Source organism: Salvia miltiorrhiza, chromosome 1 (genome assembly GCF_028751815.1).
Source record: "Salvia miltiorrhiza cultivar Shanhuang (shh) chromosome 1, IMPLAD_Smil_shh, whole genome shotgun sequence".
Taxonomy (NCBI): domain Eukaryota; kingdom Viridiplantae; phylum Streptophyta; class Magnoliopsida; order Lamiales; family Lamiaceae; genus Salvia; species Salvia miltiorrhiza.
In genome coordinates, this window is record NC_080387.1 from 53,956,964 (window position 1) to 54,061,331 (window position 104,368).

At 36.3% G+C, this 104,368-nt stretch overlaps 7 protein-coding genes, 3 long non-coding RNA genes, 3 other non-coding genes and 1 pseudogene across 19 annotated transcripts; 6 read left to right on the forward strand and 8 right to left on the reverse strand.

The window, feature by feature from the left end:
- The first annotated feature begins 20,035 nt into the window (after positions 1–20,035).
- LOC130994139 (ethylene-responsive transcription factor ABR1-like) lies at positions 20,036–21,851 on the forward strand. Its single transcript, XM_057919173.1, has 2 exons — positions 20,036–20,520; positions 21,066–21,851. Exons 1-2 carry the CDS (start codon positions 20,172–20,174, stop codon positions 21,737–21,739), a joined length of 1,023 nt encoding a protein of 340 aa, XP_057775156.1. The 5' UTR covers positions 20,036–20,171; the 3' UTR covers positions 21,740–21,851.
- Positions 21,852–22,649: 798 nt separating this feature from the next.
- On the reverse strand, positions 22,650–26,540 carry LOC130994025 (26S proteasome non-ATPase regulatory subunit 12 homolog A-like). The gene is made up of 11 exons (XM_057919063.1): positions 26,332–26,540; positions 26,024–26,221; positions 25,402–25,509; positions 25,215–25,319; positions 25,075–25,131; positions 24,778–24,974; positions 24,356–24,455; positions 24,110–24,222; positions 23,873–24,026; positions 23,647–23,724; positions 22,650–23,076 (listed from the first exon to the last, which is right to left on the reverse strand). Exons 1-11 carry the CDS (start codon positions 26,332–26,334, stop codon positions 22,852–22,854), a joined length of 1,338 nt encoding a protein of 445 aa, XP_057775046.1. The 5' UTR covers positions 26,335–26,540; the 3' UTR covers positions 22,650–22,851.
- Positions 26,541–27,149: 609 nt separating this feature from the next.
- LOC130993925 (ubiquitin carboxyl-terminal hydrolase 27) lies at positions 27,150–31,940 on the forward strand. 2 transcript variants are annotated; one of them, XM_057918964.1, is made up of 10 exons: positions 27,150–27,650; positions 28,669–28,810; positions 29,358–29,458; positions 29,536–29,769; positions 29,998–30,066; positions 30,155–30,280; positions 30,380–30,517; positions 30,601–30,663; positions 31,191–31,403; positions 31,474–31,940. In XM_057918964.1, exons 1-10 carry the CDS (start codon positions 27,387–27,389, stop codon positions 31,738–31,740), a joined length of 1,617 nt encoding a protein of 538 aa, XP_057774947.1. In that variant the 5' UTR covers positions 27,150–27,386; the 3' UTR covers positions 31,741–31,940. The 2 variants fall into 2 exon arrangements, with proteins under 2 accessions (XP_057774947.1, XP_057774953.1); XM_057918970.1 differs by lacking the exon at positions 30,601–30,663 and having other exon boundaries at positions 27,284–27,650.
- Positions 31,941–34,137: 2,197 nt separating this feature from the next.
- On the reverse strand, positions 34,138–38,419 carry LOC130993911 (probable serine/threonine-protein kinase At1g54610). Its single transcript, XM_057918948.1, has 7 exons — positions 37,853–38,419; positions 36,617–36,892; positions 36,229–36,537; positions 35,934–36,155; positions 35,688–35,782; positions 34,869–34,968; positions 34,138–34,642 (listed from the first exon to the last, which is right to left on the reverse strand). The coding sequence occupies exons 1-7, from the start codon at positions 38,159–38,161 to the stop codon at positions 34,316–34,318; spliced, it is 1,638 nt and encodes a 545-aa protein (XP_057774931.1). The 5' UTR covers positions 38,162–38,419; the 3' UTR covers positions 34,138–34,315.
- A 1,420-nt stretch (positions 38,420–39,839) lies between these two features.
- LOC131007450 (small nucleolar RNA SNORD14) lies at positions 39,840–39,961 on the reverse strand. The gene has a single exon (XR_009096149.1). It is a non-coding gene; the product is annotated as a small nucleolar RNA SNORD14 (small nucleolar RNA).
- Positions 39,962–40,015: 54 nt separating this feature from the next.
- LOC131007422 (small nucleolar RNA snoR99) lies at positions 40,016–40,113 on the reverse strand. The gene has a single exon (XR_009096123.1). It is a non-coding gene; the product is annotated as a small nucleolar RNA snoR99 (small nucleolar RNA).
- A 99-nt stretch (positions 40,114–40,212) lies between these two features.
- Positions 40,213–40,336, reverse strand: LOC131007452 (small nucleolar RNA SNORD14). The gene has a single exon (XR_009096151.1). It is a non-coding gene; the product is annotated as a small nucleolar RNA SNORD14 (small nucleolar RNA).
- A 631-nt stretch (positions 40,337–40,967) lies between these two features.
- On the reverse strand, positions 40,968–43,630 carry LOC130994341 (uncharacterized). 2 transcript variants are annotated; one of them, XM_057919390.1, is made up of 3 exons: positions 43,148–43,630; positions 42,654–42,734; positions 40,968–41,508 (listed from the first exon to the last, which is right to left on the reverse strand). In XM_057919390.1, exons 1-3 carry the CDS (start codon positions 43,304–43,306, stop codon positions 41,134–41,136), a joined length of 615 nt encoding a protein of 204 aa, XP_057775373.1. In that variant the 5' UTR covers positions 43,307–43,630; the 3' UTR covers positions 40,968–41,133. The 2 variants fall into 2 exon arrangements, with proteins under 2 accessions (XP_057775373.1, XP_057775378.1); XM_057919395.1 differs by lacking the exon at positions 42,654–42,734 and having other exon boundaries at positions 43,148–43,531.
- A 4,411-nt stretch (positions 43,631–48,041) lies between these two features.
- On the reverse strand, positions 48,042–50,991 carry LOC130994663 (uncharacterized). Its single transcript, XR_009091862.1, has 3 exons — positions 50,737–50,991; positions 48,937–49,018; positions 48,042–48,338 (listed from the first exon to the last, which is right to left on the reverse strand). It is a non-coding gene; the product is annotated as an uncharacterized LOC130994663 (long non-coding RNA).
- Positions 50,992–57,433: 6,442 nt separating this feature from the next.
- On the reverse strand, positions 57,434–60,377 carry LOC130994660 (uncharacterized). Its single transcript, XR_009091861.1, has 3 exons — positions 60,123–60,377; positions 58,329–58,410; positions 57,434–57,730 (listed from the first exon to the last, which is right to left on the reverse strand). It is a non-coding gene; the product is annotated as an uncharacterized LOC130994660 (long non-coding RNA).
- Positions 60,378–75,761: 15,384 nt separating this feature from the next.
- On the forward strand, positions 75,762–78,664 carry LOC130994149 (UDP-rhamnose/UDP-galactose transporter 5-like). 5 transcript variants are annotated; one of them, XM_057919184.1, is made up of 7 exons: positions 75,762–76,129; positions 76,345–76,444; positions 76,923–77,058; positions 77,309–77,493; positions 77,583–77,783; positions 77,908–78,069; positions 78,150–78,664. In XM_057919184.1, the coding sequence occupies exons 3-7, from the start codon at positions 76,929–76,931 to the stop codon at positions 78,480–78,482; spliced, it is 1,011 nt and encodes a 336-aa protein (XP_057775167.1). In that variant the 5' UTR covers positions 75,762–76,129; positions 76,345–76,444; positions 76,923–76,928; the 3' UTR covers positions 78,483–78,664. The 5 variants fall into 5 exon arrangements, with proteins under 5 accessions (XP_057775167.1, XP_057775172.1, XP_057775174.1 ...); XM_057919189.1 differs by lacking the exon at positions 76,345–76,444 and having other exon boundaries at positions 76,920–77,058; XM_057919191.1 differs by lacking the exon at positions 76,345–76,444.
- A 4,139-nt stretch (positions 78,665–82,803) lies between these two features.
- Positions 82,804–86,087, forward strand: LOC131010034 (uncharacterized). Its single transcript, XM_057937432.1, has 3 exons — positions 82,804–82,810; positions 85,101–85,260; positions 85,728–86,087. The coding sequence occupies exons 1-3, from the start codon at positions 82,804–82,806 to the stop codon at positions 85,924–85,926; spliced, it is 366 nt and encodes a 121-aa protein (XP_057793415.1). The 3' UTR covers positions 85,927–86,087.
- A 3,297-nt stretch (positions 86,088–89,384) lies between these two features.
- LOC130994688 (uncharacterized) lies at positions 89,385–92,994 on the forward strand. The gene is made up of 2 exons (XR_009091876.1): positions 89,385–92,251; positions 92,757–92,994. It is a non-coding gene; the product is annotated as an uncharacterized LOC130994688 (long non-coding RNA).
- A 7,793-nt stretch (positions 92,995–100,787) lies between these two features.
- LOC131010044 (systemin receptor SR160-like) lies at positions 100,788–104,367 on the forward strand (annotated as a pseudogene).
- The last annotated feature ends 1 nt before the right edge of the window (position 104,368 follows it).

A 104,368-nucleotide genomic window follows, 5' to 3' on the forward strand; every position in this document is an offset into this window, starting at 1 on the left:
TAACGAAATTTGACTTGAACAAATTTGTGGTCGACAGGTTGTTTGTTAATTTCCAAAATTCGTCTTGTGTAACAATTGGCCCATCAATTTAGATCTCGAAATTTCTGCGGGGGAAAACCTACTATGATCAACTATCAACTATGTGGTACCAAAATTTATTTCATTGAAGTTCCCTCAAAAAAATCTTTACATTGAAGAAATCACTAGTTATATATGTATAGTTGACAATTTGAATATTGCTAGTGACTCAAAGCTGAATAGCTTATGGCAAACCTAGTATTTGGATAGCTAGGAATAAGATTGAGAGTGATGTGGTTGGAGAAAGAATTTTGAAGTGGGGATTAATCATTAAATAAATCACGGATTTTAATTCAAAAATTGCTTACATCAATACTTTCATTCTCATTTTTGGGTTCTCTAATTATAATAAATAAAATAGTACTCTAAAAAGAGAGGTATACATGATTTGTTTTTTGTTTGGTTTTATGTCTAACCTTTAACTTCTTCCTAAAAAATCAAGGAACCAAAGTCTACCCAATCAAACTAACCAACTCATATTTATAGCATTGTAAGACCAAGTCAATCAACCTAATGTTTATTTTGGCATTGCTAGTCAAATTGCAATATATATAATGTACACTTTGTCTTCTCTATTCTTTAGTTGTATTCTTTCTTACTTCTTTTGATGCATGCCACTACCACTTGCTCATTCAGTTGTTAATGTCAACATTCTAAATTCAAATAGCTAAAAGAGACTAATCAATATTTTTGTATCTCACGCATTTCCTCTCTTAGCAATAAATTTCAATATACCGATTTGATTTGCTGAAAGATTTAAATTTCAAACATGTTGGGTGAAGGATAGTCTTCTTTTACATCCCATGCCACTTGATCAAAAGAAGAATGTCTGGATATTTTTTCCCCTTATAAACTAAAAAAATTAAGTCAATTTTTTATTTAGTTAGATGTCAAACTGTTTGAATAAGCATAAATCAATTTGCTTAAAAAGCCAACGTTTTGAACTAGATGTAATGTAAATGGGTTTGAACAATCTTTAAAAACATTGATTTCTAAGTTGTCAACTAGCTTTTATTCGTTTTAGACCTAATTCCCTTTATTAATGCCATGAAGAATGGCGGATTATATCCCTCGTTGTTTTGAGCATTGAATTATGACTTTGAATACAAAGGTTGTCTCCTTTAAAACATCTAAATTTAGTATGTGTTTGTTGTATAATTGTATTATAGAATAATTATGTGTTATACAATTTTGAAAGGTTTAACTATAAATTATAACATTAACTTTCAACAAATTTTAGTTTATAGCCTCAATTTTGATTTATTTTTTATATAACCTGAACTTTGAGAAATTGTTTAATTATAGCCACAATCACATCAAAATTATGACATTAACTCTTTTTTATCGAAATTACATATGAAACGATATCCGATTGTCACAAAATCATATCCTAATGTATTCTGCACTAAATAAGATTTTCAACGATAGGTAGCCCATCGTCATCGGACTATCGGTGAAGTCAGAATCGTGTTAGAAAGTTGGCATCGTTGCACTAACTTTTGGAGCGATTCTGACTATACTGCTGGTCCAATGGCGATGTGCTACCTACCGTTGAAAACCTCTTTTCGTGTGGAATACATTAGATAGTTTCGTGGCAATTGATTATCATTTTACCTGTAATTATGATAAAGAATAGACTATTAACATAAATTTGGTGCAATTGTGGCTATAAGTAAATAATTTTTTAAAGTTCAGGTTATACATAATATAAATTAAAGCTGAGACTATAAACTGAAATTTGTTGAAAGTTCAGGCTAATTATAATTAATTAACCCATTTTGAAATAAGACACAAATTAAGGGATACGTATTTTATTTTCGAATAGGCCATTATTCAGATATATAAAAGGTGTATATTAGATTTTTTTTATAACGACGAAAAATTCACAATACTAATTATGTATGTACTCGAGGCAAATCAAACGTTTCTTAGTACAATGTGGAATTTTGAATAATATAATCTTTATCTAAATGCATCCACAAATAAAGAAAATTACGAATTTTTCCTTGTAAGATCTGAAAAAGATGAGGGAGTTTTGATGGAATGAGATTCAGTGTCGCATAATTTTATATATCACTATTTCTCATTCTTATATCTATTATTTTAATAATATTTTTTATAAAAATAAAATTTATTATAATATTATAATTTATACTTAATTTTTATTTCAAAAAATTATTACCATAACTTTGAATTTAGAATTAGTTAACAAAAGTAAATTCAATATAATAAATCCTAGTTAATAATTACAAAATTAAACTAAAGCAATTGAAGAAAAAATATATAAAAAAATAAATAAAATTAAAAGTGGTACATCAACTATGGTACACTGAATTTCAATTCGGTTTGGACTGCAATTTTCAAAATTTGAACGTTGATTTTCAAAAGTTGCACAATTTAGCCCATAATTTAATGAAACACATAAGGCTTAAAATAACAAAATTCAAAAAATGGTAGTTCTAAATTGTAAATCAATGCGCTAACACAAAAGATGTTACTTTTCAATTCAAAACTCACTTGATTGATCGAGTACAAAAACAATAGATTTCATAAACAAAGCATTGCTTTTTGACTAAACATTAATACTTTGAAGACAAAAATAAATAAATCTTATCGACTAAAATTAAAAACTAATTTTATCGAGTAAAAAGTAAGTTTTAATAAATCAAAAAATACCACTCTTCAAAGAAAGAGAGACATCTTTTAAATAAAAAATAATACTAGTAGTCTAGTAGTAGTACTTTTGTAGTTTAGGTTGCTTTGCTTTTATGGAAATGCAGTCTTAACAATGCAAATTTTAATAACAACGACTTAGTTTGCTCCAATAAAAATAACATTATTTAAGTAACTAATATATATCTATCTTAATTACGATATAGTAATATTATTTTGGGTTAGATCACTTACAAAATAACGAATCAAATAATACTCCATATATTAAGATCATACCTTACTCGTTTATTAACGAATTTCACCTAACAAATTTTACCGAATTTAAATCAAACAATTCACAAATAATTTGACTGACGAAGCATTCAAATTAAAATTGTAAATTAAAAATTTAATTATTTACGTCTATGTTCGAAGTACGAGTGCGCTATCACAGTCTGAAACTCACAGTTGCACGGTTTGATGGAACTCTTTTGTTTTTGTTTTTGTTTTTGTTTTTTTGGATAATTACGAAATACAAATAATTTTTACAAAATGAAAGCGCGTTTCAGTAAAGAAGTTTGACTGGGGTCAACGTTGACAAGCATAGCATTGAGATTTGAGATAATGATAAATTCTCAGCACCGTCTTCGTGTACGACTCAAATACTTCCACGTCATCATGGGGAGCAGCCTTTCGTGCCGCATCCAATTATTTGCCACCGCAACCTTAGTCAAACATAGGAGAGGACCACTACCTATTATTATTACCTATTTCGATAAAATTTGTCCGGATAAAATATAATGTAATATTTTATAAAATAAATTTATTTAAAAATTTTGATTGAATTTAGCTAGTTTTATTGTTTTCTATATATTGTAATTTTTTAATAATCTTTTTAGTTATTATTATTTTTAAAGTACACAAACTACAAATAAAATAACAAAAAATAAAAGAAATTGTTAAGAAATTACAAAAAACCACAATACGAAGAAAACAATAAAACTAACTATACCCTTTTAAACTTGAATCAAAATTTATAAATAAATTAATTTTTTAAAAATGTTAATCATATTTTTGTTCGGACAAATTTTGTCCAAATAGCACTATTATTATTATTATTATTATTATTATTATTATTATTATTATTATTATTATTATTACGACGACAATGTCGACAAAAAATCACAATAGTTACATTTTCATGAAATAGTTTGTAAATGTCAATTGTATCACATAATTTGTAGGAAGGGGTTTGAGCTAAAAGATGAAGTGGGCACCTATTGGTTGACTTACATAAGGATAGTGGAACTTAATTCGAATTGAAGCATACATTAGATGGCATAGATTGAATAATTGACCAAAATAAAAGAATACTTCATTGACCTTTTGTATAAATTAGGATAACATTGTGCCATGCCATCCGATTGATTTGGTTAATTGGGTGAAGTGACGATGTTATATAACGATGAATTCAAATATATTACTCCCTCCCTATATCAAGGTTACAAAGTGACGTGAATTGTACAATTTTCAACTAACAATCTTACACTTTTCTTGCACAAGTACAATTTAAGAACTTTTACAAAAAACAATGCAAACCCATCAACATCATTTTACTTTTGGATAGACTGAGTATATTTATTATATGACAAATAGCACCAAAATCCCTGAAGTTTCGTTGAATTCGTATTTTTCCCTTAAACTTTAAATTTCTTGTTAAAATCCTTGAAGTTAATTTCGATTCTCGTTTTTCCATAATATTGATCGGCAATTTAACTAATGCTGACATGGCTGTCGGAAAGCCACGTATGATTAAATTTCTGGCCCACATATTTCGGATATTAAGGTAAAATGCGATTTTTCACACTAAAAAACCAACACGATTTTATAAAGTATACAATTCTCGTTTCTCACTTATCACCACCATGAACTCGGTACCTCCTTCGCCGTTTCCCGCTGCCTTCTACTATCCAAATCCACAACCTCCGCCACCGCCGTCTGTTACACTGCTCTCTCCGACCTCAAATCTCTTTTCCACCTCTCTGTCACCGCCCTTTGATCCCTCCCAACACCAATCCACGCCGAAACCTCCATCGCCGCTGCTACCTTTGTCCCCTGCCCTTTCAACCCTAACCACCGGCCCCCTCCTTCAATTCTCTTCTCTCACTACCTGAATTGCTCTTCCCCTCTCTCTACCCCACGCGTTCCACTGCCCCCTCACTCGCAGCTCTTCCCCATCCACCACCGCCGCCCCACCGACCCTCCCATCTGATTCGTCCGAGCTCACCGTCTCTTTTGAGAATTGCGTTGCCTATAATGCCCCCGCCAATGGTTTCTTCTACCAGAATTGCCCCGGCCCTGTCATACCTTCTGCTCCACCGCCTTCATCATTCAATTTTCTAAGGGTTTTATACACCGAGTGCACCGATTTCAATGAAGAACCTCGGTCCGAAGCTGTCGCGCTGGATTTTATTCGGTTTCTTCTGTCGGAGATTTGGGCAATTCGTGGTGAAATTGAATCGTGGGGCGGTGGTTTCCCCGTTGCTTACTTTTCGAGAATTTTGTGTGCGATTCTGACGGCGATGACAGATAGGGGTGAGCATTCGGTTATATGATTCGGTTTTTGCTAAAACCAAACCAAACCAAACCAAACCATATTTTAGTTCGTTTAAAAAAAAATCGAACCGAACCGAATTAACCGAACAAATCGAACCGAATGAACCAAAATTTTTATAATTAAAACCGAACCGAACCGAAAAATTGAATTAATCCGAAGAAAACCGAAATTTTCGAAAAAAACCCGAAAAAACCGAAATTTTCGGAAAAAAAAACCAAAAATTCCAAAAAAAACTATAAAATTTAAAAAAATATTAGAAGTTAGATATTATAAAATTATAATTAAAATATTACATATGTATATATTTATATATATAAATATAATTCAGTTTTGTTCGGTTTTAAAAAATCCGAACCGAACCGAGAAACCGCAATTTTATGAAAAAAAACTGAATCGAACCGAACCGAACCGAAAAACCGAAAAAATCGAACCATATTTTAAAATTTCGGTTTGGATCGGTTCGGTTATTCGGTTTCGGATTTTTTGCTCACCCCTAATGACAGAGAAGGGATAAGAAGGGACTGTTCGCAGGGGCGTAGCCAGCCAAATTTTGATTTTTTTAATTTTTTTTAACAATATGTCTAAAAATGTTGTTATTATTATTATTATATTTATATTTTAATAAAAAATGTCTAAAATGTATTGAATGCCCCCAAAAAAATTTTTAGTAAATGTTTTGAACTATATTATCTATGAAAATGTTGTGATTATTATTATTATTATTATTATTATTATTATTATTATTATTATATTTGTATTTTAGTAAAAAATGTCTAAAATGTATTGAATGCCCCCAAAAAAAAATTTAGTAAATGTTTTGAACTATATTATCTATGAAAATGTTGTTATTATTATTATTATATTTGTATTTTAGTAAAAAATGTCTAAAATGTATTGAATTAATGCCCCCAAAAAAAATTTAGTAAATGTTTTGAACTATATTATCTATGAAAATGTTGTTATTATTATTATTATATTTGTATTTTAGTAAAAAATGTCTAAAATGTATTGAATGGCCCCAAAAAAAATTTTCCCGGGGACTACCGCCCCCGAACCCCCGTTACAGTTCAGCCCCCCCCCCCCCAAAAAAATCCTGGCTCCGCCACTGACTGTTCGTGTATAAAACGACGACGTTTTGGTCCTAATTTAATGACTCAGCACAAGCTTGCCACATAGGTGACACGTCATTGCAGTTAGTTACCAGAAAACGCCATTAAGGGAAAAACGAGAATCAGAATTAAGTTCAAGAAATTTAAAAGTCAAGGGAAAAATGCGAATTCGGCGAAACTTCAGGGATTTTGGTGCTATTTGCCCTTTATTATATGGGTGAGTAGTTTTGATAGATAAGTTATGCATTAACACTTCTCAAAATTCATAACTTTTATTTGCATCGTGCGGTATGTAACATTGAATCCGTGCCGTACCGATGCCCCTACCATTTTTATATCATATTATTTTGAAATAATTAGATTGTCAGTATTTTGTGTGAATTATTGTGAATAGTCCTCATCATCAAATAGTACGACATAAGTTTTAAGAAAATTGATGATAATTTTTATGTAGTGAAGAAAGGGTCCCATCAAAATTTAAAATTAGTGATTGAAATTGAATTAAAGATGATTTTTATAAATAAGGGGTGTTTGTATGGATAAAAGATAAGAAAAAGTGGTGGGGTATGTCTTAAAATGGAAAATGTCATATTTTTCGTGGACACCCTAAATAGCAAAAGTGTCATACTTTTCGTGGATGGAAGGAGTAGTATTTATAAATTTAAAACTTAAAATTAAGAAAATATAGCCCTCATCGGATTTTTTTAATAAGAATTTTAGAACGAACGATAAAGAAATAGAAAGCTATATTTTGAAGACGGACTTGTGTGGTAATTCCATTTGACTTTTTAGATTTGCAGTTGAGTAACAAACTTCGCAATAGTGAAATATTAACTATATGCTAACAACCAATAAATTAATGTTTAGCTTTATACCTTGTGAGTTGAACAAACCAAGAATTACTTAATCGCATTGTATTGGTCGGTTGAATGTTTTTCCTACCATTGAATTTGTAAATGTCTAAACATGGCATAGTACTCTTTTTTTTTTGAGAGGGAAACATGGCATAGTACTTAAATGCAAAAATTTCATTAAGATGACAAGAGACAAAATCAACTTATATATGTAGGGTGCGTTTAGTTTGATTGTTAAATTTTCATTGGAAAATGTAAATAAGAAAAGATGAGAAAATATTATTTTTTTTTTCAATTTTTATCATATACCTAAAAATAAACAAATGAGAAAATATAAGTGAAAAAGAGCTGTCTGAGAAAATATTCCACCATTCTCAAAGAAAATTTTATATCATAACATATGAAAATGACAGTAAAATACTAAAAATATTTTTTTTTCTTATTTTCCATTTAAAGTAAACGCACTCAGAAAAATTCACAACTGCTACTCGAAGTTGAAGGTGTATTCATCTTTATGTGACGATATGCAATTTATGAAAAATAAAAAATAATCTAACTAAAGAATTTCATGTAAGCTTTGGGGTGCATTTGTTTCTTATTCCTCTAAATAGAAGATAATATAATAAGATATAAATTTATCACTTAAAATGGAGATCACATATTTTATATTTTATTTGGTTTAAATGATACTCTCTCCGTCCCACCGAAAGTGGTGCGTATTCTTTTTTGGGCTGTCCCACCGAAAGTGGTGCATTTCCTTTTTTTATAATAATTTTACACTACAAACAATGTGGCCCCACACACATTTACACTACAATCTTATTCTCCTTAAATCCCGTGCCCAAAAAAAGTGCACCACTTTCAGTGGGACGGAGGGAGTAATATATTTATCCACTTTTCATAGGGTGGTATAAAATTATACCATCCCCCTATAGATATATTATACATTTTCATGAAAAAAGGTGCTACCCGAAAATTTATACCATCTACCCGATTTTTTTATTGCGTCAAAACAAATAAATTATAAGATGATAAATGGAGCTTATCTATTCCCTATACCTCAAAGCAAACGTACCCTTAAATTACTAATATTACACACTATTCAAAATATTTATAACAATTTTGTATACACCAACGATATATAACATATATATCAATAAGACATACATTCTAAAGTTCACTAATTCATATATATAAACAACAAATTATTGCATTGAGAAATAGTTAAATTTGTGTGCGTTTATTGATCTAGCGGTAAGATGTTAATGCTCAAGATCTAAGGTTCTGGGTTCGAGTCCTTCGCGCGTCTTGCAATTTTTTTATATACTTATGTAATTTATTAAAAAAAAGTCCAATTTCAATGGCTACATATTTCCATAAATGACTAAAACATTAACCATGTTTTCAACCACCAATTCTATAAACTAAATGTTTGAAAATTAATGAAATATCCTTGTTCTTGTTTTGATGATACCAAAATTCTTAGATTTTCTTTCACTAGACTAAAACTTTTTGAACTCAAGTGTTAGAGTTCAGTTTACTAGCTAGACTAAAGAATGAAGACTGAAGATCGTTGGACTGAAGATCGAAGAATTGAAGACGCTTGACTGAAGATTGGAATTAAAAATGTTGAAGACAAAATACTGAAGTATTTGAAGGACGAAATATCATTGAAGTTTCAATTATGACTGAATACTAGTGTTGGCCACGTGGAAAAAGCGGACTGATTTGTGAATCAAGTATCAGTAGACATTCTTCCCCGGACTGAAAGATTTAAGTTTAATTCAAGTCAAGTATTCAAGTTAAAGTACAACTGCATTAAATGTAATTGATACGAAGATCGTCCAGAGTGTTTGCCAGTTTAATCAACTGGCCGTGGACGTAGGAACTCGTCTTCCGAACCACGTACAAATCGTTGTGTTGTTTATTGCTTTCAGTTCTTTCCTTTATTCCGCTGTGTTCAAACTCTTCATCTAACTGAAAAGTGAAACCTAAAATTGACAGTGTTAACTACAAAGACAATTTCTTAAAGTTTATTTTCCGTTGATGATGTTATCATTCTAACTGTCAAATCCTTGGATAGTCAGTAAAATTTATAACACTTATCAGATTTCAAATACTAGACTGAAACCTTACGTGGATTATCAGTTTATCCATCCGTTCCTAAACTGGAATCAAGTACTGAAACTATTTCAGTAACAATCTAAACTCCTTCCTAAACTAAAACCTCTTTAACTGTTGACTTCAGTCTATACTCTTTCAGTATCAATTGATACTCACTTTAGTTTTGAAAAAGATTTAAAAAAAGAAAATAGCTTACTGATGTATTCCTCTATCCATACACCAGTTCAATGACCCTCTGAGACTCAACATTAAACTATATTAATCACCCCTACTATGGTAATTAACTTAGCCAAGTGGCGTGCTTGTGATTAAGCGTTCAATATAGATAGGACCGGGTAGATCACCGTCTTGTTGTAGCACCCCCTACCCATGCATTTTGGTATATATAGCAACGTATTATTACATGTATACATTATGCATGCATCATTTTGGGACGTCCCCCAAATAACTTCCTCTTTCTTTCTTTCCATTTTTGGACACCTACCCCACCACTAATAATACTTTGTTTATTCTTACTTTTCACTTTTCACCACTCTCAATACTAATTATAATACTTTTCACAACTTCCAATAATAATTATATCACATTTTCTCCACTATCAATACACTTTACAACTTTTCATTAAAATCCGTGCCGTCCCCAAAGAGGAAGCCATTTTAGGGACGGAGGGAGTATATAAAAAAAGTTTAATTAAACGGCTATGAGCCGTTTGGGAGAAAAACAAAAAAAAGGGTGAAGAAGCCGTTGGAAGCCTTTGTTTGAAAGTTCGAATTTTATTATTATTATTATTTTTAATTAGACGCGTGTGTGACACGCGCGTTGATTGAAGGAGATCAGGCCTCACCCGATAAATCGGGGCAGCCATGAGTCGTGCCGCGCTGCAGTGGGTGACTCGAGTCACCCAATCGAGTCACCCACGGTGAGTGCTCTTATGTCTACTGTATTTATGAAATATATATATATATATATATTTTTCTCTACGCTCTTGTTATTTATATTTTAAGAAGTGTTTTTACCGTAGTCCTCCCCTATATATATATATATATATATATATAGTTGGGCTAAAATAAAAACAAAATTTTTTGTATAAAATAGGAACACTTCTCACCCATTGATTATCACAGATCTCACGGTCAGATTTTATCCCTCAATCTATCCTAAATACGCACGCTCCATTTACAAGAGGATATACATGTCATTTTAGCTTTATGTAAACCGTAAGTTTGATACATTTTTTAGGCAACATATTATTTCCATATCTAAACCAAATCTTCTATCATTAAATCATAACCTAAGCGTGCATTATCTTTTTACCAAAATTTCTGCACATTGAAATTCTATACACCAAAAACGCCGTGAAACTCAAATTCATTTGATCTTGTCTTTGCTTGAAGATTCGTATGGAGTCGTTTGGTACGTCACTCGAATCAGTTTGTTTATGTGGTTAACCATGTTTTAGCGAATTTAGGATACATGTTATTGTCAAGAAAGTTTTCTTTCTCGATTTATATAGACCACCAATTCGATTAATTCTAATTTATATCAGGAATTGTTTTGATTATGCTTTATTTCATTTTATTAACTCACATTCAGAGTTTAAAGTCTACCCTCCTTAGTTTACTGTTAGTACTACAGGGAAGCACAATACAGCTTGTGTGATTACGTTTTTTCTTTTTTAATTCATACGTAATGATTTGATAGTTCAAGACATGTGCTATATGAACTATATAACAATTTAGTACGAATTGTGATGAGCTATAATTTTAATTCATACATGATATTGTACTGGTTCACGATATAAGTGCATGAACTAATATACAATTCACAATGAATTCGATCAATTTATATTTCGTTACTGATATTTTTTATGATTCATACATTCATTTTCATTGATTCGTACTGTTCTGAGTTAAAAATGATAAAATGATGCAGGAAATGTGGTCGTTTAGTGCGGCATGATTCGCGGAATTGTGGAAGGTTGTTGAAGAGTAGAGCGACAATGAGTGACAGCCATATCATTTACATTGAAGAAACTTTCTTTTTTTATGTCATAATAATTATCATACAGATTTTCCACTTATTATTCAAACTCAGTTTGTACTGATTTTAACGATATATGAGCGTTGAATTGTTTCACTTTTTATCACTTTGATTATTTGTAGAAGTTCGTCTCGATTTGCTTAATTATTCAAACTGAAGATATCTCTTCCCTTCCTAAGATGTGTAAGTTCTGCAATTAAATGTTACAATTCGGTCCAGTGCAGTTAGTGATGCAGACCTCTCACATCATGACTCATCCTAAAAACACCTAGCGGATGGACTCGAATTTATACGAGGTCGTCCTAGGGTGGTAAGGTGACTCAAGTCGTCTCTCAAGGAAGACTTAGCAGGGCTTCAATTGTGCCACTCACAAGTACAGAAATAAAACCTAAACACTCTAATCGGATAGCTGGGTCTGGCACTCTCTCTTTAAATCTAGGCGTAATTAAATAAAGCTTGTAAAATTATCTAGTGCAGAATCAACAGAAAGCATATAAATCTATCTAGACGAAAAATAGGAAGCAGATAAAGAACGCAGGGAACTAATAAACCTAGGGTTTTAACTAGCAATTGAGAAAGCATTAGATAGTTCAATCAATCATAAAGCAACGGTTATCTAGGCGAGATTAAAGAACAAACAATTCATCAATTAAACTCGAAGCAACATTAATCTACGCGAACGGAAAAGACTAACATTCAAGTGTAAAGAAAGCAATAACCAAGTTCTTACAGCGAGTACGATCCAAATCTTCAATCTATGTAGTGAAAACAAACATAATCTTCAATCACCAAGTCTAAAAGATGTTTGTAGATGCTTAAACTACTCTAAAACTAAGGGGAAACAAGTGGAAATCGCCTAGGAGGCTGCTGGGGTCGAAGTCCCTCTTCAAAACCCTAAAAATCGGCTTTTAAAGGTGAAAACGTAACTGCCGGATTTGGCCAGGGACGGCGGCCGCCGTGAGACGGCGGCGCCGTGGGACGGCGCCGCCGTGGGTGGTCTTCGCAGTTTCTTCCAAGGTTGCACGGCCCGCGCCGTGGGGCCGCGGCCGCCGTTTCCACGGCGGCCGCCGCCTGGCGGCGGCGGCCGTGAGCCTGACTCCAAAACATGCTCGAAACAATGCCAAAACGCTCGGCAACTCGCGAATCCTGCACGCGACAATAGTACATCCAAAAAGATCATCGAGCACGTGAAATATAGAGCAAAAAGGTACGAAACGAGCTCGAATGCACATCAGGAAAACTCACAAAATAGGGCTAAACAACCCCCCCACACTTAAATCCTTGCTTGTCCTCAAGCAACAGTCACAACATCGACAGAAAATCCATAAGCGATTCTTCTCACCAAGCAAACACTAACCAATCCAAGTCCTTCAAGATATCAATGTCCCCAATCAGATGTTCAAAGTTAAGGTTTAAAAATGCAACAACAAGGTGATACAACTCAATCCGATCAGACCCGATTCTCCGCTAGGGGTGAATTTCCTAATGCAATTTCTTTTACAATCATATCTCATTCCTTTTTCACATTCGTTCATTTTTCACATTTCACTTCTCTTTTTTTGGGGTCAAGTTATTTTCGTTCTTAATAGATGGGCCATAATTCACGAGATTGAACTTTTGGAGGTGATCCAAAATATTCTCGTGTGGTTTCCCATGCTCATAATGAAATCATTAGAGGAGCAGAGACCCAGAGCTATCAGAACTCAACAACCAATCAAACAATTCAGCACAGAGAAAGATATTAGGAAATTGCACTGAAAACACTCCCCCTAGCATCTACCGGACAAATCACGTCAAGAGTTGCTCAACAGGGTGTTGCACCAAAACCTTAAGCTAATTACACCATGTTGGGAACAAATCAATCATGACAGACAAGGACAACAAACAACACAAACACAATCCAGAATCGCCAATGAATCACTATCAACATGCGATGCACTTAAAAACAAGCAAGAAGACAAGATAAGGGGACCATTCGCCCCAACACAAGAAAGCCCAAGAACACAACAGGAAAACACCCACAGGATTTACAAATACCAACAAACACCCCCCCACGCTTAAAATCTGGCACTGTCCTCAGTGCAAACAAAAAGAGGGGTGAAAGAGGAAACTTCCCTAAATACCGATCCCGTGGTGAATCTGTAGTGTCCCACCATGTCTGCCTCTCTCTCATCCATAACAAGCAGTCTCCAACGTAACAACCTGCACCAAACAACAGAAACAACAAAACACAACATAAACAAAACGAAAGAAAAAAAAAACGAAACAAGGAAAAGCAAGAAAACATGGGTTGCCTCCCATGCATCGCTAGTTTTTAAGTCGCCAGCCCGACTAAGAGAACCCCTTAACCAAAATCCGATTGAAGCTCCAGCTGCCTTAGCGCCCTTGCAAACACATCTTCTTGAATTGCAGCTGCGGGTCCTCCAAATGAGCGTTCCATGCTCATATCAGGAGATGGTCCTCTTTCCACCCATCCAAGGAGATCGAGTGACACCACCTCATCGAACTTCTCTTCCAGTAGCAAGGCAGTCAGAAAGCCTTGCTCTATATCACCTTCCTCGTGCAGCTTATCCAGAGATTCCTGCTCAATGTCAGCCTCATCCTGCAAGGTAGCAAGGAATTCCTCCTCAATCTCGTTCTCCTCCTGTAACTTATTAAGGAATTCCTGCACAATACAATCCTCATCCAAGGCATTAAATGCTTCAACATAAGAGCAGGTTTGAATTAAGCGAGTGGGGGTAGTAGGTTTTTGATCAAAAACAGAGAATGTTACCGCTCTACCTACCCCTACCATACTTACAGTTCCCGTACCCACATCGATACGAGTATGGGTGGTAGCCATAAAGGGTCGGCCAAGCAGCACGAGATGCCCATTCTCGCCTCTAATCCCCTTTCCCTCATCAAGGACCACAAAATCAGCTAAAATACTAATTCCCCTCACAACAACCTCAACATCCTCAACCATGCCTCGTGGGCTGCTAATGGAGCCGTCAGCTAGCTCTATCTTCATATTCGTGCATTTCAGCCTTTTATTACCCAATTTCTCAAAAATATCAAACGGCATCAAATTGACTGCCGCGCCCAAATCAAGCATTCCAAACACCCTTTCAACCCCCCCTAAGCTAATATAAAAAATAAAGCTACCTGGATCTCCTTGCTTGGGTGGTGGTTGGTCTAGTGCAACAGTGACGGGTGGCAGTGGCTCACTGGGGCATTGGGTGGCCTTGATTGCCTGCACAGTTTTGCTTCTCCATCTCCCCATGGTTATTGGGGCCTCGTCCTTGACTACCTCGACGGCATGAGCTTGATGCGGATGTTTGTCCTGGTTTGGGAACTTCCCAGTTGGCTGTTCTTGCTGCAGCTGAGTCAAGGCTCCTGTTAATTGCCCAACTGTAGTCTCGAGGCGCTTGATGGTAGCACTCTGAGACTCCATGTTTTGTTTGGTCATCTCCATAAAGGACTGCATGGTGTCCTCGAGAGACGGTTTCTGCGGTTGAGCTTGCTTCTGAAACTGTTGAGGAGCATTCTGGTATTGCTGCTGCTGCTGAAAATTCCCTTGTTGCATAGGGAACTGTTGATACTGCTGATACTGCGGGGGCTGCTGCTGCTGATAAGCTTGAGTGTAGTTCTGCTGCTGAGCTCTCCAACCCGAGTTGGAATTTTGTTGCCCTTGATTAAACACGGGCCTCTGTTCAAATTGAGGCCTCCCCGGATAGCTCTGAGCAGCATAGACCTCTGCTTCTCCTTCAGGTGTGAATTCCCCCGGCGACGGCGCCAAAATTTGACTCATCCTAAAAACACCTAGCGGATGGACTCGAATTTATACGAGGTCGTCCTAGGGTGGTAAGGTGACTCAAGTCGTCTCTCAAGGAAGACTTAGCAGGGCTTCAATTGTGCCACTCACAAGTACAGAAATAAAACCTAAACACTCTAATCGGATAGCTGGGTCTGGCACTCTCTCTTTAAATCTAGGCGTAATTAAATAAAGCTTGTAAAATTATCTAGTGCAGAATCAACAGAAAGCATATAAATCTATCTAGACGAAAAATAGGAAGCAGATAAAGAACGCAGGGAACTAATAAACCTAGGGTTCTAACTAGCAATTGAGAAAGCATTAGATAGTTCAATCAATCATAAAGCAACGGTTATCTAGGCGAGATTAAAGAACAAACAATTCATCAATTAAACTCGAAGCAACATTAATCTACGCGAAGGGAAAAGACTAGCATTCAAGTGTAAAGAAAGCAATAACCAAGTTCTTACAGCGAGTACGATCCAAATCTTCAATCTATGTAGTGAAAACAAACATAATCTTCAATCACCAAGTCTAAAAGATGTTTGTAGATGCTTAAACTACTCTAAAACTAAGGGGAAACAAGTGGAAATCGCCTAGGAGGCTGCTGGGGTCGAAGTCCCTCTTCAAAACCCTAAAAATCGGCTTTTAAAGGTGAAAACATAACTGCCGGATTTGGCCAGGGACGGCGGCGCCGTGGACGGCGGCCGCCGTGGGACGGCGCCGCCGTGGGTGGTCTTCGCAGTTTCTTCCAAGGTTGCACGGCCCGCGCTGTGGGGCCGCGGCCGCGGCCGCCGTCTCCACGGCGGCCGCCGCCTGGCGGCGGCCGTGAGCCTGACTCCAAAACATGCTCGAAACAATGCCAAAACGCTCGGCAACTCGCGAATCCTGCACGCGACAATAGTACATCCAAAAAGATCATCGAGCACGTGAAATATAGAGCAAAAAGGTACGAAACGAGCTCGAATGCACAGCAGGAAAACTCACAAAATCATCACAAAATAGGGCTAAACACATCACTTAATACATTTCCAAATCAATTCATACAGCCGTGGGGTGTAGCTCATTTTTTTACATTTTAGTGCTTCATTGATGCATCTACCCCCATCTTCAAAATTAAATATTGACTAATTCGTGCATAACAAACCTAGGCTACATGTATTTTTTTCAACTTTAGTCTGTACTGTATCCCCTTAATCCTATAGCATTGCATGTTTATTATTTCGTACAAATTAAGGAACCACACATTCACCGTAATTCCACGATTAAATTCATACATTTCCAGCCATTTATAAGCTATGGATTAAACAACAAGTTCCATCACAAACTCCAATGTATCACAAAGAAATCAATCAATCAAGCGAAATGCTTAATCAAAACCACAATAGTCTTGAACATTCAACAAATTTAAATTCACGACCAACAAATCCCTCCAATGATGTAAGGTTTCAATACCTGCAGTACTAAATAAATATTTCTACATTATCATCCCAGCAACGTCGCATCTATGTTTACTCATGCAGCTCCGAATATCGCATCAAAGTATGCACTTGCACTGATAGCCACCGCATCTTTGACATGATTATTATCCCATCCAAGTATGGCAGCGCAATATCTCACTCTCAATAGATTTAGTTGCTTCTTCGCCTTTGCACTCAGTCCACAACTCCAAATTGCGCTTCCTTCACCCATGAGTTGTCCTTATGAACAGACATGGGTAGTCATCTGCTCGTTTCACAACAAGTTGTTTGTAGTTCACCAATACTTATTGCCGCTTATCATATCTTGACTTTTTCACCACCACAATAGGAGAGACATCAATTTGCTTTGCCACATCCATGTTCTTGCACTTGCTCTTGCTCGGTAAACCTAATTGAGTCAATCTTAATCAGAATTTTTTAAAAGATTCATAACTAATCACAGCTCCTACATACCAACAATTTCAGATTGCACACAAATCATTTACTAGACTTCAAAACACATCCACGCTTCATACTCAATTTCATTTCAGCTAATATAAAAAATAAATTAGCTATGAATCCTTATTTCTAAATCACAGTAAACCATTTACTAAAATTGAAAATCCTTTAACAAGATTGATAGCATATAAACATTTATCATATAGAAATTCATAATATATTCGATCACGATTCATCCTAGCATCTCACTTATTCACAACATCGAAAAATGCATACAATGTGACTGCAAATGAAAGTCGATTCATAAATGCCCTCCAACTTTTCGATTCATACAGACAACCTTCATCAAAATATTAATAGAAACAAAAGCAACACGATGCATGCCCAATTCAGTCCCAAATCCTTAGTAATTGGAAAAATAAAATCGAATCGAAAAAAATCCAAATCGCTACAGTTCCAAATAAAATCTTACCAAGGGTTTTAAGGTTCGTTTTCGCCATTCCAAAACAACCCGTCGCTGCTATACCGATCTACCTTCTTAATGTGCTTTTGTGGTATGAATTGTTGTTATGATTTCAATGGCACCATGCTTTAGTGAAGAGAAGAGTGAAGTCGGCGGCAGTAAAAAGGAAGAGAGCTTAACCCTACCGTGTAATGTTCATCCAATTCTAAGAAATGATTTATTATGTTTTAATTGTGAGGTAGATGATTCGCAATAAATTCCATATCTTTTCATGATTTACTTCCTTTTAGAATCAACACTAATATCGGGAGTAAGTTTCTTGGAGATATAGAGTCACAATTTTAATTCCTATAATGCCCATCCGTTAATACATTCGCATGAATCAGTCGAATCACCAATTAGAATTAAACGCTAATCTGAAATCTAATCTTGATCGTCAGTTTCTATAATTTAGTGGTTAGGATGTATTCCTATTTTATACACTAAGGGGCATTTTCACCCTAGCCCAACCCTATATATATATAATTTCGAGTTAATGTATTTATATATTTTGAATTTATATATACATGTTATTTTGTGTTTAATATTATACAGTTATAAGAGATCTACCTTGCTACTAGAGGCAAATGGATCTATATAATCTACTCCCAGCATTCATAAATTCCATCAACATCTTCTAGGTCGACTAGCTAGTCAAGATGTACACACACGCGCACATATATGGTATGTTTTTAATGAAAATTACAATTTTATGGTGACAACTATAGTTTTCGTAAAAAATTGAGAATCATTATTCCCATCAGGGTTCGAACTCAAGTACTATTGCATTCATCCACCATAATGATACATTCATCGTAAATCTTAATAATCGAATAATTAAAAATGATTATTCGTTCTTACTCCCTCCGTCCCTAAAATAACTTCCTCTTTTTCCATTTTGGGACGTCCCCCAAATAACTTCCTCTTTCTTTCTTTCCATTTTTGGAAACCTACCCCACCACTAATAATACTTTATTTATTTTTACTTTTCACTTTTCACCACTCCCAATACTAATTATAACACTTTTCACAACTTCCAATAATAATTATATCACTTTTTCTCCACTATCAATACATTTTACAACTTTTTATTAAAACCCGTGCCGTCCCCAAAGAGGAAGCCATTTCAGGGACGGAGGGAGTATTTTATTTTGAATCGTGTCAATATCCTATAAATTTTATTTGAATTATAATTTACGCACATTCATACTTACATTCATACTTGTGTTTATTGAATGATTTGTATCATCAACCTATGCATTAGAGTGCAAACATATATCTAACCGTACCCAAAAGAAATGGAATAAGTCTAATGGGACAGAGGGAGTAGTTAATAGTAGTAGATATTATTATTAGTGGAATTTGAATTCCACTATTATTGTGATCAGTGAAATTTGTGAACCCTATTATCATAATTGAAAGTGGAAATGATATTGTGGACGAATCAAAATAATAAAAGTGAAAACAATATCGTGAACGGGGGAGTGACATGAAAAAAAAAAAACGCCAAAGTCAACCACAGTCTAGCATTACATAAGCCCAAAAGTCTGGCGGCAGTGGCAGATGTCGGCTCCGCCCATCTCCGCCGACAGAAAGCAAAATTCTGAAACCGTGTATTGAAGTGAGTTCCTATTCACAGATTCTCCCATACCACCTTATCAAATGTGGATTCACATCTCTCCGTTGACCGTACACCTTTTTTTTACTTTTAAATATTTTACCGGAGAAATTCTCTATTTTAAAATACTACTCCCTCCGTCCCACTCTAAATGTCCCATTTGCCATTTTGGGCTGTCCCACTCCAAATGACCCATTCCCTTTTTGGCAAAACACTCTCTCTATACCTAATATTTAAATAATTTCCACCAACCCACTTTATCTACTTTATACCCACTTTATCTACTTTTTACACATTTCTTAATCTCCGTGTCCAAAAGAAAGGAGACATTTGAAGCGGGACGGAGGGAGTATTTTACTATCATCAATATACTTCTCCATTTATATAATTATATTCACTCCGTCCCATTTAATTTGATAAAAAACAAATATATTTTTTAATTTATTCTATTTAATTTGGCTGACTTAATTACTTTCTTTTTATGTAATTATTTTATATTATTTTAAATATTTTTATATTATAATCTTACATTTTTAAATAATTATATAAAAAAGAAATAGGTAAATTGCACGAGAGTGTAGAAGTCTCCCTTTTTTTAAATAAATCCCACAAAATTCAAAAAAGCTTGCAAGAGAAACAAAACAAGACATCCCTTTAATTTGTTGTCGGTATAAATTGACGGCAATAATTCAAACGGCGGTTTCAACTCTGAGCTTTCTATATATAGCGGTCCGCGCAAGAAGCTCTGTTAAATGGACTAATTTTCCGTCAACTTTTTGTCTACAATAAAAATTTTACTGTTTCATTGTTCTTGTTCTACCTCGTTGAAAACTATATATGATTCAGATATATTTTTGGGATTTATATGTGTGTGTCGAAGGTGGCGAATCCAAGAAAAAGTGTTGGTGAGAATAGGGATAAGGGAAATGATGATTTATTTGATCATGATTTGGTGATTAACAATGCGTTGGACTCGATGATTTCGCCGCTGCTTTCTGGGTTTAGTAGAGAGAGAGAGATGTCAGCTATGGTGTCGGCTCTGGCCCACGTCGTGGCCGGAGACGTCGCCGGCGAAGGAGAAGCTGCGGCGGAGGGCGGCGGCGGAGGAGGCAGTGCATGCAAGAGGGGCCGTGATGAGCAGCTGCAGCCTTCTGAATCTGTCACCAGATTTTGCAGAGGATATACTGATTTTGCCATTGGAAGCTCTAATTTAGGTAATTATTTGCAATTTTTATATATAGAGCTTATGATTTTCTGTGATTGAGTATAATTAACACTTCTTTTAGTATTTTCTTAAGATGGATAAAACCGAAGAAACTATATTTATATTTGAACTATTAACTTTTCCCTCCATATCATAGTTGCTATGACATGCAAAATAAAAATAATAGGATTGATTATTGCCAACGTTTTCTCAGTCAAGCTTTTAATGTACCCACAGTTAAAAAGAAGCTTAATTTACATTGGATTTTGATTATTTTCCACAACAATATCATATAGTATATCACCTTACTCATATAATCAGCATAAAATAACATAAAACATATCTATATCATCATTGGCGGACCCAAGAGGAGCCAAGGGAGGTTTAAAATTCTTTTGAAATCGTTTATAACCCATTTTATTGTACAATAGCCTTCAACTTCATCACCAAATTAAATTGCACAAAAATTATCTTTTCAATATTTCAAATTCAAAATGTAGAAAGTATGCTATACATGCGATGCAAATAAGTAACGAAGCGAGCGTGGTACAACAGGAGAAGCAGCGGGTACAAGCATCATAGCATCAACGGCAGCGGCAGCAATCTACAGCTACAGTGCGACATTCTCACAAGATCATCAAAACGCAGCAGATTCGTCGTCAAGAATCAGCAGAAGATACAGAGGCGTGCGGCAGCGGCCCTGGGGGAAATGGGCGGCCGAGATCCGCGACCCCTTCAAGGCCGCCCGCGTCTGGCTCGGCACCTTCGACACGGCGGAGGACGCCGCCCGGGCTTACGACGAGGCGGCGCTCCACTTCCGCGGCAGCAAGGCCAAGCTCAACTTCCCGGAAAACGTCAGGCTCATCCACGCCTCGCCCTCCTCCTCCTCTTCGCCGCTCTCATCATCCTCGCCGCCGGCCAGAATCGCAGCCGTGTCGACGGCGGCGGACGCCATTGTCCACACCCGCCCTCAGTTTCAAGGGCAGAACGTGAGCCTTGGTGATATGCCAATGCAAGGCGTCGGTGGATATTTTCCCGGTTTCACGCCTTATTATACGGCGGGTTTTTCCGGTGGATTTGAGTCTTTTCCGGCGCCGGTGGCTCCTTATAGTACGGTTTTTCCGGCTGCTCGGCCGCCCGGAGCCGATGGAGCGGCGGAGGGCAGCCAGGGCAGCGGTGGTGGAGCTGAGTTTTCTTGGGATTCCGGCAATCAGACTTCGTCAAGTTGATTTCAAGGAGAATATTTTTGGGATTTTTCTTTTTTGGTTTTTATTTTAGTAGGAGAAAAAAAAAAGAAGTTATTTAACTGCATGGTGGTATGAAGCATAATTTCTTTGATAATGTTTTCATATTTTTCACAATCACAAAACAAGTGATTACCTTATAAAGCACAATAGCAAATACTGATACAAAAATGCATTTCTTAAGAAAAATGACATTAGATACACGCCATCCCAAATGAGTTGAGCCAAAAAAAAATTGCGTATATTTGCTCGAAAAGTAGCGAACTTAGAAAAGGAAGAAATAGATAGAAACTGTACTTTTCAAATTTTGAATTCGAGATTTTTAAAAAACAATTTTCTTATAATTCAATTTGATGATAGAAGCTTTTATATAAAATTTCGTGTACAAAACTAATAATTTAAAGAACTTATATATAAAAAAATACTTCTTGGTAGATGAAGCAATGAAGCCCATTGCTCGTAGTGGACATTAGGACTGGAGAGGTCCGTACAACATTATGGGTTTCGAGTTTAGTTCTATTACATTTTTATTTTCTAGATGCCTTAAAAAGGAAATCTAAATTGAAGAATGGAGAAATGCGCATGTTACGTTTGTTATACACGCGTAGGCAATCCTTTTTGAAGCCAGAGCTTGCTTATCGTGTACGAATAAATAACAATTATGACTGTTGTCTTGAAGAATAAGGATTGGGGAATTAATAAAATTTTGGAATTGCTTCACCCATGGGTAAACTTTTTAGAAAAAATGACTCACCCAAAAGCAGGAAATACTCTAAACCCAAACTATATTCTATCGACAATTTCTTGCATATTACACAAATAAACTCAAAATCAAACAAATGGACGTTCATGCCACATATACGAGCTGCAGATCTCTAATTTTCACAATAAAACATAGATAATTTTTTTGTGACGTTTAATTAACCTGCGAAATAAAGCATACAAGTAGCCTGCTTCGATTCAAAAACAAAGAATGCATCGCTTGAAAAGTAGAAGGATTAAAATGTCAAAGGCCGAATAAAAGGGATTAATTTGTACCCATTTTTTCCTATCAAGAAAAGGTCGTACTGAATATAAAGTTTTCAGAATAAGCAAGTTCAACTTTTCAAACTCAGCGCAGCTTTGTGGACCATTGTCTCCTTGTGGATTTGGTGGCAGCTCTTCTCCACGAGGTCGAGTAGCTTCTCCAAGTTCGACGCCCACGAGTTCAAAATGTCGTTGCTGTCCTTAGCTGCTTGGAAACAGATCACCCCCAGAGGCCTGTCGATCTTTGCCACAAGTGCCTTGGAGACGACCATGTCCGAGAGATGTTTCTCGGCTTCCTGTGGCAATAAAGAGAAGGGAGTGAACGAAGGTGATTCGTGGATAGTTATGCATAACAAATATCACGGATTAAGCTGCTGTTTCGCAACGTTATCAGTAGGTGCATTTCTACTTCAACGAGAGGTATTGGAACATCATAGAGACGGAATTAATAGATACCAAGATACGCTATAGAATATCAGGGATCACTGAGAAGATATTAATAACAAATTACCAAACATAAGAACCCAATACTCTCTTAATGATGAGATCATGTTTTTTTTATCACAATATAATCACAGACAGAAAAGGGCATAATTAAATTATTCGGATTTGCATTGATAAAATTTCATTTGCAGAAAAGAAAAGCAAACTAAACTAGATTCGCTTTGCGCTTGTTAAACAGCGTAAATTAGCTGATCACATCTCGAACATAGTTGCACAAGTAATAGCTTAAATAATCAGGCAACCATCAAACAATATCCAAGACACATGTAACAAAGGATCATAGGTAAAGGTAACATAACCAGAACAACTCAAAGCTAGACATTTACAAATAATGATATTTCATAAGTGGAATGCAGAATGACCTGGACGGTGAGGCATAATAGATCTGCAAGTCTCTTCAAGCTTATCCTTGAATAGTACTTGGAGACAACAAGGATGTTCTGCACAGAATACCAACTCTCAGTTACATGTACACATATAAGTAAATAAATAAATCTAAACGATATAAGCAACAAAAGATTAATATCATTAGAGTAAACAGCGAATATAAATCACAAGGCACACAGAACTGGTTTATAGGAGCATTACATGTTCTATTACTCTGAGTTTCAAATCCTCAGCTGCCTTTTCACCCAAAGAACCACCAAGTATGTTCTTTTCATTCTCAAACTCATTTTCGAATGTGCCCCACAGGGCCGTCCATTGAATAACCTCCATGGTAACCAGTTGTTTCAACAGCAACCTAATGGTAAGGACAGACTTATATGAAACCACAAGAAGTATAAAAGTATGAAGAAAAACCATACATGCTAAAAAATAGCTAACCTGAAATGAGGAATTTCTGACAGGTTCTTATCCTCCAGGGTTGAGTTAAGAAGACTAGATTGCATAGGATCATGAGGAGACAAGACCAAATACCAGCATATTTTTCTCAAAACCTGTAGGAAATATGATAAAAGTTAGCAACAGATAACAGAAACCAAACAGATCACATGACATTTTTATTTCCTAAAGATGATACTTCAAAGCAATTAAAAGTGAAAAAACGCTCTGGAAAGCAAAAGACCATACCGGTATCCACTGGGCTGAGTCTTCTTTCACAGAGGGGATCTCATATATCGACTTGTAGCATCGACATATTTCAAGGTAATCATTGTTGTGAGAGTAATACCTAAATTGTTGAAAGTCAATCAGATAATACACGTGTATATACATGATAAAGATGGATTCACTCCTTGGAGGAGGATGGGGAGGAGGAATCAGACACTAGAAACGTTGGCTCAAACGCAAAAATATCCATACATTCACCAAAATCCATCACTGGGAATGAAAGATGATATTTAATGGCTAAAGACTGCAATGAAATCACCATGCTAACCTCCCTTTGGTTATATTTTGTTTTGTATGACTGTGTATGTCTCATGAACACCTATGTTCTCTAGAACACCCGACCGATAAAATTGTAGGAAATCAAAAGTAAAAATGGTGGATACCTAATCATTAATTGGTAGTAGATCCGCTTCAACTCCAACAGCGATGGAATATCAGCAGGAGCCTCTTCAACAATGCTTTCACCTTCTTTGGGCTTCTTCTTTTCTTTTGATGAATCTGCCTCAAAAACTCTAGGATTTATCTTTCTTGAGAGTATTTGAGCGCGGACATAGTCTTGGCGGTCTAAACATAATCGGACCTATGGAATGCAAAGGACAAAAGACCTTGACCATCAGCCAAATGCAAAATTGTGAAAGAACACCCATCATAGATGGAGAAAAAAAATAAAAATAACTTACTTGCTCAAGTATGTAATGTATTTTTTCAGTTTTTGCCATGGCTCCAAATGTTTCCACCTGTTGCACATATCTGTTAGAGCAGTGCTGAAGAAGTTAAGAAAACCTACTGCATCACTAGTCGATAAGTGAAAACGACTGACCGCAACTTCTTGCATTAAATCTGCAGCATCAGCTATAAGTCCTTGTTCTTCCCTAATCTTTGCGAGTTTCTTAATAAGGCGAGCTCTCTCTATCTCAACATAAATCTGTCAGCAATTGAGCAATACATTAGACATCAAAGTCCTCAAAATAGAGATAAATTCAAACTGATTTCTGCAAATGAATCACCTTCCCAGCCGATACACTGTTAAGTGTCTTGATAAGCTCAATTTTAGTATCAACATCTGGAGTCTGATCAATATATTGCATTGCTTGTTGAACCATGGATTGAACAGCCTGCATCAGCCAAGCAGAAAATCATTTATGACCATAATAAACATCAGGCAGCAAAAAACCTCCGAGCAACATCACTTATCAAGTCATGTACGGGTCCAAAAGGGCTGATAAAACTCTCACGCACATACAGCTGTTTTCAATTTCGTATTACTAAATGTTGAACCTAAAAGATAACTCAGAGCAGGAGGAAATGCATGAGATTGACTACTCGCCCATAACGCCTCAAACAAAATTAACAAAATCGACATTTGCATCTTAGCTCAAACCAAATTAATCTAGAAACCAAAAAGAAAAATTGCGACATCTTCTTCGCCTCATCGTACATGTACATGAATAAAGACCAGACCGAAATTAACTAGTGCATGCTTTCCCTCCCTCCACCGGACCTCAACCAATTAAAAAGCAAAGCCCAGAACATGGATTAAATTGCAAAAACAAAAATCAAACTCGACTACAATTGCACAAATATCAACGTAATAAAACAAACCTAACAGTAAGAAAAATCAAAACGAACCTGTTTCAACTGTCCTCGACGCTTGGAAATGAGCAGAATCTGCTCGTTGAGTGTCTGCCACGCGCCGGCTTCGAAGCATAGCTGCAGAATATCGGTGGCGGCCTTCCGTGTGCCGGCGACGTCGCCAACTTGCCTCATCTGCTTCTCCACATTCAGCAGCGACTCAATTTTCGCCTCCAAACTGCCCCCTCCATCACCCTGCAAAATCGAAACAGTGAATCGCCAAAATTACACGACGAGATCCACAATTGGTCGGAAAAGCTAAATTGACAGAAGCTAATTGTAAATTAAGCGATGTGATAGGTTACCATTTTGATGGAAGTGATTCGAGTAGTTTGAGATTTCTCGTGCAAACAGCTGAAAGTAAAACCCTAGAGAGAGAAAGAGGGGAGATTTGGGAAATTGAGAGAGTTGAAATGTGTTTTACCATGCGACTGTCAAGCTCCACTAGAGTGCTTCACAATAAACCTTTTACATAAACAATAATATTATCATGTAGGCCTTTTTGCGAATAAAATAAAATAATGCAGATATTAATTACATCTTAATTTAGAAAAAAATTTACTACTTCAGACCCTAAATTATTTAGATAAAAAAAATATTTTCCTATTATTGATAATTACATTAAAATGTCTGAAGTATTAAAAACCTAGCAAAAATATTGTCAAAATATGCTTCCGATGTTGGAGAGCTCACATTTTGTATGATCATCTTGAATTTTAAAATAATTTTAACATAATTTGTTCAAAATTTGTGCTGACATCCAACGAGTTTAGGCTTTAGATATTCGATTGCTGGAACTGAAATTCAAAATACTTTTGTTAGTTTTTTATGATTAGTGTATCCCATTGTAATTATCATAAATTTATAATTAACGTAAATAATTTAGAGTTTAAATTGTAATCTATCCATTTATTTACACAATAATGAATAATATTATTGCATTATGAATTTGTTTACATAACAAACACAACATACCTAAAAATTAGTTTGCATAACGATATTCGACCAATATAATTTTTCTCGGCCCCTTTAACTTTCTATGCCAAAAAAATATTGTTTCAAGTTTCAACATTGAAAAAAAGCAAAAATGTTAGAAATTTATTACAAACAAAATGTGGAATTATTATCGAAGCCTTTCAAAAATTATAACCAATTCACAAAATAGAAGAAAATGGCGATTTATCTTACTACTAGTTTGAAATAAAAAAAGGTTTAATGATTTTGGAAAATGAAGAGCCTGATATATGATTTAAATAGAAAAGATTATTATAAGGAGAAAAAGCAGCAGAAGCTATCAAAGACCGGCGAGGAATTCGAGAGGTTTCTTTAAAACCTCTCCGTTTAATCGGCGGCGGCGATTATGCGGCGGCCAAATCGCGTCCGAATGGGGACAAAGAAACTGAGTTCTTTGATTCGCAATGGTCGTAGAATAAACTGGGTCTCGAGTTCTGGTTGGAAAATCTCAATTGGTGTGCTAGGTGCTGTTGGTATAATCTTCGCATCAAGATTTAGAAAATATCTCGACTTCAACATCTCATATCAAGACGCAGCTTCTACTGGTGTTTGGGTTGTCCCCGGATTGAGAAATCTCGGGAATAATTGTTTCTTGAATGTTGTTTTGCAGGTAGAAGGTCGATTTTTTTTTTTTACTGTTGTTCGTGTGATTTGGGGTTAAGCTCGAGGCTAGCTTGTCTCGAGCTGTGTAATGTGGTGTTGGAATTCTTAGTCTGATTTTGCTTTTGTGTGTGTATGTGAACTCTTTTCGAGCTAGGTTATGTGGTGATAATGTTCAATCATGGTGCTTGATTTTATGTTGGTTGTATTGTTTTGTATGTAATAATCGATGTTCGATGTTGTTCTTGTGGTCTGACCGTGTTATGCGTTTGTGAGTGTGTGAATGTGAGCTCTTTTCGAGCTATGTAATTTGGTGATAATGTTCGATTCTGCTGTTAGATTATGTTGGTTGTGTTGTTTTGCTGTGTGTGTGTGTGTGTGTGAGAGAGAGAGAGAGAGAGAGAGAGAGAGAGATTGCTTTGGAGTATGTAAAAATTGAGTCTTCAATGTTGTTCTTCTGGTCTGACCATGTTATTTGTTTGTGTATGTGAATGTGAGCTCTTTTCGAGCTATGTAATATGCAAATTTGGTGATAATGTTCAATTCTACTGATTGGATTATGATGGGCATGTTGTGTGAGTGTGAGTGTGTGTGTGTGTGAGAGAGAGAGAGAGAGCGGTTGTTTTGTATGTAAAAATTGAATCTTCAATTGTTATTGTGGTCTTGACCATGTTATTTATTTGTGTGTGTGTGTGTGTGTGAGTGTGAGCTCTTTTTGAGCTATGTAATTTGGTGATGATGTTCATTTTTGCTGTTGGATTATGTTGGGTGTTTTGTTTTGTCTAGTTTTGTGTGTGTGTGTGATAGAGAGAGGGTGAGGTTGTTTTGTATGTAAAAATTGAATCTTTGATGTTGTTTTTGTGGTCTGACCATGCTATTTGTTTGTGTGTGCGAATGTGAGCACTTTTCGAGCTAATGGTTGATAATGTTCAATTCAATTCTGCTGTTTGATTATGTTGGGGTGGTTGTTTTGCTTTGTTGAGAGAGAGAAAGAGAGAGATTTCTGATGGTTCGATTTGTGGGTTCAGACATTGTCGAGCTGTGCTAGCTTCCGGAAATATCTGTGGGAGATGATGGAAGAATACGGCTCATTATCAGCTGAAGAAGTAGATGATAAGTGTGGAGATGAAAATCTTCCACTTTTTAGTTCATTAGCTTCACTAGTGGAAGGTTAGTCTATCTTGTCTATGCACTAAGAAAACCAATTGAGGTGATCACCCGTTAGTTTACCTTGCTCCTTAACAAGCTAGGTAAATTGTGTAAATCATATTGCTTTCCCGGAAAATTGAGCTCATACCCTTTGTCGAATGATGATTTTTATGATCTTCATGCCCTCAATCACATATTGATTCTTGAAGGCGTGCTCCTACTCGTCTCCGCCTTTATATGGTCGTATGTTGGTATATACTCCCTCCGTCCACGAAAGAACTTCCTATATTTTCTTTTTGGGATGTCCACAAAAGAACTTCCTACCTATTTTTGGACTATACCCCACCACTTATAATCCTCTTACTTTTCACTTTTCACAACTCTCAATATTAATTATAACACCTTTTCACCACTCTCAATACACTCAACTACCTTTCATCCACTCTCAATACACTCAATAATATTTTTTCTTAAAACCCGTGCCACTCCCTCCTAGGAAGTTCTTTCATGGACGGAGGGAGTAATATTCATTTGGAGTGTCACTTTATGATATTGTCGTATATTGCAGAGTTATGTAGTGTTCGGCACCAAAGAACTGTGCTCAACCCTCGAAAATTGATGGCAGCTATGGATCATTACATTCCGAATTTCAATCTATCTAGGCAGCAGGTACTTGTTTCGTTAGCACGATCCATCTCTATCGAGTTAAGTAACGTTGCAATTCTGACATTAGCTTCGATTGTTAGGATGCCGAGGAAGCATTTTCCCATCTTTTGTCTGCGTTGAGAGAAGAAATATCAGAACATTGTGTCCCCACTACGAGTTCCTTAGCGGATTTGCCTGCACTGCCTAATGGTAGGATTCTTACCGCAAAGAGCAGTGAAGGCGAGAACGACTTGCAAAGATGGAGCCGCAGTTTTCTCAAGCCCTTTGATGGAATTCTTGGCAGCGTCTTACTTTGCCAAAGCTGTTCGTTTCAGGTTGAATGGTACTAGTAAGATAATTTGCTTATAGTCATCGGCATTTCTTCTCATGTTTTCGGCTTTTCGTTGAGTTAAATGTATGATTAATCAAATCAAGACTCGTAATCAGGTGGTTTTCAAATGAAAAAAATCGAATAACTAAGCATTTATAACTGTTTCCACAACTTTATTCTAGATTATATAATTTCATTACTTATGATATTCTTTTTTTTTTTACTTCTGCAGATCTCTCTCGATTTTCAACATTTCCATAGCTTACACCTCTCGCCTCCAGTGAGCAGTGATGGTACAATTGTATGTTTATTACTTTTTTCTCAGTCAATCTCCGCCCTTCCATTTGAATCCATCTCCATGCTTATTTTCTTCGTCGTGAAAATTTTAGATGGCCGGGTGCACCTTGGAGGACTGCCTTAAGCGATATTTTGGAGCCGAACATATTGAGAATTATTGCTGCAGCAACTGTTGGCATACGGCTGCAATCGAATATGTGTCTATTTTCAAAGATAAGGTAGTGAATGAGTAACTTTCTGTTTTTTCCTCGACATCAAATCATTGCTGTCCGACTTTGGTATTTACTGCATAGTACTATTGGTGTTCTTTCTTGCAGGCGGACATTGAGAAACTACAAAGATGTAATAAGGGCGAATCTTGTCAATGCCGAACACTCTCTTCCCTCGAAGCATTTCCTTGGTCGAATAGGTTCTCTCGTACGCTCAAGCAACTGAGTATCGCCCAGAGTCCTAAGGTACGTGCAGTGAAACAGAAAACGACCTGCATGCACAGCTTTCATCTAAACATATTCGATTTTCATGTCTTTTTAACTGGCAGATTTTATGCATTCATTTCCAACGAGCTTCATATAACGTGCTTGGACAGTCGATGAAACTTAGGGTACTCTACGTCGAACCTTTAGTTCTGCTCAACTTTTGTAGTTTGCACAGTTTCTTTTGTTGCCTTCTCTACCTATATGCAGCCAGAGGAATTATATGCTATATACTTACCATGAGCACTATTCATGAGCACCGCTCTCGTTTAGTCCACGTTAGCATTTATTTATATATATTTATTTTGAGAAATTGTTATTCGTGTCATTATGTAATTTTATAGATTACATAAAAATCAAAGCTCGTTTTGTTCTTTTATTCATTTTTTTGAAGTTACAAAGACAATGAACAAATTGTGCTTTATTTTTATGTAATTTGTAAAATTAATGACGTAAATTACAATTTTTGAGGTATTTGAATCAAAATTAATTGATAAAGCAAAAAAATAATGCTAAACGAGAGCGGTGCTCACCAATGGTGCTGATGTAGGTATGTAACATATCATTCCTTTATGCAGCCATTTCCAATGCTATGATTTTATTGCCTTTTTCCATCTTCTTATATCTTGATTCGAGTGCTATGTCGCCTTTAAAGGGCCACGTCTCCTTCCCATCGATCCTCGATCTGTCTTTGTTCACCAACACCGGAATCGGGATAAAAACGCCAGTTAGGCCGTCGAGCCAGCAATTAACAGCCTTCCCTCGTTTCATGTACCAAACGACGCCACTTGATCCTGGAACGGGCATTGCAATTGAAAATGGCCCTCGTTTGGAAGCTCTCGATGCCAGCTTGCCCGGTTCTAGCAACGTTAGCTTCTCCTCCTCCTCCGCTTCCTCCACCCCCCTCGATTTCGCTAACAGAGTCCTTGTTCCTGCAGGAGGACGCTACAATTAGACCGTTGCGGCCTCCAATGTACCGCCTCGTCTCGGTTGTCGAGCACTTCGGCGGGAGTGGCGGCGGGCACTACACAGTCTACAGAAATGTGAGAGGCAAGATAGGTGATGGAGATGATGTTGGCCTGCTGGAATCTGCAACTCACCAATGGTTTTGTATATCAGATTCTCAAGTTGATAGTGTTTTAGAGAGAGAGGTGTTGGATGCAAATGCTAGCATGCTTTTTTATGAGAAATTAGAGAAATCTTGAGGTGCAATATTTGTTTTTCCTTTTCATAGTTGACAGGCAAAGGCTTTACTCCAATTAAAGTGCCTTGCAATAATGACTAATTGTCATGGCATTTGTCCTAAAATTATTTCTATTTTGATAAATGGATCGGATGAGAATCCTTTTGGATTTATGTCTCTAATTTAGTAATTTGAAATGATACTGACACATATTTTTATTTATTGGATTTTTAGTAGTGTATGAAATTAGATGCTTGTACAATTTATTTAGAATTATTTTTATATGTAATAAAAGCTTATTGGGTTTTTGTAGGCCCAAGAAACCGATATAGTTTTGTTATTTCAGCTCATTGTTTAGCTATACACTGGTGGTCGTTTGGGTTTTATTATTCATTTCGTATTTTAACGGATAATTAGTTTTAAAAAAATCATCGAATTTGTAATTTCAATAAGAAAGTTTTAATAAGGACCTTTTTGGGGGAGGGCAGTAAATTCAGCAGCTGTAATTCTTGCGGCAGCCGGAAATTTGACGCGCTCAGCAAAAATCATGATATTTGATCGAATTTAAAATTTCAATCAAAAAGTTCTAATAAAGATTCATTATTTTGAGAGGGAATAAAGATTCAATATTTTAAATTTCGACACTCCTAAAAATTTGATGTACCCTGAAAAACGATGTCTTTTTGTCTCTGAAAGGTAAAATAGTACTCCCTCCGTCCACGAAATGAGTACACATATTTCCTTTTTCGTCCGTCCACGAAATGAGTACTCATTTCCCTTTTTGGCAAGTGTACCCCACACATCTCTTTAATTAATACACTCAAAAAGTGGGACCCTAAAACTATTCACACTACACTCCATACATTTCTTAAAACCCGTGTCATCCACAAATGGGTACTCATTTCGTGGACGGAGGGAGTATTATTTTTAAATAAAAGAGGAAATTGGGTGCCATGTATATTTGTATTTCCTTCTAAATTATGTCCGACTAATAATAATTTGTTTTTTTTTTCATGAACAAAATGTGTTATAGTTTTATGCAGCAACCGTGACTTATATGAAGTCTATATATATTCTAATTTTAGTTTTTTTTAAGGAAAAACAATTGGAAGAGTCCTTCTCGACATATATAAAGTCTATATATTCCGAACCCAAAGATAAAAGGGTTTTAATTTCGACAGTTAATCAAATACTAAGATCTAGTTATATATATATAGACGCAGAAAGCATAAACCTCATAAACTAGAGAGAGAGAGGATGGCGAGGATAGAGAGAGAGGATGACGAGGAGAGGGAGAGCCAATGGGAGCTATGCGGCCGAAGAATCCATCGCATTAGCGAGCTATCTCGGCGACAGCTTGAAACCGAGTCGATATTCAGAATCACGGCGTGGGATATGTACCTCCTCTATGTGCGGCGAAACCGCGATCCGCCGCCTTCGTTGATGACGCCGGAGCTCAAGTATTATCTCGACAATTTCAAAAAGTGGAGCGAGCAATTGCGCAGGAGAGCTGAGGAGGAGGAACCCCAAACCTTAGTCGAAAAGCCGGAGGCTGGCGCTGACGCGGCGGAGGGAGAAGGCTGCGGCGCTGATCAAACTGGAACTAGTTCGTGATCATCGAGTTCAACTATGAATAATAAGTGTTTTTCATTCATGTTTAATGCTTTTGCATGTTGCTTTTGTTTAGTTTTAGGTCAGTTTTTTGTAGCATACTACTCCTTGAGGTGATTTTCTATTATATAGATATGTGGTAATTTTCCTGTTATGTGTCAACTATTGATGTTGTACTACTTTTAGTTTGTACTTATATATCTTCAACACGGCAACAATTAAAATATGTAAGGCCATAATTGATCTGAATAACCCAAATTAATTAACTAATTAACAACTTGAAAATTTTACCCACATTACCTAATTAAAGAAGTTGTTTGTGAATTTTAAATTTATTTGGGGTACGATTGTGATTAATGTGGAAAAGTACTATAGTTCGGATAGAACAAAAACTAATAAATTAAAAAGGGTTAATTAATTAATTAACCCATATATGCACTTTTATATTGTTTTGTAGTTTTCAAATAAATTATAATTGTTGCATGCAATTAAACATACCACTTTTCCCCCATTAAAAAAAATACCACTTAACATTTTTTAAAATTTTTTTATTCTCACACAATTACATGATTAACCATAAGTATAACTCTACTTTATGCTTTGAAGATACTATTAGAATTAGGACTTCTGGTTTCAAGTGAAAGTTGTGCAGAGGTACGACCGTCGGATTAATTGGTCTAGTCGGAAATCTTAACGGCATAAAAAGAAAAGATTGAAAAGTAGTGTATTTAGTGAAACGATAAAAATCATGTGGAAATTATCAATGTATTATAAAAGTGATGTTAATTAAATTCGGAAGTCAACCCAAAAAAAATCAAGTCTAAATTAATATATATGAGCAACAAAATAATGCATACAACATCCATCATTTTATCTAAGAAGATAGCACATATAACGATCCGGATTCAATCTATACGTACGTAACTTTACATAATTATTCATCCGGAGCTAAACACAACACAAACATGAAGACGAACACGCTTTCATCAATTAACGTTATCGTTATCATCGTCTAAGCCAAACAACTTGGAGATCTTCTCGAGATCAAGATCTCGAAAATCGATGTGAGAGATCGAACGGCGGTAGAGGCTCGAGTTGCTCTCCTTGAGGTGATTCGCGGCTTCGGTTAAGGAGGCCAGAAGCAGAGGATAGTTCTTGATGTTTTTCAGCGCATTTGGATGGGCCTCGGTTTTCGCGGCACGGTTGTGGAGGGTGCGGAAAGCCGCCGGAGTCGGGGACGGCGGAGGGCTGTGGAGGCGGCTCAATTTCGTCGCCGACGACGAGCTGCTTGAGCTTGTTGCCATATCCATTTCCTGCAAAGAGACATCTAGTTTTATGTGATCGATCACTTGGAGTTCACATATATTATTCAAAACAATTTTTTTTTTTTTTTTGTGTGTTATCTGTGATTTATTCAAATCCAATAATGTATGAGATGGAATTATCATCACAAATTGCCAGCATACCATGATCATGATGAAACTTTAATAAAGCAAGAATATAATATATAGAGATCGATTAAATTGTAGCATAATTAACCTGTTTGGCATATGCATCTTCTCCAAGAAAATCAGAGAATGAGACCTTTCTTCCATGATCACCATTGCTAATTCGAGATTGTTGTTTTGCATTGGAAATTCTGTTTCATGGGCATAAAATTTGTCACATTATATTATGTTTGGAGCAGTGGCGGATCCAGGGGGGGGCTAGGGGGGGCTTCAGCCCCCTCCCAATTTTTGAGTTTTTTTTTTTTTTTTTTTAATTATAGATATATATATATTTATTATTTTGTTTTATATCTATATATATGTGTATATAAATAAAAAATACAAGAAAAAATATAGTAATACATTATTTATAGTATCCAACTATCCATATTAATTGCTCAACACATTGAGTTGTTACATTTATAGTATTATTTTTATCATTTTTTCTTTCTTAGTTAATTTTTAATGTTAAATTTGAGTCAATTCTAAAGGTAAAAGTAAAATTACTAATTACTAACAATGAAAATTAGTTTATTTGTTTAGAAGATGAAACAATTTTTTTTTAAGAAAAATGAATAAAAGTACGTTTTTATATGCTTTCAATCTACTTGATGTTGAATTAATTGAATTGCGAACAATTATCTTATTATATTAAGTGATTGTTGAAAAAATGTATGAAATGAAGTGTACGGAATGCTCAAAAAAATTTGCTTCGGGGGCTCCCGCCCCCGAACCCCCGTGTAAATATTTTCAAGCACCGTAGTCCAATAGATTCAGCCCCCCCTAACATTAAATCCTGGATCCGCCCCTGGTTTGGAGTGAAGAGTGGCAAAGGTATATTACAAATCCCAAAGAGATATATATAGTATACCTTCTCCGGTTCGTTGATTGAACCGCTCCATTTTCGGCCGTGCTTATCACGGGTAGACCGGACGGGTCACACGGCAAGGGACTTGCCACAAAGAACTGCAACAAATTAAACCCACTTGAACGTGTATTGGTAAAATGAAACATATAAAAGAATATAAGGAAAGTTTGCATAAAGTTAAGGCACCAATTGCCTTTAATTTATTGTGTGTTCAACGTGTATTGGTGAAATTAATAAAACATTACTCACCTCGTTTGTGAGTGCTGTAGCAGCAGTTCCTCTTACGGTTGGGTCGAGCGATAGAAGTGTACTCAAAAGGCCAAGAGCAGATTTAGGAAAACGTGGGAATGCTTCCTCGAAGTTGGCTTTATACTGTTGCGGTGGCCGGAAGGAAGCCGGTGGCCTCACCGTCTTCCAATAGTCCTCCGATGGCGATCCACAAAGCTTGAATATCTTGTGCAATTGCTCAATCTGAACTCCAAACCCTAAAATTTGTCAAAATCAAGAACCCGTTGAATCGGAAGAAATTCAAGCGCCGTTATACCTCATTCCGGCCGGGCATAATAGGCCGGCCGACAAACATCTCCGCTAGGAGGCACCCTGCACTCCAGAGATCAATCCCGACGCCATAATCCGTGGCGCCGAGAAGCAGCTCGGGAGCCCTATACCACAATGTGACGACCCGGCTTGTTAAAGGATTAGTGGTGTAGAAATTTGCCAGCCCGAAATCCGCAATTTTTAGTACTCCATTCTTATCGATCAAGAGATTGGAACCTTTTATGTCTCGATGTAATATCCCCTTGTCGTGGCAATGCTGCAGGCCCAAAAGGAGCTGCAGCATGTAGGTCTTGGCCTGCATGCATGCGGAATTAAAGTACTCCATTTAATTGTGACATATATGAAAAAAATAATAGTATGTGGAGGAGGTGCACCTGAGGCTGGGTGAGGGTGCGAGAGATGAGTTTGGTTAAGTCGGATGGCATGAAATCGAATACTAAATAGAGACTATATTGCATTCTTGAAGTTGCTATTCCTTGAAGCTTGATGATGTTTGGATGATCAAGCTTCTTGAGTATTATGATCTCCCTTGCCATGAATTTCACACTTTCCGGCTCCGACGTGTCGAATCGGACTTTCTTTAGAGCTACGATTTTTCCGGTCACTTTGTCACGTGCTTTGTACACGTTACTATATGTTCCTTGCCCTACCTGATATATTAATATTAATGGGATACAACTAAGAAGGGATCCAGATTTCCACTCTACATGCTCTTAGACTATCGCTATATATCACTAAATTATGTATACACGTAAAACTGACATTTTGCGATAACCCCACCTACCAAAATCTGAACTTTTTGCTTTTATAAATCTCAAAAACAATTAATTACAAAGAAAAACAATATTGATTTTTCCCATCACCAACCTTACCACAATTCAATCTTTATGATAAATTGCTCTATGACTACATCTCATGATTTCACTCACAATATATATTTATATATATATTAATTGATACAATTGAGATACACGAGAACCTTCATTTTTTTATGATTTTTAACAGTCAAAAATTAATTACCAATCATTTACACTATCCTTACATTTTTAATGGTAACTGTTTTAATTTCAGCCCTGTAATTAATTAAGTGATTATATATACTTATTTACGGTAATTATAATAATTTTGTACTAAAAATAGGAAATTCAAAATGCATAAAAACTACGATCTCATAGACTACGACATAAATTACTTATATAAACAAAAAAAAATAGTCATCGTCCTAAATAGTTTGAACAATAAATATTAAATTGAACACAAAATTCTAAACACCTGATTTCTTAAATAACAACGTCAACAACGGAAAAATAGAATGTGAAAGATTTTTCTTAACCCAAATATTAATTAATTTATACTGTTTTTTAATCATTAGTACTAATTATAAACCGTCAAATCTTATTCAATCTAAGATGATAGTGCATTCTTAGTCCTCATCTACACTATGATTCTCAATAACATCAATTTTTTTTTTAATTATACAAGTACATACAGAAATTTAAAAATCGCACGACGAAGGACTCGAACGTAGACCTTCAGGTCTTAACTAGGCATTAACTATTTAACTTCCTACAGCTAGGCTAACACACGCAAGCACACAAAATTGAACAAACCTTTGCTAGCTTGTCGTATGAATCGGCGCTCTTAGGAATGAAGCCGGCCAAAGCATCTTCCTTGACATTCTCAATCAGCCACCGCGGCCATCCATCCACCGTGGCCGTCGTCTCATCAACGGCCACGATCTTCTTCGCCGATATCCTCTGCGACACGCCGCCATGCCTCCTCTCGCTCTCCCTGCTGATTCTCCTCTCCTCCGCCGCTCTCTCCACTTTCACGTAGCCGCCGTCTTGTTTCAGCCTCTCGAGCGTCACCGCCGCCCGCGGGGAACTGCATGAGGCCCCCTTGGTTTGAACGCACCCCATCTTAAATGATTCTCGCGCGCGCGGCGAATCTCCGAGTATATATGGTTTTCGATTATTCCGAGGAATCTAATTAAGTGTGATTTTGATAGTGACTAGCTTTGGCGCCTCATTATTAGAGCATGGCGTAGAGCGTAGATGAGATGATGATAATGTGTTGAGAGAAGGTAGAAGACAGCGATGCCGGCGATGCAAGAAAATGCTTGTTTCTTTCCGCCACCAACCAAGAAATATGCCAAGAATTGTATGCATTAGCATTATCCATTATTTTATTCCTCATTTCGTTTGACCCTGTTAGGCTCCACCCTGAGACGGACCCAAGAACCGGGCTTGATTCCTAAGAGTAGTTTGGCTAATATAAGATGTTTGAAAAGTTTATAAGATGTAGTTTTTTAACCATTTTTTTTTAATGTAGTTTCTTCTCTGTATCATTCCAATTTTATCGGATGTCTCCGAAGGGACAAAAGATGTAGTTTCTTGAAAACTTATAAGGTGTCAAAGTGTTTGGATAATTAAGCTTATAAGCTAATGAGAAAGAAAATCTTTGTTAGACAAAGAAAATTGAAAATAAATAAAATTAGAATGTTATATAATGAAAATAAAAAAAATCATAGTTGAGTTAATTTGATAAAATTAATGAGTGTTACTTACAAGATAATGAGAAAAAAAGTTGGGAATAAAGTAACTTGTTTTTTTTGAGAACTTATAAGCTCTTAAAACTTATATTTATTGCTTGTAAACTCTTTAGAAGCTTATTTTATCAAATAATTTTAAAAAAACTATAAAATTTTAAATAATTTATAAACTTTTTTAAAAGGCTAATAAACCCAACTAAACACCCTCTAAAACCTACGTGAACATAGACATTTTAGTGGGAGGAGGAGCGATAACCATTAAAGTCTATGTTAAAAACGAAGTATACATCTTTCCTTTGTTCTTTTCGTCCCAATCATTTGTAGGTGGCCGAAAAAAACAAAAAGTAGCAAAATTTAATACCAATAAGTTGGATTTTATTGAAATTTTTATAAAATCATTTCAAATTAATTAAAAAATCGTTCATTAATTGATAATCAAGATATAAATAATAGTCCTAAAGTTGTAAAGTTATTTAAAGGAATTGAAAATTTTACTATTACATTTGATCAGGTTGCTTGTTTTTCTTAATTGTATAAAAAGTAGTAAAATTTGATACCAATAAGTTTTATTGGAATATCTATAAAACCATTGCAAATTAATTAAAAAATCGTGCATTAATTGATAATCAAGATCAAGATATAAATAATAGTCCTAACGTTGTATAGTTATTTAAAGGAATTGAAAATTTTATTGCATTTGATCAGGTTGCTTGATTTTCTTAATTGTTTCATATTTTGTCGTTACATATGCACTACTTTGTTTTGATCGTTCCATAATTAAGATAAACTACACCAATTTGAAAAATAAAAATTCCCACTAAATTAAATTTTTCCCAACCAATTTAAGTTTTTTACTTTTTCACTGCTTTTATTTTAATTTTGCCTAAAAGATAAAATTCAAAAAAAAAATCATACTACTACTTTTTTCTATTTTTTTAAGTCAAATACATTAGGTATCTTAATTTCATAATTCAACATTCTATCGTGCGCTCGCAAAAGATTAGATTCGCAAAGAAACAAAAATACAAATATATAATGATATGGAAGATCTCAGACATCCAAGGAAGGAGAAAAGCTTCAGAAGCTCTCAAGCCCGGCGAAGGCGAAAGCTCTCAGGCGGCCACTGCGAATGTTTTGAGAAACAGCCTTAAGTTTATCATCACCGATCAATCCATATTCAAACTTTCCTCAAATCAAATTTGACAATGATATAAATTAAACGAAATATCCATCCAATTATGGCCAGCAAATTACGGATGAAAAATGCTGACAAAGTGAAGGACGGTTGAATTTGAGGGACGCATTCATCCCTCAAAACATTACTTTAATTGCGAGAGGGGGAAAAGTTTTGTCCCTAATCTAAATCGAATCAGCCATGGAAAAAAAAGCTCAAAAGCTCAAAAAATAGAGAGATTAAAGAGCCTCACACATCCAAGGAAGGATTGAAGCAACAGAAACTCTCAAGCCCGGCTAAGGCGAAAGTTATCAGGCGGCCGCTGCGAATGTTTTGAGAAACCAGCCTTAGATTTCTTCATCACTGACACAAACAAATAATCCAAATCCTAAAGAAAAAAAAACATATGCGAAATCTTGGAAGCGATTGATCACAGAAATGATGAACGAAACCTAATCTAATGTGAGGAGCGTGATTGATTTGAATCGATCCGAGCTAGAGAGAGATGAGAGTGGAGGTAAATGGGGATAAATATATATAGAGAGAGAAAGAGATTAGGGTTTCTTGTGGTGGAAGAATGTGGCAGTTCGGGCCTAGTACAATATGGGCCGGAGTATTTTTTAAGTACTGTTATTTTATTCAATGATGTCGAAATGTTGTTAAACAGTTTAAAATATTTAAGACTATGCTAGGATTTTTCTAATTTTTTGAGGAGAGAATAAGCAAAGATTAACTAAATGCAATATCTTCGAAAATGTAGCCTAAATTATTAGAAAACTAGAACTATTTATATTGTTTATTCTGTTTTAATTTTCGATCACCAAAATTATGCATCTATGATTCTATGTTGTTGGTATGAGAAGCCCATTGTGATTTAAGTTGGCCCAACACACAAAATTCCCCAAATTTTGTGTAAATTTTATATGGTTTTCGAATTCAATAATGTTCGACACGACAGACCAAGACAAGAGGAACAAATCACAAGATTTGCAGTAATGAATAAATATCAGCACGAAAAGAAACCTCCAATATCAAGAGAATTTCACTTACACTTTCATTCAACCATGTGCACACTTTTGAGTTAGTATCATCAATTCCTTAACTACAATTTGCTGTCTTGTTTGCCCTCTAGAGGGCGTTCTTGACTCTCTAGAGGGCAGATGAATCTAGTAAGGTGAGTCGTGGCCAGGGCTGTCGGCATGCATCTCCATCGATGTATCGTTAGAGCTAGGGGGGTTAGGATCTCTGGTTTGGTTGCCACTACAATCATTGCTGCGTGTAGCGTTGTTTCCATACTGACCGCCCTGCGACAGGTGGTAGTGCTGGAGGCTCCGACGTACAGGACTGGAGAGGGCGTTAGAGAATACTGTGTTTTTAGTTTGGTCCGAGTTGCCAGAGCGCAATCCTTGTCCAGCAGCTGAAGGGCCGAATACGTTTGATACTGGGATTCCTGTCTGAGTTGATAGCATTGCAGTTTGAGAAGGTTGCTGATTGAGGAGCGGCAAAGATGGAGTCTCCTCCATCCCAAAATCGAGTTCGTTCTGCAAAATTTTCGAAATTACTGTGAGATTAGAGCTGAATGGTGCAGAATTAAGGAGGTAGAATATAGAAGAGTGCTGCAATATAGCAGCAATTGAAATATAGGAGCAAAGTAACATGATACATCATAGATTTTGCCACAATTGTAGAGTGATAACTTCACACAGCTTTTGAGTATCCTTTCATTGAAAAAAGTTAACATATTGTTTACCTAAGGCTCATGTACAAACCACGAAACATGTGCAAAATAAATGTAGGCATTGAGATGTGACAATTTTTATTAGACCCCATTTATCGTACCAGTCAATATGCAGAGCTCCTAACTCAAGGATAACATCCACCTTTGTTCTCTATTCTAAAACACTTGCGCTTGTAGTGCCAAAAGCAAAACAAAAGGAAGGGATGGGGAAGAAAAAAGAGGAAGAAAGGAGCGAAATGGAAACAAAAAACAAAATGAATGAGAAAAAAAAATGATGAGCCAAGAGGTAAAATTGAATAGATGTTTAATAACCATAAAATGAATTCCTGGATCACTTGAAATTCAGTTTCCACAAATTGTAGTGCATTTATCTGGAAATCGATGTACAGTGGAAATGTGATGACCTACATAACATTCTAATAAAGAATAGGTAAGCTTCCCACATCCGTATGTCGCCATTTCCCCATAACCAACAACCAACCAATACTAATTTCTCAAAGTCTTTTATCACATGAGTTTCTAGTTATTTAAAAAGTGTCCTAGTGCAGGTTAAGGAAAGATCCAAAACTTCGCTGAAAAGTGAATATGTTAATTGCAGGCCTTGTAGTTAGCTGAAAATTCAGGATTCTTCGACAAAGATGAAACATCATAGACTCTGACTCAATCTAACAGGAAACTAACGAGACTAATTGAAACCCCTGTGGTTTTCACTTATGCAATGATAAGTTAACAAAATTGAGTTAAAGACAATTCAAACAAACAGAATTTCAACACACTCGAAAACAAATTATTCATTCGACAACATACATTACAAACCAACAGAGCTAAAGAGCAACACTAGACAAGGAAGAGTCGAAAAATGTCATTGAACCCAACTTCACACATCATGTAATGTTCGCAAAAAAGCTTACGCAGTCACAGTTTTAATCATATAGAGAAAGAAGAGACCTGCACATAGGCGAGTATATCACCGGGCATCACTCTAATACCATTTTCTTGCTGCCTTAAAAGCCAGCTATAAAGCTTCTCCTACAACCGCAAAACAGATTAAAATGAGTCAAAAACAAGGCAAATCCTAAAAACACCCAAAAGCAGAACTCAAAGTCAACTGTTCTATACTTGGACACTATCCACGTATATAGAGAAAAACGAGATATTTCAGACGTCAATTTAACAACAAGAGCTCCACAAAAAAATATAATTGAGCTGAAGATGCACATAGATCGAAATTGTCACATAAACAAAGCAATCAATTTCCAGAAGCTCAAACATCATAAATATATATATAGATACATATATATTACAATATCAATCATCATTTCAAGTCTCAAGCCAAAATTATCTACTCCGTCAACTCAATCGCTCACGCCAAACAACCATCAAATCAAATTACCGAACAAAACGACACTGAAAGGGGTAGGTAAGAGGACGGGGCAACGAACCATGGCGTGGCGTTCGCCGGCGTGGAAGGAGAGGCGCTGGTGGTTGACGGCCTGGGAGTAGAGCTGCGAGAGGGAGTTGGCGGCGCCGCAGAAAGCGGTGTACATGCCCCGATCCACCTCGTCCAGTCGCGTCGCGTCGGATTTCCTCTTCTTCGCCATTGGCAAGAGAAACGCAAAACGATAAAAAATGAAAAACTCCGAAACGGAAATTGGAATATTTGTTCTTGGCTTGGATTGTGCGGAAAGAAAACCCTAAGAGTGGTGGACGGTCAGTACGCGTTGTGTATGTGTGTGTGTTTTTGGGTGAAAAATTAAATTGATAATTGGCGTGGTTTCGATTCCAATGAGGAAGGTGAAATGGAGAAGGAAACCGCAGATTTTTATATGCGGTGGGGGTGCTCCATTTCGTGCTTCTGCGCTGCCAGGTGGCTTTTCTTTTTTGCTTTCTGCTTTTTGCTTTTTCTTTTCTTTTAATTCCACCTATCAAATGGACTACTACTTGCTGCTCGTTTCTTTATTATACTCTCTTCGTCAAATTAAATTTACTTCACTATATATTTTCAACGTTCCAAATAAGTCTATCTTATTAAGTTAAACCTTTTTTAACTAAAAATTAAATAATTAATTGTATTTTATGGCCCTAACTTTATAGGCATAAAATGGCTCGAACTTTTAATAAAAAATAAAAGGGTAAGTGGTATATAAATACATGAATTTTATTCATTTTTTGGTATTTAATATAAACTTTAAATCCTAAGTATGAATACATGAACTTACTCACTTTTTCGTATTAAACATGAAGTTTAAAATTTAGTTATAAATACATAAAATTTAAACTAATTCACTTTTTTACTTATTTTTTATTTTTTTTTTCAAATTAAAGCTGATTTCGAATGCATGAATCTTGACGTGGACAATTGACATATGACGAGCTTGCAGAAGCGCACGATGAGGAACTCATCGATGTTGTCTGTGAAATCACCAAATTTCAATGAACGAAATTCTAAATTTAGCCTTTTGGTTGACGAAATTAGCTTTATGAAATCTCCAAATCTTAAAGACAAAATTGTCTTTCTGAGTTTGTGAAATTTGTAAACAAAATTTTATCGTTCACTTTCATATTTAGTTTTTGGTTATTCCTCTAACCAAAAATAACGTCGTCGTATCCCAATGCCGAATTGTCCACGTCAAGATTCAAGTATTTCAAATCAACTTTAACTTGGGAAAAATGAAAAAACGAGTCAAAAATTGAATAAGTTTAAATTTCATGTATTTATAACTAAATTTTAAATTTCATGTTAAATACCCAAAAAGTGAGTAAGTTCATATATTTATAACTAGGATTTAAAGTTTATGTTAAATACCAAAAAGTGAGTAAGTTCATGTATTTATACACCAATTACCTAAATTAAAATAAATTGCTTGAGATACAAAAATGGCCTAAACTTTGAAGTAATTTGTAAATATGGCTCAAACTTTGAATTTACAAAAATCGTAAATAGCTCAAACTTTCATCACCACAAAAGCTAACTTGAATTATGATGACGTAGAAAGCACAAAGTTGGTATGAAAATTATGTAAAAAATCTTAGTTCACTTGGTGAATTCCCATAATGCAAACAAAATATAAAGAATTCTCTTTTCATATGAACCCTTACTTCGCATGAACAGTTTTATTTTCTTTCGCGAAAAAATTATGTTGTCATGCTCGTGAGAATTCAATGAATAAGTTATAAAATAATGGCTGGTCTTTCTTGTTGAAGAATATATTCAACACAAATTCTTCTTATATCTCTGCGTAATTAGGATTTTATGAATCCGAAGTTTTAAAAAATAGTGTTGTCAAAAATATTTTGCAAGATAAAAATTATTTATGAGAGAGTAGGATTGTATGAGAAGAGAAATATTATATTTTGTTAGGAATATAAAGTGAATTTAGAATTTAAGCATAAGTTTTACGTCAAATTCGGGCTTTTCACATTGTCATAATTCGAGTCCGAAAGTGTGAGCTCATACAATTTTTAACTTTTATGGAAATTGAGGTAATTTTTTGTATTTAATTAATAATGTTTGTGCTATTTTTACAAATGACATCAAAATTTATGCTATTTTTTGAATTTTGGATCATTTTTACAAATAACTCTAAAATGCATGTCAGATTTTCATATTTTTCAAAGTTCATGTTATATTTACAAATGATTTTAAAATTCAAATTATTTTTGTATATTTTAAAATTTAGGCCAATTTTATAAATATCTCCAAACTTCATGCCATAAACTACCATTATCTCAAATATATATATCATACTATTATTTTAATGAAACAGGTAAAATATTATTTATGATGTTGGTTATGGAGAAAGTAGTAAGCATTAGTGAAGCATTATCTAACTTTTGCACTCCACCATCATTATAAGTTTTAATGGAATATTATTTTGAGTTTATAATTAAGATACTTATCATACCATGATTTTTTTTTGTTTGGGGCTCTTTTCGTTTCAATAATTTTGGCACATTTTTTTTTTGAGTTGTCTCAATAATATTGATATATTTTTATTTTGAGACATAATTAAATACTAATTAAAATCTACTAAATATGTGGATCACTATCTTTATTAAAAAGTCAAACAACTTTGATAAATGATCATTAATTTACAATTATTTTTTCTTAAACACGTGGACTATCACCTTTACTCCACTAATTTAATCTATCTATCTATATATATCTATATATCTATATATAAAAGCTCAACCATTAACATAAATAGTAAGTCATATTTTCCCGCCAATATCATTTTACTATTTTTAGAATTAATTTTTTTATTGTAATTTTTAGAAAATATATAGATAATTTTCTATCTATATATCTATCTATCTATCTATATATATATATATATAGAAGCACAACCACTTTCAAAAATAGTAATTTATATTTTCCAGCCAAAAATCACCTTACTATTTATGGATATAATTTTTTGTTTCTAATTTTTTTTATTCATTTCGTCTACTCTAGATTATACAGATATTTGTTTGTTATAATTTTTTCTATTGATATAATTTATCACATTTTCATAGTTTTTTCAAAATAAAATGTATGCAATTTCAGTAAATTTAAATGATGTGCTAATACAAAATTAAACTCTTCAATCTACTTTTATTTTTTATTTTCAAAGAAAAATCGATAATGGTTCTCCATTAAGTCATTTTCATAGTTTCTAGGTTGTATTATTATTTTATCTAAATACAAATTTTAAAATTTAACTATATATTCACTAAAAATAAAGAAGTGCATTAAATATAATATATTACCACTCACATACACATGCACGCGCGCACACAAATACACACACACACACACACACACACACACACACATATATATATATATATATATATATATATATATTAGTACTGTATATATTTCAGTATAAATTTTGTATAAGTTATTTTTAATATAATGTGTATATATTATATCATTTTTAATTTTGCCATGTATGGTTTTGATTTGGACGAAATTAAAATTCAGTGTATTTTTATCACAACTTTATATAGTTGAAAAAATACTAAAATTCACTAATAATTTGTGGATTTACAGTCAATTAACGCCTCAAAAAAATATGTTGTGAAATCCAAATCAGTAAAAAGTAATTAACAGTTTCAAAAACCCTTTCAAGACTAATAGAAAACCCTTTTCTGAATTTTCAGTTTATTTATTTATCTATTTATATTCGAATTTTTAGTTTATTTATTTTCCAGTTTATTTATTTATTTTCTGAATTTCAGTTTATTTATTTATTTTCTAAATTTTTAGTTTATTTAATTAAAGTGTAAAAAAAAGAATAAATAAATAGCTTATGAAAAAAAAAACTTTAAGTCAAGGCATTAAAATAATGTCAAATAGCTAGTGAAAGATTAGTAAAAGTAATCACAATACATTAACACTACCCTTTTAGTCTTTTACACCACATTTTTCAGCTTTCTTAGTTTCCGTGCCGACCACCAAATGGGAAGTTGATTGGTGAACAGAGGGAGTATTTTGGTGGAAAATTTAAATAGATAATAATAATCATTAGATAAAAAGGTTTTGTCAAGATCTTAGTCAATTATTTGATAAGCCTCAAACTATAAAAGGGTTTCATCTTCATTTTAATGCTGCTATCCTTATTTGAGCTATTTTATATAAAAATATAAGCAATTTATAGAATTTTATTTTCTAAATATAATATTCTAAAAATATAATTTTTTTACTATTTTAATTAAATAGGTATCACCGTGCATCGCACGGGAATAATACTAGTTCTTCTTAATACTCATGCCCAAAAGAAATAGGTCAAGATTAATGGGACAAAGGGAGTATAAAATATAGTATTATTTTTTATAAATTAAAAATCTAAAAATATTATACAAATTGGGGTGATTCTGTATTCCACCAAGAAAGGTAGTATATTTAATACAAATCATTATCATAATTGTTATTTACTTTATATAATCTCAATACACCATAATAAACAACATACTATTATATTTTATAGATATTTTAATGCATTATACCAAACATGATATTAATATAATTTATAACAAAAAATATATAAGTTAAACATATCACACTTTATCCTATACCACACGCCAGCTTTGACGAGCCGAGATGAACAGGCGGAATTTCTCTCTCTCTTGAACGCGTTTGAGAACAGAGATTTTGGTCATCCTTTCGGCGTCGGCGACGTCTTCTCCGGCGTGTCTGCCAGAGTCACGCGGACGGCCTCCTCCTTTCCGGTGCGGCGCGGACTCTTCTGCTTCTTTGAGATCCGGCGCGACTTGCAGATCCGGCAGTGTCACAGCCCACTATCCCAATGACGGGTTAACCGGGGTTATGACTTGGGGTGAACAATAAGAAATGGAAATGGACAATTACTTAACATTAAAGTATATGGAAATGTCACTCATAGATAAAATGCTAGGATCATATATGATTATTTGGATACTTATAACACATACACATAAATGAGAACTGATTAAGGTGGTTTACCCAATAACACGTGTCACAATTTCATAACATAAAGTTATCCTAATCAAAGTGTTTTGCAGCGGAAAACGTGTGAGATATACATATGAAGATGTATACTCAAGGTTACATTTCTTGAAATGTCAAAGGAACACCCGCTCAACATCATTCCATTCCATCAACTGCTCAACCTGCACATTTAGAAATACATGCAGGGCTGAGTATAAAAATACTCAGTGGGCATAGCCGAAAATACATTCATGCATACATATATAAATTGAACTGCCATAACAGTAACACACAGGGGTTTTCTTAAATGACCTGCGCTTACTAAAATATTTCTTTCATTTTCATAAAGTCGATCGGCCGATCATTTTCCTTCATATGATCCATATCTGTTCCTTTCTGTCACGCGCCGGGAAGGAGGCCTCCTTACCACGGACGCCAAGACCGGTCGCAAGCGACTCGCGGTCTCCATAAGTGTACACGTTAACCCTAGCTAGCGACCTTTGACTAGCATAGGATCCCAATTGGATTTCCTTCAAAGTTGGCGAACCAACACAGATAGGATACATATAAAAACATAAACATTTTTGGCAGTCAATCATTTCATAAACATTTCATTTCATTTCATAAACATTTCATATCATTTCATAAAGAGCCATTTATCATTTGAACTTTTCATAAAACTGAAATTAACAGTTAAAACATATCATGCATATATATTCGTATATGAGGCCTACGTCACGCAGGGGATCTCTATATACGTATAGTAAAAGTAATGCCCACCTGATTAGGCAAAGCCTGAAGATCATAATCACATATAAACCTGTCTTGGGAAAGCAGCGCTAATCCCCCTGGTTCACAAAGCCTACAAAAATTTTATTCTTAATAGGTCTCGTGAAGCTAACTTAAAGTCTTAGTGGGTGCACTTAACTACTATGATTCATCACGCCGGGTTTTCAAAAATTTAATGAATAAATAATTGAAAACTAAACTTCTTGAGTTAAGGACACCAACAATATCCTTACTCGATTTTCTTTAATAATTGGAATTATAATTAAAACCAATTAAATCATAAATACTTTTATTGCAAAATATAATGCAATTTCATGTCATGCTTAGCATATAATAAGTAATTTACTTAAAAATATGTACATAATAATAATTTAATATTATTATGCAAATTAATAAATAAATTAAACTATTTAATAGTTCAATTAATTAATATAAGTATAGTCCATTTAATAAAATAATGCAGTCCATTTAATAAAAAAAAATCAGCACAATCCAAGTAACAAGGCCCAGCTGTTTTAATTAAATAAACTGAGCCCAAATTACTAAATAAAAATCAGCCCAACCAGTTAAAAATAGAAATTCAGTCCAACATAAAAAAATAACCCGGCCCAACTCTCGGCCCAACACCCTAAGCCCAAACCTAGCCCATCATTAAATAAAAGAGACCCAACTGAATAATTAAAGAAAGGCCCATCTAAAATAAATTTGCAGCCCATCTTTAGCTCAAAATAATTAGGCAAAGCCCAAACCTTCCTTCTCTTTTAAAGAAATTACCCACACACACGAAACATATGAACACACACACAAAACACTCAGCGCCGCAGCAGGCACCCTCTCCCCCCTTTCTTCTTCTCCGGCGGCGGCAGCGTCGCCGCCTCCGCCGCCCAACCGCCGTCGCCCTCTTACTTCTCAACCCCTCCTATGTCTCTCTCTTTCTTCCTCTAAATTTCCGACGACAGCCACCACCACCATGGCCGCGACTCCGACCTCTCTCTCTTTCCTGCCGTGACCGGGCAGCAGCGGCACCGCCGCCGTGCCCTGCCTCCCTCCGCTGAACCCACAGCCGCCCATCTCTCTCCACCCCCTCTCTCTCCGGCCGACAGCAGCAGAAGCCGCCGTTGCCAATCCAGCCCCCTGTTCACAGATCTCTCTCTAACTCACAACCATGGTCAAGACTCACACACCCACAAATCGAGACGGTCACCGGGAACCATCTCCCTCGATCTACCTCTCTTTCCACCTCCGGCACCAACGACTCCTCGCCGCCGCTGTGCCTGTACTCCCTCATCTCTCACCGCCTCTGTCTCCCTCTCGGATTCAGGCTCGCCGAGCCCCTGCTCAACTCACCGTCTGCACTTTCCGGCAACCGCAGCGGTGCCACGGCCGCCGCCCTCTTCCCCTGCCTAAATCAGCCACCACCGCCGTCCGTCGACCCTCTCCGGACCCGGCTTACACACCCAACAAACATATAGCATTATTCTTCTTCTTCTCTTCTATTTACCAGTACAGTTTTTTTTAAAAGCATTTATGTAAATGTAAAACTTGTGAAAAGTTATTCCAAAAATTCATGTATGTTTTTCTTTAACATGGGCTGATTTAGTAAAATATACATAAGCTTATATATATATATATATATATATATACACACACACACACGAATATATGAACGATGAAAGCTTTCTGATAGATTAAAGCTTTCTGATAGATTTGTGGAACTAAAATATATCATGCCTGTGAAATTGTATGCTTATAGCTGGAATAAAAATCTGTGAAAAAGTAGTGGGGTAAAACCTTGAATCGGTGATTGTGGTGCTCTGAACTTGAACTCTATGTGCTCCTGTTTGACTGGTTGGCTGATGAAGTTATGAAGCTTCAACTCTCTCTTAAAAAAAATGAAAGTGTATTGGGTGATTGGTGTGAAGTGATGAATAACAAATTTGCTAAGTATAACTATGACGGATGAGCTTTGAGGGTGGGCATGACTGCCTGTACTTTGCAAAAAGGAGGGAGTAGGTGGTTGAGAGAGGGAGTAGGTGGGCGTGTGTTAGGTGAGGGAGAGAAGTAGGTGAGAATAAAATAAAATAAAATAAAAAGTCTTTCGGGTTGTACTATGAAAACTGTAATAATCGTTCAGTGTTTGCTTAAATAAATAGCTCGTGTAGATGCTAAATGCTCAATTTAAATAAATATGAAATGCATAAGAATTTAAATGACTGACTTTTACAAAAAGGATTTTGCAAATCGTTTGTTGGAATTAAAATAAATTCATTTTCTTTATATCCGGCGTGAATCATCTTACTTCTAAATTTCGAAAATAAATTCTAAATTTAACTCAGGGAAACGGGGTATTACATTCCTCCCTCCTTATAAAAATTCCGTCCTCGGAATTGCATATCTGGTATTCTATCTTGTGATACTAGTCATTCGTTTCATTCATCTCTTTTGTGGCCTTTTCCATCCTGTGATGGTTCCACTACATGACGAGAACAATATTATTGCCTCGTAAAACTTGAATCTTGCGATCAAGTATCTGGACTGATTTCTCTTCACAACTTAGGTCCTGACTAGGACTACTTTATCTTGTTTAATCACATGCTTTCTTAATTGCGAGATGCTATACGTATTGTATACATTCACAATGCTTGGTGGCAGAGCCAATTTATAGGCTACAAAGGCCTAACTTATTTAGGATCTCAAAAGGTCCTATATAACTTTCTGAAACGTATAACTCCCTTTGAGGGAGAGACTTTGAGAAAAACTCGATCCCCCAACATTAAATTCTAACTCCGATCGGCGTTTATCGGCGTAAGACTTTTGCCTATCTTGAACTTCTTTAATTCTTTACTTGATGTGGTCGACTTTCTCAATCATCTGCTGGACTAGTTCAGGACCTAACAACATTCTTTCACCCACTTCCTCTTAGTAAAGTGGTGAACTACCTTAATTGTTTCTTTCGTCCTAAGTCACCTTCTCAGATTTGACTAGGGAATTCTAACATCAAACTTTTCTCATCATCTTGGTAACTTTCACTTAAAGATTAATGGCACTCCTGTCATGTAAATTCATTTTCTCATTTCCAAATGATTATTTAATGGGGTTTCTAAGTTTCCATTGTGGTGGCGTTCCAACTTTATTCTTGCTGTAGCTTCTGGCACTTTAGCCAAAGCATTCACTCTCTTAGCTTGAGCCTACTAGCCTTGGGGTTGGGTTATACCTTAAGTTTAGTTCTAGTGCTTTCCTTCCATTTCCTTTTTCTTTACCTCCATCTTGAGGTGGTGTACATATCTTGTTTGTGCGTGAACTTTTTCCTTCTCCAATTTGTTGTAGTGACTCGGTGGTGAGAATCTCGTTCATTGCTTGTTCCTTCATAATATCTCCCTAGTTTACTAGGGAAATTGAAAATCTCATGTCGCGATTCATTTACGAACTCCTTTACGCATTTCTCATTATTCATTTATAAATGACTTAAATAAGCATTTTAAACTCCATTAAAAAGGAATTGATTTAAAACATTTTAATCCTTTTAAAATCCATACTCATAAAGCCTTAACTCATGCTCTATCTCATATTCTATCTCTTTACTCATCTCTATATAAACTCTCCACTCATCTCAAATCCTTAAGTTCAAGGATAAGTTTCAAGAAAATCATGGTACTAAGTCTCGATTTATCTCTCATATAAGGCTCGTCCAATCTCATTCAACACATAGACAACACAATCACATAAGGCATATAAGAAAACACAATCAAACATTATCAAAACATGCTCTGTTTTTACACTGACTCAACTTCAAAATCTATCCTGTTCTTACTTCGACACCTCCTGGACTCGAGTCTCATACCAAAAGAAAGGTCTTCGAGTCTATTTTCATATAAAAAAAAAAATAGAGTCAAAAACTCCAAGTATTGTAGGAGATATGACTGTTTTACTACAGTTTACCATATTCGGCAGTTTTGAGCAATCGAAAACTTGGATTTTTGAAAAATAGTAAATGTTGTCAAACTGAGCTCAAATTTTGTGGATATCTAGCTAACACAATAAGGTTAATACCATAAAATTTTGGAAAGCTAGATCACACAGGAAGCTACTGAAATGAATGACTCTTTCCCCTGCTCTCTGAAACTCTCGGTAGTAATGTGCAGTTTCGGTTTTGTATTTTATAAAAATAGTAAACGAAGTCCAAATGACCTGAAATTTTACCGATGTTCTCAAGACTCATGTAGAGACTTGGTATAAAATTTTCAAAGCTTTTTGACATTGAAAAACCGTCGATCACAGTAGGTCAGTAGGCCTACGAAATTCACCAAAATCTCATCTCAAACTCTTAAAATACTCAACTCAACATTCCTTTAAGGAAACTCATCAAAGCTCATTTTAAACACATATAACACTCACAAACATTCAAGCACAATATAATGCTCATCATACTCAAATCTTGACTCTCTTCTTACATCATAACCTCAAATCTCTAGTAAAACGTTTCAATGAACGCATCATTAAAATTCTCTTCTCATTTTCATGATCAAAATTACTCAAATACTCAAACACGATCTCATTCATCATATAAATCATTATACACATATAGATTCCCTTTTATCATGTACTAAACTCTAATGAAACTACATGTATCATCATAAAACTCTTAATAAAACATGACAAACTTTCACATAATGGTCATAAAGCAATTAGACCTCATTTTATCAATCATCGACTTCTCAAAATGTGAAAACTCAAAAACTCATACAAACTAAACTAAGTCAAAAAAAAAAAAAAAAAAAATTCTTAGCCAACAAAAGACTTACTCAAACATAATTATACACTAATATCATGCTCAAATACATATATCTTAAGCCAAAATAACTTAAATAACACATAGGCAAAAAGTCCTAATTTTTATTAAACTAAACTCTTTTGAAAATATCACTAATCATGTATAACCTATTGATCAAATCATAGTTCTAACATCCTAGGTTACCAATTAGCACAAATCAATATCATAAAACAAGATCACATATAGATACATATGTATGTCATCTTCTTCCTCAAACTAACACTTTTCATTTTTCATTTCTCAACCTCAAGCTTCAATCTCATCCATCATTAATCATCTAGATCATCTCATAAACTCAAATCCATCATCAATACATCAATTGATTCATAGGATCTCAACATCCCAATTTTAGGTAAACTAACCTAATAGAAAAATCTATATCTCATGGCTAATCATGAAGATATTCATATATATTAACTCAATAATCATCAATCATCATATAACTCAAGCCAATTCAAGAAAACAAACAACAAATTTCGTAGGGTTTCAAGCCCCTAATTTTCGAAAATTTCATAGAAATAAGTTGGGTGATTTTCTTGCTCAATCATGATCATATACTCACATATAACATCATACAATCTTGATCTATAAAAATAAGAATCACTTACCCAAGATTAAACAAAGATCAAAGTTTTCCTTTCTCACTCTTCAAACCAAACCCTACGGTCCTCTTGAAATCTTCAAGAATTGAAAGGTGTTTATGTTGATTTGGTGGAGGATTTGATCTTGATGTGAACTTGGAAGCTTTGGTGATTCATCTATGGTGATCTTTTGGAGCAAAATCGGAAGAGAGGGAGAGAAATTGAGAGTGGCCGAATGGTGAAGAAAATGAGGGAAATGAAGTGAATTTGTCTTGCTTAGGAAGGATGATTGGAGACCAAACACTATTCACCATTTAATACTTGTCCCCCCCTATACACTAATCCCTTCCCTTCATCTTCATACCACACGTCCACTTCAAGTAAGGCTAAGGAAATTAATCACATGCTTATTAGATTAAAATAATCATGTGTGTGTAAGGTTGTGTAATCTAGAATAAATCATGTATTAAGCTACATTAACAAAATCATAAAAGACTAATTACTAATTAATGCAATGCTATAACACAAAACTATTGTGACCAATATTTAAAATAAATATGGCACTAATATTAGTGCACTCACTCAATTATAATATTTCTCATCATAGGAAAAATAATTTGAAAATATTTTGTTTGGAAAAATTTTCATAAACCGACATTCTTTGATTTCTCGGTAAAAATAAATTGCACTTGCTTTGAAAACTTAATTAAAATTCCAAGTGCTAAGGTTATCAAATAAAAATCATAATAACTTGCTCACAATGACATACGTAACAAAACTCACATAATCAATCAGTCACGTAATTTCACATAATATCACGTCAAAGCAGTCGGCAAACACAGACAAACTAGACGTCTCTCCGACCGATTTTTTTTTTTTATCAAGGTTTTTCACTCTTTCTTTCTCGACTCTATTTCCAACTCATTATTCCTATTTTCTTAATAGGACAGTCAATCTCTCTGACATCTCAGTATTCTCAATAGTGTTAAGACACTATCTCACAACATAGGGAAAAGTACGGGGTGTTACATGTACTATCAAATTTAGATAAAATTCATGACTTCATGCATAATTTAAAATTCATGTGGCTCATATAAATACACTTAACTCATCAATTAAAACTTATGCACCACATTTATAAAAATTTTCCTTTAACTAAGCACATTAAAACACATATATAATGATTAAATCACATCAGATAAATCAAACCAGTTTTTATTATAAATGGATGCCGAATCCTAATTATTAATAATTAAGCCCTTAATCAGGGATTAAAAGTCGGGGTATGACATACTATCCACTTTAAAAGAAGTTTCGTCACGAAATTTGTACCACAGAAAATAATTCTGGGTACTTCTCATTCATGCTAGAATCGAGTTCCCACATCGCCTTTTCTTGATCATAGTGCTTCCAAAGAACTATTACTAAGGGTATCGACTTATTCCTTAGTACTTTAACTTTCCGATCTAGAATAGATTCGGGTCTCTCCTCATATCAATTGGATTCCTAATTCCAATTTATATACACGAGATTTACTTGAGAATAAGTTCCCTCGTCCTTTTTCGGCGGTTCATTACTCCTACCTCATTCCTAGGGCTCATCTACGGAGTATCCTATTTTCCAAAGACCAAAATGGTCATCAATCCATTTCTTGTTACCTATCACATGCATAACACTTTCTTATGAATCTATCTTAAAACTATCATAGACCAATTAACTTAAGTCCTCGTACTCGAACACTATATTACGGTCTTTGCTTGAACTCTGAATTTCTATCATAATGAGTGGTCGATATCATTTATAGGACAAAGACTAATAATTTCAACTAATTACAATGAGAAACAAATATACGAAGCCATAATTTGGGTAGTATACTACATCGGTAGACTAACACTTCTTGGTCTTATCAAACAAGGGAATCTATTATGACAACTCACGAGTTGCAAGGCTCAAACTCAACACAACATCAAAGCAAGGTGTTGTAGAAATTGTTCAAGAGAATCAAAAGAATGACCAGAGGGTATGAAATGATTAACTACTAGGTCGAACAAAATGACCTCGAGTATGAACCCATCTGGCTTTTCAACCGAAAGTTGAAACACATGGGTTTTCAACCCAAAAGACGTCTACTGAGATTTGGATCATGTGGACTGGCCAGGTCCAACATCATCACCTCCCAGTCACACGAGAAACATCGTCCCGAACTTGAAGAGCCATGAACATACTATACATAACAAAGCATAAGTTCATCATGACAACTAAACTTATCTTAAGGTTCCTTATCCTATTGATCTCAAACCCCAAACCTCTCTTAAGACATATACACACAGACATACGTACACAGGCAAAACACTCTTAAAATCTATCGTGTAGCAAAAGTCGATTCGATGTTCCGTCGCACTTGAACATTCGAACGTAGAGACTATGGTTCAACCTTTGATGCAACGTTTACCTTGAATTCGTCTCGTATTTTCATTCTGTGCTTTTCCTTTACCTCGTACATATCTTTTCATTCCTCTTTGTAGTTCAAAAGAACCATCATTTTCTTAAGGGAGCTGAAATGCTCTAAGTTCTCTTTCATTCTTCTACATCATCACCTTAAGAATCTAGATTGTAGAGATATCCTACTAATCTAGTAGTCTATGTTCTTTTAAAATTGTGATCATGCAACTTATAGCAACCTATGTTCTCCGGGAAAACATATGTCAATTTTTCTATCATTCGTCTGATCATAACATCATAGATTGCGAAAATATGCCATGAAAGGCAAAACATTCAACATTTCATCATAACCTGCTCTTCACATAAACATATTCATGAAGCATTTTAGAACATTAACATCTTTAAAACGTTGAAACTGCAGTTACCTTCTTTCCTTGATTGAGCACGATGCAATGGAGTGTTGAGCGGTGCCATATGAACCCGTATAAGTCTAAAGAATCAAACTAGACTCGACTCTTTAGAATAAGGTTTCTAGGGCCAGAGCGAACGAACCGCTCTGATACCACTCTGTCACAGCCCACTATCCCAATGACGGGTTAACCGGGGTTATGACTTGGGGTGAACAATAAGAAATGGAAATGGACAATTACTTAACATTAAAGTATATGGAAATGTCACTCATAGATAAAATGCTAGGATCATATATGATTATTTGGATACTTATAACACATACACATAAATGAGAACTGATTAAGGTGGTTTACCCAATAACACGTGTCACAATTTCATAACATAAAGTTATCCTAATCAAAGTGTTTTGCAGCGGAAAACGTGTGAGATATACATATGAAGATGTATACTCAAGGTTACATTTCTTGAAATGTCAAAGGAACACCCGCTCAACATCATTCCATTCCATCAACTGCTCAACCTGCACATTTAGAAATACATGCAGGGCTGAGTATAAAAATACTCAGTGGGCATAGCCGAAAATACATTCATGCATACATATATAAATTGAACTGCCATAACAGTAACACACAGGGGTTTTCTTAAATGACCTGCGCTTACTAAAATATTTCTTTCATTTTCATAAAGTCGATCGGCCGATCATTTTCCTTCATATGATCCATATCTGTTCCTTTCTGTCACGCGCCGGGAAGGAGGCCTCCTTACCACGGACGCCAAGACCGGTCGCAAGCGACTCGCGGTCTCCATAAGTGTACACGTTAACCCTAGCTAGCGACCTTTGACTAGCATAGGATCCCAATTGGATTTCCTTCAAAGTTGGCGAACCAACACAGATAGGATACATATAAAAACATAAACATTTTTGGCAGTCAATCATTTCATAAACATTTCATTTCATTTCATAAACATTTCATATCATTTCATAAAGAGCCATTTATCATTTGAACTTTTCATAAAACTGAAATTAACAGTTAAAACATATCATGCATATATATTCGTATATGAGGCCTACGTCACGCAGGGGATCTCTATATACGTATAGTAAAAGTAATGCCCACCTGATTAGGCAAAGCCTGAAGATCATAATCACATATAAACCTGTCTTGGGAAAGCAGCGCTAATCCCCCTGGTTCACAAAGCCTACAAAAATTTTATTCTTAATAGGTCTCGTGAAGCTAACTTAAAGTCTTAGTGGGTGCACTTAACTACTATGATTCATCACGCCGGGTTTTCAAAAATTTAATGAATAAATAATTGAAAACTAAACTTCTTGAGTTAAGGACACCAACAATATCCTTACTCGATTTTCTTTAATAATTGGAATTATAATTAAAACCAATTAAATCATAAATACTTTTATTGCAAAATATAATGCAATTTCATGTCATGCTTAGCATATAATAAGTAATTTACTTAAAAATATGTACATAATAATAATTTAATATTATTATGCAAATTAATAAATAAATTAAACTATTTAATAGTTCAATTAATTAATATAAGTATAGTCCATTTAATAAAATAATGCAGTCCATTTAATAAAAAAAAATCAGCACAATCCAAGTAACAAGGCCCAGCTGTTTTAATTAAATAAACTGAGCCCAAATTACTAAATAAAAATCAGCCCAACCAGTTAAAAATAGAAATTCAGTCCAACATAAAAAAATAACCCGGCCCAACTCTCGGCCCAACACCCTAAGCCCAAACCTAGCCCATCATTAAATAAAAGAGACCCAACTGAATAATTAAAGAAAGGCCCATCTAAAATAAATTTGCAGCCCATCTTTAGCTCAAAATAATTAGGCAAAGCCCAAACCTTCCTTCTCTTTTAAAGAAATTACCCACACACACGAAACATATGAACACACACACAAAACACTCAGCGCCGCAGCAGGCACCCTCTCCCCCCTTTCTTCTTCTCCGGCGGCGGCAGCGTCGCCGCCTCCGCCGCCCAACCGCCGTCGCCCTCTTACTTCTCAACCCCTCCTATGTCTCTCTCTTTCTTCCTCTAAATTTCCGACGACAGCCACCACCACCATGGCCGCGACTCCGACCTCTCTCTCTTTCCTGCCGTGACCGGGCAGCAGCGGCACCGCCGCCGTGCCCTGCCTCCCTCCGCTGAACCCACAGCCGCCCATCTCTCTCCACCCCCTCTCTCTCCGGCCGACAGCAGCAGAAGCCGCCGTTGCCAATCCAGCCCCCTGTTCACAGATCTCTCTCTAACTCACAACCATGGTCAAGACTCACACACCCACAAATCGAGACGGTCACCGGGAACCATCTCCCTCGATCTACCTCTCTTTCCACCTCCGGCACCAACGACTCCTCGCCGCCGCTGTGCCTGTACTCCCTCATCTCTCACCGCCTCTGTCTCCCTCTCGGATTCAGGCTCGCCGAGCCCCTGCTCAACTCACCGTCTGCACTTTCCGGCAACCGCAGCGGTGCCACGGCCGCCGCCCTCTTCCCCTGCCTAAATCAGCCACCACCGCCGTCCGTCGACCCTCTCCGGACCCGGCTTACACACCCAACAAACATATAGCATTATTCTTCTTCTTCTCTTCTATTTACCAGTACAGTTTTTTTTAAAAGCATTTATGTAAATGTAAAACTTGTGAAAAGTTATTCCAAAAATTCATGTATGTTTTTCTTTAACATGGGCTGATTTAGTAAAATATACATAAGCTTATATATATATATATATATATATACACACACACGAATATATGAACGATGAAAGCTTTCTGATAGATTAAAGCTTTCTGATAGATTTGTGGAACTAAAATATATCATGCCTGTGAAATTGTATGCTTATAGCTGGAATAAAAATCTGTGAAAAAGTAGTGGGGTAAAACCTTGAATCGGTGATTGTGGTGCTCTGAACTTGAACTCTATGTGCTCCTGTTTGACTGGTTGGCTGATGAAGTTATGAAGCTTCAACTCTCTCTTAAAAAAAATGAAAGTGTATTGGGTGATTGGTGTGAAGTGATGAATAACAAATTTGCTAAGTATAACTATGACGGATGAGCTTTGAGGGTGGGCATGACTGCCTGTACTTTGCAAAAAGGAGGGAGTAGGTGGTTGAGAGAGGGAGTAGGTGGGCGTGTGTTAGGTGAGGGAGAGAAGTAGGTGAGAATAAAATAAAATAAAATAAAAAGTCTTTCGGGTTGTACTATGAAAACTGTAATAATCGTTCAGTGTTTGCTTAAATAAATAGCTCGTGTAGATGCTAAATGCTCAATTTAAATAAATATGAAATGCATAAGAATTTAAATGACTGACTTTTACAAAAAGGATTTTGCAAATCGTTTGTTGGAATTAAAATAAATTCATTTTCTTTATATCCGGCGTGAATCATCTTACTTCTAAATTTCGAAAATAAATTCTAAATTTAACTCAGGGAAACGGGGTATTACAGGCAGATCCGGCAGAACGAGCAGCAGCGGCGACCGGCAGCGCGGCGACTTGCAGTCCAGCAGCAGCGGCGACCGGCGATCCAGCTGCAGCAGCGACCTGCAGAGCGGCGAGCAGCAGCCCAGCCACAGCGGCGTCTTGCAGCGCGGCGACCGGCAGATCCAGCAGCAGCGGCGACTTGCAGAGCGGCGACCGGTGCAGAGCAGCAGCGCGGGGAGCGGTGCTCCAGCAGCACCAGCGCGGCGAACCCGGCGTTGACTTCGACACCACCCCGACGCTGCTCGCTGCAGCCCTCTGTTCTGCGCGGCACCGGCTACCCACAAGCCCGGCGACCGGCGTCCCCTTGGCAGCAGTCAACCAACAGGCGGTGGCTGCGTTTCTGGTGGCCGGATCCGACAGCGTGGTGGACCGATCTGGTGGCTAGCCCAAAAACAGCACACCAGCTGTTTGACAAAAAGCACCAAAGTTGCTATGCGTTGCTCCCTTGTTTAGCTGCTGTCTGTTTGCTTTTTTGGCTCTTGCTGCAGGAGTTTTTTGGTACCACATGACTTCTCCGGGAGGTCTGAATCTCCCAATAGTTTCGAACAATTTTGCCTGCAATAATTCCCCGATGAATGAATACACAAAGACTGGTGCGGGCTTGGCTGGCGGTAACGGAGCAGATTCTGCTTTTGTGGAGGAACGAGAAGTTGCTATACCCAACGCCACAGCTATCTCAAACCCTAATGATTCGGATGTAGGGGGCTGATAACATGCCCAAATCCAAATCATATGCTGATATCACGATGAACAGGCCACCGAGACGTCCCGACCTACCTGCTCATCGGTTTCACTCATTACGTCCCACCAAAGAGGGAGAGCAGTTCTCCTTAAAAGTTCCACAGCACCTATATGCGCAAGAAGTCAGTAAGGAATTCTCTCATGCTATTATTGGTCGTCTTTTCCTTCGTAAAGGAGACAAACCTCAACCTGCATTGCTTCTCAAGGCAGAACTTCACAAAATTTGGAAATTAGAATCTGAGTGGCAACTTATTCCTCTTGGGAAAGGGTATTATACGCTGGTTTTCCGGACTCCTGAAGACAAAACTCGTGCTAAAGCCAAGCCGGTCTGGGAATTATCTTGTGGTCATGTACGTCTTCGAGAATGGTCCAAACACTTTGATCCATTTAAAGAGAATTCTTCCATGGCGAATGTATGGGTGAGGATACATTATTTGCCAATTGAGTATTGGCATCCTGAGATTCTAGCCGGGATTGGGCGGTACATTGGTCATCCTATTAAAATTGACGGAGCCTCGGCCCGTCGTGATTTTGGGCAGTTCGCGCGTCTTCTTATTGAGTTAGATATGTCCAAATCCTTTCCTACTACTCTCTTAATTGATAACGATTCTTTTTCGTTCTATGTTGAATTCACGTATGAGAATTTACCTTTCTATTGCTCAAAATGTAAACTTACAGGACATCCCATCGAAAAGTGTCGGAAAATCTCCGTTAAGAAGACGGTTGTGGAAGAGGATGTTCAAGATAGAAGTCAAATGCCTTTGGTTAAAAATGGGAAACAGTGGAAACCTATCTCTGGTGATGCTAGAGACGAGAGAGAGCATGAGCAGGAGACAGCCAAGGGAGATAGGCCGGTTGAGGTGGGTTCGAGAAGCGACATACAGGTTTCCGCAGCTCGTTCGGACCCGGGATGTTACTCACTTCAGAAAAATGATCACCATAAACAGTTAAGCTTGCCGGTTTCGGCGTCGAACAACAGTTTTGCCCTGTTGGCTAACGAAGGCACTGAATTGCTTGAAGAACCGGAGCAGCAGCGGCGGGTACCTCTTTCTAGGGGTAAATCTTTGGATGATTCCAATTCTGCTGAACACTACGGCCCTGATAGGTTGGCCGACTGTCTAAAACCTTGTAAAAACTCGGTGTTTGATCAGCCAGTCAACATTTCTGCTATCAATGATGGACATATCTCGGAGGAGGTTTCGGATGAGGATGAAGAAGTGAACTATGACAGCAGTGGGAAGTACGTTTCCACAACGGATGATATTGCTGTTAATAATGCCTTGAAAGCTCAAAGACTTGAGCAGATTTTGGCGATAGCTAAAGCGCCCATGCCAGAAACAGTTGCTCCTGCTAAGCGACGAGGAAGACCATCCAAACAGGACCAAGCTGCTAGGGCAGCGGAGAACACAGCAAACAGGCCAGCGGACACAAGCATTAAAAGTAGACTTCGTAACACGGGGGATACGTCGCGTACTTTTGTGATTGATACAAGTAATAGAGACAGCGCTCTAGCCATGGAGAGCGTCGCCAAAGAAAGCTGGGCGGAAGAGGTTGAAAGAAGCGGAGCTGCCTCCGCTAACATAAATTAATTCTGATGAATATTATTGCATGGAATGTCCGTGGTTTAACGGATGAATCCAAACGTCTGCTGAAGGAGCATTGTAATTCTTTTAGCCCGGTGGTGTTGGGCATTCTTGAACCGAAACGGGCGTTTCGGAAAGTTAGACAGAGTTACTGGCATTCGTTGAATCTTGTCCCGGTGCATCAAAACTGCCGGTCTCCTCGCTGTTCAAATATTTGGGTTTTTGTTCACTCTTCTGTTGTTACTAATGTTTTGTTCTCTTCTGATCAGGTGGTTGTGGTGGACTGCCTGTGGCATAGTTATGATTTTCGTATTGCTTTTGTTCATGGTTCGAATGACCAAAATGACCGCTGTGATCTCTGGCATGATCTTCTTCGTTTCGTTTCTGGAAAAATGGTTTTCATGGGCGATTTTAATGCGGTGAAAGGTGCTCATGAGCGTCTGAGTTTAGCTTCGCCACATAGAGGTTCTTGTGAGGAGTTTTGTAATTTTATTGATGACTCTGGCTTTATTGAATCCCCTACGGAGGGGCTTCGATTCACTTGGTCGGGACGTAGATTTTTACCACACCATGTGGAATCTGTTTTAGATCGTGCTTTGTTTTCGCAGGGTTTTGCTGATCTTTGGTCGTCGTTGGTTACTGCTGTCCTGCCTCGCCTCACTTCGGATCACTCTCCGTTGGTGTTGCAATGCAAATTGACAAACCCTTCTGGTCGGAGGCCTTTCCGTTTTCTTAATATGTGGACCTTGCATCCGACCTTTCAGGAGCTGGTGGCGACATCTTGGAGGGAGACTGTCAGCACACGCTGCCCGATTTTATGTGTTATGTTGAAATTGAAAAGGCTTCGTAAGGAGATTGGGGTTTGGAATAAAGAGGTTTTTGGCAATGTGGATTCCTCCATTTCTTCTCTCATGAAACAGCTTGAGACTACTCAGGGGAAGATTTCTGCTTCTGGATATACGAACGATCTCTTTGATGAGGAGGTTAGTCTTCAGGCAAAGCTAAATGTATCGTTGACACATAAGAACTGTTTGCTTCAGCAAAAAAGCCGTGCGAACTGGCTTCGGGATGGAGACAGGAATACTGAGTTTTTTCACCGTTTGACCAAGTTCAAGAAACGGAATGCGCCTTTCACTCGCCTCAAGATTGATGGTAGAGAGACTTATGATGCCACTATTATTGAGAATCATATTATTGACCACTTTACGTCTCTTTTCGCTGATGATGGTCGACCTTCTGGAGATCAGTTAGAGATTGATGCGCTTTTTCAGTCGGGGGTGTCTGATGATCAGAATGCGCGGTTGGTGAGTATACCCGATGAGAGTGAAATTGCGGCGACGGTTTTTAATATGGATGCTTCAAGTGCTCCTGGCCCTGATGGTTTCTCTGGTAACTTCTTTCAAAGTTGCTGGGATGTGATTAAAGCGGATGTCATTGCGGCTGTTCAGAATTTCTTTCGCCATTCTTATTTACCTTCTGGGTGTAATTCCAGTACGATGATTTTGATTCCCAAGAAGGATTCAGTTGACACTGTTGCTGATCTTCGACCGATTGTCCTTTCGAATTTCTTATTCAAGATTATCTCGAAGATTCTTGCCTCTCGTCTTGGCGTGGTGGCTGCGTCTCATGTTTCTGACAATCAATTCGGCTTTATTAGCGGGCATAATATTCATGATTGCATCATGCTCAGCTCGGAAGGTTTCAACTGTATGAAACGCACGGACAGGGGACGTAATATGGCTTGTAAAGTTGACATCCGGAAAGCCTTTGATACTATTCGATGGGATTTTATCTTGCAAGTTTTGCGAGCTAATCACTATCATGAGAAATTCATTTACTGGATTTCAATTATTTTCAGCTCGGCGAGGCTCTCTATTCTCTATAATGGTCAGCTGCGGGGATATTTTGCTTGTTCTCGCGGAGTGCGTCAGGGAGATCCCCTTTCTCCGATTCTCTTTGGAATTGCGGAGGATATCTTGAGTCGGCTTTTTAGCAGCTGCGTTGATTCTGGGCATCTAGAACCTATGCGCTATAGTCGAACTTTTCAGTTCCCTACTCACTTGTTCTATGCGGATGACGTTATGATCTTTTGTAAAGCTACGGTTCGGAATGCTAGAAAAATTCATCAGATCTTTTCGTACTACGACTCTCTTTCGGGTCAGCAGTGTAGTCTGGAGAAGTCTTGCATTTACTTTGGTTCGGGAGTTCTCAATGACAGGAAAAGTGCTATTCATCGTGAGCTCAGTTTCACTACCGGGAACCTTCCTTTCAATTACTTGGGAGTTCCGATTTTCGTTGGGCGTCCGAGAGCTTCTTTCTTTCAGGCAATTCATGATAGGATTGTCCAGAAGTTTGCTCGATGGAAAGGTCGTCATCTTTCTATGGCTGGGAGGCTTTGTTTAGTCAAGTCGGTTATTCAGAGTTCGATTGTTCACTCCATGATGGTTTACAAATGGCCAAAATCGTTACTGCACTCCCTTGACAGGAAATGTCGTAATTTCGTTTGGTCGGGAAATATTGATAAACGGCCCAGCTGTGCTGTTAGTTGGGGTAGAGTCTGCTCCCCCTTGAAAGAAGGCGGCCTCGGCATTAGATCTTTTACGTTAATGAACAAATCTTATTTGATGAAGCTGGCTTGGAAGTTAATTCAGGGAACTGTTTGGGCGCATTCCATTCTGAGATCGAGATATCTAAACAATTTTGGGGTTGCAAAGGATTCGGTGTCGAACTCTTCTGTTTGGATTGGGATGAAAGAAGAAGTCAATCAGTTGGTGGATGATTCTTATGTTTGTATTGACCGTGGTGAGCATACTTACTTTTGGCGGGATGATTGGCTTGGGTACAAGCTTGTGGATAAACTTAAAATTCCGATATATATGCATGATTTTCTGAGCTTCTCGGTTAGTGATTATTTTTATGATGGTGTTTGGCATTTCACGACATCCTTTGTTTCTCGTTTTCCTGATATTGTGGATGATATTCTGCGTATTCCGATGGGCGGCCAGAGGGATACGAGATATTGGAAACAATCGGTTAGGGGTGAGGTTTCGGCCTCTTTGGCTTTTTCTAATATTTGCCATCGTTTTCCTGCTGTTAGCTGGGGCAAATGGATCTGGGAGGACTTTATTCCGATGAGGCGATCTATTCTCTGTTGGCGTGTCCTCCATGGGCGCTTGCCTACTTTTGATGTTCTGATCCGGCAAGGGTTAATTGCGCCCAATGCTTGTTCTTTGTGTCTCCAAGATAGTGAGACGATTTCGCATGTGCTTTGGGAGTGCTCGTGTGTTCGCCCTATTTGGACTGATTTTTTAGGTTGGTTTGGTAAAGAGAATCTCTTGGGGTGCATGGATATTCATTCCTTCCTAGTTCTGGCTTGGAATCTCTCTTGGAGTTCCCAAATTGGTTCCTTTTGGAAGGCGGGAATTATCACTCTGATGTGGCGTATCTGGTCGGGACGCAATGCGCTTATTTTTGAGGATTTGTGCTTTGATAGACGTGCGGTTTTGGCCTTTGTCAAGGCTTACTTTATGGAGATTGATGGGGTTTTCCGGAAGTTGGGTAATATTTCTAATTCTTGGGCTGACTATTCGATCACCCGTGCGATTGGGGTGAGGAGCCGTGCTGCTCCTCCCCCCTGTATGGTGGAGGTTCACTGGTGGCCTCCCGTTGGTCAATGGATTAAAGTTAATACAGATGGCTCGGCGGCGGGAGCTCCTGGAGTTATTGCTGCGGGTGGGGTTTTTCGAGACAAGTGGTCTCATGTCCGAGGTTGTTTTCATTTTAAAGGCGGCAACGGCTTTGCTTTCGAGGCGGAATTGTTGGCTGTGATCTATGCTATTCACATTGCTCATACCCGAGGCTGGCGGCATCTGTGGGTTGAGGCTGACTCTATGTATGTGGTTCACCTTTTGTACTCTCGCTCGAGTGATGTTCCTTGGAGATTTAGGGCGTTTTGGCAGCATACTCTTCGCCTGCTTCGGGATTTTTCTTTGATGGTCTCGCATATTTACCGTGAGGGTAATCAACCGGCAGATATTATGGCCAATGATGATCGGCAGGAAGGCTGGTGGCCTTTTGCGATTGAGGAGATTAGGATTGCGGTTGCAAGGGATATGTCGACGCATAGTCATATCCGTATGGTTATATAAGCAGGTTCGTTGGTTCCCTTAGGCTTTGGTTGGGTTGTTTTCTTTAGTTGTTGGTCTCCTGTTTTCTTTCTTGGTTCTTCTTCTTCCGGTTTTCTTGAGCCGAGCTTCTTAGGGGTGATGGTTAGGCCGGAACTCCTGAAGTTGTCTCTTCCCGCTCCTGAACCGAATGTGAGTCTTTCACGAGTACTCTTTTTCCTTCTAAGGTCTCTTCTTCTTAGAAGGTTTTAATGAGGCTCGGTCTTTTGTTTGCTCTCTTTTGCGCTTTCTTGGATGTTTTGTACTCTTTTTCTTTTCCATTAATACAAGCCTTATTCTCATCCTATACCACACGCCAAAGATATAAGTGCACTTTCATTTCATCATTTTGAGCTTAAATAAAAATAAAAACTAAAAAAACTTGAACATTGTCTGGGACTTTAATGAAAATGGTCGCGTTTGTTTCTCAAACATGCTAAATTTGTGAGTAACCACATGTAATGTAACATGCAAGTGTCATGCATGTACACCATCATCATACATTTATCGATATTATGTAAAGTATAATGTTATACATGATGGATTTCATTATTTAATGCGCATGTGAAATGCAAAATATAATGTACACAATATATCCAATTTAGAATGTTGGGACAACTAATGATGGCATTAGCAATCCAAGGAAACACTAATTATAATTTGAGCTATGATTTTATTTTTATTTTTAAATACAAAATATATAGTGATAAAACTACATTGCACGTAAATGGAATTGAACCGTGTCGGACCTTTACGCACATAAAGGTGGAAAAATAACCATTAAGTACGTGGGGTAAAAACTACACCGTATGCAGACGAAATTGAACCTAATACCTCTTACAAAATATAGAATCCAATACCCTTTATAAAATAAAATTTTTTAATGTCTCAACTTTATTACTTGAGCTATACCTCATTGGCAATTTGAGCTATGAATCAATCCCATAATCTTTCGATATTCACAAATCTCCAGTCATGCATATCATATAATCATGACGGAACACAAACTCATTCACTTCTTTCAGTTGTGCTATGATACGATCCATATCAATGGTGGAGCAATTCGAGTAGCTCAAACTCCAGAAATCAAGAGAGAAGAGAGAGATTTGATAAACATCAACCAAAATATTTGTTCCATGATGAGTAGCTTAGAGATTACAATATTTATAGGCTGAGCATAATTGGGCTGGCGTATCATACCCTACTCCTTCACAATCACCTTGTCCTCAAGGTGAAGCTGCGCAAAATGGTGATGGGAATACATGATTTGGCCCACTAATTGCAAAAATGAAACTAAATAGTGCTGAAGTAACAACTACCCGCCACTTGCTTGATAAAAGCTCCGACTGGAAATTAGCTAAAAGATTGATAAAGCTATGCTCACCAAGTGCTCGCCAAAAGTCCCAGCTAAAAACCTGCACAAAAATAATCCAAACAAAACTCAAAAACTGATACGACATGGTATGGGATCGACTTGGTATTCCCAAGAGATCCGGCGGCGGTTCACTGCATAGCTGAACTTCTTCACTGGCGAAAACACCCATGAGAAGGTTAAAGCTAGAGACGACGCCCCCGGTTAGAACATCCGCAATAGCAACATATATGGATCCAAGAGCAACGGCCACAATCTCGCCCTTAGAGCCAGCGAGCAACCAAAATCGGCTGCCAAGAATTGACAGAGAACTCACCAGAGGAGTTATTAGTGTTGTTGGTGGTATTGCACGTGAAGGCGGTACATCTGAGGGTAGCTCGCCGGGTGGAGGTGGTATTAGCGGTAGCGACGGTGACAATTGGGGAACTATCAGTGGTAGCAGAGGTGGTGATTTGAGTTCGGTAAACAGGGGAGGGGATATGCAGGGTGAAAAGGTTGGATCTATCCGTGTCGGTGTGGGTGGCGTCGGAGTGTGCTGGTGCAAAAAAGAGTGAAGTGGGATAGCTTTGGACGGCAGATGGGGAGGAACATCGGTAAAGGGTAGATCTGTTGGGCTGGGCGGTGCAGGAGTGGTCGGTGGTACATGAGGAGATGAAAATGAGACAGGTTGCGAAGTTGGGGCAACGGTGGTGGCGAAGGGTGCCAACGACGAGAAAATCGGAGAAGCGTTGTGAGTGGTCGGGAATGGTGAAGGATGAGGCGATAAAGTTGTGGGATCCTCCACCGTGACTTCGACTCCAGCCATGAAATCTGGGGATTTAGGATCGCCGAAGTCATCCTCGTCGTCGGTGCCAAACAAAATCAAGTATTTGCTTCGGCATCGATGGGTATCGAACCAGGTTTGGTCACAATTGTAATAAAGCTCGCGGTTGTTTTTCTCTTCGATTTCAGATGGGCTAAGACGGTGAATGGGAAGAAGTGATGTGGAGTGAGTTGTATGTAGGATTGGGGAAAACGGTCGTGGTGGATAAGAGGCTGAAGTAATGGGTGGTGGGGAAGAAGGTGGAAACCAACATAGATCTGGAGCAGTAGCCGGAGAGAACGTGTTGGTGGCCGAAAATTTTGCATCGATGGAGGATTCCAGACTGTAGATGGAGATATGGATTTCTTCAATGGCAGCTAGTATTTTAGATGTTGACATTTTTTTTTTTTTTTGATAATCAAAGAGAGATGATCTCTCAATGAAAGCACCAATTGATACGATCTGTATCAATGGTGGAGCAATTTGAGTAGCTCAAACTTCAGAAATCAAGAGAGAAGAGAGAGATTTGATAAACATCAATCAAAATATTCATTCCATAATGAGTAACTTAGAGATTACAATATTTATATCATTGATAATGATAACCTAATGGGCTATGGGCTGAGCATAATTGGGCTGGCGTATCATGCTGCTTGTGCATCTCTATTATATCGACTAATTGAAAATATTATATCGTAAAATGATTGATTGTTTTGTTACAAACCGGTAAATTGTTGTGGTATTAGCAATATTTTGAATAGACGAGGAAAAAATTATTTGATATATCATTTATATTACTTTGGTTATGTCATTTATGTTACTTTGGTTAGTAAAAAGCATACAAAACATATGTGGAGGAAAATGGGCCGCGAACTCCATATATTTTCGGCTCCATAAATTATAGGGGGCCCTTATAAATGGGCTATATATATATATAGGGGAGGGCTAGAATAAAAACACTCTTAAGTGTATAAAATATAAATGATTTTCAGCCCTTAGATCATCAAGATCTACGGTTGATTCGTAACCCTGTTGGATGAATTCGTGGTCCTGGGTTCGAATCCCGAAGGCAGCAAAATTTTATTTTTCGCAATTCGTAACTCTGTTGGATGAATTCGTAACCCTGTTGGATAAAATTCGTATATTAAAAAACGTTTATATTTATATTTTAAGAAGTGTTTTTACTGTAGCCCTCCCCTATATATATATATAGATATAGATGGAGTTCTATGGAGACAACTTCTTATATAGAGAATGAAGACCAAATCTTGTGCGTCGATCTTGCTTAATCTAACGGTGATCATTCGTCCATTAATTAATTATTGTAATTTTTCCATATTTATTTATTTCCCTAATTACAACTAATCAAATCTTTTATTTATGCTCAAATCTCTCCCTCACTGATTCGTCCCTCTCTCCAAACTCACGCTCTCTCTCTCTCTCCCACACGTTCGTAGAAAATACTTATGAACATACTAATGTTCGTTGATATGTTCGTAGGAAAACAAGCGAACATACTAATGTTCACATAGAAAATACTAATGAACGTACTAATGTTCGTTATTATGTTCGTAGAAAAATGTATGAACATACTAATGTTCGATGATATATGCGTAGAAAAACAAATGAACAGTGATATATGTTCGTAGGAAAATAAATGAACATACTAATGTTCAGCTATTACGTTCATTGACGAATGGTATCACATCAGAAAAAGAATGAAGTATTTCACGAGATTTCATAAACATACCAAATTAATTTAATATCATGGAATTTTATTGTCCCTTGATTCAGATTCATCCAACGGACATGATGTGGTCTCTATTCTTCATCTAAGTAGGTGGTTGCCATGGAAGCTAACCCTATATATATATATATATATATATATATATATATATATATATATATATATATATATATATAGGGGAGAGTTCAATGGAGACCACTCCCCTATATAGAGAATGAAGACCAAATCTGGTTCCTTGATCTAACTTAATCTAATGGTGGTAATTTAATTGATTAATTTTATTAATTTTCATTTATTTTATAATCAAAAGGTTAAGCATGTCATTTTCTATTTAACCCTAATCTCACTCACTCTCTCTCATTCACGCTCTCTCTCTATCTCTCTCTCTCAATCACTCTCCCCCCTCCCCCGCCGCCTCCATCTCTGCTGCTCCACCGCCTCCCCATCTCTCCTACTGCTCCGCCGCCTCCCTCCCCGCCACCTTCCCAATCGCCTCCATCTCTCCTGCTGCTGCTCCGCCGCCTTCCTCCCCGCCGTCGCCGCTTCTGCTCCGCCGCCATCCCCTCCATTCTCCCTTCCACCGCCTCCCTCCCCTATCGCCTCCATCTCTTCTTCCTCCTCCTGCTGCTCCGCCGGCGTCGCAGGCAGAGGGATTCTCGAGGCTGTGCTGCCCCGGCGTCGTCAGGGTGAAGCCGATGAAGACGACGATGGCAGATCTGCATATCGTCAATGAAGTGTTCGCAGAAAATATCAATGAATATACTGATGTTCGTTAATATGTTCGTAGAAAACCAATGAACATACTGATGTTCGTCGATATGTTCGTAGAAAAACCAATGAACATACTGATATTCGTCGATATGTTCGTAGAAAAACCAATGAACATACTAATGTTCATCGAAATGTTCGTAGGAAAACAATGAACATACTAATGTTCATCTATTATGTTCATTGACGGATCAGGTCCCAGAATTGGAAGAGAGTAATTTTCGGGATTTGTTCAACCAGATGCCATAATTCGTGGATTTGAGTGGACGTTTTTGCCCTTTTTGGATTAAATAAATGTAATTAACCATTATTTAATTACATGAAAAATCAAATCAGGAAATAATCTGGATCATTGATTGGATTGAGATGAATGGCCTTGATTTGGTCTTCATTCTCTATATAAGAAATGGTCTCCATTGAATGCGACCCTATATATATATATATATATATATATATATATATATAGGGGGCCGCTCCAATGAGACCCCCTAATTTTAGTGAGATCTAGGGCACGATCTGGTGCGTTTATTTTATCAATCATATGACTGATATTGTATCTGGAGGATGATTTTTTTTCGCAGGGTTCGAATCCTGGAGGGAGCAGAATATTTTAAATTTTTGTTATTCATCAGTATATACTGCATTGTTCATCAGTATATACGGCCATGTTCATCAGTATATATGTCTTATTCATTACGAATTTTTTAAATTTTATTTTTCATCAGTATATACATCTTGTTCATTAGATATACGTTTTGTTCATTAGTATTAAAGTGTTAATAGGCAAAAATGCAAATAGGGGGTCTCACTGGAGCGCGCCCCTATATATATATATATATATTATTGGTGTGAATCTATTCATAGCTCCTAATTTACTCTTTATAGTCTTATTTTATAAAATATTAAAAAAAAATTAATAAAATACTATTTTATTCTTATATAAATATTAAAAATGTTTCTATATTTAATATTTATGGAGAGTAAAATGAGGGCTATAAATAAAATCACTCATATTGTTGGGGGGGTTTAAACTTTTTAGATTTTAGTCCAGTTAAGGTCAAAATTTTGTGCTGTAAATATTTATTTATAGGATGATTCTAAAATAATAATTAAAATTTTATTTTATATTTTATCCTATATGTAAATATAGAGGCTATAAAAAGTAAAATATGGGCTATAATTGAATCAACCTTATTTCTAATATGATTTGTAGAAGAAAGTTTGAACGATTCAAAAGTAAAAGTAGTGCAGATAAATTGTTGTATATAAAAAAGACTTCTAATGGAAATATTGTTGTATAAATTGAAACACAACATCATATGCAATGCAATGGTCAATTTTATAATCCTTTACGGATAGAAGACTTGTAAAAGAAAATGGGACTTAGTTGCAACAATTTAATATTTGAGTTAATTCAATCTTATCAAACTACCACCAAATTTAGATTATTTTTTTTCACCAAAACAAGCAAGAGATATAGTATGAGTGGGTGAAGATTAAAATTGCGATTTGACAAAGTGCCATCAACATAACATTTTTTAGTGAAAAAATTAAATTCAAATAAAAGTAACTTAAGGATACATACGTCACTTGGATATTTCTCACTCCAATTCGACTTATACGTTGCAATTTTTGTTACTTCATTATTACACATTTAGAAATATCATTTAATACAGCATGTTATATTCGATTCACACGATATGTGTTAATACAACTAATTATTGAAAGATAATTTAAAAGAAAAATGTAACAAAGAATCCCGTGCGTTTCATGGCCCATAAAAAGAAGAAGGTAATTTCAATTAAATTTAAACATATAATGTGCAATGTTTGCCTTTTCCTTTGGTGGCCTTCTCCTAGCTAGGATTTTAAATATATAGGTCCCAACTTACGTGGAAAAATCCAATCAAAAAAGAAAAAAAAAATTATGTGGAAAAAACAAATCGGAAAATGACTTCCAATATTTACTTAATATTGTATGTAGCATCACAAGCATATACCTCCACATTTCTTAAAAAGCAAAGTTTATATGTCGGCTCGTGTATACTCCAGGGACGTTTATTTTAGAGGATTAATTTTAGTAGATAAAAATAATAATTTTTTTTTTTTTTATTTTGATGGATTCAAACTTTCAGATATTCCAAAGTTCTTGATTAATTCTATTATTTGAGTTAGTTTTGTTTGATCCATATTTCATAAGAATTAGATTGGACAAATCCTACAGTTGAGGACAAAATACTCAATTATACATCTTATCAATCATTCAAAGTGAACATCCCCTGAATAAATAAATAAATACTCCCTCCGTCCCAGAAGATGTAAATTAGTTAAAAAATTAGAATGCAAATATACATCATGCGTAGGGGTGGGATGATACGGTACACCTTAATAAATTGTCCATATCTTATACCTTACCTTTACCTCCGATATGGAGAAATTTCATACATTTACCTACGGTATACCTTAGTCCGGTATACCTTAAATTACGGTATGAAAAAATCTCATACATTCACCGTATCTTTGTTTCGGCATACCATACTGTGCTTCGGTATACCGTGGTTTCGGTATACCGTATCATGTTTCGGTATATCGCACTTACACGGTATATTGAAATTGATAAATTTCGGTACGATAATATCGATAATTTTGTTTTAAACTTGCTTACCTGATAAAAACCATCAAACAAATATAATGTCAACAATAAAACTTAAACGCAATAAAATAAATAAATTACAAATTTGTTCTCGTGTTAGCAATTTCACAAGTCTACAATATAACAACATTAACAATACTATAACTTAAATAAAGTGAATATTATATTATAACTATACTATAAGCCTATAATATCAATATAAACAATACTATAATTCAATTATATATATTATACTATGTTCATTTTTGTATCGATGATATTTATATTCTCATACATGTAAATATAGATGTTATAAGTTAGATGTAATTTAGTGTACAACAATAATCTTAGTTATATACTATAAAATATAACTATATAACTCATATAAGGTGAATATTATATCATAACTATATGAATTATATTTTGTTTATTATTGTATCATTTGATGATATTTATAAATTCATGTACTTGTATATATATTCATAAAATATAGATTATATACATTATTTTATAAAATTTATCAATATTTTTAAAATATAAACATAAAAATATATAATATATATTTTAAAACTATAGATTTTGATACGGTATATACTGCGATTTTCGATATACCGGTATATACTGACAATTGCGGTATATCAGAACAAGGTATTATACCTTAATACCGGTATACCGTTAATAAGGTATCATACCTTATTTTGGTATATACCTTTAATACAGTATTTATTGATTTTTTTCGGTATATACCTCGGTATCGGTATATGCTGGTATACCCCGGTATCTGGAAAATTCATACCTTTACCTTACCGTAAATCTTCGGTACGGTATTATACCTTACCGAAAAATCCGGTATACCTTAAGTTCGGTATTTTACAGTATTTTTCGGTACGGTATGACCGATATACTGAGTTTTCGGTATATTTCCCCAGCCATAATCATGCGATATGTTGAATATATTATCAAGTAGAAAAAAAAAAACAATTGTTAAGATTGAACAAAAAACACAATAACACTTTTTCTAGCTGCAAAGAATTTGGAATATCTCATGTTGTCCAATTATAAATTGCATTATATTTTTTGAAAAATGCAAAAAATTAGGACACAGAAGTTAAAAGAATATTTTATAAAAAAAAACATTAAAAAACTAGAGATACAAAACAGATTAAACCGAAAAAGTTACACCAATATTTTATGCAAAAATCAAAATCACTACAAGTCTACAATTATGAGTAATGTAGTTTGCAGTTAGCTCATCTGTTCGCTGTGATCATCACACCAAAAACAAAAACATTCCATCTTTTTTTGCAGAGTGATTCTTGAGAAATTCTTCCCCTAATCAAATCCCCGACTCCTAGACAAGGCCGGCACTCACGACCCATGTTAGAATAATAGTAGAGAGAGAAAGAGAGAGAGAGAGACGACTAGTTGACAAGACGGCTGGAATTCTGCATCACAGAGTCCACGTTTTTTCCATAATATCTCCACTGATTTCATATAAATACAGCTCATTCATCAACCCAAATTCAACTCTTATTTGGATTTATTGCACCCCCACATAATCGTACCAATCTGCAAGAACTCCCAATCATATGCACAACTGAAGTAAGTTCCCAAATTATTGTTGCATCCTTGTTTCTGGTTTCCGAGTTTTGAGATGAAGATCAAATTTTGACTTTTTGACTTGAAATATGGATTTAGCATATTTCATGAGGAGGGTTACAATTTAGTGATTGTGCGTGTGTGTGTGTGTTTTCCCAAGAACTGATTTTTCCACTGTTTTATTGTTGATTGAATCGAAATCGAGGTTAATTTTTTAGAAATTGTGTTGCTTGGACAGGTGCAGGGGAAAGGAGCAAATGCTTTATAACTTCTGTAATACCTTATCTGCCTAGATTTCAAGAACATTATCGTGGGCAAGTATTTATTCCAATTTTCCCCCCTTTAAATTTACAGTGTAATCTATTTTTAGTCGAAAAATGATGAATTTGGGTTGATGTATTGATGTTTGAATGCTTGAATTCCACACAAAAAAGGTGATGATTTGAATGCTACATTGACTCTTTCATGGTTGTGGGGAATTGGCAGTATCAGTGACAAAATTAAATCTCAGAGAAGTTGAGCTTTGAAGACTGAATTATGGAGATTTCATGGCTTGTTGGAGAAATACCAATTTGATTGAGTAACTTCATTTTATAACCAATGCATGTGTTTCAGTGTGTCCTTTGTTTTCTGATAGAATTTTGCCTCAACAACACTAAAATGGCTTGGTTCATTTCACTTTCCTTGTTTAGTTGGCCTAGATTGGAACGAGCTCGAGTTAGATAAACCCTAGAAAACTATCATAAATCCCTTTCCTTCAATCTGATTTTATGGAAGTTTTGTTTTCTTGAAGCAGAAGAGAATGTCTCCGAAAGGCAAGGAGGAAAACAAGGTGACTCTTGATTTGGCAGCATGGTTGTTCAACATTGTCACCTCGGTTGGAATCATCATTGTCAACAAAACTTTGATGGCTTCCTACGGTTTCACTTTTGGTATGTCGACTATGTCTATCCCCCACAACATATCCTCGAAAGCTTAAAGGCCCGTATCTATAATTATGATTTTTGCGTGTGTACGTTTCCTCAATATCTTGTTTGTTCCTCATTATTAGCATACTTGTCTAATATAAGAAGTCTCTAATGGTCTAGTTTAACCAACTCGACTATTTTAGTGTGACATTCTTTAGCAAATCGTGTAACATTTGCTGAAAAACTCTGCTTGTTATGTTTTATGCTTTCGCAGCTACAACTTTGACTGGCCTGCATTTTGCTGCCACGACCATGATGACTCTCATCCTCAAACGGCATGGATACATCCAGAGCTCGACTCTGCCAGTGTCGGATCTTGTGAAGTTTGTTTTGTTTGCGAATTTTTCTATCGTTGGGATGAATGTGAGCTTGATGTGGAACTCAGTGGGATTCTATCAGGTCTAGTAGATTTTTTTCTTGCCATTTCGATAGTATATTGATATGTATTCCTGATCTCGTATTTTGGCTTCCATTATTTGCTCTATCAGATCGCGAAGTTGAGCATGATCCCAGTGTCGTGCCTCCTCGAAGTGGTGCTGGACAGAGTGAGATACTCGAGGGACACCAAGCTGAGCATCTTAGTCGTTCTGTTAGGCGTGGCGATCTGCACAGTCAACGACGTGAGTGTCAATGCTAAGGGGTTCGTTGCTGCTCTGATAGCCGTTTGGAGCACTTCTCTGCAGCAGTATGTAAGTCAAGTTTGTTTCCATTCAACTTAGTTATGAAAAAAAAAACTTTGAAATCAAATCCATCTAATTGGATAAGAATATAAGATGTGTGATTAATTTCTGATGTTTCTGTTGAGCATTGCAGTTTGTTCATTATCTTCAACGGAAGCACTCCATCGGCTCGTTCAACTTATTAGGCCACACGGCACCACCTCAAGCCGCATCGTTGCTGCTGGTCGGGCCGTTGATGGATTACTGGCTGACGAGCAAGAGGGTGGATGCGTATCACTACACCATGTCATCGGTGGTGAGCATATTAACAAGAAAAATACGCGATAATCCAAAGTCTTTATCGCGTTACACACAATGACCCTCTCTCTTTTACAGATGTTTGTTGGGATATCTTGTGCCATTGCTATAGGAACCAATCTAAGCCAGTTCATCTGCATAGGAAGATTCACAGCGGTCTCGTTTCAAGTGCTCGGGCACATGAAAACCATCCTCGTGCTAACGTTAGGGTTTCTCTTCTTCGGGAAAGAGGGGCTCAACCTACATGTGGTTGTTGGGATGGTGGTGGCAGTGGTCGGGATGGTCTGGTACGGTCATGCCTCTTCTCAACCGGGTGGGAAGGAGCGCGTCTCCTCTCCCTCGTCTAGCAGCAAACTAGACGAGGAAGAGGTCGTGCTGGTGAAGTCCAACGAGCCGGAGGAGGAGGTGTAGCCATGGCAGAGAAGCTTCTGTGAGCTGAATTTTGGCACTAGTCTGTAGAGGTATAGAATTATACAATCTATCTTGTTATAAAACATATATATACAATAGAGTTTGTCATTCTTGATTTAGATTCACTTGAATTTTATTTAAATTGATTTCCAGTCTTTCTGTGAGATGAGATTGTTTCTGCATCTTCAGCTTCAACTCTTTGCCTATGCCCAGAATTTGCATATCTACAAAGTCGTTGAATGATAAAAAAGAAAATCGAAAAATTTCTTAAAATTTTCCATGCCTAATCTTGAGTTATGTAATTAAATGCAGTTATATGAAAGATGCATTTTATTTTATATCCAGCTTACGCCAGACTAAAATAGTGTATGAGAGGATAATTCGGATTATTTAATTGTGTCTTGATTGTGGTGTAAAATAAATTGAAAAATTGTGACTAAAGTACAGTATAATTTCAAGGTTGCTCATTTGATGGAAGGGACATTTTCCTATAATTTATAGTCACATGAATTTGGTGAAAAGTATTTTTGAAATTTTGTTTTATGAATTGAAGGATGATTATTAATTAACTCAAATTTGAACTGATAAATTATCATCTAAGTGAATATTGAAGCACATTTTTAACATATTGAATTATCCATCAAGAGTCAAATAATTTTAACCAAATACTATATGATTACTTCGGATTATTTTACCTTTGTCAATCAAACCAAATAGGCAAATACGAGAGGGATATATAGAGGGAGATGTCAATATGTAGGTCAAATAATAATAATAATTTTTTTCTGAAGGCACCAGAGGTACCAAAAAACAAATCAAGAATACAGAGAGGAAAACAGAGAACAACAAAAAGGAAGAAGGAAAGAAAATTCGATGTAGGAACGGCTTCAATCCTCAAAATTGACGGCTGAGAACCATGATCTAAAATCTTAAGAGGATGACTTCTGGTTGTAAGCCTGCAACCAACGCCAAATCCTTGATTTAATCTCTGCAACCAATTTTTCTTTTACCCAACTTCCTTGGTCAAATCTGCTATCATTCCTTCCATTCCAGATGCACCATGCAACATAAATCCAAACTCCGGAAAGAAATTTTACGTCTTTCTTGCACCCAAGATTTGTGAAGGTGAAAAGGTGGTCTTTCGCATTGGATGGTAGTGCCAACTGCTTGCCGAGCCAAAGGAGTACTTCGTACCAGATTTCAGTGGTCTTTTGGCAGGAAAAGAAGAGATGATTTGTGTCTTCGAGCTGCAGCTTACAGAGGGCGCAAACTGTCTCCGTGATCGGGACTGAAACCTGCCTCTTCAGAAGATTATCACACGTAGCCAATCTTCCATCCATGATCCTCCAAGCAGTTGTTTTTGCCTTATGCGATGCCGGAGCGTTCCAAAAGATGGAGAATTCCAAGTTTTTGCTTTGATGATCGCTTGCTCCGTTGCTAAGAGCTTTGTACGCCACTTTGACTGTGAAAATTCCATCCGGCGTTGTTTTCCACCTCCATCCATCTGATTTACCTGCGACCACTTTATAATTGTTGATGAAAGACATGAGATGAAGCACCTGGTCTTTCTCTCTATCCAATAGCTCGCGACTCCATTCGAAAGACCAACCCCAAACTCCCTCTTCTCAACCTCCCATGCTTCTAATTGAACCTCCCGGATTGTTACTAAGGCGAAAGAGTCTTGGGAACCGATCTCTCAACCTCGTCTCCCTAGCCCCAACAATGGTGCCAAAAGGATAAAGACTCCCCCTTGCCGATCTGTACTTCGATGTTTTCCTTGAACCATCTCCCACTCTTCCCCCAACTCAATCCTAGTACCTTTTTCCACCAGCACGGGCCCAATTCCCTTCCCCCTTCTATACTAAATCCTCCTTCATCCCAATCAATATCACCCTTAACTGCCCTAACCACTTGAGCCCAGAAGGACTCTTTCTCAGTAAGGTAGCGCCAGATCCACTTCGCCATTAAGGCCTTGTTGAACTTTTCCAAATCTTTGAAACCAAGCCCCCTTTCTCTCTGATCGGCACATAGCTTCTCCCACTTGACCAAATGGATTTTTTTTCTCCTCCATCCCCCCTCCCCCCCAGAGAAAGTTGCACATCACCGCTCGAATTTCGGACAAAGCACTCTTGGGTAGGATAGAGTAGGACAATTGATAGATCGGAATCGAGATCAGAACAGATCGGAGCAGCGTTACCCTCCCAGCAAAAGAAATCTTTCGATTTTTCCACTTGTTGATTTTTCTCTTTATTTTCTCGACAAGATACTTCCAGTCCGCCACCCGGGATAAACGCGTGCCAATCTTAATCCCAAGGTAGTTGGTTGGCAGGTCGCCAACCCGACAGTTAAGTTGCTCCGCCATATCTTTCACGATGGATCTTGCGATCCCCATCCCAAAGATGATGCTTTTGTCGAAGTTGACCTTTAGGCCCGAAAGCAGCTCCAAGAGTTTGAGTATGCTTTTAAAAGCCCAAGCATTTTCTTTCTTCTCCGAGGCCACGAACATCGTGTCGTCTGCATATTGCAAGTGGAAGATTTGAATACCTATTTTTTCAATTGTAGCCGGTTCCAGAAGATTCTTATGTATTGCTCTTTCGATTAGCAGATTCAGGCCTTCCGCCACGATCAGAAAAAGGAAATGCGACATGGGGTCGCCTTGTCTAAGACCTCTCTGAAGAAAAAACCCTCCTGATGGATTGCCATTAACCAAGACGTTGGCGGTAGCCGAGCTGAGGCAACCCGAAATTCATTGTTTCCATTTTGGGCTGAAGTTCGTCTTCTCTAACATGATATCTAAGAAAATTAAAGCCATCAGGCCCAGGGCTTTTACCACCATCACAATTCCATACCGCTGCCTTGATCTCTTCCTCGGTGAACTGAGAGTCGAGCCATTCTCTCATTTCCTGTGGAATTTTTTTCTGAATGAAATCTTCCAGGAGGTTTGGCCTTTCACAACTTCTGCCAGTAAATTGAGAAACAAAGTGAGCTCTGACTTCTCTTTTCACTTCAACAGGCTCGTCGACCCATCTCTCGTTCACTAGCAAGCCGAAAAATTTGTTCTTTAGCCTTTTTCCTTTGATCACCTTGTGGAAGAAACCACTATTTAAATCGCCATCCTTCAGCCAGCGGGTTCTTGCTTTTTGGGATAGAAGGCAATCTTTGTTCTTCATTTGAAGTATCAAATTGGCCGCGGTCTCATTCCTTTTCGCGACTTCTTCTTCATCCAAACCCAAAGTATCATCGATAACCTCCCATTTATGGATTTATGATTTCAGATTTTTGATATTCTCCTCGATCGATCCAAAATTTGATTTGTTCCAGCATTTGAGATCTTCCTTTAATCTTTTCAGTTTCTCCTTGAACACAAAACAGCTCCAACCTGAAATTCCACTCCTATGCCAAGATTCTTTTACCACCTTCTCAAAATCGGGGTGGCTTGTCCAAGCGTTGATGAATCGGAAGGGTTTCGGACCCCAATCCACCGCTTTTGTTTCCATCAGGATCGGACAGTGATCTGATACCGTTCTAAGTAATCCTCTCGCCTTTATGTGTGGCCAGATTGACAGCCACTTCTCGTTCACCAGAAACCTGTCCAATTTGGTCTTACATATATTGCCCCTGAGGCTGATACCACGTAAAATTCCTGCCTTGCAACCGAATCTCCTCCAACTCGTTTCCTCTAATGAAGTTATCAAAATTCTATATATCTCTGGGTGAAAAGAAAATTAAAGCCATGTTAGAGAAGATGAACTTCAGCCCAAAATGGAGATAATAATAATAATAATAATAATAATAATAATAATAATAATAATAATAATAATAATAATAATAATAATAATAATAATAATAATAATAATAATAATAATCATCGATAAACTTTTTTTTTTTATATAAAAGGTTATGAGATTAACAATCTTTATCAAACTAGTCATAACATAACTCATAACCTTAAGTTTGGTAAACGACCTTTTATATACGAAGCTGCATTTATTTAGGTACCTATTACAATATTTCATACTGTTATTAATCGTGCATATTTTGAAGTATAATTGGATGCATTGATTACGATAAGATGAATGCATGCACAATTTAATAAGAGAGGCATCCAGTCTAATCAATACCAGATGTATATATAGTACATCATGCCATTGCGTAATTGGTAAATGGGGCTTGGATTTAATTTCATGTCACAGACATATAAATGCAGATATCTACTGTACTCGATTTTTTCGTAGCAGGCAATTATTGTAACACTTGAAAATAATAAATAAAAATCAAAATTTATATATTTATTTTTTCCGAAAATGTGGGGGTGAGGTCCATGAATGGTAAGATTGAAGGGGTTAGCATGGAACAATGATTTTGTTGAAGAAATGACAAGATGCTGGTGCAGAGACAGCTGCATTTGGAGCCCACTCTTTGTTTCCATGCTCCAACTAATTCTAGCTTTTGATCCTTCGGAATTGGGAATTTTAACCCTAATTTCCCAATTCGGGAACACAGGCGAAATCTCGGTGATGTGTGTTGATGAAACGACGTCGTTTTACTGTTGAAAAATTAGAGATGCGGTAAAATGTGTTGTTATCACTTAATACTATTAAGTGGACCATTAAAAAGCCCTACACCAAAGAGAGCACGATAACGATTGCGATTTCTCTTAATCGTTGTTGGAAAAAATAATACTAATAATACAAGTAAAGTAATACCCCTCTCTCTCTCTTCTCAATATAATTTTGTGGGTCATTGATTTTCATTCTTAACTAGTTTTTTGTACTTTGGGCTATAGTGCTTTTGTACTTTGGGCTTTAGGCTCTAAAGAGAATGCCAATAGGAAATTTGTCCCACAATCATATACACAATACTAACACTAGTTTAATCACATGGGCTCACCCACTATGATTTATGATTCTATAATCATCATCGACTTAATTAAATACAATCATTAAACAAATATACTAAAATAAAAACTTCTCTTAAAATATAAAATAAGTTTTCAATTAGATTTCTGATAGTGTGAGATTTTAGATTGATTTGTAGGTGTTGATTTAATGTATCCTATAATTGATATTTATTTGTAGGGAAAAAAAATTTTACATGAGTTCGAATCCTGAAGGAAGCGAAAATTTTACTATTTTTTTAATATCGTTATTCAACATTATATATTGTCTCATTCATCACCATATACTGGCTTATTCATTAGTCTCACATTTCATAGAAAAGAGCAATCTCACTATAACATAATCATATATATATATATATGTGTGTGTGTGTGTGTGTGTGTGTGTGTTAGGTTCAATGGTGTATATATATATAAGATTAGGTTCAATGAAGAATTCTTTGTTGATCGTTTCAAAAAAGTCAATAACTTTTCTGAATAAATCAAGAGATTGCATGAACAGACATATACGGATTAACAGACACATACGTATAAAACATGTCCCCTCCAAGCTTTGAACTTAAGCGAAAATACTTGTTCAATAAGATATTGACGTATTCAGTAAAATTATTGGCGTATTTGAATCGATCAAAAATTCATTCTCCATTCTCTATTAATCTTTTTTCTCTATATGTATTATTGTCTCCCCAACCGTAATAATCCTTACCAACCTTTCGCCTCATTACCCACCACCCTCCAAACACTTTCCCTAATCTTAGCTAGGATCAATTTCAATATACAATATTTATGAGATGTAAAAAAGTAAAATTAATTGACTGGATTGGTTTCATGTTTAATTTTTCAGTTGGAAAGTGGCAATTATAATGGTCAACTAAAACTTGAATCCTTATCTTTTATTTAATGAAACACGCTTAAATATAAGGAATGTCTACTTATATTGCATCAATAACATATAGTATATGATTTTTTTTAGAATACATATGAAAAAATGTTTGATAACGTTGAAATAGAAAATGATATGACATTCACATCAGTAGATGCTCACGTTGAATACAAAGAGTAATATTACTCTTAAATGTAATATTTACCTCATAAAGATTAAAAGATAAATCCGTACTCATTTTCAATAATATATTGTTATATATATCAATGCTGTTAATCTTTTCGAAGAAAAAATATCAATGCTGTTAATGCAAGCTTATACATGAAACTGAAATTGCTCACTATTTTAGGAAACGTGGACTCCACATCATCATTGTATCTTTCCCTATACAAAACAGAAAAAAGAATAGGGAAAAAACAAAAGCTTTGTACTCCCTCCGTCCACGAAAAAGAGTCCTGTTTCCCCTCTTTTTTTTGTCCACAAAAAAGAGTCCTGTTTCACTTTTTATACAATTACACCCTTTATAGTTTTATGTATTTACTTCATTTGCCATTGAGGACCCACCTCAATAATTAAAAACTCTCTCCACTTAAACTTGATTAAAAATCTCAATTAACAATAAAAATCTCTCATTCTCTCCTTCTCTCCTTCTCTCCTTTACGCACACGACACTCACACCTCTTCTCTCTCACCAAATCTGCCATCGTGGTTCCTCCTCCGGCGAGACTAAGATCTGACCTACACCCTTCTTCCCCGTAACCTCTCCGGGAGCAGCTAGGTCGTCGTCGCCGCCTCACTGATTTCGCCGCCTCGCTCTCCCTGAGCTCGAAACCCTAAGACGCTGTCTCCCAAAATTCATCGTCTTCCTCTGAGCTCGAATCCCCGTCCACTGCCAGTGCTCCGACCGGTCTCGATTCTCTCAAAGCACCACGGGAACTCGCTCTTGCCCTACCTCTCGCCGTTGTCCGCGACTCCGGCTCCACCTATGCTCTGCCTGCGTGAGTAGCCTCAAGGCGAAGCTAGCGTGTCTCGATTTGGTTAGGAATTTCTTAAATTTGTTTGAATTTTTTACTGGATTCGATTTGAATTTGTTCGAATTTGTTACTGAATTTATTTTTGAATTTGTTTGAATTTGTTACTGGATTCGATTTTTTAAATTTGTTCGAATTTTTTTCTCCCAAATTTCCTGAATTTCTTGTTGGAATTTCCTAAATATGTTGGTGGAATTGATTTGTTGAATTTGTTATTGTAATTTCCTAAATTTGTTGGTGGAATTGATTTGTTGATTTTGTTTGAATTTGTCGTTAAAATTCATTTCTTGATGGAATCGAATTTGTTGTTGAATTTGTTTGCTCAAACTGCTTTAAATTTGTTTGGAATCTGCCGAATTTCTTTACCCAGAAATTGGAAATCAGTGTGAGTTTTAAATTGTTGGAAATGAAATTGGATGCCTTGTTTAATATAGTTACAGGCAGCAGTACAGAGCTAGGAGGAGCTCCCCGTCGTCCCCCTGCTCATCACCAAATGTTGAGCTTGTGAAGATCACACAAGACATGAAGTCATTCAAGGCATACGACAAGCTGCGTCTGGAGCGAACGAATGCACGCCACGTTGGTGTTAGAGCCAAGAGGGCAGCCGAAGCTGAGAAGGAAGACAAGAAGTAGGTACAAGTGAAGTGATTGTGAGTTTGTGATTCAGCAAACTGTTTAATCTGTTTTGCTTTGGGGCTGGACCGATTATCTTGATTTTGGTTGAAATTTTCTTAGTATTTTCAGCTCTTTGTATTGAATTATCTGAGACAGCAAATCTTTTTATCGTTTTGTCATTGATGAACTTACTATATTTCAATAGTTACACTTTAATTTTGAAATTAATGTTTGATGTTTGATTCTTAAATGGTTGGAAATGAAATCTGAATTTTAATTGAGGTTTAAGAGCTTTAAAAGTCATACTAGCACTACCCCTATAAATTTACTTCTCTCTCCACTTATATCTACTTTAACAACTTTCTTAAAACCCGTGCCGAACCCCAAATGGGACTCTTTTTCATGGACGGAGGGAGTATATAAGAAAAAGTAAGATAACAAGAAAAGAAAAAATAAATAACTCGAGACTTCCTTCCACTTTTAAGATATTCAGTGCCTAATTATTCAAAAATGAATGTGAGGAGGTCATAAAAGTTTGGGGAACTTTGAATGTTGATGTCTACTATGTGGGGTCCTAGATAAATTATACTAAGAAATTATTTTATTTTTTGGTGGGAGATAGTCATATCATGAAAAAGTGTTCAATTCTTGAAAAGTAGTACTTGAGTAAACTTTTATTAACTTAATTATTGAATTTTCATTAGGTATTAGAATTATCATATTTTTTATATTACTATTGAAGGAGGATTTGAAGAATGTAAATTATTGATATTGTGGAAAAAGTATTGCTTTTGCTTACATATTTTTGTATATTTTCGCCATGTATCTAAGTATTTATGAATCATTATAATTATATATGGTTATTTTGAATTATCTACGAAGCTATTTTATTCTTGCAAGAAATAAACTACTTAAAACGTTAGGATTGTCAAAGTGTAACTAATTTTGAAAAATGATGTGATGTTTGGAAATATAATGTTAAAATATCAAAAGAATAAGATCACACAATTTGTATACTCTATATATTATAAAAAGACCTTTGTCGAGAAAATCCAATTATTTACGCAAATTATTTTAGTCATGATTTTAAAAACTAATTATTTTTTTTTTTAAAGACTAGCCAACTTGCGAATTAATCAAGTTTGAATAGACCAAATAACTTGCCGTCACTAATGAATTACTCAATATTTCACTTTGGCCTAACATATACTTTCTTACAAGATACAAAAGTTAGCAAATTTTGTTAAAATAGTTCACAATATAGTACTTTCTTGCAAGATACAAAAACTGCAAAAAAAATACACTCTAAATTGACATCTTTAAAAAATTACTAAAATAACATTTTTTTAAAAAAAGTTACCTGTTAATTAAGCTTGTTAATATGCGATAAATAATGCACTCGTGCTCTGTTATATTATCTGATAACACTCATTTTACTTTAATAAAATAAATAAATAAATAAATGAAAAGACTAATTCTAAATTTCTAATTAATCACAGCTATGTTAATTAAAAGGAAATAGTGAAGTAATGAAGAAAAGAAAAAGGCTCAACGTGGAAAATGACAGCACCTCACACGGTCACACGTGCGACGCCTTTCCAAAGCTTGCGAAATGGCGACAAAGTGAGTACGTGAAATGACAATATTGTCCCTACAACGTTTTTCAACCCCAGGCAAAAACAGCTGACACTAAGAAATTGTTTCAGCAGAACAATCACATTGATTTCAAATCGCATAAATAAATAGCCCCCCCATTTTCTCTGGATTTACCATATTGCCCTCCATTTTGTTTTATTACCTCCTCCCTCCATAAAAATTGTGATTTTTTTTAAGTATTTGGTGTTTCGATTTTAATACATATATCCTTATATTTTTAATCTCATTCACACTTAATATTTATAAAATAATTTATTTAACAAATTATTTAAAAATTATCTAATAAATCAACTTTGATAATTATTTTCTTCATTTTATACATATCTTCAAATTATTTATTGAGGTCGGTGCTCCACAATCACATCATGCATATTTAATATTTTTAATAAACTGTACATTTCATGATTATATAAATGAGTTATAAATTATTTTTATGTATTTTTATATATTGATGCGGGAGTTATAAATTATTTTTAAGTATTTTGATATATTGATGTGGGAGTTATAAATTATCTTTACGTATTTTTTAATAATAAACCTTTTATTTTGTATATTTTCTTTTACGTACTTTTAGCGGGATATTTGATGTATGATGTTGATGTCCCTTATATGCTGCCTATTAATCGAGTGGGGTGCTTGTTATCAAAATATATCACTCCATTCGTTCAGTTACAAATAATTCACTTTTTATAATGGGATGTCTCAGAAGTTACAAATGCCTCATTTTTTTTTATACAATATATTTTCTCTTTATATTTAATATTTAAACAATTTTCATCAACTCACCTTATCAACTTTCTACATATTTCTTAATCTCCGTACATTTGTAATGAAACGAATAGTGTAGTATTTAGTTAGAATTTCATCGATCACTTTGTAAGTTGAGTTTGTTACATATATAGGATTCTTCTTATATGTCCCACTTGTAGAATTTATGATTAGTTAACAAAAGTACAATTAATTTATTACAATGCACCTCTTCATAAAACGAAAAAAGAAAAAAAAAATTAATGTAATTACAATGGACAAACAAATTCGTAGGATGCTAGTTATTTATTCATCTATAATTAGAAAATTAATGTTAATCTTAAAGCTCGTACGTATGGGTCTATTATAAAATAGAGTAAATATCATGAAAACCTCTTAAGTATACCCACTTTATCAAAAATACCTTGAAACTTTTAAAATATTTTTTAAACCTTCAAACTATCAGATTTTTATCAAATATATCCTGCTTTTATTTTCCGGTCACCAAAAACGTGATGTGGCTCGCCGGATGCCACAATGTAATTTATATTCTATTTTTTTAAATACAATAACAAAAACGACGTTGTTACGTACCATGTCATTTAAAAAATCCACTCTGAAATTCAAAATTCATTCATATCGTGTTTGAAATTCACGCTAATAACCTAGAATTATGGATAAACACGATAGAATATGGTACGAAATGAAGTTGTTTTTTCCATGTCATTTTAAAAATAGAATATAAATTACATTGTGGCGAGCCACATCACATTTTTGGTAACCGAAAAATAGATATAGGATATATTTGATAAAAACCTGATAGTTTGAGGGTTTAGAGAACATTTTGAAAGTTTCAGGATTTTTTTGATAAAATGGGTATAGTTCAGGGGTTTTCATGATATTTACCCTATAAAATATATTTGTTTTTACTATAATGTTTAAGTATACGTATATTGATTTAATGATAGAATAGTTCATATATAAACCATAGGATTTAGATTCGAATTTATCGTCCCACACTTTTGAATTACTTATTTCTTCTAAACAAAAAGAGTCTTTGTAGTGACCCGCTCTTTTATATATTTTAAATCTAGTAATGAGTGTTTATTTTTGTTCATCAGTGAATGAAAACGGTTTTTATCCTAATATGAATTCAGCTTATGATCCTGAATTTATATTGTTAAAGCAGTTAATGATATTATTTCAGAGTTATAACTGACTTAGCAAAGTCACGTTATTTATTTAAGCAAGATGAAATTAGATTTTATCTTTATTCAAGTCGTGATTTATTTCTGACTCGTGAGTTAATTAAATCTGCGGATTTAATTTAAATATTAGAACAACAAACGAATTAAATCTACGGATTTAATTTAGATTCATTTTATAATTTATCGATTTAAGCGAGAAATCACATGTCGAAATACGAGATTTATTTAAATAAACAGTATCAAGCATATACGAGCACACGATCCATCTTACAGTTACAGAATCACCGAGACAGAGAAAATACATCAATAATTCTCCTCTACATTTTTTTTCCTTTCTTTTTCTTCTCTTTTTCTTTCCATTAATTTTGTTCCCCACTCCATTTTACCACTAAATCTACTTTTTGACTTTCACCACCATTTTTCCCCACCACTTTCACCACCAACTCAATTATGCAACAACACATATTGTTCCAGCCATCAAGTCATTTCTTCCCTCACCAAAACGTGTAGAAGAAGTTGAGAAAGGGAGAGAGAGTTTCCTCCAACTCCAAATTGTAACTTGAAGAGGTATATACTAAGCTTCTTTATTTTGAATTCAGTTGCATATCATCCAAACGGTTCCCAAAAATTCTCAAATTAATTGTGTATCATCTTTCATACATTTTCTATATTTTGGTAAAATTTCAGAATATTTAGAGCTCGCATGATTTATTTATGAATTTGTAAACATCACTGCCCATCTGGAATACATTTTTGGTAAACAATCTTTGGGAGATCATAAGTAAAGTTTCAATCGGTGAAAACCTTTGAAACTTGAATATGTCACTCTAGACTCCCGTATCTTTCTTTTGACATCGGCCTCACCATTTTTGAGTAAGGGAAACAACCGGTATAAATTCTTGAAATCTAGTTCTTATTCCATGTACCATCCAGTAGATTTTACAAACCTACGACTTTGAGGTGGAAAAGGCCGACTTAAATATTTGATTCTCAAGCCTATCTTTCTACTGAATATTCACTGACATGTTGGGAACTTACTTGTTCAGTTTTAGAATTTTTGGTGAAGCTTAAAGTGGTTTTTCCGATTTATGTTCTGAATCTGCCAAACTTGAACTCTTTTTGTGCACTGAACTTTAGATAGTCATATCTTCTAAACCATGAAGGTTCTTAGAGTAAATCCAACTGGAGAGTGTTATGATCTCTCCCTAGTTTCCAGATTGACCTTTGGGGTTTCCAGTGGAGTTTTGTAAAGGGAGATATGAATTTTTAAAGAAAGCCCACTGACTTGGTTGTAATCTGGAAATATGAAATTTACAGATTTTTGCTTGTTAAATACCCATCTTTGAGAGGGCATATCTTGCTCGTTTGAATTGTTTTTCATTCGATTCAAATTGGAGAATGATCCTTGAAATGTCTAGTTTCCAGAATGTCTTTTGGAGCCTCATTTGGAGATCCGAGGTAGATTTGGTGTCTGTTGTAAAACAACCCCTTAAGAGCTCAAGTTGTTGAATTATTTTCTATGTATCAAAGTTTATTTTAAAGGATGTTTCGTGAAAGATTTAGTATATGTGCGTAACAAGTTTGGGACTATTTATTTTAAATGAGGTCCGTTCTTTATTTAAATTAGGATGGACTTTTAATGAATATTTTTGGGATTAAACTATTATTTCTTGATTTATATAAATTATTTTTAAGGACTTATAAATATGAATTTCGTAGGCCTACTGACCTACTGTGATCGACGGTTTGTCGATGTCTAACAGCTTTGCAAATTTTATAGCAAGTCCCTACATGAGTCTTGAGTACCCTGGTAAAATTTCAAGCCATTCCAACTTCGTATGATACTTCTTTAAAATGCAAAACCTAAACTGCACATTACTACTGAGAATTTCAGAGAACAGAGAAAAGAGTCATTTATTTCAGTAGCTTCCTGGGTGATCTAGCTTTCCAAATTTTTATGGTATTAACCTTATTGTGTTATTTAGATATCCACCAAAGTTGAGCCCAGTTTGACAACGTTTACTATTTTTTCAAAAATACAAGTTTTCGGTTGTTCAAAACTGCCGAACATGGTAGATCGTGGTAAAAAACGTCATATCTCTCAAACCACTTGGAGTTTTCGACTCTATTTTTTTTTTTATATGAAACTAGACTCGAAGATCTTTCTTTCGGTATGAGTCTCGAGTCCAGGAGATGTCGGAGTCAGAACAGATTAAATTTTGAAGTTGAGTCAGTGTAAAAGCAGAGCATGTTTTGATGATGTTTGATTGTGATTCTTATGTGCCTTATGTTGAGCCTTTTTATTTTATTTTATTTTTTTTAATTTTATAACATTACTTGTTCTTATTTATTAAGCCCGATTAATTATGAGATTATAAAGCGAATAAGTTGAAGTATTTATTTTCTATTGACTACGAGGAACGGGGTTTATTTAATTGACGGATTAGAACACCCGATGAGAACGGATTGATTATGATAATCTATCCGACCTCATGTGACGAGCCTTATTTAAATTATTTTATTTCGACAATTAGGATTTATAATAGAATTTCCCAGATTATTATCTCAGAATAATAATTATCGGAATATGAGTCATGCATAGTTAAATTACGCATTCTCATTAATTGAGGATTTTATTCGAGCAGTATCTTATTTATATTCTCGTAATAAAGGTCAAACACGAGATTAATAATCAGTCAAGGAGCTACTGTACCACAGAAAATTTCTATCAGGTGGGCATTACTTTCATATATATCAAATGAGTTTAAATGTTACGTTCAAGCAAGTTATTTCATGACTAAATTAATTGAAGTTATTTCAAATATTGTCTTGCCATAAAATGTTTAAATTTCAGTATGATATCTATCTGATGTGACTTTAATCATGTAATCGAATTCGGGTCTTGAGCAGTTGATAGCTATCCTGCCAGGGCTAGTGTACACCAGTGACCGTGAGTCATCTAGCGGGTTGGCCGGTCAAGTGACCGTGAGAGGTGGCCACCTCTCCGGCACACAGTTCCAGATATGATAGATTACAAGAGAACTTAGACTGATCAGTCGAACTTTAAGAATCACAAATGAATTTAGTAAGCTTGGGCCTTTTAGCGAAAAACTCCCTTGCTGTACTGTTTATTATGGCATGACAATTTACAGTTTTGAAGCATGTATTTTATACTTAGGCATATGTGACCACTGAGTACCTTTGTACTCAGCCCTGCATGTATTTCTAAATGTGCAGGTTGAGCAGTAGACGATGGTGATGAAGTGACGAGTGGAATCCTCTTTTGTCGCAATATTATATGCTATGAAAAACTCTAGGGTTACATGTCTTCATACATGTAATCAGAACCTTATTCCGCTGCGTACTCAGAAGTTTTATGTTATTTTGGCTAAGTCAGAGTTATCTGAACTTACTAGTTATTTGAGTCTATACGACTAAAACTCCGTTATATTATAAATATCCATGTTGTTAACAATGATGAAATGCGATCCTTTCTTGTTTGATTATTCCCCTTTCTACCCCGCTTCTAATCTCCCTCCATTAGTCACGGTTTCTCCGGCTTAATTATCCTTAATTAGGTCCGGTCGTGACAGTCTTCCTTGATCACGTATACGATAATTAATTAAGGCTTATCATAGTTTTTGGAATATGTTACAAGTGCGTGCTAATTAACTATCTAAATTGTCCCAGTGAGGCCTTGCTCTAGTGGCAAAGTTGAGATACTCAAAAATTCTTATTTATGAAAGGTCTTGGGTTCAATTTCGCCTCCATGCGGTGATGTTTTCCCACTTTAGATGGTGTTGTATTCTTGTTTGCGTGCGATGTTGTATTGTTTGGTGTTAAGGTCCCACACGCAGGGCGCTTCTCGCCTACGTGTCTTGCCTGCGTGCGGTGATATTTTCCCACCGTTTGGGTGGTGGTGAGGCCTCGTCTGCGTGCGTTGCATAGATATCTCTGGTAATTTAAAAAAAAATATCTAAATTGTTTTCTAAATTTGATACTACTATTTGTTTTTTTTGTTAATCAGACGTAAGATAGCGGATCATTTTTTGTTTGAAAAATACTGTTGCATATTACCATAAATATTAACTAAAACATTTTTTTTCTTATAATTCACGACTTGCGTGCGTGTGTATTTTGGATTCTATATATTTACAAGCAAATAAGCATTTGGTTTCTTGTTTGAATTTCAAGAGTTAGGCAGGTCTAAACCAATTTAAATTTGTCGAAAACTATAATTAACTATTAGTTGTCATTTAATCATATCAGTCAATTTATGACGCTGCTCGTCATTTTATTATTTATTATTTCTTTCATTTTTCTTATTTATTATTAATTTCTTGAGCACCACAAAAGTCAGTTATCTATACTGACTTATGTGGATACAATTGATGTTACTCTCACTAAATAGTGAATATGTATTTAGGCTAAGCATGTAGACGATATCGGTTAATTCAATGTTATCTTTGAATTAATTATTAAATTAACTTCGTCTATTTTTAGACATATTAAGAAAATATATTCAATGTGTTTCACAAAGTAAAATTATTAAATAATAGTATATATATACACAAATATATGTATATATATTTTTATTTTATCCAATTGAGGAAAATACAATATTCCGTCCACGTAACTTGTGGCGAAATAAAAAAGGGACGAAAAACTATTGCGATGAAACGGAAGTAATTTCCCTCAAAAGAAAAAAGAAACAAAAAATGGAAATAATTATATACTTTTATTTAAAAATAATTATGCCTAGTTAAATACGTGAAGGTAAAATAATAGTGGGATATAACATATGTAGGTTAATACAAAATTAATTGTCTTATTTATATTAACTGTTCTTCTATTTTTTGTGACGAATAAAAATCGTACCTACTATTCTACGTTGTGTTGTTGGTAAACTTTTTTCTATTTCGTAGAAAATGGAATTACCTTTTTCTTTTCTTTTTTAAGTAGAAAATGGAAATACCTTATAAGTATTGTTAAATGTGTATATTATTGTGTCGTCATACATAAAATTTAAGATAAAAATAAATTTTCACATGAACAATTTTTTATTTATTTATTATTTCTACACTTGTGGTATATTTTAGTATTACTAATATTGATGGCTCTATCTATATTTGCTCTATCTTTATTTTCAGAATATTAATTTAAATCTACGGTGTATGAATTATAATGCTGATTGGAAAAAATGTATATTAAAAAATTAGATATGGGTATTTTCCAAATATATATTTACTGAAGTGTTTTCGTAATGAGTGTCATTTCATATTCTTCCACTGACGAACTTGGTTGGTCCTTTTCCTTCACTCGGAAATATTTATTTGTATTTTTGTTTGTTTCTTATTTGTTTTACATGTAGTTTAGTATTTTTCCAGTGACATTATCTTGAAAAATACTTCTCTATGATAAAACTCTGACATCTTATATTTTTAGGACTAATATACAATGTTTATTTGAGAAAAATAACTGTTTTAATTTACAAAAGGTTTTTTACGACCAAAAATATAATGTTTGGTGACAAAGAAAATCTAACATCTGCTAAAACTTCAAGGCGCACGGATTCGAATTTACCATGGTAAAACTATGGAAGTGGTATTTTGGTAATTTCAGGTTGGTCTTGCTAGATTTACTGCTGTATAGCGGTGGGGTACAAATACAATGCAAATGCAAAATTTTTGCTATTTTTGTCTATAAAAATATATAGTGAAATAACTGTTCAATCCTTTTGTCCTAACGTCATCAACGGTGCAGATTGTGCGCACGTGGGCCCATGACTGAATGCTGCCCTGGATTGCGACGTACCGAATAATTTACGACGGCGCGTGCGTACACAGTCGGACATCAGTTCTATTTTATGTTTTGACCGTTTTGCCCGAATTTGGAGGAAGATGAGATCATAAAGTAAAATTAATCTTTAAATATTAAATAAATGATTAGATTGAAAAAAAAATATATTGCCACAGTCTTTTCGTCCTCCAATTCTTTACCCCTTTAAGAATGATACTCCCTCCGTCCATGAAAGAACTTCCTAGGAGGGAGTGGCACGGGTTTTAATAAAATGTTGTATAGTGTATTGAGAGTGGAGAAAAGGTTGTAAAGTGTATTGGGAATTGTGAAAAAGTATTAATAATTTATTGTGTTGTTTTAATTAATGTTATTTGAGTGGTGGAAATTGTCTTTGGTGGGGTATTGTCCCAAAATAGGAAAAAGTAGGAAGTTCTTTCGTGGACGTCTCGAAATAGAAAAATAGGAAGTTCTTTCGTGGACGGAGGGAGTATATATTATATTTAAGTTTAATAAAATGATTCAGTGTGTTGTAAATGAAATATTTCTTTTAATTATCGTAATAAAGTGATTTAAGTAGAATAATGCTCTTATTTTTATGGGATTATGTAGAATAATTTTATTAAAAATAAAAATGAGTAAAAGTTTGGATGACGACAAATCTTTTATTACTCTCTCCGTCCCGCGAAACTTGATCACTTTATTTTCGTTACGGATTTTAAGGATCTAGTATTTAGTGTGTTAAGTGTGATAGTTGAAAAAGAATATGAATAAAGAAAAAAACTTTTACCATAAAAAATGATTAAGTTATATGAAATAACTCGAAAATGAATATTGATCAAGTTTCACAATACGGAGGGAGTATTTGAATTTCAACTATGCGTATGCTTCCTTTTCTTTTCGCATTTTGTTGAAATACTGGCCCGTTTGATTTTCAGTATTGGATTAAGCAAGATATAAATTATTCTGATAATTTAGTGTGGATTAGTCATGATTTCTAATCTCAGATGGGTGTTTGATATCATTGATAATTAATCCCAAAAAGTGTTTGGTATCCATTGAAATAGGTTGGATTAACATATCAAATACCTAAATTAGTAGTCTATGGAGGGGGTGGAATAATTAGTGTGGGTTAATCCCATGGGGGAGGTGGAATAATTAGTATGGATTAATCTCACAAAATAAGCCAGAGTTTTGGAATAAACCTAGAGTTGACCATATTAGTAACACATAATATCAAACACTACATAAATCCATATTAATTTAACTTATCCTGCTTTTAAACTCATATCAAACAGGCCCTAAGCTACTAATATTCACATTTTTGAACGCATAACGCATTACCAATAGGGTGATTCTATTCATAGCCCCCATTTTACTCTTTATAGCCCTTTTTTAAAATAATAATTAAAAAATAATTAGATATTTACTATTTTATCCTTTTTTTCATAACCTCCATAGCCCCCATGTTTCTACTCCATTTCACACGCACACAAACAATAGTTTTGTGGATTAATAATCACGAAATTGCATCTTTTCTCCAGAAAATAATCTCGAAACTAGGAACTGTACAACCCCTATAGTTTTATGGATTAATAATCTTGAAACTGTATAGCCCCTCATTTTCCTAAAAATAATCCAATACATTCATATATCTCAAACTTTTGTCTACATCTTTTGATTCAAGAATCCAAACTATCAAACTCGAACATAAATGTAGGCATGCAGTCATTCATGGCCAATTTGTAGCAGACTAGCAATAGTTGCCAATGTCATCTAAACCAAAATCACAATCAAAGTTGACTTCAATTCGTGCACGCAGAAAGTTTAATTAATTGATAGGAGAAATCACTCCTCAAGCTCTGCACCTTGGTGCTCAAGTCTAGCTGATGCCCCACCGCCGCCGACGTCTTTATCCCGCTCGGAGTTGATTTCGACGAGACCCCTTTCCGGCTATGGCTCGAAGAAGATGCTACCTTTTGATAAACCATGCCCTTCGATCCGTCCACAGATCCTTGACCACAAACTGCGCAATTGCTCTAAAAGCAGAGGCAAATCTTAGTCCAAACCACAAAAACCCTTCGCATCATATTTCTTTTATAAATTTTTTAGGGGCTATGGGCTAGGGCATTGAATTTGAGGTTATACGCTATAAAGATTTTAATTTGAGATTTTAATTTGGGGTAAATTAGTAAATTCATAATTATTATTTTAAATGAGGGGTTATACAGAGTAAAACGGGGGCTACGAATAGAATCACCCTTACCAATATCACGCTTGGACTTGTCAAAGTTAAGATGCACCTACCCAAGATGTTAACTTAATTAAAAATATTCCCTTCCTCCTATTACGATAAGTGTTGCTTTTTTTATTATTTTTGTTCGTCAATAAAAAGTGTGGTATTTCTATTTTAAGATATATACATTTATATATTTTTATCTCATTCACACATAATATTTTAAAAAAAATCATCTCAAATACTATTTATTAATTAACTAACAATTCAATATTGGTGTGACTCTTTCTCAACTTTATACATACATTTTCCACTATTTTTTTAAAACTTGTGCCTCTCATCCACACCACATGTATAGTGGACGAAAGGAGTTGCATTTTAACTCTCTCTTTCTCTCTCTCTCTCTCTCTCTATATATATATATATATATGATCCTTAAACATTAAGTAAATGAGAATAAAAATAAATTAAGAGGAAAAATCATTCAAATAGTTATTGACATATTGCTAAGGCTATACATTTTCTTTTTGTCTTTTCCTCTTTTTTGAATTCTTTTTATCTTGATTACCTTATATAAGTTTCTATTTCTATATGGATAAATTAATAGGTTTGATAGATTTAGACTATGTAGCAAGGCTTAGGTTGCCTTTTATATGATGTCAATCAATAAATTTTAAATTCTAAATAAAATGGTCACAAATCACAATTTCGATAACAAAACTAGTTAATATATGTATTTAATTGACACTTACATGTTGGCTACCAAGTAGTTAGCTATGTTATTAAATAAATAAATAAAAAATATTGGGAAATTAAGAAAGCAAGATTTGGGTCGATTGCTGTGGGGATTAATTCGTAGCGATAAATTATTAAAGTAACAATTAAAACTCGGTTCTCGAATATTTTAATACTAGTGTGTAACCCGTCGACATTCGACGAAAAATCACTTTATAATTGAAAATACTAGTGTGTAACCCGTTGAAATATTAATATGATAATTGAAAATTGAAAGAAAAAAAAATTGGTGGTGGAGTGAAGTGGATGATTGAATTCATGATTAAAAATATCGTAAATTCAAAAAACAGTATCTTAAGTAGAATGTTTATTCAAAGCATACCACAAACGGTGTTTGTAAATTTCATCTGTTTAAGTAAATTCTTGATTAGTAACATGTATATTTATTGCATATATTAAGAGAGTGTAACATATAAATTTGGAACAAAATAGCGATTGAAACTATTTTCATACAAACAAACTAATAATTTAGTTCAAATACACCTTCAATTAAAGGGAACCACTATTCAATAATCACACTTTTACTTACCAAATAAGGTGTTTAATTAACTTAAGAGTGTAAGGCACATAAAATAGTAATTTCATATTTGGTTGAATGTCCAATAAAGGCTATCCTGCAATTGGTGCACTAATAGTAGTATTTTTTGTCTATAAAAAGGTATACAATAATGGCTCATAAAAATAATTTGGCAAGACCTCTTTCCATTTTTATTATTCAATAAATAGAAGGATTTTGCAGTCCTTATTGATGCATAAAATCTCATAACTACCATTCAATTAAATGAAAATAAAAATAAAAATCGATGACGTCACTTAAAATATCTGCATTTAGTGTGACAAAACCTTAATGTTCAAAGAAGCTAGTAATTGCTTCAATAACTCAACATGACAAAGCGTAACAAACTCCTCAATATTGCATGAATTTTATTCCATGTTAAAAAAAAATTGATTAGCATTATTGCGTACGTAATTATATGATTTTCAACACGTCTCCTTATAAATGTTGAGGTATAACATGTGTATTGCAACTAGATGTGTCAAATACACATGTGGAAGAAATCGGGCCGAGCCGTGTTTTTTTTTTTTTTTTGTGTGTGGAGTTATTATAGCGGGCTTTTTTTTTTCGGGCCTATGCTATAAATATTTCAAAGTACTATATTCGCTATAATTACAACTACCTTTCATAACATTTAAGCTTTTTGAGAGGAGCTTCGCCTAATAACTCCAATAGTGCTGACACATTACATTTATATCATTATTGTGAAACACTATATATATTTGCAAAGGGAAAATAAACTATTGCCAAAGAAAATCAGAGGTCACGATATCTCAAAGTCACGCAGAAAAATCAAATTTTCAAGTCATGTAATTATTATTATAAGTAAATTCGCTAGACTATGAGTTGCCACATTGGCCTCTCGTCGTGCATGCAAAATATTCGCATGAGAAAACTTCAAAAAGATTGTAGCAGAAAGCATCCTTACCTCTAATTTAACTATGATGGATGCTCACAAATAATTGAAATTTCAGAAAATTATTAATGGTATTTCAATATATAGGGCTAATTGTATATAGTAACATCACCTTTAATTATTTTTTATTTTACAACATGATTTTGAAATATTGACATAAACAGTGTTGCATTTACAAGGCATATGACTTACAGCGTCGATTCATTTTCGGTCAAGACAAAGTTTGTTTGGCCGCCGGAATAATATATGTGAACTAGCTATACACGTGAAAAAAGCTACAATAGCAACATTTAAAATGATTAGCCAACCAGTATAAATGTACTTTCTTAACATCCATATCAACTTTAAATTCATCGTATTTCGATTATATGTATAAACCATACAAATTATAAATGTCTATTTTTATGCTAATAGTTTAAAACCGTGTTATAAATTTAAAAATGAATAAAACTATTATAGTATATCATATCCAAACCCCAATATTAAATATTATACCTAGAAAAAGAAGAAAGCGCCACTAATTGTGTAGATTAATTCTCACAAAAAAATTTATAATTATTTTAGCCTCAAAGAATTATACTCAATTATTTTTATTAAAATTTGTGTTATTTTTTTATATTAGTACTATTTTTATGATTGGCTGAGGTATATTTGTATAGGTGAAGGATTGAATTTGGAGAAACTAGAAAGCATCCCAAGTTATAGAGAGAGAAAGGAGAGGGAGGAAACGTCGTAGAAGCAAGGCAGGCAAGAGCCATAGTGTTGATGAAAGAGTTACAAGTTTTTAAGTCGAAATTAATGATAGTCCAAGGGCCAGACTGTAATAAAGTTGAGAATTAATCTTAATTATTCTTGAGATCATGAATGAAGACAATTGTAATTAAAATAGACACTTCCATCCATTCTTAATCACACGTACGCGCAAACCTAGAGAGACAAACTGATTCTTGTAATAACCTTTTCTCTCACACCATTATACATATAGAGAGATAGAAGTGAGAGAAATTTGTGTCACATGCCATGTGAACAGCTGTGTGCACCCACCTCCCTCCCCTCTCTTCCTTAAACAAAATAATGCTCATAATTTCACTATATATATCTCCCTTACCTTCCTTACTTCGGCTTTTGACTCCCCTTTCAGTTTTCACCTCTCTCTCTCTCTCTCCTCAAAACTGACCAATCCACTTTCAGTCCTCTCCCTCTCTGAGAAATGGGAGAAGCAAAACTGCAGCTCAACTGCTAAACCCAAAATCCACCATACACATCTCTCTCCTTGAAGATGAAAGCCGACACCAATCTCTTCCCCCACCGCAGCCGACGCCAAGCTCTCCTCCTCTTCCTTCTCCTCCCCTTCCTCTCCTCCGCCGCCGAGAACAGCAACCTCGTGCGCGACTCCCACCAGCTCATCTCCTTCACAAACTCCCTCCCCGACCCCACCCAGCTCGCTTCATGGCTGCCCACCATCTCCCCCTGCAACTTCCACGGCGTCTCCTGCAACTCCTCCCGCGTCTCCTCCATCGACCTCTCCAACTCCCACCTCGACACCGACTTCTCCACCGTCGCCACCTTCCTCCTCTCCCTCCAAACCTTCAGTTCCTCACTCTCCAAAACTCCAACATCTCCGGCTCCATCTCCGCCGCCGCCAGACTCCCCTGCGGCGCCGCCCTCACCTCACTAGATCTGTCCCCAAACTCCCCTCTCCGGCCCCATTTTCCGACCCTCCCCGCCCTCGCTGCTGGCCCCGCCCTCGCCTTCCTCAACCTCTCCGCAAACTCCATCGACCCCACTCCCCCCATACCCCACCACGCGCCGCCGCGCAATCCCCTCCCTAAAACCCTCGATCTCTCCCACAACAACATCTCGGCGACACCTCCGGCCGCATGGCTCCTCTCCGCCGCCGCATTCCCCTCCCTGCAGCACCTCTCACCTCCAATTCAACAACCTCGCCGGAATCCTCCCCGAATTCAGCTCCAAGAACCTCGCGCATTTGGATCTCGCTAGAAAACAACATCTCCGGCAATTTCCCCAAATTCAGCGACTGCTCGAGCTTGCAGCACCTCGATTTATCCTCCAACAGATTCTCCGGCGACGTCGGCGGGCTCCCTCTCCTCGTGCCGGAGCCTCGCCTCCTCAACCTCACCGACCAACCGCCTCACCGGCGCCCCCTCCCTTCGCTGCCGTCCGCCGGCGCCCTGCAGTATCTATACCTCCAGAAAAAAAACGACTTCCAAGGGGTCGTCTCACCGTCACTCCTCCGATTCCTGCGCAACCCCTAATTGAATTGGATCTCTCCTTCAACAACTTCACCGGCTCCTTGCCGGAAACCCTCGCTGCATGTTCTGCCTCTGACTCTCCTCGATGCCTCCAACAACAAACTTCTCCGGCGAATTGCCCGTCTCAGCACTCTTAAAAATGAGCAATTTGAGAAATCTGGTGCTGTCCTTCAACAATTTCGTCGGAAATTTGCCGGACTCCTTGTCGAAGCTGCAGAATTTGGAGGTTTTGGATGTGAGTTCCAACAATATCTCCGGCTTGATCCCTGCTACGCTGTGTGGGGAAGATGGTACGAGCAGCTTGAGGACGTTGTACCTTCAAAACAACATGTTCACAGGTACAATCCCGCAAAGCCTGAGCAACTGTTCGAATTTGGTATCACTTGATCTTAGCTTCAATTACTTGAGTGGCACAATTCCCGCTAGTTTGGGATCTTTATCTGGTTTGAAGGATGTGATCTTGTGGTTGAATCAGCTCCACGGTGAAATCCCACAAGAGTTTATGTATTTGCAGAGTTTGGAGAATCTGATTCTTGATTTCAATGATTTGAGTGGTTTGATCCCTGCTAGCCTTAGCAACTGCACTAGGTTGAACTGGATTTCGCTGTCGAATAACAATCTCTCCGGTGAGATTCCGGCCTCGTTGGGGCGGCTAGGCAACCTAGCTATCTTGAAGCTTGGCAACAACTCGTTATCCGGGAGCATCCCCGGGGAGTTGGGCGATTGCCAGAGCTTGATTTGGCTTGACTTGAACACGAACTACCTCAATGGCATGATCCCGCCTGCTCTGTTCAAGCAATCGGGCAACATTGCTCAGGCCATGCTCACGGGGAAGAGCTACGTGTACATCAAGAACGACGGGAGCAAGCAGTGCCACGGGGCTGGCAACCTGCTCGAGTTTGGGGGGATTAGGGCGGAGCAGCTCAATAGGATCTCGACTAGGCACCCGTGCAACTTCACCCGGGTGTATAAGGGCATCACGCAGCCTACATTTAACCACAATGGATCGATGATCTTCCTTGATCTATCGTATAATGTGTTGGAGGGGAGCATACCCAAAGAGCTTGGGACGATGTTCTACTTGTCAATATTGAATATGGGGCACAACGACCTCTCCGGCCCAATCCCTCAGGAGCTAGGCCATTTGAAGAATGTTGCCATTCTTGATCTGTCCTACAATAGGCTCAATGGCACCATCCCACAGTCGTTGACGGGGCTCACATTGCTCGGCGATATTGATCTCTCGAACAACAATCTGTCCGGGGTTATACCCGAATCAGCGCCCTTTGACACCTTCCCGGATTACAGATTTGGCAACAATTCGGGGCTGTGTGGTTACCCTCTTCCCTTGTGTGGAGGCGGGGTGGGGGCTGGAGGGGGCTCAGGCCAGCATGCCAAGTCACATAGGAAGCAAGCCTCGCTTGCAGGGAGCGTGGCGATGGGGCTGCTGTTTTCGTTGTTTTGCATATTTGGTTTGATCATTGTGGCCGTGGAGACGAAGAAGAGGAGGAAGAAGAAGGAGGCAGCCCTTGAGGCGTACATGGAGAACCACTCGAACTCGGCCACATTGCAGAGCAACTGGAAGCTCAGCGCGCGCGATGCCCTGAGCATCAATCTCGCCACGTTTGAGAAGCCGTTGAGGAAGCTGACGTTCGCTGACCTCCTAGAGGCCACCAACGGCTTCCACAATGACACATTGATAGGGTCCGGTGGCTTCGGGGACGTGTACAAAGCGCAGCTGAAGGACGGGAGTGTTGTCGCCATCAAGAAGCTCATACACGTGAGCGGGCAGGGTGACCGGGAGTTCACGGCCGAGATGGAGACAATCGGGAAGATCAAGCACCGGAACCTCGTCCCCTTGCTTGGGTACTGCAGGGTGGGCGACGAGCGCCTCCTCGTGTACGAGTACATGAAATATGGCAGCCTCGAGGACGTGCTCCATGATCGGAGGAAGGCGGGGATCAGCCTCAACTGGTCCGCAAGGAGGAAGATTGCGATTGGGGCGGCCCGGGGCTTAGCGTTTCTCCCACCACAACTGCATTCCGCACATCATTCACCGGGACATGAAGTCGAGCAACGTGCTCCTCGACGAGAACCTCGAGGCGAGGGTTTCGGATTTTGGGATGGCAAGGCTGATGAGCGCGATGGACACACACTTGAGCGTGAGCACCCTGGCCGGCACCCCGGGGTACGTCCCCCCGGAGTACTACCAGAGCTTCCGTTGCTCGACCAAAGGCGACGTCTACAGCTACGGGGTCGTGCTGCTCGAGCTCCTCA

Bases quoted from the DNA above. Each gene is read 5' to 3' on its own strand.
- LOC130993911 (XM_057918948.1), bottom strand. From the start codon at position 38,161: ATGGGGTGCGTTCAAACCAAGGGGGCCTCATGCAGTTCCCCGCGGGCG. The intron at 36,538-36,616 runs GTGCACCTCCTC...GCATGCATGCAG, and splicing joins GCACCCTCACCCAGCCTCAG to GCCAAGACCTACATGCTGCA. The intron at 35,783-35,933 runs GTGAGTAATGTT...AATTTGTTGCAG, and splicing joins CTACAGCACTCACAAACGAG to TTCTTTGTGGCAAGTCCCTT.
- LOC130994149 (XM_057919184.1), top strand. From the start codon at position 76,929: ATGTCTCCGAAAGGCAAGGAGGAAAACAAGGTGACTCTTGATTTGGCA. The intron at 77,059-77,308 runs GTATGTCGACTA...ATGCTTTCGCAG, and splicing joins TTCCTACGGTTTCACTTTTG to CTACAACTTTGACTGGCCTG. The intron at 78,070-78,149 runs GTGAGCATATTA...TCTCTTTTACAG, and splicing joins ACTACACCATGTCATCGGTG to ATGTTTGTTGGGATATCTTG.
- LOC130994025 (XM_057919063.1), bottom strand. The intron at 25,320-25,401 runs GTGATTCATTTG...AATTGCTGACAG, and splicing joins ACAGTGTATCGGCTGGGAAG to ATTTATGTTGAGATAGAGAG. The intron at 24,223-24,355 runs GTATGGTCTTTT...TATTTCCTACAG, and splicing joins ACTCAGCCCAGTGGATACCG to GTTTTGAGAAAAATATGCTG.
- LOC130994341 (XM_057919390.1), bottom strand. From the start codon at position 43,306: ATGGCGAAGAAGAGGAAATCCGACGCGACGCGACTGGACGAGGTGGAT. The intron at 42,735-43,147 runs GTTCGTTGCCCC...TTGCGGTTGTAG, and splicing joins CCGGCGAACGCCACGCCATG to GAGAAGCTTTATAGCTGGCT. The intron at 41,509-42,653 runs GTCTCTTCTTTC...AAAATTTTGCAG, and splicing joins ATATACTCGCCTATGTGCAG to AACGAACTCGATTTTGGGAT.
- LOC131010034 (XM_057937432.1), top strand. The intron at 85,261-85,727 runs GTGAGTAGCCTC...TGTTTAATATAG, and splicing joins TCCACCTATGCTCTGCCTGC to TTACAGGCAGCAGTACAGAG.
- LOC130993925 (XM_057918964.1), top strand. From the start codon at position 27,387: ATGCGGCGGCCAAATCGCGTCCGAATGGGGACAAAGAAACTGAGTTCT. The intron at 27,651-28,668 runs GTAGAAGGTCGA...TTGTGGGTTCAG, and splicing joins TCTTGAATGTTGTTTTGCAG to ACATTGTCGAGCTGTGCTAG. The intron at 30,067-30,154 runs GTATGTTTATTA...TGAAAATTTTAG, and splicing joins TGAGCAGTGATGGTACAATT to ATGGCCGGGTGCACCTTGGA.
- LOC130994139 (XM_057919173.1), top strand. From the start codon at position 20,172: ATGTGTGTGTCGAAGGTGGCGAATCCAAGAAAAAGTGTTGGTGAGAAT. The intron at 20,521-21,065 runs GTAATTATTTGC...GTGGTACAACAG, and splicing joins CATTGGAAGCTCTAATTTAG to GAGAAGCAGCGGGTACAAGC.